The 144,179-nt window shown below is 43.6% G+C and overlaps 2 protein-coding genes and 1 long non-coding RNA gene across 5 annotated transcripts; 2 read left to right on the top strand and 1 right to left on the bottom strand.

Annotated features, from left to right (window-relative positions):
• The first annotated feature begins 47,629 nt into the window (after window positions 1-47,629).
• LOC129812529 (G protein-coupled receptor 137Ba-like) lies at window positions 47,630-114,598 on the top strand. Of its 3 annotated transcripts, none has more exons than XM_055864161.1 (7): window positions 47,630-48,310; window positions 74,699-74,748; window positions 76,399-76,639; window positions 84,304-84,453; window positions 87,319-87,420; window positions 104,664-104,788; window positions 111,498-114,598. In XM_055864161.1, exons 1-7 carry the CDS (start codon window positions 47,924-47,926, stop codon window positions 111,736-111,738), a joined length of 1,296 nt encoding a protein of 431 aa, XP_055720136.1. In that variant the 5' UTR covers window positions 47,630-47,923; the 3' UTR covers window positions 111,739-114,598. The 3 variants fall into 3 exon arrangements, with proteins under 3 accessions (XP_055720136.1, XP_055720134.1, XP_055720137.1); XM_055864159.1 differs by having other exon boundaries at window positions 87,319-87,444; window positions 111,498-114,597; XM_055864162.1 differs by lacking the exon at window positions 87,319-87,420 and having other exon boundaries at window positions 111,498-114,597.
• A 3,349-nt stretch (window positions 114,599-117,947) lies between these two features.
• Window positions 117,948-138,770, bottom strand: ero1a (endoplasmic reticulum oxidoreductase 1 alpha). The gene is made up of 16 exons (XM_055864158.1): window positions 138,486-138,770; window positions 129,812-129,931; window positions 129,633-129,716; window positions 129,372-129,416; window positions 125,973-126,043; window positions 124,631-124,704; window positions 124,227-124,347; window positions 123,974-124,020; window positions 123,789-123,797; window positions 123,657-123,683; window positions 123,159-123,251; window positions 122,172-122,418; window positions 121,395-121,464; window positions 121,163-121,249; window positions 120,824-120,960; window positions 117,948-120,646 (listed from the first exon to the last, which is right to left on the bottom strand). Exons 1-16 carry the CDS (start codon window positions 138,573-138,575, stop codon window positions 120,586-120,588), a joined length of 1,383 nt encoding a protein of 460 aa, XP_055720133.1. The 5' UTR covers window positions 138,576-138,770; the 3' UTR covers window positions 117,948-120,585.
• A 325-nt stretch (window positions 138,771-139,095) lies between these two features.
• LOC129812527 (uncharacterized) lies at window positions 139,096-143,844 on the top strand. The gene is made up of 2 exons (XR_008753011.1): window positions 139,096-140,864; window positions 141,115-143,844. It is a non-coding gene; the product is annotated as an uncharacterized LOC129812527 (long non-coding RNA).
• The last annotated feature ends 335 nt before the right edge of the window (window positions 143,845-144,179 follow it).

Raw genomic sequence — 144,179 nt, 5'->3', positions numbered from 1 at the left:
GGAAATGGCTGTTTTTTTATGGAATATCTACATAGGCGTACAGAAGCCCATTATCAGCAACCTTCACTCCTGTGTTCCAATGGCACGTTGTGTTAGCTAATCCAAGTTTATCATTTTAAAAGGCTAATTGATCATTAGAAAACCCTTTTGCAATTATGTTAGCACAGCTGAAAACTGTTGTTCTGATTTAAAGAAGCAATAAAACTGGCCTTCTTTAGACTAGTTGAGTATCTGGAGCATCAGCATTTGTGGGTTCGATTACAGGCTCAAAATGGCCAGAAACAAGAGAAGGCCGCCCACCAAAACTCACAGACCAGGCAAGGAAGGCATTAATCAGAGAGGCAACAAAGAGACCAAAGATAACCCTGAAGGAGCTGTAAAGCTCAACAGCAGAGATTGGAGTATCTGTCCATAGGACCATATGGAAGAAGGTACATTGGTCAGATTTTGCTTTTTGACCATCAAGGAAAACGCTATGGCAGCATCATGCTGTGGGGATGTTTTTCATCGGCAGGGACTGGGAAACTGGTCAGAATTGAAGGAATGATGGATGGAGCTAAATACAGGGGAATTATTGAGGGAAACCTGTTTCAGTCTTCCAGAGATTTGAGACCGGGACGGAAGTTCACCTTCCAGCGGGACAATGACCCTAAGCATACTGCTAAAGCAACACTCAAGTGGTTTAAAGGGAAACATTTAAATGTCTTGGAATGGCCTAGTCAAAGCCCAGACCTCAATCCAGTTGAGAATCTGTGGTATGACTTATAGATTGCTGTACACCAGCAGAACCCATCCAACTTGAAGAAGCTGGAGCAATTTTGCCTTGATGAATGGGCAAAAATCCCAGTGGCTAGATGTGCCAAGCTTATAGAGACATACCCCAGGAGCCTTGCAGCTGTAATTGCTGCAAAAGGTGTCTCTACAAAGTATTGACTTTGGGGGGTGAATAGTTATGCACACTCAAGTTCTGTTTTTTGTCTTGTTTCCTGTTTGTTTCACCCAAAAATATTTTGCATCTTCAAAGTGGTAGGCATGTTGTGCAAATCAAATGATACAACCTGGAATTAAAATACATTTTTGGGGGGGTTGTAAGGCAACAAAATAGGAAAAATGCCAAGGGGGGTGAATACTTTCGCAAGCCACTGTATAGCCTATGCATGGTTCATGTTATCAGGAATGCTATTTGCAATAAGCATCATCACCTGTAGCCCAATTGATGCAGAATAGTGACTATAAATAAATATAGCCACTATGGCAGGTTTGTTGCGTTTGTTTGTTGTGGTGCTATATTCTTTCCATTTTTTAAGCATGGATTTACAGTTGAAATCAGAAGTTTACATACACTAAGGTTGGAGTCATTAAAACGTGTTTTCAACCACTCCACAAATTTATTGTTAACAAACAATAGTTTTGGCAAGTCGGTTAGGACATCTACTTTGTGCTTGACACAAGTCATTTTTCCAACAATTGTTTACAGACAGATTATTTCACTTAATCACATTTCCAGTGGGTCAGAAGTTTACATACACTAAGGTTGGAGTCATTAAAACGTGTTTTCAACCACTCCACAAATTTATTGTTAACAAACAATAGTTTTGGCAAGTCGGTTAGGACATCTACTTTGTGCTTGACACAAGTCATTTTTCCAACAATTGTTTACAGACAGATTATTTCACTTAATCACATTTCCAGTGGGTCAGAAGTTTACATACACTAAGTTGACTGTGCCTTTAAACAGCTTGGAAAATTCCAGAAAATGATGTCATGGCTTTAGAAGCTTCTGATAGGCTAATTGACATCATTTGAGTCAATTGGAGGTGTACCTGCAGATATATGTAACGGCTTTCTTCCTCCTCTTCGGATGAAGAGGAGGAGCAGGGATTTGACCAAAACGCAGCGTTGTTATATGACATGATTTATTTAAACAAGACGAAAAAAAACACAAAACGAAAACACTTGAATAATTAACAAAATAACAAAACGGAGTAGACAGACCTGGACATGGAACTTACATAAATAAACGAAGAACAGGAACAGACTACATAAACCGAGACAGTCCCGTGTGGCGCGACAAACACTGACACAGGAGACAACCACCCACCAACAAACAATGTGAAAACACCTACCTTAATATGACTCTCAATCAGAGGAAATGAAAACCACCTGCCTCTATTTGAGAGCCATATCAGGTCACCCTTATACAAACATAGAAACACATAACATAGACTACCCACCCAAACTCACGCCCTGACCGTCAAACACATACAAAATAACAGAAAACCGGTCAGGAACGTGACAATATATTTCAAGGCCTACCTTCAAACTCAGTGCCTCTTTGCTTGACATCATGGGAAAATCAAAAGAAATCAGCCAAGACGTTAAAAAAAAAAGTTGTAGACCTCCACAAGTCTGGTTCATCCTTGGGAGCAATTTCCAAATGCCTGAAGGTACCACATTCATCTGTACAAACAATAGTATGCAAGTATAAACACCATGGGACCACGCAGCCGTCATACTGCTCAGGAAGGAGACACGTTCTGTCTCCTAGAGATGAACGTACTTGCAAAAAGTACAAATCAATCCCAGAAAAACAGCAAAGGCTCTTGTCAAGATGCTGGAGGACACAGTTACAAAAGTATCTATATCCACAGTAAAATGAGTCCTATATCGACAACCTGAAAGGCCGCTCAGCAAGGAAGAAGCCACTGCTCCAATACTGCCATAAAAAAGCCATACTACAGTTTGCAACTGCACATAGGGACGAAGATCTTACTTTTTGGTGAAATGTCCTCTGGTCTGATGAAACAAAATAGAACTGTTGGCCATAATGACCATCATTATGTTTGGAGGAAAAAGGGGGAGGCTTGCAAGCCGAAGAACACCATCCCAACCGTGAAGCACGGGGGTGGCAGCATCATGTTGTGGGGGTGCTTTGCTGCAGGAGGGACTGGTGCACTTCACAAAATAGATGTCATCATGAGGATGGAAAAGGATGTGGATATATTGAAGCAACATCTCAAGACATCAGTCAGGAAGTTAAAGCTTGGTCGCATATGGGTCTTCCAAATGGACAATGACCCCAAGCATACTTCCAAAGTTGTGGCAAAATGGCTTAAGGACAACAAAGTCAAGGTATTGGAGTGGCCATCACAAAGCACTGACCTCAAGCCTATATAACATTTTACATTTTAGTCATTTAGCAGACGCTCTTGTCCAGAGCGACTTACAGTAGAGTCTGCCCAAAAAGCATGTGAACTGAACTGAAAAAGCATGTGCGAGCAAGGAGGCCTACAAACCTGACTCAGTTATAACAGCTCAGTCAGGAGGAATGGGCCAGATAGCATGGGGTTGCCTATCTGCATTTACCCTTTTGGGGTAATCATTAGCTAGATCCCAAATGTGATCTTTTAACTCATATTGTTTAATTGTATGTCCCAATAAATTAAATAAACACAGTGAATATAATGTAAGCCTACCTGCTACGGTAACTTGGTGTAACCCGCCACCCGGGATACTTCTCACAGAAACCACTTCATGTCATAATTTTCCACCATAACACTTTCCCTGGTTGCCACTACACTTGCTCAACTAAACATGTAATTTGTCTCATCACAATTTAAGTCACTCCCCACAAAAATGTTTGAGGTAAGTTGGCGTTTTACCACAAGTTACCCTACAATTGACCTGTGTTACATACATTTAGCCCCACTCTCTCCTATGCAATCACAAATTGCTGAGCAGTAATCTGCTTAAACAAGCAAACTCCAGGTTTAAAATGGTGTAGTTTGCATATATTTAGGAGTTGAGAAAAACATTTGAAAGTAGAAATGGAAAGTAGGGCTCCCCCTCGTTTTAACAAAGGCCATTTAAACTGCTGTTTTCGCGATTGCAAGAATTGTTGTGCAATGACTGCTTGACAGAATGCATGTTTCCCTCCTTACGGCACTCGCGAGCAGTGGTGGAAAAAGTACCCAATTGTCATACTTGAGTAAAAGTAAAGATACCTTCAAAGAAAATGACTCAAGTAAAAGTGTAAGTCACCCAGTAAAATACTACTTGAGTAAAAGTCTAAAAGTATTTGGTTTTAAATGTACTTAAGTATCAAAAGTAAAAGTATTAATACTTTCAAATTCCTTATATTAAGTAAACCAGACTGCACGGTTTTCTTGATTTTTGAAATTTGCGGAGAGCCAGGGGCACACTTCAACACTCAGACATCATTTACAAACAACGCATGTGGTTAGTGAGTCTGCCAGATCAGAGGCAGAAGGGATGACGCGGGATTTTCTCTTGATCAGTGCATGCATTTTGACTTAAGTACCTTATACCACTGATTGAGAGTAATATTTGTCTTGCATACAACACACAACAACAAGCCGACTAGGTAAATAGAACACTCTTCTACTATGGGGTTGTCTGATTTTTCTATTCATTGCCCGTTTAGTTTGCAAAGGAAAAGTAAATGGGGACTGTTCTAGCATCTTCAAAGTGAGCACCTTAATCCATGTGAGTCAATCAAATGTAAGATACGGGCAGCTTGTTGTAGACACAAGTATCACAAGATGTCCTTTCAGTCAACGGAACGTTCTGTCAAAGTTTTTTGAACAAGCCCAACATTTCACTGAACCACTGTAATTGATGTCAAGGAGTTTTTGATTGTGACGGATGAATCAGTTCCAGAAAAAAACCTAAGCTTAAACATCAACACTTCTCATATTTCGCCGATCATAAATCATCTTAACCAAGGCTGACGAATGACATGCTTCTCCAGACATTGAGAGAGAAAAGCAGGGTGTGGTTCATTAGTGCACCCAACAGAAAATGTTTTAAAACATTCAGCAATGGAACGCAAAAAGAAGCGTTTACTATTGGACAACTCCAGGTTAATCCTCCCTCTTTCAGTTTGTTTTATTATGCTTGACGCCTAATGAACACAGCCCAGATAGAGAGGACGTTAGCTTGAAAATAACCTCATGAACCTCAATCTATTGGGAGTGAGGTATGATGATTCAGGAAAATAACTGGCAACCATCACACACAATTAAGGGATACAGTTCCCCCCAGAGACAGAGGAAGTGGATGGGAAGCTGCTACTGCTGTTGGTGAGAAGTGTGGAGGGAGTGTGGAAAACTACACAGAATGCCCTCATACGTTGGCAAACACCCTCCTTCTTCCTCCCTCTGTCTCTGTGCCTCTAGAAGTGGAATAATTGGAAGAAAAATCTGACCGCCTAGTCTTTGGAGGTTTGTCCATGAGTGTGCGTTTTGGAACACGTAGTCTGTGTCACACACATGCACTCACTAATCCGCGCGACAAAACAATACCGATTGTTTTAGTTTAAAAGGCACTGGAGAAAGAGGGATGAATGAAGGAATAGAAGAGGTGGTGATCTCATGCGTGGTGGTGCCAGGTGGACCTGTGTGGTACAATATTCACAGACAGACCGACAGGTCACAGTCACCTCAGATGTTTGCGTCTTGGCAAGATCTCAATGGCACACATGTACACAAGATGGAATGAATCAGAGCCATATATTTATAGAATTGGGCCAAGTCTTATCATTTTGAATATTGTTCCAATTCTAGACTTTCAGTTACATTGCTTTGTTTAAATATTCCACCGAAAATGGCCCTGGCTGCGAATACGAAGCTTTCGTCCCTGCCCGCCCCCTTCAGAAACCTCTTTCTTAAAGCTAAGGATCCGGATCACGTTCTGCGTATTCCTTATTTTACACGCAATACGTAGCTGCTGATCACAATAATTCTAGACCTTCAGTTACATAGCTTTGTTTAAACATTCGCCGTATAATGGCCATGGCTGCGAATACGGAGTATTCGCCCTGCCCTCTCCTGCCCTTCCGGAAACCTTTCTCAAAGCTAATAATCTGGACCACATTCTGTGCATGTGTTATGTCTCGCACAATACGTAGCTGCTGCTCACACTCAGGGGGAGTGTGAGCAGCAGCTACGTATTGTGCGAGACATAACACATGCACAGAATGTGGTCCAGATTATTAGCTTTGAGAAAGGTTTACGTTTCTCTTTACTCACCATATTCATGGTGATGTAGACAACAGTGCCTTCAAAAAGTATAAACAACCCTTGACTTTTTCAAAATGTTGTTGTGTTACAGCCTGAATTTAAAAATGATTCAATTGAGATTTTGTGTCACTGGCCAACACACAATACCCCATAATGTCAAAGTGGAATTATGTTTTTAGACATTTTTACAAATTAATAAAAAATTAAAAGCTGAAATGTCTTGGGTTGAATTCTTATTGACTCCTTTGAATGCCTTTGTCTCGTGCTTATGTTAGCGATACTGTTACAACAGACAACAAAGTTTGTACGAACATGCCGATCGTGTCTGAGTACAACATGATCGCTGCATGTACTGTAGCCGAACACCCCTCCTGAAAAAATAACATGAAATCACGCTTGAGGTATGGAATGCATTGCTCGAACGTGTTGACCATATCTGTAGTGTACAACATGACATTTCCCCCTCCATGTCAAGGAGGTGGAGCAGTGGGAGCACTGAGCAGAAGCTAAGTAGGTAGCCACATTTTTTAAAATCCAGCACATGCACAGACATCTCTGTATCAATAGCCACAGCAATTGGGGTTGCAGAAAATCTGGAATCGCAACCACTGCAATATGTAACTTTTTGGGCGACCCAACCAAATTCATAGAAATGTGAGTTATAGATCTGTCATTCTCATTGAAAGCAAGTCTAAGAAGCAGTAGATATGTTCTATGTGAGCTATTTATATGCTTCCCATTCTTCATTTTCCTTTTTGCATCTTTAGGTTTTGTACACCAGCTTCAAACAGCTGAAAATACAATATTTTTGGTTAATGAAAAGATATCACAGCAATTTAGGTAAAAATTGTCGTACTGCCTCTGATCAAGGCAGTTAACCCACTGTTCCCCGGTAGGCCATCATTGTAAATAAGAATTTGTTCTTAACTGACTTGCCTGGTTAAATAAAAAGTAATTTAAATATTGCACCTTTAATGTTAGCAGGGCTCTACACTGGCATATTTAACAAGGAGCACATGTACAACTAAGTTGAACGATGTAGGTGCACAATGGGAGAGAATGGGAGAAACTCCTGAAGTACAGGTGTGCCAAGCTTTTAGCGTCATACCCAAGAAGACTCGAGGCTGTAACCGCTGCCAAAGGTGCTTCAACAAAGTACTTATGTAAATGTGATATCAGATTTTAATTTTTAATAAATTGGCAAATATTTCTTAAAACCTGTTTTTTCTTTGTCATTACGGGGTATTGTGTGTAGATTGAGGAAAAAAGACCAATCTAATCAATTTTAGACAAGATTGTAGCAAAATGTGGAAAAAGTCAAGGAGTCTGAATACTTTCGAATGCACTGTATATTATACTTGACAATATTCTATAAAAGTATAACTACGTATAACAATTTCAGCGGCCAACAATTTCAGCTGACAGAATGAGGGATAACTACATGTGAAGGTGTGTTTGTGAAGTTAGTTGCCTGGCACAATGGAAACAACAATAGCTGTTGAATTTTTAACCGCAAACTCCTGTCCACCTGGCACTACAGTACATGCAGGATCCAAGACACCTTGAGTGAAAGCATTAAAAACACAAGACAGAATCAACACTAAATAAACTACATAAAAATAGATAAACTACTCTCCAAGGGCACTCTATGTTGGAGATGTGTGTCTCCATCTATTAAAAGACTTTTGCTCGCGGCGGTGACAAATTACAGTGGACTTTCTGGGTATTAATTATCCAGTTTTTCGCTACTGCAGTAAAGCCAGCTACTGTTCCCTACGGGCACAGATTTAAAGTAAACTTCCTTCTAAACTAAGCTAGAGCTGTTTTTATGGCCATTGTTCTATCGCCTACACTTGATACTAGCTAGCAAGCTAAGTTAACTTTTTCCAAGCTAGCTAGCTAGCTAGCTAAATATTATAGCTAAAAAAGCTTTGCTTGCTGCTAAAGAGCTTGCTAAGACTATGTATATAACGTATATAAACAGAGTGTACAAAACATTCTGAACACCTGCTCTTTCCATGACATAGACTGACTACGTGACAGCTATGAACCTTTATTGATGTCACTTGTTAAATCCACTACAATAAGTGTAGATGAAGGGGAGGAGACAAGTTAAAGAAGGATTTTTAAGCCTTGAGACATGGATTGTGTATGTGTGCCATTCAGTGGGTGAATGGGCAAGACAAAATATTTAAGTGCCTTTGAACGGGGTATGGTAGTAGGTGCCAAGCGCATTGGTTTGTGTCAAGAACGGCAAGGCTGCTGGGTTTTTCACGCTCAACAGTTTCCCGTGTGTATCAAGAATGGTCCACCACCCAAAGGACATCCAGCCAACTTGACACAACTGTGGGAAGCATTGGAGTCAACATGGCCCAGCATCCCTGTGGAAGATCTGTCCCCAAATCAGTCAAATACACTGACGCTATCTGAAAAGCCATGCCTTTATTCAGTTGTTTATAGTATAGTTTTCATTCTATTGTTAGTATAGTGTTTCATCTTTTTACCAATTACTTACTGTTTGTGTATCCATGCCTCATGTATGCCCTGATAGTTAGCTTAATAAACAGGTATGCGTTAGCTAGCCTATATGCAAAATATGCACGAAATATGGCATTTATCCTAGTTAAACAAACCACCTATGTTTTCAAATAAGATTCATAATTTTTTTGAAATAAGTGTTTTCAAATAAGATTTTTCGCTAGCTAGCAACATTGGCTGCACAGTCACATTGGCTAGCTGGTAACATTACATAATTTCTATATTCTGGAGGCAGTGGAAACGCAATTTGAACTAGCCCACCAAGGCCAGCCCAACCCAGGTTGACTTTAAAGTGTGAGGCTTTAGATACGCTACAACAGGACTTGCTCTTGGTTTGCACCCTTTCTATTGAGAAAAGACCATACGCCTTAGACTGGATTTACGCCTTATACCATCTTACATCATTGTCATATGTTGGGATATATCCAGACCATCAATGATCCAAATTTGGTAAATTAATCCTCTTCTTTGAATTTTATATTTAGTCAACAATTTTTCAGAATTTTTCACCTGCATCCTCACAGCCGATTGAAGCGTCCTCGGGTGTTGTTTTTTGGTCTTGATGAGATGGGCATGTCTTTATTGGATGTGCTTTTTTTTCCATGTTGTGTTTAACAACAGTGTGTAACGTTCGTTCTTCTCCTCGTCTGAGGAGGAGCAAGGATCGGACCAAAATGCAACGTGGGTTGAATACATAATCCGTTTAATAAAGAAAGACGAACATGAAAAACTCTTAACACGATACAAAACAACAAATGACGTAAACAGACCTGAACATGAGAACTTACAGACAACGAAGAACGCACGAACAGGAACAAACTAACAAACGACACAGTCCCGTGTGGTACAAACACTGACAATCACCCACAAACAAACAGTGAGAACAGCCTACCTTAATATGGTTCTCAATCAGAGGAAACGTAAAACACCTGCCCCTGATTGAGAACCATATCAGGCTAATTAACAATGAACCTAAACATAGAAACACATAACATAGAATGCCCACCCCAACTCACGCCCTGACCATACTAAACAAAGACAAAATAAAGGAAATCAGGTCAGGAACGTGACACAGTGTCTATCCTTAAGTGAGGATTCCCCACCACAAAGCTAGAAAGCTAGCCTGCAAGTGTTGGTTCTGCCTTACAATATTTGCAAAACATAAGCTTTGATTCACTTTCAAACTCCAACCACGGGAAAAGCTTTTTCCCACTGTGCACTGTACTTGTTAGTCTGATTAATCAGACTGTAATACACAATTAATTGGTATATAGCCTGAGACATTTGTGTGCAAACTCGTGTAAATGTTCCTTACAAGCCAGAATATCTACTGGTTGCACAATTTCGCACACAAATGCGCTAACATGGCTGCCATATAATTTAGAGGTGTCAAGTAAATGTGTCATGCTCATTCTAGTCATTATATTCCCCATGTAATGTTAACGGGGAGCCTGGTGTAGTCAATAGCAGAAAGTAGCTGCAAAAGGGTGGAAACCCGGTGTAAATCAGTGACGCCCCGCAATATGTCAAACCAATCAAATGCCCTGCTTGGGTGGAGGTCCAAAGGTGTCCAATGAGATGCTGGCGGAACAATTATGTTTTATTTAGGCATTGCCTACACTTCTGGTAAAACAGAATTCAGTTTTTCCTCCAGGTTTTCTTTCATTTTCTGCAATGTCACAAACTAGCATACGCAATAACTCTGCAACTGACCTACCTGGTCGGAAAACAATGACGAACATAAGTCAGGTCATGTGGGAGGACGGTTCCTGAAGTGTAACATCCAATAAAATGTAGCTGCTGGAAGCCGTTTCGGCTAATACAAAATTCTCCAGACCTCCAAAGGAGGCATGACAACAATGTGCTTTCAAGGTATGGCTACGCAAGACTAATTGGGAGCTAACACGGCTGCCATAAATTGTTATAGTCATCTAAATGCATCATAATACAGAAACCTAAATATCCCAACTTTACATGACTAATAAAGCAATCCTTCTGCCCCCCCCCCCCTTAAAAGATTTAGATGCACTATTGTAAAGTGGCTGTTCCACTGGATGTCATTAGGTGAATGCACCAATTTGTAAGTCGCTCTGGATAAGAGCGTCTGCTAAATGACTTAAATGTAAATGTACATGGCTCTGTAACGAATGACACAATCAGTGAAAAGATTATAAGACAGGCCTACTCTCCATATTCATATTAACCCATACAGTAGTGAATGGGAAATGTATCATGTGATTATATTGTTGATAACATGTTGGTGAGTTGACTTGTTTTCATTTGTTATACCAGTGTGATGTGGAGCATGTGATGCAATGCACATTTCTGTGCATGCAGACAACGTATAATCTCATCCCATCTGATCAGTGCCAGATATTCTACAATTTGCATATATAACACATGGACAAAGGATGTAGTGAATGATGCCAACTTGTAAGTGAGCTGATGTGGGACTGAGAACGTGCAAATAGGGGGCTGGTAGCTAGAGCCTTCACCAGCTTGCCATGGCAGCAGGGCTTTATCTGCCTCCTAGAGGCCAAAAACTGCAGGTGGAAGGCAGTTGCAAACCTGCGATGCAGCATTTTGCACACAGTGCATTTCAACTGACTCATGTTCACTAGGGCACACAAGGGAAAACATTTTGCAACAGAAAAAGGTCCAAGCACAAGAAATATAGGGTCTCCATAGACTGTGATGCCTATGACAATTGGACAGGTAGTCCCTCCCTGTTTCGGTTCATTTTCTTCCCTTTTGTGCCTGATGAACACAACATTGATTTTGCTTTTGTTACATTCCCCAGCAAGAAAACCAAAAATTGTCACTCAAACAGAAGGGAGAACTAACAAAGAGCGACTGACAACAAACATGGTGGGGTTTTAAGAGGGGTTCTGAAAGACAACCATGGGGTTGTCCACTGAAAGCTGATTAGCAACAACAACTGGGACCTAAGACACCTACCATGAGCACCCACTCAATTTGCACAAGAACAGGCAAACAAAAGAAAAGCCCACACCAAACTTAAAGACAGGCGCAAAACAAAAAACAGGGAAGATCAGATAAAGGTTTGTTTTTCTAGAACTCAAATAGGGAGAGCCAACATAAGGTGTTAACCCTCCACATCTATCAAGACAACTGGAGTACTGGCCTATCCACTCTTAAATGTCACCTGGGCCAGCACAGGTGAAACACCTTCCCACTAACAAGATGACAAACCAGCACAGACAGGTGTAACACGCACGGACTAATGAGGTGACACCAATCGGTGAGCCCCACGCTCTAACGTCCAACCTCAAAATATAAACGGAAAAACCAAAGCCTGTAACACCTTTCATGTTACAGTGTGTTAGGGTGTGTTGAAAAATACAGCTTTAACTTTTTTCTCTTTTTCACTTCAGCTGACAGTTGCGCTGCTGATGAACGGTTTCTTTGCGGATGCAAATGTGTCAAGGGGAGGCATCAAAGACTGTCTATATGAACGGACAATGCCATCGATCGTGTGAAACTATTCATTCCTGTGAAGACTCAAAAAAACAGTGCATTTAAGTCAAATTAAGTTGGTTAAGATGGTGTTTCGTGGAGACATAAGATATGACATAAGCTACTCCGGGAAGTGACGTTGCAGGCTAGCTCAGTGCTGCCCCCTCTCATTGAGCAACTCAAGTTGAAGAACGGGGTACTGCAGGCTTCCATTAGCAACTCAATTATCCTTGTAACCTTTTCTGTGTGCATTTATTTATCTGGTGTATTATAAGCAGTTATTGGTACCATGGTTGTCTTCAATTTAATTTGTTTTTACACAAAGATTGACCACGAAGTTTGCCATTTTTCCATTCACTATAATGGGGGTCCCTTTTTCTGCTAGCAATGCCTGCAGTACCACGGTTTCAATGAAAGGGGGCAGTTGTACTCCTGGGGGGCACTGTGAACAGTAATCCTGACAGTGATTGAACCAAAGGAAAGCATTCAAACCCCCCCTCTTACCTGCAGGTGGTTCGTTTTATATTTACGGTTGGTGGCAGTGGCCAACCAAAGCATGGATTGCAGTTTCGCCATGTCTGCTTAGACATCTTTCAAAGTAAGGAAATGGCTAGCTGAACAGGTTGGAATGGATCAGAATGGAATGAGAGACCATTTTTTCTGTACACTTCCATCATATTACAAACATGCACATTTTTATGTGGGTGAACTATCCTTTTAAAATAGGACTTGGAGAAAATCCTGCAGTGGGTATATTTCCCAAGTGCAGGGGGTTTGAACATTTTCATGTCAAGTAATTTCTCCTAATCACCCCACCTTCAAAAACAAATGTAGCTGAGGCTGACAAGTTGCAGAAGTGTATCAGCTTAAAGCACGTAGGTAAGATATTTTGTGTTTATGAGCTATTTATTTTCAAAGACATAAGTAGGCATATTCAATTTCAATTTAAATGACTAAATGAGGCTGTCAACTGAGCCAGAAATGTATAGGTCCACAACAATGCTTAACACACCCATGACCAGCTCTGAAACCAGATTGCATATTTGAAGAGGGGGATGACCATGGCAGCTTTCCAATCTTTGGGAATCTCAGACGATACGAGAGGTTGAACACGCTAGTAATAGGGGTTGCAACAATTTCGGCAGATCATTTTAAAAAGAGAGTGTCCAGATTGTCTAGCCCGGCTGATTTGTAGGGGTCCAGGTTTTGCAATTCTTTAAGAACATCAGCTATCTGGATTTGGGTGAAGGAGAAATGGGGGAGGCTTGGGCGAGTTGCTGTGGGAAGTGCAGGGCTGTTGACGTGGTAGGGGTAGCCAGGTGGAAAGCATAGCCAGCCGTAGAGAAATGCTTATTGAAATTCTCTATTATAGTGGATTTATCGGTTGTGACAGTGTTTCCTAGCCTCAGTGCAGTGGGCAGCTGGGAGGAGGTGCTCTTATTCTCCTTGGACTTTACAGTGTTCCAGAACTTTTTTGAGTTTGTGCTACAGGATGTAAACTTCTCCTAGAAAAAGCTAGCCTTAGCTTTCCTAACTGCCTGTGTATATTTGTTCCTAACTTCCCTGAAAGTTGCATATCATGGGGGCTATTCGATGCTAATGCAGAATGCCATTGGATGTTTTTTGTGCTGGTCAAGGGCAGTCAGGTCTGGAGAGAACCAAGGGCTATATCTGTTCCTGGTTCTAACTTTTTTGAAAGGAGCATGCTTATTTCCAAGACGGCGTAGCAGTGTAGACATCTTTGTCCTGTCGTGTCCCGTGTCCCTTGTATATATCTTTTTACATCTTTTTCTTCGCATATCTTTTAAAAATACTTTCTTAAACCTCAACTTCTAAATACTCTCCTGCAACCCGCCTCACCCAATGTGGCGTGGATCTGCTTTTTTTCTAAAGTATTTCTATTTACTTCTGATCTGGAATCCATCTACTGAAGATAGCCAGCTAACTGCCTACCAGCTATCAGTTAGCAAACCATTGCTAGCGGTCATCAGCTAACCTTTAGCTCGGAAAGCTCTCGCTAGTTCGAACAACGTGGCTAAAACCAGAGCATAACGGACCTATTTCTCTCCATATCCCCGGATTCCTACCGCAAACTCTGAACATTTCCATCTGGATCTTCGCAACTAGCTAACCACAATCCCGGGTGACCACTCCTGGCTAGCGTTTCCATCCCGGAGCAGGCACCGGAGCAGGCACCAATTAGCCTGAAGCTAATTGGCTAGGGCTCCTGTGTTACCACTGAAGCCCACTCCTGGGCTACAAGACCCGGACCCATTTACTGCCGGTACGGAGCACGGAACCCCGCCTATCCTCTACGACTGGAATACCGACATAATCTGCCCGGGGACTCCAACAGGCCCCTCAGGCGTGACGCCCGCTGAAGGCCCATTCTGCTAACCTACTAGGCCTGTTAGCTACCTAGAGCTACCTGGAACCCTACTAATTCCACGACTGGTCTATCGACGTCACCGCACGAAGAGGCAAAAACAGACTTCCCCCCCATCGCGACGTCCCCCAAAGGCTAACTTGCCTGCCCCGGTCTGCTAACTGCTAGCTTATCTTGCAGCTAGCGCAGCTAGGAAGCTAGCACCAGTTAGCAAACACAATTCTACAATTCACAACCTCTTTCGCCATCGCTATCCGGCTTGGATTCTCTGTCGACACGACCACGTCTGGTCTGCAGACGTGCCCTCAACCGGTGCCCTCAACCGGCCTCCGTCTGAGCAGACCCCCTCCGTCTGAGCAGACCACCCCCCCGGGCTACTAACTTTAAACGCGTGCTAGCTTAGTGGAGGCCTCACTACTCCATCTACGGCTGCCCCCTGGACACTATGATCACTTGGCTACATAGCTGATGCCTGCTTGACTGTCCATTAATTCACGGTACTCCATTCTGTTTATTTGTGTTTTATCTGTCGGCTCTGTGCCTTAACTCAGGATCTGTGTGTAGTTAATCCGACCCTCTCTGCCCAGTCGTCGCCATTTTTACCTTCTGTTGCCATTTTTACCTTCTGTTGCTGTGTTAGCTGACTAGCTGCTGTTATTTCACCTGCTGTTTTAGCTAGCTCTCCCAATCATGACCTGCAATCACTTTATGCCTTATTGTATGTCTCTCTCTAATATCAATATGCCTTACATACTGTTGTTCAGGCTAGTTATCATTGTTTTGGTTTGCAATGGACCCCGTAGTTCCACTCTTCGTACCTCTGATACCTCCTTTGTCCCACCCCCCACACATGCGGTGACCTCACCCATTGAGACCAGCATGTCCAGAGATACAATCTCTCTTATCATCACCCAGTGCCTGAGCTTGCCTCCGCTGTACCCGTGCCCCACCATACCCTGGTCTGCACATTATGCCCAGAATCTATTCTACCACGCCCATAAATCTGCTCCTTTTATTCCTTGTCCCCAACGCTCTAGGCGACCAGTTTTGATAGCCTTTAGCCGCACCCTCATTCTACTACTCCTCTGTTCCTCGGGTGATGTGGAGGTAAACCCAGGCCCTGCATGTCCCCAGTCACCCTCATTTGTTGACTTCTGTGATCGAAAAAGCCTTGGCCTCATGCATGTCAACATCAGAAGCCTCCTCCCCAAGTTTGCCTTACTCACCGCTTTAGCACACTCTGCCAACCCTGATGTCCTTGCCGTGTCTGAATCCTGGCTTAGGAAGGCCACCAAAAACTCTGAGATTTCCATACCCAACTATAACACTTTCCGTCAAGATAGAACTGCCAAAGGGGGAGGAGTTGCAATCTACTGCAGAGATAGCCTGCAAAGTTCTGTCATACTTTCCAAGTCTATGCCCAAACAGTTCGAACTTCTAATTTTAAAAATTAATCTCTCCAGAAATAAGTCTCTCACTGTTGCCGCCTGCTACCGACCCCCCTCAGCTTCCAGCTGTGCCCTGGACACCATCTGTGAATTGATCGCTCCCCATCTAGCTTCAGAGTTTGTTCTGTTAGGTGACCTAAACTGGGATATGCTTAACACCCCGGCAGTCCTACAATCTAAGCTTGATGCCCTCAATCTCACACAAATCATCAAGGAACCCACCAGGTACAACCCTAAATCCGTAAACATGGGCACCCTAATAGACATTATCCTGACCAACTTGCCCTCCAAATACACCTCTGCTGTCTTCAATCAAGATCTCAGCGATCACTGCCTCATTGCCTGTATCCGCCATGGGTCCACGGTCAAACGACCACCCCTCATCACTGTCAAACGCTCCCTGAAACACTTCTGCGAGCAGGCCTTTCTAATCGACCTGGCCCGGGTACCCTGGAAGGATATTGACCTCATCCCATCAGTTGAGGATGCCTGGTCATTCTTTAAAAGTTACTTCCTCACCATATTAGACAAGCATGCTCCGTTCAAAAAATGCAGAACCAAGAACAGATATAGCCCTTGGTTCACTCCAGACCTGACTGCCCTCGACCAGCACAAAAACATCCTGTGGCGAACTGCAATAGCATCGAAGAGCCCCCGTGATATGCAACTGTTCAGGGAAGTCAGGAACCAATACACGCAGTCAGTCAGGAAAGCAAAGGCCAGCTTTTTCAAGCAGAAATTTGCATCCTGTAGCTCTAACTCCAAAAAGTTCTGGGATACTGTAAAGTCCATGGAAAACAAGAGCACCTCCTCCCAGCTGCCCACTGCACTGAGGCTAGATAACACGGTCACCACTGATAAGTCCGTGATAATCGAAAACTTCAACAAACATTTCTGGCCATGCCTTCCACCTGGCGACTCCAACCTTGGCCAACAGCCCCGCCCCCCCCGCTGCTACTCGCCCAAGCCTCCCCAGCTTCTACTTTACCCATATCCAGATAGCAGATGTTCTGAAAGAGCTGGAAAACCTGGACCCATACAAATCAGCTGGGCTTGACAATCTGGGCCCCCTATTTCTGAAACTGTCCGCTGCCATTGTCGCACCCCCTATTACCAACCTGTTCAACCTCTCCTTCGTATCATCTGAGATCCCCAAGGATTGGAAAGCTGCCGCTGTCATCCCCCTCTTCAAAGGGGGAGACACCCTGGACCCAAACTGTTACAGACCTATATCCATCCTGCCCTGCCTAGCTAAGGTCTTCGAAAGCCAAGTCAACAAACAGATCACTGACCATCTCGAATCCCACCGTACCTTCTCCGCTGTGCAATCCGGTTTCCGAGCCGGTCACGGGTGCACCTCAGCCACGCTCAAGGTACTAAACGATATCATAACCGCCATCGATAAAAGACATTACTGTGCAGCCGTCTTCATCGACCTGGCCAAGGCTTTCGACTCTGTCAATCACCATATTCTTATCGGCAGACTCAATAGCCTCGGTTTTTCTAATGACTGCCTTGCCTGGTTCACCAACTACTTTGCAGACAGAGTTCAGTGTGTCAAATCGGAGGGCATGTTGTCCGGTCCTCTGGCAGTCTCTATGGGGGTACCACAGGGTTCAATTCTCGGGCCGACTCTTTTCTCTGTATACATCAATGATGTTGCTCTTGCTGCGGGCGATTCCCTGATCCACCTCTACGCAGACGACACCATTCTGTATACTTCCGGCCCTTCCCTGGACACTGTGCTATCTAACCTCCAAACGAGCTTCAATGCCATACAACACTCCTTCCGTGGCCTCCAACTGCTCTTAAACGCTAGTAAAACCAAATGCATGCTTTTCAACCGTTCGATGCCTGCACCCGCACGCCCGACTAGCATCACCACCCTGGACGGTTCCGACCTAGAATATGTGGACATCTATAAGTACCTAGGTGTCTGGCTAGACTGCAAACTCTCCTTCCAGACTCATATCAAACATCTCCAATCCAAAATCAAATCTAGAGTCGGCTTTCTATTCCGGAACAAAGCCTCCTTCACTCACGCCTCCAAACTTACCCTAGTAAAACTGACTATCCTACCGATCCTCGACTTCGGCGATGTCATCTACAAAATAGCCTCCAATACTATACTGAGCAAACTGGATGTAGTTTATCACATTACCATCCGTTTTGTTACTAAAGCACCTTATACGACCCACCACTGCGACCTGTATGCCCTAGTCGGCTGGCCCTCGCTACATGTTCATCGTCAGACCCACTGGCTCCAGGTCATCTACAAGGCTATGCTAGGCAAAGTGCCGCATTATCTCAGTTCACTGGTCACGATGGCTACACCCACCCGTAGCACGCGCTCCAGCAGGTGTATCTCACTGATCATCCCTAAAGCCAAAACCTCATTTGGACGCCTTTCCTTCCAGTTCTCTGCTGCCTGCGACTGGAACGAATTGCAAAAATCTCTGAAGTTGGAGACTTTTATCTCCCTCAACAACTTTAAAAATCTGCTATCCGAGCAGCTAACCGATCGCTGCAGCTGTACATAGTCCATCTGTAAACTACCCACCCAATTTACCTACCTCACCCCCATACTACTTTTATTTATTTTACTTTTCTGCACTTTTGCACACCAGTATCTCTTCTTGCACATGATCATCTGATGATTTATCACTCCAGTGTTATCTGCTAAATTGTAATTATTCGATTTATTGCCTACCTCATGCCTTTTGCACACATTGTATATAGATTATCTTTTTTCTACCATGTTATTGACTTGTCTATTGTTTACTCCATGTGTAACTCTGTGCTGTTGTCTGTTCACACTGCTATGCTTTATCTTGGCCAGGTCGCAGTTGCAAATGAGAACTTGTTCTCAACTAGCCTACCTGGTTAAATAAAGGTGAAATAAAAATAAAAAAAATAAATTTAAGAAGGTGAGGAAGGCACTTTTAAAGAATGACCAAGCATCCTTTTCTGACGAGATGATGTAAATATGCTTCCAGGATACCAGGGCCAGGTAGATTAGGAAGGCCTGCTCACTGAAGTGTTTTAGGGAGCATTTGATAGTGATGAGGGGTGGTCGTTTGGCCACAGACCCGTTACAGATGCAGGCAATGAGGCAGTGATTGCTGAGATCTTGGTTGAAAACAGCAGAGGTATATTTGGAAGGCAAGTTGGTTAGGATCATATCTATGAGGGTGCCCGTGTTTACGGATTTGGGGTTGTACCTGGTGGGTTCATTGATCATTTGTGAGAGATTAAGGGCATCACGCTTCGATTGTAGGATGGCCGGGGTGTTAAGCATGTCCCAGTTTAGGTCACCTAGCAGCACGAACTCTGAAGATAGATGGGGGGCAATCAGTTCACATATGGTGTCCAGGCCACAGCTGGGGGCTTAGGGTGGTCTTTTGCAAGCGGCAAGCGGCAACGGTGAGAGACTTGTTTCTGGAAAGGTGGATTTTAAAAGTAGAAGCTCGAATTGTTTTGGTACAGACCTGGATAGTAAGATAGAACACTGCAGTGTTCTATCTCCGCAGTAGATTGCAACACCGCCCCCTTAGGCAGTTCTATCTTGTCGGAAAATGTTATAGTTAGGGATGGGAGGTTTCAGGGGTTTTGGTGGTCTTCCTGAGCCAGGATTCAGACACGGCTAGGACATCCGGGTTGGCAGAGTGTGCTAGGGCAAACAAACTTAGGGAGGAGGCTTCTAATGTTAACATGCATGAAACCAAGGCTTTTACGGTTACAGAAGTCAACAAATGATAGCTCCACTCCCATTCCCCAGGCACTAGGCACTGCAGGGCCTGGATTAACCTCTACATCACCAGAGGAACAGAGGAGTAGGATAAGGGTACGGCTAAAGGCTAAACTAACTGGTCGTCTAGTACGTTCAGAACAGAGAGTAAAAGGAGCAGATTTCTGGGCATGGTAGAATAGATTCAAGGCATAATGTACAGACAAAGGTATGGTAGGATGTGGATACAGTGAGGGTGAACATGTGCATAGAGTGACGGTGAATGAGATATATTGTCCCTTGAAATATAATTTCAACCAGGTGACTGGTCTGATGTATTGAAATGCAATGAGGTGGATAATGCCTGGGGCAATTTTAAATCATTGTTTTTACACGCTGTAGATAAGCAGGCTCCAGTAAAAAAAAAGTTTGAATTAAGCAAAGAACTGAACCATGGATAAATAACATTTTAAAGGCAATTAAGCATAGAAATGAACTCTTTTTGGAGTTCAGGAAATCCAGGGCAGATTATATATTTATAAACTATAAGAAATTAGGTCAACAGGATGATACAGAAGGCCAAGAAATAATATTTATTTATTTTACCTTTATTTAACTAGGCAAGACAGTTAAGACAAATTCTTATTTTTAATGACAGCCTACGAACAGTGGGTTAACTGCCTTGTTCAGGGGCAGAACGACAGATTTTTACCTTGTCAGCTCGGGGATTCGATCTGGCAACCTTTCAGTTACTAGTCCAACAGTCTAACCACTAGGCTAGCCACCTGCCGCCCCAATGACAAAATAAGAACCATCCGAGTAAATTATGGAAGTGTCTGAAGCTGTTAGGTTACAGTAACAGATTAAAGACCAAAGCTCTCAATCTTAGCTTGGACATTGGAGGAAAGGTTACATCAGACAAGACCATGGTTGCAGACAGTCTGAATAGCTATTTTACAACTATAGCTAATACATTAGTTAGCACATTAGTTAGTTAGTTACCCTGTCAGTCAGGTTGCTATGGGGAGAGTCATGTCCAGCAGTTTTACTCACAGCAGGGGATTCAAGTAGATGATTTTTCATTTGAAAAGGTGTCCGAGTCAGATGTGCTAGAGAGGCTGGAAGAACTTGACCGTTCCATAGCAACTGGCCTTGACAACATTCCTGACAGATCTCTAAAGGATGCTGTGGAAATTATCACCCCCTGTGTGACTCACATTGTGACTCTGTCTATTGAACTAGGCTGTTTTCCCAGTGGACTAAAACTTGCACAGGTCATTCCTTTATATAGAAAAAGGGAATAAGTTAAATCATGGAAACTATTGGCCTGTCTCAATCCTGTGTGCTTTATTCAAGGTCATGGAAAATACTTTGTTCAAGCAGATCGACAGTTATATTTCCTTGCATAACCTAACCTGTGAGGTCCAATCTGGCTTCAGGAAATGCCATTCCACTGACACCTGCCTACTATATCTGAGTGACCACATAAGGAAGGAAGGGCGGATTGCAGAGGTCTTGAAAAAGAAGGGTCAACACTGCAAATATTGACTTTTTGCATCAACTTCATGTAATTGTCAATAAAAGCCTTTGACACTTATGCAATGCTTGTAATTATACTTTAGTATTCCATAGTAACATCTGACAAAATATCTAAAGACAATGAAGCAGCAAACTTTGTGGAAATTAATATTTGTGTCATTCTCAAAACTTTTGGCCACGACTGTACTTTAGAGACTGTTGTCCTTCTGGCAGGTTCTCCCATCTCAGCCAAGGAACTTTGTATTTTTGTCAGAGTGGTCATTCGGTTTTTGGTCACCTCCCTGACCGGTCCTTCTTGCCCAGTTGCTCAGTTTGGTCGGAGATCTATGGACAGTTTCTTGAACTTCATAGTATAGTTTCTGCTCTGACATGCACTGTCATCTGTGGGTCCTTATATATACAGTATTTTTTTCCTAAATCATCATTGTTGTGCCCATCAATAAGCATTTAACTGCTAACCAGTTGTTTACAAAGAATGTGACAAATACTTTATTTAACAAAAAAATTCCTTGAAAATGTTTTGACACATTTACACAACCAATTTTGTCAAACTTCCAAAAACTTTGACATTACGGTTTGAACATCTCATTTATGAGTACTTGAGAGTATTTCCCTTCCGGCCACTCTGCAGTTGTCTTTTTCCACTAGCACTGACTTTGCCATGACTGTGATATGTGGTTCTCTTCTCGCTACTGTAACGGCGGTCTAATGCCTTCTCCTCGGAGGAGGAGTAAGGGTCGGACCAAAATGCAGCGTTGAATGTAGACATAATGAATTCAATAAATGAAAGACGAAACACGAAGAACACTTGAATTGATTACAAAATAACAAACGACGTAGACTGACCTGAACAAGAACTTACATAAACACGAAGAACATATGAAACAGGAACAGACTACCTAAACGAACGAACAAACGAAACAGTCCCGTGTGGTGCAAACAGACACGGACACAGGAACAATCACCCACAAACAAACAGTGAGAACAGCCTACCTTAATATGGTTCTCAATCAGAGGAAACGTCAAACACCTGCCTCTAATTGAGAACCATATCAGGCAACACATTTAACCCCACATAGAAACACATAACATAGACTACCCACCCAGCTCACGTCCTGACCAACTAAACAAAGTTAAACAAAGGAAAATAAGGTCAGGAACGTGACAGCTACAGTATCTTAAGATGAATGCACTCATTTTAGAAAGCGTCTGCTAAATGACTGAAATATAAATGTTAAATGTAATGTGGCGAGGTAATTAGTGGTAACTCCATCAAGACGGAATGTTCCAGATAAACTGATGATGTATACTGATCGATTGCATCCTTTTTGGCAGCGGTTCTCTTATTAATGATTTCATTACAACCTAACAGAGATATTTGGTTGTGTAATATTTAACCTTTATTTAACTAGGCAAGTCAGTTAAGAACAAATTCTAATTTTACAACGACAGCCTACCCTGGCCAAACCTTCCCATAACCCAACGATCCTGGGCCTATTGTGCTCCGCCCTATGGGTATGTTTTGAATGAGCAAATGGAGGCAAGCGATGTGTGTTCTTCTCCTAGTTGATTATAAATGCATATTACAGAAATTGCTTACTGAATACACTTCATTAATTTGTCCGATTTCAATTTCTCATACATCGAAGTGTAATTCCGAGCTAGATTTGCATCTGATCACATCCTTCTTTTCTCTCTTTCACACACACACACACACACACACACACACACACACACACACACACAAACCTCCCAGCCAGAGTTGACAGTGGATAACCTTCTCCTGGAGCAAAGGCAACCCCTCCAGCTGCTGTTTGTGGGATAAGAAGAGGAGGATGAGGAGGGAGAGAGGAAAGAGAATGAGGGAGTATTGGAAGAGATGAAGAACCTGCTGAAAACGGAACGGCTCGACCCCTACCTACCCTGCTGGATCCACATGTACTTACCTGAGTATTACGTTTCCACATCAATGAAGGTTTAGTCTCAGGAACAGAAAGTGCAGTGAAAGGCATCCTTACTCAAAGCAAGCACTAAGAATGGTATGAATGCTGATGATACATAAGCCTTCCCCAAACCATAGCCCGTCCCTAAACTTAACCACTCGGAATGAATGCCTAAACTGTTAACCTTGGAGTTGTTTCTGTTTAAACCCTGTAACTACGCGGAATTAATGTGTCAAATAGACATTCATCCATGAGTCAAAGGGCAGTGGGCCGAATTCGAACCCTTGCTGAATCTGGCATATGCGTGCCGGGGGAAGCGGCTGTAACTGCTGCACCACACCGCTAACCAATAATGTATTCTGCCTATCGCTTGCCTTTAACATATAAAAAAACAATTGATCTAAAAATACTTTTTCCCTCACGAAAAATACATCTGCCCCCTACAAATATGTCAATTGTTTATAATCCAATTACAATTCACACGAGACGCGCTGTAGCCTCCACGCAGCCTACACAAGGTACAATGTAGATACGGTTTGTATACAAACACCGCTTCCAGCTGCCCCCTGGCGGCGATAATAAATATTTCCTCAGCTATTCAAATCCTCTTACTGCAGGATTATTTTCTTCCTGCAATTAAAGGGGTCAAATTAAGATCGACATCTATAGGTGCCTGGGCTCTTGAATTAAAGGGTAACTACACACAAAAAAATGATTTCTTAGATTTTTCCCATTCGTACCTCAAAAATCGTGTCCTGATGTGGTTAACTAACCTCCAGACGAGCTTCAATGCTATACAACTCCTTCCGTGGCCTCCAACTGCTCTTAAATGCAAGTAAAACTAAATGCATGCTCTTCAACCGATCACTGCCCGCACTGCCCGCCCATCCAGCATCACTACTCTGGACGGTTCTGATTTAGAATATGTGGACAACTAAATACCTAGGTGTCTGGCTAGACTGTAAACTCTCCTTCCAGACTCACATTAAGCATATCCAATCCAAAATTAAATCTAGAATCGGCTTCCTATTTCGCAACAAAGCATCCTTCACTCATGCTGCCAAACATACCCTCGTAAAACTGACCATCCTACCATCCTCGACTTCGGCGATGTCATCTATAAAATAGCCGCCAACACCCTACTCAACAAATTGGATGCAGTCTACCACAGTGCCACCTGTTTTGTCAACAAAGCCCCATATATTACCCACCACTGCGACCTGTATGCTCTCGTTGGATGGCCATCGCTTCATACTCGTCGCCAAACCCAATGTCTCCAGGTCATCTACAGGTCTCTGCTAGGTAAAGCCCCGCCTTATCTCAGCTCAATGGTCACCAAAGCAGCACCCACCCGTAGCACGCGCTCCAGCACTGGTCACCCCCAAAGCCAATTCCTCCTTTGGCCGCCTTTCCTTCCAGTTCTCTGCTGCCAATGACTGGAACAAACTGCAAAAATCACTGAAGCTAGAGACCCATATCTCCCTTACTAGATTTAAGCACACGCTGTCAGAGCAGCTCACAGATCACTGCACCTGTACATAGCCCATCTGTAAACAGCCCATCCAACTACCTCATCCCCATACTGTATTTATTTATCTTGCTCCTTTGCACCCCAGTATCTCTATTTGCACGTTCATCTTCTGCACATCTACCATTCCAGTGTCTAATTGCTATATTGTAATTACTTTGCTACCATGGCCTATTTATTGCCTTTACCTCCCTTATCTTACCTCATTTGCACTCACTGTATATAGATTTATTTTTTCTGTATTATTGACTGTATGTTTGTTTTATTCCATGTGTAACTGTGTTGTTGTATGTGTCGAACTGCTTTGCTTTAACTTGGCCAGGTCGCAGTTGTAAATGAGAACTTGTTCTCAACCTGCCTACCTGGTTGAATAAAGGTGAAATCATTTTTATTTATTTTTTATTAAATCAGCTGGTATAAAGCAAACGGATTACAAAAATTCTTAAGAGACAATGACCCCAAGCATACTGCCAAATCAACGCTGGAATGGCTTCAGAACAATAATGTTAAAGTCCTTAAAAAGTGTCCCAGCCAAAGCCCATACTTGAATTCCATTGAAAATCTGTGGAAAGACTTGAAAATTGCTGTTTTCCGCCACTCTCCATCTAACTTAATAGTGCTTGAGTAAATCCGCAAGGAAGAATGGGAGAAGATCCCTAAATCCAGATGTGCAAAAATGATAGAAAATTCAAAGCTGTAATGGCTGCCAAAGGTGCTTCTACAAAGTAGTGACTCGGGGGTGTGAATAGTTATGTAGCTGAGATATTTCTGTATTTCATTTTCAATACATTTGTTAACATTTCTAAATATGTTTTACCTTTGTCATTATGGGGTATTGTGTGTAGATTAGTCTGTTTTTTTTATCACTTTTGAATTTAGGTTGTAACACAACACAAGGTGCAATACGTCAAGGAATAATGAACACTTTTTGAAGGCACTGTAGGTACATATAGGTAGGGATAAAGTGACTAGGTAACAGGATAGACAAACAGTAGCAGCAGCGTACATGTAAAGCGTCTGTGTGTAGCTGGTGAGATGAGTCAGGCGCAGGACAGCAGATATAAGTAATGAAAGCCATTTTACTCAAAATTAATACAATACATGTCGTATAAATACAAGGCCACAATACAATAAATTACTCAAACAAATAAACATGGGGGAACAGAGGGTTAAATAATGAACAAGTCATTGGGGGATTGAAACCAGGTGTGTAAGACAAAGACAAAACAAATGGATAATGAAAAGTGGATCGGTGATGGCTAGAAGGCCGGTGACCTCGACCACTGAACGCCGCCCGAACAAGGAGAGGGACTGACTTCGGCGGAAGTCATGACAGTACAGTGCCTTAGGAAAGTTTTCAGACCCTTTGACTTTTCCCACATTTTGTTACGTTACAGCCTTGTTCTAAAATTGATTGTTTTAATCAACCTACACACACAAATTGATTAAATCAACCTACACACAATACCCCATAATGACAAAATAAAACAGGTTTTTAGAAATATTTGCTAATTAATTAAAAATAAACTGAAATAAAATGTACTTAAGTATTCAGACCCTTTACTCAATATTTTGTTTAACCTTTACTTCCTCAGAAACCCGGGTCCGGGAGCACCCCCACCAGTAAAAAAGCTGACTAGCATAGGCTAGCATAGCGTCACAAGTAAATAGTAGCATCTAAATATCATTAAATCACAAGTCCAAGACACCAGATGAAAGATACACATCTTGGTAATCAAGCCATCATTTCTGATTTTTAAAATGTTTTACAGGGAAGACACAATATTTAAATCTATTAGCTAACCACGTCAGCAAAATACAACACTTTTCTTACTCCACCATTTTTTTTACTCCATCAGTAGCTATCACAAATTTGGCCAAATAAAGATATAAATAGCCACTAACCAAGAAACAACCTCATCAGATGACAGTCTGATAACATATTTATTGTATAGCATATGTTTTGTTAGAAAAATGTGCATATTTCAGGTATAAATCATAGTTTACCATTGCAGCCACCATCCCAACTCTCCCCAAAGCGACTAGAATAACTACAGAGACCATCGTGTATTAACTAATTACTCATCATAAAACATTTCTTAAAAATACACAGCGCACAGCAGATGAAAGACACAGATCTTGTGAATATAGCCAATATTTCAGATTTTCTAAGTGTTTTACAGCGAAAACACAATATAGCGTTATAGTAGCTTACCACAATAGCAAACATCACAACTGCATTGATTCAAGGCAAAAAGAGCGATAACGTATAAACCACCAAAATATATTAATTTATTCACTAACCTTCTCAGAATTCTTCAGATGACAGTCCTGTAACATCATATTACACAAGGAATATAGAGTTTGTTCGAAAATGTGCATATTTAGCGGCACAAATCGTGCTTATACAATATGAATAGTGTCCAAATAGTCACGCAATCTGTCCGGCGCCATCTTGGAAAGGCACCTATTCTTATCGAAAACTATTCATAAACTTGACAAAAAAAATACAGGTGGGACAGCAATTGAAAGACAAATTAGTTCTTAATGCAATCGCTGAATTACATTTTTAAAATTAACGTTACTGCGAAATACAGGGTGCGATAACGCAAGGCTACACTGCAAGAAATGGCGTCTTATGCATTTTACTTTTTTCAACAGAGCAACGAATTATCAGCATAAATAGTTCTTACATTTCGATGAACTCCCATCAGAATCTTGGGATAGGTGTCCTTTGTCCAAAAGAATCGTTGCTAGGTTGTATTATGTCGTCTTCCACTTTGCAATTAGCAGTAAACATTAGCTTGAGAGAGAGAGCTACCCAACTTCCTACAGCGCCAAGAAAATAAATACCTGAAAATCGCGATATACTGACATAAACTGATATAATTCTGTTCAAAATAACAAGATTATGACGTCTTTAAAGCCTATATCAAATAAAAACAGAGCCGGATATAACTAGAAGCTAAAACGGGAGCTTCTAAAACGACATTCCAAGGTCCTCGATGCGTCAGCGCAGAGAATCAAAAGGAAGGACACATCGATTCCAATCAATTTATAGACTTCCTGAACTGCGTAGAGACTCCATTTCAAGGCCCTCTATTCGCTGACACCCAGGGGAAGGCGTATGCAGTGCATCTCAACCAATAGAAGACAGGCAAAGTTATACACAGGTCTGGGAACAGGTTTGGAAAAATCTGCATTCTCAACTCCGCATAGGGAAATTGCTCTAAGTCCAGTTCTGTTTCACCCACAGACATAATTCAAACGGTTTTAGAAACTAGAGAGTGTTTTCTATCCAATAGTAATAATAATATGCATATTGTACGAGCAAGAATTGAGTACGAGGCAGTTTAATTTGGAAACATCATGAAAAAAATAGTGCTAACAGCTCCCCCTATTGACAAGAAGTACCTTGCAGCGATTACAGCATCGTGTAATCAAGAGTATGACGCTACAAGCTTGGCACACTTGTATTTGTGGAGTTTCTCCCAAGCTCTGTCAGGTTGGATGGGGAGCATTGCTGCACAGCTATTTTCAGGTCTCTTCAGAGATGTTCGATCGGGTTCAAGTCTGAGCTCTGGCTGGGCCACTCAAGGACATTCAGACACTTGTCCCCAAACCACTTCTGCGTTGTCTTGGCTGTGTGGTGAGGGTTGTTGTCCTGTTGGAAGGTGAACCTTCGTCCCAGACTATGATCCTGAGTGCTCTGGAGCAGGTTTTCATCGCGGATCTCTGTACTTTGCGCTGTTCATCTTTCTCCCGACTAGTCTTCCAGTCCCTGCCGCTGAAAAACATCCCCACAGCATGATGCTGCCACCACCATGCTTCACCGTAGGGATGGTGCCAGGTTTCCTCCAGACGTGACACTTGGCATTCAGGCCAAAGAGTTCAATCTTGGTTTCATCAGACCAGAGAATCTTTTTTCTCATGGTCTGAGAGTGTTTAGGTGCCTTTTGGCAAACTCCAAACGGGCTGTCATGTGTCTTTTACTGAGGAGTGTCTCCCTCTGGCCGTTTGGTGGAGTGCTGCAGAGATGGTTGTCCTTCTGGAAGAGTGACCATTGGCTTCTTGGTCACCCCCCTGACCAAGACCCTTCTCCTCCGATTGCTCAGTTTGGCCCTAGAAAGAGTCTTGGTGGTTCCAAACTTCTTCCATTTAAGACTTATGGACGCTACTGTGTTCTTGGGGACCTTCAATGCTAAATACATTTTTGGTAGTGCTGAAAAAATTTATGGACGTATACAGTTGAAAAAATGAATGGAAGTTTACAGTATATGGAGACTGGTTAGTACCAGAAATAAGTGGTTAATACTGTATATCTCAGATATAGGACAAACATTTCAGAACACATTTTTGGGGGGGACTGTTGTACCATGTAGTTAATTGGTTGTTCAATGTTTGTATGGGCTAATAGCAGTAAGGCCAAAGGTCATTTTGCAGGGCGCTGGCAGTGCACCTCCTTGCACAAAGGCGGAGGTAGCGGTCCTGCTGCTGGGTTGTTGCCCTCCTACGGCCTCCTCCACGTCTCCTGATGTACTGGCCTGTCTCCTGGTAGAGCCTCCATGCTCTGGACACTACGCTGACAGACACAGCAAACCTTTTTGCCACAGCTCGCATTGATGTGCCATCCTGGATGAACTGCACTACCTGAGCCACTCGTGTGGGTTGTAGACTCCGTCTCATGCTACCACTAGAGTGAGAGCACCGCCAGCATTCAAAAGTGACCATAACATCAGCCAGGAAGCATAGGAACTGAGAAGTGGTCTGTGGTCACCACCTGCAGAATCACTCCTTTTTTGGGGGTGTCTTGCTAATTGCCTATAATTTCCACCTTTTGTCTATTCCATTTGCACAACAGCATGTGAAATTTATTGTCAATCAGTGTTGCTTCCTAAGTCGACAGTTTGATTTCACAGAAGTGTGATTGACTTGGAGTTACATTGTGTTGTTTAAGTGTTCCCTTTATTTTTTTGAGCAGTGTATATTCATGTCACCAAATAATTTATTAAAATACTGTTTTGCAGTGAAGGTCTACAGTAGCCTCCACAGCACTCCGTGGGGTAGCGCCATGGTGGAGCCAGACAGCTAGTTTGTCCTCCTCTGGGTAATTTGACTTATACAATACAAAACCTAGGAGGCTCGTGGTTCTCATGCCCTTCTATAGACTTACCCAGTAATTGACAACTTCCGGAGGACGTCCTTCAACCTATAAGAACTATTGCAGCATGAACTGACATGTTGTCCACCCAATCAATGGATCAGAGATTTAATCTAGTACTGAAAGCTTAAGCTACAGCTAGCTAGCACCTCAGTGCATAAAATGTGGTGAGTAGTTGACTCAGAGAGACAATAGTTGAATAGTTTTGAACAAATTAATTTCTTTAAAAATGAAGTAGAAGTGAGAGAGCTAGCTATATTTTGTAGTATTTCAATCACTTTCACCTACTTAGCGAATGCAGCTCGCTAATTTAGCCTACTAAAATAGAGAGGGATGCTATGTTAGCTAGCTGGCTATCCAACACTGGAACTCAGCAAGTCAAGGCAAGCTTTTGGCTTTATTCATTTATTGCCATCGGGGCCTGCTGGTGTAAATGCTAAATTGCTTGCTGATTGTACTCTGTACTGCATGATTGTAGAGAGTTTACTAACGCGTAAGTTCTAATAGCTAGCTATGTTTACTATGATGTTAGCTAATATGGTGACAATGGTGTTTAGCAGTTATGATATGAAGGTTTGGCTTGGAAAGGTTTTTTCGCCTGGTCACAGACAGCTGATGTGTTGTGCACTGAAGTCCACGAGTGAAGGGAAAAGATGAGGAGGAGAGCGTGTAGATGCTAGAAGGAATTATACAACGAGCTGCATGTGGCAGCTATGAAAGTAACCTGTATTTGCATGTGATCAGGGGTGTATTCATTCCGCCGATTCTGTTCAAAAATGCTTCTTTAACAGACGCAAACGGAATGAAGCGGGGATAAACATACCTGAATTTGTCTCATAGAACTCTTGGACTAATGATTACACCCTAGATCAGCTACATACGGTATTGAATGTGTCACTGTCTGTCACCACATTTTTCTCTTGACCTGTTCACCTACATTGTAAACTTCCATTCATGGGCTAGGTTGTAGCAACCTCATGATGGGTATAGGGAAAATGTTAGTATCATGTAGCCTAAACCTATCAATGTTACATTAAGCTGGGTAAATGGAATATGAATGACAGTCATCCAATATGCTGTAAAAGAAATAAGGCTCATAAATAAAATTGTCCTCCCTCATCTTAAACGGCACCGACTGCCACCGCTGACAGCCATTATTGAATGGAGCACTCAAAAGGTTTCAGTGGATCGGCCTCGTTTCCCAGTATGCGGCCTATGCCAGAGAGCCAATCTGCTCCAATAGAAGAATATAGCTTTTCTGAAGGAGAATGTCCTGCCAGAAAAGGATGTTTAACAGCCATCTCCACTGCCAAGAGATATGGCTACTCTTGGTCAAGGATGTGCTTCATAAGGTATTCCGTGACACCTGGCGGTTTTCTCACATGAAGAATGAGCTGACAACGCTGAACGAAGATATGATTGAGCATGTGCGCATCTTAGTCCATCAAGACACCGGGCAATACCTCGAGGCGAGTATTCCAAAACTGCCTGACCCAGCTTGAGGACCAAGAGAAGCGCAACAAATTCACCAGCGAGGTGGCTCTGTTCATAGAGAGAGAGAGCGAGAGTGTGCAAAAAAGCCCTTCTCAAACCCACAGACAAGGCTGTCTCATCAACGACCTGAGGACTTGTCTGGAAACCTGCAGCCTCGCTGAAATCGCCTCTTATACCTCCAGACTGCAAGAGACAGGGAAGCCCCTTAGACAGCAATGACAACCTAGTCTGTAGATAAGGCAGCTCCAGCCAATGCCAATGGCAAAAGACTAGAGTGGAGAGAGTTGAGGAAGTGGGTTAATCCCAACATTCTCTCAAGAACAATTTATTCATTGTTAGTATGTCATCTTTGGTATGAAAGGAATGTAGGGTGGCCACCCACTATGATAGAAAAAAAAAGCCTTCCCACTAGAGTGGAGGCTGTTATAGCAGCAAAGGGGGGGACCAACTCCATATTAATACCCATGATTTTGGAATGAGATGTTCGACGGGCAGGTGTACATACTCTTGGTCATGTACAGTAGTGTACGTTTTTCCATCCTCTTTGTCTCTACCTTGCGCTGGATAATTGCTCACTACCTATAAAAACCCAAGTCTGTTGGTGTAGCCAGCAAGAAAAGTTGACCACTTAGCCCTCTTTGTAGCCTAACATTTGTTCTAAATACAATCAATGTTTAATTATCAGACGGAACTATCTGTGATAGCAGTTATTAATGACAGTCGCTGTTTTCTTCAACTTGTACAGCTAGAAAACCAAATTATAAACAGGGTGAGCTGGGCTTTCCACACCTCGAATTGTAATAAACACCAGTCCCCAATAAGCAGGGCATCTAAGCATTTAAAGCAAATAAACGCCCAGACGTTTAAAGTTTTACGGTAATGATAAATTCATCAATGACTCACTCACACGCACACAGTGCACACATACAGTACACACACACAGTACACTAGTTACCTGCGTCTGCTGTGGAGCTGAACAGGCCCCGTACTGTGACAGAGGTGATAGCTGCATGATTCTGGCACAGGTCCCCCTCCAGGAATGATGTCACCTCCTCAAGAGGACAGGAAAACGGGAGACGCTAAACTGATATGGGCTAAGCCCCAATTCTCCACCCTTCTCGTAAAGTGTGTACTTGCACACTCCCTGTCATGAATTTAACAATGGTGGAAACTTCCTCCAGCCAATGATTATAATTCAATGCTTCTAAATTCATGATGGGGAGTGTGGAAGTACACACTTTGGGGGAAAAGGTAGAGAATCGGGACGCAGTCATGGTTACAAGGGGACATGTATAAAAGTGCAAAAAAGGGTGAAGGCCCTTTATCTACTTCCCCAGAGTCAGATGAACTTGTGGATACCATTTTTATGTCTCTGTGTCCTGGGTGAAGGAAGTTTTGCGAGCCAATTCTAACTAGCGTTAGCGCAATGACTGGAAGTCTATGGGGATCTACTAGCATGCTCATCAACAGACATATGGATCTAAAAATACCAGGTAAATTAACTATTGGCTGAGCCTAAATTGTCTTATTGACCACACAGTCTCCAAACGGTCAAAGTTGGACTCGTCTTGACAGTCAAAAAAGGTCATATTGATTATTGTCAGGTTATCGAGGAGCATTTTGCTTCAAGACGTGTTAAGTGATTTAAAATAAACTAATAGAACATTGAAATGAGAACTGCTGAATCAATTATTCAAATGTCAAAGGCTGTGTTCACACAGGCAGCCCAATTCTGATCTTTTTTCACTAATTGGTCTTTCGGAAAATCAGATCAGCTCTGAGAAAGATCTGATGTGAAAAGATCTGTGATTGGTCAGCTGTCTAGCTGTCTACGCAGCTGTCTAGGGATTCTGTCACCTCTATGTAGGACTGCACGAAGGCCATGGACACACCGTCCCCTGGTGGACAAAAACAGAACCACTTACATTTCAGTACAGAACGTCAGGAGTTGACATGATAGCACAAGCAGATCTGGGACCAGGCTACTGGTATTGTGCACTGATCACTTTCAGAAGGAATTTCAGTTGTGGCAAGTCAGATAAGATAAAGACATATAGTACACATATAAACAGCAACATTCACACATGACAGATAAAAACGGTTACAAGGTGTATATAAACACACAAGATAAACGTAAGTCACACAAATCAATTTTAATATAACCATACTGATGATGTTAAAAAAAAACTGTTAGTGGCTCTTGGTGTTTTGAGGTAAAGACCTGAGTCTGTGCCCTGATGGCAGTACTACATATTGATTGTTCAGTGGGTGTGTTAGATACAAATGTACAGTTCTTTCAGAAAGTATTCAGGTATTCACTTTTCCACATTTCTTTTTGTTACAGCCTGAATTTAAAATTGATTACATTTAGATTAGGGTTTTCCCAGGGGCGTAACTTTGGTTTTAGAAGTGGGTGGACATAATTATTATCTTATATCATTTACTCTAAACATTTTACGGACACAGCATATTTTACAATAGCTATCTCTTGTTTTTAGTCCCATCCTTCAGCTCCACTCAACCTCTCCCATCTATCTCTGAACATCATCCAGTTTTGATTTCTATTTGCCATATATTTTTCAACTGTGCTGTGATGTTTCACAAAAGTACTGAACCTTTCTATTCTCATAGATTCTACATATTGTAAATTAAAAATAAACATTTTTGCTAAGAGTATTATTAATCGATGCTGGCATTAAGTCCGCACTCGACGAGCTGTATAAAGCCATAAGCAAACAAGAAAATGCTCATCCAGAGAAGGCGCTCATAGTAGACGAGGACTTTAATGCAGGGAAACTTAAATCTGTTTTACCTCATTTCTACCAGCATGTGCAACCATCTCGCACCAGCGACTCCTGTGGCGGGCCGGGCGCAGTGCGTGCTAACCAAGGTCCCAAGGTGCACGGTGTTTCCTCCGACACATTGGTGCAGCTGGCTTCCGGGTTGGATGCACGCTGTGTTAAGAAGCAGTGCGGCTTGGTTGGGTTGTGTTTCGGAGGACGCATGGCTTTCGAACTTCGTCTCTCCCGAGCCCATACGGGAGTTGTAGAGATGAGACAAGATAGTAATTACTTGTAACGGTGTTCCTCCTCCTCTTCATCCGAAGAGGAGGAGCATGGATTGAACCAAGGCGCAGCGTTTTGAAATGACATAATTTTAATTAAACAAGACGGGAAAAACACGAAATGAAACCACTTGAAATAATTAACTTTATAACAAAACGAATGTAGACAAACCTGAACATACGAACTTACATAAAACACGAAGAACGCACAACAGGAAAAATGACTACATAAAACGAAGAACGCACGAAACAGTCCCGTATGGTGCAACTAACACAGGAGACAACCACCCACAACGAACACTGTGAAACAGCCTACCTAAATATGACTCTCAATTAGAGGAAACGCCAAACACCTGCCTCTAATTAAGAGCCATACCAGGCAACCCTAAACCAACATAGAAACAGAAAACATAGAATGCCCACCCAAACTCACATCCTGACCAACTAACATATACAACAAACTAACAGAAATAGGTCAGGAACGTGACATTACTAATAATTGGATACCACGAAATTGGGGAGAAAAAGGTGGTAAAAAAAGTAAAGTAAAGTACAGATACGAATTAAGTAGAACTTTAAATTAGATTTACTTAAGTACTTTACACCACTGCTGTAGGCAAATGACTGAAATGTCATTTATACTTGCATTCGTACTTGTTCATGTTCCATTGTGCAAGGATTTACTCAACCCTACCTCAAAAAGGACAAGAATGAGGATTTCAACACTCATCCCAGATTGTTCTGAAATAGATTCTGTAGTCAGAAACAGATAAGATTAGCAGTCCTGCAACATTATTTTGTTGAAATATAATGATGATCTCTGAGAAATTAAGCAAATTGATTGCACAAAAATTGGCCATTTTAGATTCATATCATGTTGAATAAATATAGTCCAATTTGGACCCAAAAGAATTCTAACAATGAGTTAGACATGAGGATGATTCCAAAGAAATAGTCAAAAGCCACCCACGGACTCCCACACCCCAGGCCAATCCCAACCCAGCAACCAGTATACAGTATCAGTTCTCTATGTTTGACAAGTAGTGTGGAGCTGCAGCTCAGAGTATTGTTCTGTGAATTTTCTCAGTAAAAGAAAAAGTGTCATTGAAGTTAGTAGGTTTATGTTCCATTATACATCCTGATATTACCAGGTTCTGACCACTAGATAGCAGCCTGTGCTTTAGTTTTGTTTACCTGGCCACTGTTTCAAACGCACACTTTTCAGGATTTGTCGCACAAGTCTAATGCAAGTCAATGGTACCTATAATAGTGTTTCCATGCTTCATATCCAAATCACGTCAAGTCACACAATACATTTTTTGAAACATTACGGTGATTTCAACATGAAGCGTAAAAATGCTAATATAGGTACCTAATAGCAGGAACAGCAGCATCTAGTGGTCAGAACCTAGCAATATCAGGATGTAGGATGGGACATTAACCTAACAACTTCAATAACATCTTTTTCTGAACTAGAAAAAAAAACATCACCAAATTCACTGAGGAAATTCACTGAGAATGCACTACATAGGATGAAAAAGCAATACTTTTATAGAGAACTGCAATAGAGAACTGATACTGTATACTCATTGTTTGGTTGAGATTGGCCTGGGGTGTCCGTGGGTGACTTTTGGCCATTTCTTTGGAATCCTCATGTCTTACACATTTTTCAAATTTTTGGGGGCCAAATCGGATGTTATGTACTATATTTATTGAATATTATACACTGAGTGTACAAAACATTATGCTATTTCCATGACAGATTGACCAGGGGAATCCGGGTGAAATCTATAATCTCTTATTGTCACTTTTTAAATCCACTTCAAATCAGTGGAGATGAAGGGGAGGACAATTGAGACGTTGATTGTGTATGTGTGCCATTTAGAGGGTTAATGGGCAAGACAAAATATTTAAATGACTTTGAATGGGCTATGGTAGTAGGTGCCAGACACACTGGTTTGTGTCAAGAACTGCAACGCTGCTGGGTTTTTAGCCCTCAAATGTTTCCCGTGTGTCTCAACAATGGTCCACCACCCAAAGGACATCCAGCCAACTTGACACATCAGTGGGAAACATTGGAGTTAACATGGGCCAACATACCTGTGGAACGCTTGACACCTTGTAGAGTCCATGCCCCAACAAATTACATTTACATTTGAGTCATTTAGCGATTTACAGGAGCATTTAGGGTTAAGTTCTTTAAGTGGGGGATCAAATTCTATTTCAACAAAATGATGTTGCAGGAATGCTAATCTTATCTGTTTCTAACAACAACAAAATTATTTCAGAACAATTTGATATGGTGGGTGTCATGGCTTGCTCAAATGACATGGAATGAAGCCTACAGGTTGTTTGTAGGTGGGCTACATGCAACACAATAGTTCAAATGAAAAGATTGTCCCTTCACATGTATCCTCTTTTAGAATCAGAGAGTGTAATACTTACTTTCGTCTCTAACATGTAGGCTCAGGATTCCCAAGCAGTCCTATTACAAGTCAGAATGTTCAACAAACTTTATTTCAATTTATTTTACCTGTTGTCTGCTGTTTTTTTATTTTCAATACTGAAGCAAGTCACATGCCACATGAGCCTAACCAAATCACAGACTGAACGTTGTTCCAAGCAATCAGCTGGTACATTTTACAGACACTTCCAGCTGATTGCGAGGAAACTTTTATGGACTACAGTTCGGTTACATTCAGCTGTTGTTTACATATTGTGCAGCACATGCAATCCGTCAGGAGATTGAAAACACAAACAACAGAACCTACAGTACTGGTTCCGCAAAAAGTCAGGTAAACAACACTTTCCTGTAGATACGCTACCTCCACCTCCTACCTCAAAGGACCAACAGCATGTGCAACCGGTAAAGTAAGTGTAAATATCAGCTTATTCAACATTCTGCCTTGTGGAGACTCTTGAGCCTTTTTTATGATTATTTATTTCTGACAGAATATCCATGGGGTAGCCATTGTAATAGTCTGCTGTTTTGGCAAACTTCACACTGTGCTTTCAAAGGGTATAATTTGACTGTGCGTCACACAATAGCACAATCAATATGAGAGACTTTGCAAGCGTACTGTGCAGGAGTTTTTCCCCCCCATTATGAACCCACAAATTAAAACGCTATGGTTATTTGTCAGTGTGTTGTGTATCGGACAAGTTGAAGCAAAGTGAGCAGTCATTCCTGGATAAACAAACTTCCACAGCTAACAAGCTTCCAAAGCTCCTTCCTAACAGAGAGGCGAAGAAGCTTCCGCTGAAGCGAGGAGCAGCTTACCACTCTAAAGCCAAGCTCAAAGTATTGATTAGCTGAAGTGACACATCAATCCATCAGTTGCCTCCATTATATGTTACTTGGAGATTGGAGACACACCATCTACAAAGACATTGACTCTGCAGGCACTGACTGAAAAACAGAGTTCTTAAGGTGAGAGTTGAATGGAGGAACCTTGAATGAAGTTGATCCTAACCAGGCCCTATAACCCCCAGTCCCACTCCTATTCCCCAGGCGCTATCATTTGTTGACTTCTGTAACTTTAAAAGCCTTGGTTTCACGCATGTTAACATCAGAAGCTCCATCCCAAAGTTTTTTTTTCTCCACTGCTTTAGCACACTCCGCCAACCCTGATGTCCTTGCCGTGTCTGAATCCTGGCTTAGGAAGGTCAACAAAAATTTCAGAAATTTCCATCCCCAACTATAACATTAGCCATGCTTTCCACCTGGCTACCCCTACACCGGTCAACAGCTCTGCACCCCCCACAGCAACTTGCCCAAGCCTCCCCCACTTCTCCTTCACCCAAATCTAGATAGATGATGTTCTGAAAGAGTTGCAAAATCTGGACCCCTACAAATCAGCTGGGCTTGACAATCTGGACCCTCTCTTTCTAAAGTTATCCGCCGCAATTGTTGCAACCCCTATTACTAGCCTGTTCAACCTCTCTTTCGTATCGTCTGAGATCCCCAAAGATTGGAAAGCTGCCGCGGTCATCCCCCTTTTCAAAGGGGGCGACACTCTAGACCCAAACTGTTACAGACCTATATCTATCCTACCCTGCCTTTCTAAGGTCTTCGAAAGCCGAGTTAACAAACAAGATCACCGACCATTTAGAATCCCACCGTACCTTCTCCGCTATGCAAGCTCGTTTCCGAGCTGGTCATGGGTGCACCAAACCCACGCTCAAGGTCCAAAACGACAACATAACCGCCATCGATAAAAGACAATACTGTGCAGCTGTATTCATCAACCCGGCCAAGGCTTTCGACTCTTATCGGCAGACTCAACAGTCTTGGTTTCTCAAATGACTGCCTCGCCTGGTTCACCAACTACTTCTCAGACAGAGTTCAGTGTGTCAAATCGGAGGGCCTGCAGACGACACCATTCTGTATACTTCTAGCCCTTCTTTGGACACTGTGTTAACTAACCTCCAGATGAGCTTCAATGCCATATAACTCTCCTTCCATGGCCTCCAACTGCTCTTAAACGCAAGTAAAACTAAATGCATGCTCTTCAACCGATCACTGCCCGCACCTGCCCGCCCGCCTAGCATCACTACTCTTGACAGTTCTGACTTAGAATATGTGGACAACTACAAATACCTAGGTGTCTGGTTAGACTGTAAACTCTCCTTCCAGACTCATATTAAGCATCTCCAATCCAAAATTCTATCTAGAATTGGCCTCCTATTTCGCAACAAAGCATCCTTCACTCATGCTGCCAAACATACCCTCGTAAAAGTGACTATCCTACCCATCCTTGACTTCGGCGATGTCATTTACAAAATAGCCTCCAACACTCAGCAAATTGGATGCAGTCTATCACAGTGCCATCTGTTTCATCACCAAAGCCCCATATACTACCCACCATTGCGACCTGTATGCTCTCGTTGGCTGGCCCTCGCTTCATACTTGTCGCCAAACCCACTGGCTCCAGGTCATATATAAGTCTTTGCAAGGTAAAGTCCCGCCTTATTTCAGTTCACTGGTCACCATAGCAGCACCCACCCATAGCACGCGCTCCAGCAGGTATATTTCACTGATCACCCTCAAAGCCAATTCCTCCTTTCCTTCCAGTTCTCTGCTGCCATTGACTGGAACGAATTGCAAAAATCACTGAAGCTGGAGACTCATATCTCCCTCACTAACTTTAAGCATCAGCTATCAGAGCAGCTTACAGATCATTGCACCTGTACATAGCTCATCTGTAAATAGCCCATCCAACTACCTCATCCCCATATTGTTATTTTAAAATTTTGCTCCTTTGCAACCCAGTATCTCTACTTGCACATTTATCTTCTGCACATCTATCACTCCAGTGTTAATTTGCTAAATTGTAATTATTTCGCCACTACGGCCTATTTAATGCCTTACCTCCCTAATCTTGCTACATTTGCACACACTCTATTGTGTTATTGACTGTACGTTTGTTTATTCCATGTGTAACTCTGTGTTGTTGTTTGTGTCTTGGCCAGGTTTGTATCTTGGCCAGGTCGCAGTTGTAAATGAGAACCTGTTCTCAACTGGCCTACCTGGTTAAATAAAGGTGAAATAAAAAAATAAAAACAAATATCTAGGATCAGATTACCCTACCCTTAATTCTAACCTTAACCACTTTAGAGGTTATAAAATATCTGACCCTATATCAGGGTTTAGGTAGCCTGGTCCCAGATTGGTTTGTGCTTTTGCCTACTCCATTGTCATTGTCAAGCCAAACATATTGTTCATGATTCAATTCAATAAGAAATTGGCAAGACAGCAGAAGCAGACTGGCACCCAAGCGAGTGTTTAGGGGCAATGTTACAAACTCTGTACTCACAAGAGAATGTGATACACTATGGCGTTCCCGTCTAAGACAAGGTCTGTGTCGAAGCTCTTCAGGACGACTTTAGCACCCCTACAAGGCAACATGGAATAGATCATTTATTGTCCATTTACTGAGAAACAAAAACTGGACTTCTGCCCATCTCAAAACATAGGCTGTTTTAATACTACGTTGTATACTGTAGATGTGTAATATGCATACTGTTAGGACAAGAGTCAATCAAGATGCTTACAATCCAAGATATATATACAATCCACACTTGAACAAATAAGCTGTCTTCGTGAGTTTCTCTCCAGTGTAGTACTTTTCTACGTGTTCATTAGTACAATTCAACTGCAAACATGCATCGACGTCGAAAACAATACATTTCTCACAACATAGAGGTTTGTTTACTTTGCTCTCCACATACTGTAAGTGTACATGTAGCGCTAAACAAATCAAAGTGATCAAAGAAAATACCTGGAGTCTGAGTCTCTCTAACAGCAGCCTTTTGGCAGCCAAACTACAACTGACAACAAGCCTGTGCAGTCCATCCCAAAACTCATCCCATATCTTGTAATAACAGTCTGTCAGTGACGATTTGTCTTATTTGCTACTATCGTGGAGTCAACAACGAAAGCGGGTCAAATTTTTAAGTAGAATCAACAATGTGCTATCCACAAAGAAAATAATGTGTTATGTTTCACTATATTGGATCACTCCAATATAATGGTATCACTCCGCAGCGGAGGGATGGTGGCTCTTGCTGCCACAAACTGTAATTTACCTTACACAACTTGCCGAATAGCTTGATCTACAGTTGAAGTCGGAAGTATACATATACTTATGTTGGAGTCATTAAAACTCGTTTTTCAACCACTCCACAAATTTCTTGTTAACAAATAGTTTTGGCAAGTCGGTTAGGATATCTACTTTGTGCATGACAAGTCATTTTTCCAACAATTGTTTACAGACAGATTATTTCACGTATAATTCATCGTATAACAATTCCTGTGGGCCAGAAGTTTACATACACTAAGTTGACTAAGTTGACTTCGATGCCTTTAAACAGCTTGGAACATTCCAGAAAATGATGTAATTGCTTTAGAAGCTTCTGATAGGCTGAGTGACATAATTTGAGTCAATTGGAGGTGTACCTGCAGATGTATTCCAAGGCCTACCTTCAAACTCAGTCCCTCTTTGCTTGACATCATGGGAAAATCAAAAGAAATCAGCCAAGACCTCAGGAAAAAAATTGTAGACCTCCACAATTGGTTCATCCTTGGGAGCAATTTCCAAACGCCTGAAGGTACCACATTCATCTGTACAAACAATAGTACGCAAGTATAAACACCATGGAACCACGCAGCCGTCATTCCGCTCAGGATGGAGACGCGTTCTCCTAGAGATGAACGTACTTTGGTGCAAAAAGTGCAAATCAATCCCAGAATAACAGCAAAGGACCTTGTGAAGATGCTGGAGGAAACAAGTACAAAAGTATCTATATCCACAGTAAAAAAGGTCCTATGTCGATATAACCTGAAAGGCCGCTCAGCAAGGAAGAAGCCACTGCTCCAAAACCGCCATAAAAAGCCAGACTATGGTTTTCAACTGCACATGGGGACAAAGATTGTAATTTTTGGAGCCATGTCCTCTGGTCTGATGAAACAAAAATAGAACTGTTTGGCAATAATGACCATCGTTATGTTTGTAGGAAAAAGGGGGAGGCTTGCAAGCTGAAGAACACCATCCCAACCGTGAAGCACAGAGGTGGCAGCATCATGTTGTGAGGGTGCTTTGCTGCAGGAGGGTCTGGTGCACTTCACAAAATAGATGTCATTATGAGGAAGCAAAATTATGTGGAAATATTGAAGCAACATCTTAAGACATCAGTCAGGAAGTTGAAGCTTGGTCACAAATGGGTCTTCTAAATGGACAATGACCCCAAGCATACTTCCAACGTTGTGGCAAAATGGCTTAAGGACAACAAAGTCAAGGTATTGGAGTGGCCATCACAAAGCCCTGACCTCAATCCTATAGAAAATGTGTGGGCAGAACTGAAAAAGCTTGTGCGGGCAAGGAGGCCTACAAACCTGACTCAGTTACACCAGGTCTGTGAGGAGGAACTTATTGTGGGAAGCTTGTGGAAGGCTGCCTGAAACATTTGACACAAGTTAAACAATTTAAAGGCAATGCTACCAAAAACTAATTGAGTGTATGTAAACTTCTGGCCCATTGGGAGTGTGATGAAAGAAATAAAACTTGGCGTAAAACTAAAACAAAAAAACGAATAAATCAAATCCATTACCTGGTTGCTGTTTTTTTGTCTGCCTGCTTTTTCCACACCGGTCTTCCCCGTTTTTTGCAGAGGTACTGGGTAAATTATCCCTCACCGGGTTCCTATTCCTCCAAGCGGGTCACAAAATAAGCTCTCCCAGGGCGTCAGACACCTGCTTCGTGGCCTTGTTGTTTTGGCAGAGCTTATGGCTTCCCTTTGTGACAGGTGAGATGGTGGCATCCCCCTGGCGATCCCCATACCTCGTGTATGCACTGCCTTGGTTTGAGATACGCGGAGAAGACGGTGGAGCGCCCTACTGAATGCCTGTTTTGTGTGGTGTTCTCAGAACACCTGCGCCTGGCCATGCGCTAGTGGGTCGGCCAGGCTCGGGCTCAGGCTGGGGATGAGCTCCCTCCCTCAGGAGGGGTGCGCCAGCGAGCTGTTAGTCCCTCTACTGGGCCCAGTACCCCTCACAGGAAGCGTGGCCGGAGCCACCGCAGGCAGAGCCCATCTGCTGCCAGTCCTGGACGGGGGCAGGAGTCGGACCGCTGGGACCACCTTGAAAGGAGTGCTCATGCCCTGCGTCAGGAGGTTGATAGCTTCGATGGTGACGACAGCTGTTCCCTGTTGGCCAGTGATAAGCTGTTCCTGGGGGACGATGCTGGCACTGTTCACCACCGTGAGCGGGGCCACCAGGCTGACAGGCCATCAGAAGCTGGCAGCGGGGTACTATCGCCGCTAGCGGCTCGAGAGGCAATGAGGAGACTTCTCACTCGGGTATCCACTGCACTGGACATAAAACATTGATGACTCCATCTGTCCCCATCTCTGCTGAGTTCTGCGAGGCCTTGCAGGAGAGCTGGGCCTCTGCCATGGGGCGCTTCTGACTCACAGCAGAGACTGGAGTTATGTTGCGGGCGCAGAGTCACTTTGCCTCTGGGAGTACCCGACCATGGACACCATGATAGCTGCCATGTTCCATCCCGAACCGGGAGATTATAGGAGGAACCCGCGACTGAAGCCGGGACCCCCCAGAGTCTTTGATGCAGACTTCAAAGCCACATATGGATCCCTCCGCTCTCTGCTGCAGGGCTACTTGCAGACTCTGTTGCCCCGGCTGCAGGAGGGCACAGAGGAGCTCCTCCGGGAAGTGATGGAGGTGTCTTGCCTGCTGTCCATGCTCCAGAGGGATGTGGCCTGCGCCAATGGAAGGGCCATGGCGCAGGTGGTTACCTCCCGTCTCCATCTCTGGTTGGCCCAATCCCATCTGCCAGCTGCTCTCCAGAGCACATTTATCCCCCACCATCACCCCAGGCCTGACGTTTGGCAGGCCACCCACCTGCACCCAAACAATGGTGGGGTCCCTCTCCTGCCCCATTGCCTCGGGCTGAGGGACGACAGCGGGGAGGGGCCCAGCATGCGGTGGAGCAACAACCTGTCAACCGTCACCGCCATAGGGTCGTGCCTGGGGGATCCAGGCGCTCGGGCGCCAGAGGAGAGGAGGGCTCCAGCAGGTCCCCTGACATACCCTTCCCCATCATCGGCCGCTTCTCCCGGTTTCAAAGGGCAAAGTGGGAGGAGGGTGTGGAGTCCCCCTGAGTGTTGTCCACAATGCTCGAGGGGTACCGGTGCTGGACCCCATCCTTCAGGGGCCTTCATGTCACCACGGTGCCCGACCCCTTGAAGAAAACCCTGCGACTGGAGATCTCTTCACTCCAGGAAAAGGGTGCCATCCACAGGATCGAGACATCAGAACGGCTAGTAGGGTTCTACAGGCCGTGTCCAGCGACCAGTGGTTTGTGACACTGGACCTGAGGGATGATAACTTCCATGTTCCTTTTCACCAAGCTCATTGGCAGTACCTCCGATTTGCTTTCGAAGGGACGGCTTACGAATTCATGGTTCTTCCCTTCGGTGCTGTCCTGGCACATCTCACGTCCCGAGGTTTGTTGATCCTCAATTACCTGGATGATTGTCTGATTTGTACCCCGACCACAACCCAGGTCCTGTCAGACAGAGACATGCTCCTGACCCACGTCGGCAGGCTGGGCATTACTGTAAACAACAAGAAGAGTCATCTGACGCCCACTGGTGGGCAGGCGTGCTCCTCATGAGAGCACGCCTACCCACCAGAAGGGATCAGGCGATCTTATCTTGCCTCGACCACTTTCGGCAGGGGCGGGTGGTATCTGCCCTGACCTGCCAACGAATGTTGGGCTTGCTGACGGCAGCCTTATTGCTGATTCCCCTGGGCCTGCTCCATCTCCGGCCTCTTCAACAGTGGTTCAAATCCCACCGGCTACACCCGAAGCGCCACCATGACAGCCAGCTACAAGTGACGGCACAGTGCCTCAGGACATTGTTGAGGTGGCGCTGACGCTCCTTTCTCGCAGGTGGGGTGGAGATGCTGAGGATGTGGCGCAGGTAGCTGGTCAGCACAGACGCCTCCCAGATCGGCTGGGGGTGTGACCAAGGGCAGATCGGCCAGCGGCTGTTGGCTACCTTTTTGGAGCGGCAGGCACATCAATGCACTTGAGCTCCGAGCTGTACTGCTGGCCCTGCGGTCTTTCCTGCCACATCTGAAGGGAAGACATGTCCTGGTGAGAACGTACAACACCACAGTGGTGGCTTACATCAACCATCAGGGTGGACTGAGGTCCCACCGCCTCCATATTATGGCATAGGAGCTCCTTCTCTGGGCTCAGGGAGTCTAGTGTCCCTACGCACAGTGCAGTGCACATACCTGTCATCCTGAATGTGACAGAGGATATGCTCTCGAGGGAGGGCCGCCACCTTGGGACTGGAGCCTACATCCCCAGGTGGTGCAGCGCCTGTGGGACAAGATCAGGAGGGCACAGGTGGACCTGTTTGCCTCTCTGGACAATGCACACTGCCCCCTGTGGTACTCCATGTCAGAGCCACCAGGGCCTCTGGGCTTGGATGCTCTGGCTCACGATTGGCCAGGGCTGGAACTTCACACATTCCGCCCTTTTCCCCTGATCCAGGCTGTGCTGGACAGGACCAGGATGGCGGAGCGATCGTCTGCGGCTGTTCTGTCAGACAGGGATGTGAACATCCCTTTTATGCTGTCTGCTTACGACCCCCTGTCAGTGGCGGGGGAGTCTGGGCCTCCCTCCGGCATGCTGTGCCATTTGTGGGCACTGGCTACCTATGTGGAGCGGACACGGTCAGTCAGAACAACAGACCAGCTCTTTGTCTGCTAGGGTGAGAGAGTCCTGGGAGCTGGGAGGCTCTCTTACTGGATCATGGACGTGATTACGACAGCATACCGCCTGGCTGGCAGGCCAGTGCTGGGATCTGTGGTGGCACATTCAACACGAGGTGTGGCTGCATCCTGGGCTCTACGGAGAGGAGTGCCCCTCGCTGATATCTGTGCTGCGGCCAGCTGGGCTTCCTCTTGCACCTTTGCTAAGTACTATCGGGTAGATGTGTCACTTCCCTCTGCGGTTGGTTCAGCGGTCCTGGGCGTCGCCTCCCCTTCCGGGGACTGTGCCGGGACCCCCCTTACACATTGAAGGCCCCTGCGTCTCGATCCTGTGCTGGGACTTCGCCACTGGTGACTAAATCTGGTACGGGTATACCAATATATTGGAGTGATCCAATAAAGTGAAACATAACGAAGGTTATGTATGTAACCACGGTTATGTAAGCTATATGGATCACTCGAATCCTCTACGGTGCTAGAAGCTCCTCAAAAATGATGTAGAGAACATGTGTCCCGGCCATGGGGTCTATATATAGGGGCGGTCCTCAGCCGTGACAGAGGTGTACACAGGAGTAAATCTGTAAAGTCAAGGGATAAAGATTTTTGTTGGATACCTTAGCAACTAAAATACCATAATCTTCTAGAGCATCGGCTGACTTCTCCAGTTGTTCAATGAAGAGACCTATGGTTGGATTTACTTCAAATTAAAAACCCCGGTGGGGTTAGAAGGTACCAACGTTAATAGTATACACAAATATAGTGTCATTAACAACATAAAACTACACTACAAATGGCAAACATACTGTAATGAAATAGGGGAATAGCATGAGGTAACTAGCGGGCTGCAAACCCCAGATGCATGGGCAAATGAAGAATGCCCTAACCAGCAGCCACAACCCCAATAAGGGTATAATCCCCCTTTGGGGGTGGTAAGGCAACTATAAAGTATGGTCGTTATAATACTATTATAATGAATAGGACTTGTTATTAGTATTGTAACAACCCATGCCTAGGTAAGCTCATTACGATCTCAGAGTGAACCACTGCTCCCTATTGGACTGGGAGACCCAGGTTGGAGACACGCGAAGGGTGTTGCACGGTCGCTGTTCAATAGGCATATCAAGCCCCCCACATGTATACGCCTCTCAGAGGGCCTCAAGGGTGCCATACGACTCCTGACACCAATGTAGCAAAAGGTGCCAGTGCTAGCTAGCCAGGCAAGGGGCATTTAAATTCAATGCCGTGATAAGGGCACTCTAGTACATTGCAGAAATATTTTACATAACTAGCTATTCAACAACTTACACTACCTGGTAACGAGCTGTATTTTTAATTGCTTTTGGTGATTATGTAGATAAACTACCCATGTGAGAGAGGGATGCAATTTTTGTGTTGCTGTTTATCTTCTTGAGTCCCAATTAACTATTCAATCAGAGTAATTAATTTTGATATTGAAAAATAAGAAGGCTGCACCTTTAGAACTGACATCTTTGCAAACCAATTAAAAAGAAAGATTCTGGAGGCTGGGCACCACACTGACCAATGATGAAGTAGTGGGTGGAGAGAGACTTATAGAAGGCGTTCTCGGCTGAAACGGACACCATTTTGGTTCTGAGGATGTTGCATTTCAACGCAGAACGTGATCAAAAGGGAGCCAAGATGGCGTTGGAAGAGAGCCAGTGCACGGTTATTGGTCTAGAAGCGGCCCCTAAACAGCAGAGTCGCTTGGTCGTCACTACTTACCACAGCCACCAAGTCCTAAACCCCGCCCATTTATACAATTTATCTTCCTAAAATGTTATTTTCAACCTGACCTTAAACATAACCTTAACCACACTGCTAACACTATGCCTAAACCTAACCTGCTCATTTTTATTTTAATGAATTTTGATGATATTGCCAATTTTGAGTTTGTGGCTGGGGTAACTAGTGACAACCGCTACACTCAGCTGCTCTCTCCCTGCATCACGCCCCCTTTTTTTCCGGAGGAGCTGCTGTGCTGAGATTGGGGGTGTCCCCTGGAGTGTTTTCTTGTTTGTCTTCTGTTTTATACCTAGCTGTAAAGTCACCCATGTTAGAAAGTCACCCATGCTGTCGCAAACCATTGGTTTTATTAAGGTAGATATCGTTAGGGTAGTTGTTTTTATGCGCTCGAGCTATTGTTATTCAGTGGTTGTTTTTTTTACATCAAAAGTTTGACCTTTTTATTATTTTAGAATAAAACATTAGATATGCTTATTTAAGTCGTCGATGTTAGATTTATCCGTTCGCTATGTTCTTGACAGATAACCAGGTCAGCCTCAGTGTTTTCACGTCTGTAACGGACTCAAGTGATGAACCGATTCGAGCTGCGGTTCCTCCGTCTGTGGAGCTCGGACTCACCATTGTGTATACCATCCTATATTCGCTGCTTTTCGTGTTTGTTTACTTGCAACTTTGGCTCATTTTGCACTATGGACACAAGCGCTTCAGCTACCAGAGTGTCTTTCTTTTTCTCTGTTTGCTGTGGTCAGCGCTAAGGACTACATTGTTTTCATTCTACTTCAAGAACGTTGTCCAAGCGAACCAGTTGGAGCATTTGCCTTACTGGCTTTTGTACTGTTTTCCAGTATGCCTCCAATTCTTCACTCTGTGTCTGCTCAATCTTTATTTTGCACAGGTAAGTGCATGTTCTATATTGATACATGTCATTTCAGATGTTTTCGAAGACATGATTTTCATGTTGCCTGTCAGTCACACAATGACACGTCTGTCAAAATGAATCAAAAGTAAATCAACTAAACATGATTATCACGTGTTGTTTCATGCTTTATTTATGAGTGAAGATTATGTCTGTTGACAGTATGCATATAATGGCAATTAATCCGTTAGCCTTGGATGGTGCAGACATGCCCTGTTGTTGTGCCTTACCTCTTAAAGAGACCTATATTGACATATTGATTCAGTGATCTACATTGCTCAGATTAATAGCCTTGACAAACAACTCCTTCTATTGTCCTGCTAATGTCACTTTATCACGAATCCCGTCCTGGCTGTTTTCTTATATTTCTGCAAAAGTGAACAACAACATCTTCCAGCCCAGTCAGTGCTGTTGTTGACAACAGCAAATGCCCAGTATCTGATCTTCTCTTGAGACGGTCATATATGTTTCGGGGGCAAGAACAGAAGCTCACAGCTGGGGGTGACAGTCACTAGCACCCCCAAGACCCACTGTGCTCTCAGCCCCTCTCAGCCTCTCACAACCTGATTAGTTCTCCTGGGGACCCAATTAGGTACATTATTGCCTCACACTTCTTCGCCTTCTCTGGGACACTTGTCAGAATCAGAAACACATTTTATATAGTGAGGCAGATTTGGAAGGAATTGTGCATTTTGTAATAAAAACACCACATTTTATACATAGTATGGCCACCCCCTGTTATAATTTGGCGAATTTGCCAATCTTGGTGTTCTCTGGCAAATGCCAAATGTCCTGCACGGTGTTGGGCTGTAAGCACAACCCCCACCTGTGGACGTCGGGCCCTCATACCACCCTCATGGAGTCTGTTTCTGACCGTTTTAGCAGACACATGCACATTTGTGGCCTGCTGGAGGTCATTTTGCAGGGCTCTGGCAGTGCTCCTCCTTGCACAAAGGCGGAGGTAGCGGTCCTGCTGCTGGGTTGTTGCCCTCCTACGGCCCCCTCCACATCTCCTGATGTACTGGCCTGTCTCCTGGTAGCGCCTCCATGCTCTGGACACTACGCTGACAGACACAGCAAACCTTCTTGCCACAGCTCGCATTGATGTGCCATCCTGGATGAGCTGCACTACCTGAGCCACTTGTGTGGGTTGTAGACTCCGTATCATGCTACCACTAGAGTGAAAGCACCGCCAGCATTCAAAAGTGACCAAAACATCAGCCAGGAAGCATAGGAACTGAGAAGTGGTCTGTGGTCACCACCTGCAGAACCACTCCTTTATTGGGGGTGTCTTGCTAATTGCCTATAATTTCCACCTGTTGTCTATTCCATTTGCACAACAGCATGTGAAATGTATTGTCAATCAGTGTTGCTTCCTAAGTGGACAGTTTGATTTCACAGAAGTGTGATTGACTTGGAGTTACATTGTGTTGTTTAAGTGTTCCCTTTATTTTTTTGAGCAGTGTACAAATCTCCACTGTTGAAAACTAAATGTTAGTAAAAATTAAATGTGAGATAATATCTAGATCCTTTTGATAGTGGAGATCAAGTTTATAAATTGCCTGGCTAGGCTGATGAGACAGTGGGTTGCGCAGTCAGATGGAACAGAGTATATAGGAATTTTAACGTCATAGATTTAGCTGGTGGTAACTTGTGGAATAGACACTGGCTGGAATGCAGTTTTAAGAGTCAAAATAAGTATATCATCCTGCCATTTAAACCATACTAGATTTCCAAAATGTCGCATAAAGATTCTATTTACACATGCTGAGAACGCTTCATGCGCAATTGCGTTGTTTCCCGCTATTCATTGATTTCGGTAGCGCATCCCCATATCTAATTGACCAGCTGTTGTCAAAGGTGAAATTAGAATGGCATCTAAAGGATACCCGACTTTCTAAATGTCGCAGTCTAATAAACAAATTTTTTTCCCCAGACTCAAACGGCCTACTATTTAGAACGCAAGTATGGATATTCCGGCACGGCCAGGGTCTTGCACTCTAATCTTAATAATAAAAAATAAAAAAATTGAATAGTGCTTTTCAATACAAGTAACATTTTCTTCACATCATAAAATAAAAGTACTACTGTCCAAACAGTGTAAAATATATATATTTTTTCAATACATTTTTGGGACTGCTAAAAACACAATATAAAGTATGTAGAAACGATAATGAATAAAAATGTGTAATATTTGAGAACTAACAATCACCAAAATAAAAGCTAGACATGGAGAATTTAAAACAATGAATTTAGCAGTATTCATTTTGTTATTATGTTTGAGGAAAAAAAACATAGCATTAGCCACGGTAAAATGCATAGAATTGTAGGAAACTCACTTTTTAAATATGGCAAAATGTTCTTGAATTTTACTACATTTGTGACCGACCGGCTCACATCTGTCTTATGTAGCAAAATTTGAAATTGTGTTTTTTTTTTACATTGGATAAAAGTAGAGCCACAATGGTATATCATACTCTACAGTTGAGGAACAATGGGTAAAGTAATTTTGCTTTGAAAGTTGCTAAACTTGTAAGAGAAAATGTGCTTTGTATGTTTTGGTTCAACTACTGGAGAGCCCTACTACACCCATTCAGTATCGTTCACACACTCTTAAGCTTTAGCCCCACCCATCTCTTTAAGGGTTGATCCGAGCGTTCTGTACTAACAGCAGTCAAGCACCCCTGTAAAGACCTTTAATATACACAGATTCAAAATAGCTATTGATAACAAATGTGTATTTTGTGGTTGTGACCCAGAGACTCTTGACCATTTATTTTGGGACTGTTCTCATGTCAGAAGATTTTTGACTGAATTAGAAGATTTTAAAATAAACTACAATTAATGTTCATTTGAATGACTGATATTATGTTTTTTATTTTGATCCAAATGATATGGACCCTGATTTAACTTTCATTGTTAATTTGTTTATTTTTCATGGCAGATTCTTTATCCATAAAAGGAAATACCATAAAAAAAATTATTTAAAAAAGTATCTCTATGAAATATCCCCATCTGTTAGGTTTATGTACTCTTGTTTGTATATTTGCGTTTTTTTGTTTGTTTTGTACATAATAATAAAAAATAAAAAAAATACAGTCAAGCAGCCAAGCTAACTTTCTAGCTACTTCCAGACACAATTGAGAGAACAGCTCACGGAACATTACTCACCCTAGCAGAGCTGGTTAGGCTGTTATGTTATCCAGAGCGTTGGTGAGTGCAAATGTGCTGTCAGATTGTCTGTTCATAAATTCAGAGCATTTCGCTCTCAGAGTGTTCAGAGCGCACACTGGACGCTCTTGCCGATGAGTAGGGTTGATCCGAACATTCTGACCTCACAACTGCAGTCAAGCACCCAAGCTAACTGGCTAACATTGGCTAGCTTGCAAGCTACTTCCAGACACATAATAAGTATTGTGTGTTGAGCGTTCACAAATTAATCAGTTATTCTGCGCTCTGGCACACTCAGACAAGTCTTTTGTTAAGACATGTAGCTAGCTAGCCAACAGTACACTTTAAATTAATATGAAAAGACTATGTCAAAATTAGAAACGTGTAATGTCTGAAAATGTATCTAGCTAGACTGTCTTATCCGTGGTCTGAAATTGGAGAAGAACCCTGGTACTAACAAAAAAAACAATAGAAAAATATAAATATTAAATTAAACATGAAAATGTATATTTAATGCATCGTAATATAAGTCTGTCTTCAACAAGGATATAAAAAGAGGGACTGAATCTGCAAGCCTGCTCTCCTCTGGTCATCAGTGCCCTGCCAAAGGATCGCAGGCTACGTCCTTTTTAAAAAGATCTGAGATATAGGATGGGGCTAAACCGAGCCTAGCCTTAAACGTGATTAATACAAATTTTAAATCTATTCTAAAAGTGACTGGTAGCCAGTGTAGAGAAGCTAAAATCATGTCATGTACACTGAGTGGACAAAGCATTTAGAACACAATCCTAATATTGTTGCACCACCCCTTTTGCCCTCAGAACAGCCTCAATAAATTTTGGGCATGGACTCTACAGGGTGTCAAGGGTTCCACAGGGATACTGGCCCATGTTGACCCCAATGCTTCCCACAGTTGAAAAGTTGGCTGGATGTCCATTGCGTGGTGGACCATTCTTGATACACATGGGAAACTGTTGAGCGTGGAAAAACCCAGCAGCGTTGCAGTTCTTGACACAAACCGGTGCGCCTGGCACATACTACCATAGCCCGTTCAAAGGCACTTAAGTCTTTGTCTTGTCTATTCACCCTCTGAATGACACACATACACAATATACAGTATGTCTCAAGGCTTAAAAAAAATATTTAACCAGTCTCCTCCCCTTCATCTACACTGATTTGAAGTGGATTTAACTAGTGACATCAATAAGGAATAATAGCTTTCACCTGGATTCCCCTTGTCAGTCTACATCATGGACAGAGTAGGTGTTCTTATTGTTTTGTACACTCAGTGTATAGTCTATGTATAGGCAAATCCCATTGAAAAGAGTAGATTGCAGGGTTGGCTTTAGATTCTGCAATCACGAAAATCTCCTCACAATCACAAGACTATTCCCCTGGTTCCCACAGCCAAAACCTAGGTTGTCTAAAGCGACTCTCTCACAACTGAAAATACTTTGATGCTCGGTTCCCGTTAAATTTTCTTGTCAATGTAGGCCACAGCAGTTCCTCTCACACTCCCTCTCGCTCGTCTTTGTTCCACTGCGCACAGCAACAACAGCATCCCTCAAAACTTTAGGACAATCCCTACTGTGTCCCAGAGCTGGCAGTACTGGCAGTCCATTGCAACTGTACCTGCCTGGGCTGACTTAGTCAGTGTTTATTTGTTTCGCTTGGAGAGGAGCAAAGAGAGGGGTGGGTGTGAGTATTTTTCTCTCGCTGAGTCTCAGCAAAGCGAAGCTGTTCTTGCACACTGATACCGCAAGGGCTGTGCTGAGGTGACATTTAACCGCGGTAGCCAATCAGACGGAGCTGCAGGAGCATTACATCACCCCTTTCTCAGTCCTTTGCTAGGCCTATTCCAGGCACAACAAAAGGGGTTTGCAGTATAAGAGATAAGTAAAGCGCTCTCGCCCACTGCCTCACATATAGTGTGAATCATCTGAAGTTTCTCAAATGTGTTGGCAAAATACAGAGGCTTTCTTGTAAAGATGGATAAGGATGTTCATAGTGGATCGGGTGGTTGTTGTGTGAGGTAGGCGTTAGTTCTCACCTGGAAGCATTGCGTTGCAATTGGCAATGACCTCAGAGGGATGCGCCAATTATTCATAATCTGTTCAATGGATGTTCATCATGAGTTGGTACCTGCTGTTGCAATTTGCAAGTCACACATGCCCAAATTAGTCGATGATTTGTGTTTGTCCATATGATGACAGTTCTTCTAATTGAAATATTTGTAACATGATAATATACATAATAATTGTGGTTATCCAGCCCGGTTGATGATTGGCTAATTTCTGTTATTTTTATAACATTAGTCTCTTCCATAAGGTGTGTGTGTGTGTGTGTGTGTGTGTGTGTGTGTGTGTGTGTGTGTGTGTGTGTGTGTGTGTGTGTGTGTGTGTGTGTGTGTGTGTGTGTGTGTGTGTGTGTGTGTGTGTGTGTGTGTGTGTGTGTGTGTGTGTGTGTGTGTGTGTGTGTGTGTGTGTGTGTGTGTGTGTGTGTGTGTGTGTGTGTGTGTGTGTGTGTGTGTGTGTGTGTGTGTGTTGCGCTGCGTTCATACTCGTGCGTGTACGTGCGCAGCCCCCACACTTCCACAGAAAGTCAGGTGTCAAGGCCTACTTGTTCCTCTCTTCCAACAACACAGCCATGCATGAGGTGTCATGTGCTTTTATGATCCCCTTGTAAAAGTCTCTACCTCCTCCACTCCTACCTAATCCCAGGAGATAGGGGAAAAGTGATGACCAATATATTTTTCAAATTACGATTTCAGCAGCTCTCATGGCTGTGGCAGAAATGCATTATGGCTCACTGTGCCTTAAATACCAACTGTTTACATTAAACAGCCATTCCACAATGCATGTGATCTGTGCAAGTTGTCGTCAGGCCTGATGCATGCATTAGTGGAGCCCTGTTGGCTGCTGTGTGCTATTACAGTTCAGCTGACATGTGGCTTACGCAAAGGTGAAAAGGAGCATAGAGAAAGAGGGAGAGAAAGCTAAATTGCTCTCTCTCTCTTTAAATGTTAAAAAAGCGCAGACAAAGAAAGATAGAGGGGTATAGAGAGAGAGCTAAATGGTACCTGTTTGGCTACAGACTCGTTGTCATCAAAATGCATGTCATTCTCAGCCCGAACGGAGAAATATTGATTCAGATGCTAAAAAGCCGCCTTAAAACTCTCAGGGGATTCACTCCTTTTCAAACACCTGAGAATTAACAAGTGTCAACAAGTTAGCTGATGTCTCCTTGCAAGATAATGAGTTCCGACTGTGGATATCCAAGATCTGAGATTTTGGGATTTTAGGAAAAACAGAGATGTAATATGTTGCTCAGGCAGATTCGGCATGCAAGTCCTGACCATATTGATGATCTGAGAGCAGAAGATTTAAGAACTTCAAGGAGAATACCCAAACTCCAAAACAAACCAGTGGTGTCATGTAGATTTTGTTTCACCATCGTTGTTTACTCTGGATCAGTGTTGAAAGTGGTTTTGTAAAATAATAATGTGTAACCAACTAGGCCATAGTTGGCACCATGGCACAGTATTGGCATCCAGAGCCCTCTGAATTCTACAGACGTGGCTGTGGGATATGCTCTGGGGTGAAGTTTCCCCTAGGTCTAGGATCTATGATCAGCTTCCCCTCCCCCATTCCTAACCATAACTGGGGAAAACACAAAACTGACCCAAGATGAGTGTCTTGGGGCAACTTCACCCTACATACACAGTGGAAGTGGGTAACCAGGCCAGTGCAACAGAGCTCTGATACACCGATATTGTTTGTTTCATTCGGAACACAAGAAGTCAAGGATGTTGCTTCGTTTCTCCTCCTGGAATTGCTGGACGTGGTCATCAATGACAAGTATCAAATAAAATGTTATTTGTCACATGCGTCATAAACAACAGGTGAAATGCTACTTACGAGCCCTTCCCAACAATGCAGAGAGAGAAAAAAAAATAGAGAAATAATAGAAAAGTACATGTAATAATGTACTTTTAATAATAATGTGTAGGGGTACGAGGTAATTGAGGTAGATATGTACAGTGCATTCGGAAAGTATTCAGACCCCTTCCCCTTTTCCACATTTTGTTTTTTTACAGCCTTATTTTAAAATGGATTTAATGTAAAAAAAAATCCTCAATCTACACACAATACCCCATAATGACACGGCGAAAACAGGTTTTTAGAGATTTTTGCACATTTTTATTAAATAAAAAAACAGATACCTTAAAACCTGTTGAGGCTAGGGGGTGCTGTTGTCACTATTTCTGGAAATCGTGTAATTTTTAAACGGCTTCCTACTAAATTCTTGATCGTACAATATGCATATTATTATTATTATTGGATAGAAACAGTCTCTAGTTTCTATAGCCGTTGAAATTTTGTCTCTGAGTGGAACAGAACTCATTCTACAGCAATTTCCCTGACATGGAGTCAGATTTCACACATTTTGGCCCCTGATCTGCGGTCAGTTTAAAGGCCACTGTGAATGCTATGAGGATACAGACACTGCTTACGTCTTCCCCTGGATGCCTTTACGTGATGACGCTTTGAATGGTGTCGATTGCGCAATCACAGCCACTATAAAACAAAAAAACCTGTAGGTAGGAACTTTTTTCCAGATGCGCCGGACGCGCGGTGGACACCGACCTGCTCTTTTTCCAAGCATTAGTGTAGCCAGTAATATTTCTCCGGTCATGTTTTTACTCGTTATAGGAGTTAAAAACATCATACGGTAGTTAATTTAAACCGTTTTATAGCAATTTATATCCGTTTAGTGCGATTTTGGGACATTTATTTCTGAGACACTGTGAATCTCTGGGCACGTTTCCAGTTCATGCCGAACGCAATGGGCATTTCCACATGGCAAGAGGACAGCTTTCGACCAAAAGACGATTAGACCCAAGAAAGGATTCTTTGCCCAAGATTCTGATGGAAGAACAGCTCAAAGTAGGAACAATTTATTATGATAAATCGTGTTTGTCGAAAAATGTTAATCGCTTATGACGCCATTTTGTTAGACGTAGCTTCGCTTGGCGCAAACTGTATTGAAAAGTAAGGATAATTTAAAAAATGTAAATCAGCGATTGTATTAAGAATTAAATTGTCTATCAATCGCTGTCCACCCTATATTTTTTAGTCACGTTTATGAGTATTTATGTATACGACTAGATCACTGTCTAATATGGCGCACGACATTGTCTGACCAGCTGGGCAACTTTTGTCATTGTCTAACCATGATTTTGGTGGCTAAATATGCACATTTTCGAACAAACTGTATATGTATGTTGTAATATGATGTTACAGGAGTGTCATCTGAAGAATTCTGAGAAGGTTAGTGAAAAATTTTTATATATTTTGGCGATGTTTACGTTATCGCTCTCTTTGGCTAGAATCAATGCTCTGGTAATGTTTGCACATGTGGTATGCTAATATAACGATTTATTGTGTTTTCGCTGTAAGACACTTAGAAAATCTGAAATATTGTCTGTATTCACAGGATCTGTGTCTTTCGATTAGTGTATGCTGTGTATTTTTACGAAATGTTTGATGATTAGTAATTAGGTAAACACGTTGCTCTATGTATTTATTCTAGTCCATTTGTGACGGTGGGTGTAATTGTAAACTATGATATCTACCTGAAATATGCACATTTTTCTAACAAAACCTATCCTATACCATAAATATGTTATCAGACTGTCATCTGATGAGGTTTTTTCTTGGTTAGTGGCTATCAATATCTTAGTTTAGCCGAATTGGTGATAGCTACTGGTGTTGGTGGACAAAGAAAAGATGGTGTCTTATGCTAATGTGTTTAGCTAATAGATTTACATATTTACATATTGTGTCTTCCCTGTAAAACATTTAAAAAATTGGACATGTTGGCTGGATTCACACGATCTGTGTCTTTCATTAGCTGTATTGGACTTGTTAATGTGTGAAAGTTAAATATAAAAAAAAAAAAATTGGGGGGAATTTCGTGCTCTGCCTTTTCAGTGGGATGTGGGAGGAGGGCCGCTAGCGGCACCCCAGTCCTAGACAGGTTAATTATTTACATAAGTATTCAGTCCCTTTGCTATGAGACTCGAAATTGAGCTCAGGTGCGTTCTGGTTCCATTGATCATCCTTGATCCATTTATACACCTTGATTGGAGTCCACCTGTGGTAAATTCAATTGGCTGAACATGATTTGGAAAGGCACAGACCTGTCTATATAAGGTCCCCAGTTGACGGTGCATGTCAGAGCAAAAACCAAGCCATTAGGTCGAAGGAATTGTCCGTAGAGCTCTGAGACAGGATTGTGTCGAGGCACAAATCTGGGGAAAGGTATCAACAATTTCTGCAGCATTGAAGGTCCCCAAGAACTCAGTGGCATTAATCATTCTTAAATGGAAGAAGTTTAGAACCACTAATTCTCTTCCTAGAGCTGGCCGGCCTGCCAAACTGAGCAATCGTGGCAGAAGGGTCTTGGTCAGTGAGGTGACCTAGAACCCTATGTTCACTCTGACAGAGTGGAGATGGGAGAACCTTCCAGATGGACAATCATCTCTGCAGCACACCACCAATCAAGCCTTTATGGTAGAGTGGCCAGACAGATGACTCTCCTCAGTAAAAGGCACATGACAGCCCGCTTGGAGTTTGCCAAAAGGCACCTAAATGACTCAGACCTTGAGAAACAAGATTATCTGGTCTGTTGAAACCAAGATTGAACAGGAGCAGCGTCACGTCTGGAGGAACCCTGGCACCATCCCTACGGTGAAACATGGTGGTGGCAGCATCATGCTGTGGGTATGTTTTTCAGCAGCAGGGACTGGGAGACTAGGATCGAGGAAAAGATGAACGGAGCAAAGTACAGAGAGATTCTTGATCTTAACCTGCTCCAGAGCTCTCAGGATCTCAGACTAGGGCGAAGGTTCACCTTCCAACAGGACAACTACCCTAAGCACACAGCCAAGACAACGCAGGGGTGGCTTCGGGACAAGCCTCTCCATAGCACGGACTTGAACCGGATCTAACATCTCTGGAGAGACCTGAAAATAGCTGTGCAGCGACGCTCCCCATCCAACCTGACAGAGCTTGAGGGGATCTGCAGAGAAGAATGGGAGAAACTCCCCAAATACAGATGTGGCAAGCTTGTATTGTCATACCCAAGAAGACTCTAGGCAGTAATCGCTGCAAAATGTGCTTCAACAAATGTACTGAGTAAATGTTCTGAATACTTATTTGAATGTGATATTTCAGTTTTTTATTTTTAATACATTTGCAAAAATGTTTAAAAAACAGTTTTTGCTTTTTCATTATGGCTTATTGTGTGTAGATTGACGCAGAAAAAAACACAATTTAATCAATTTTAGAATAAGGCTGTAACATAACAAAATGTGGAAAACATGACATTCTTATGACTTTTGGTTCCATACTTGGTGCATCGGTATCGCTTGCCGTGCGGCAGCAGAGAGAACAGTCCATGACTTGAATGGCTGGAGTCTTTGACACTTTTTTTAAGGGCCTTCCTCTGACACCGCCTGGTTTGGATGTTCTGGGTGGCAGGGAGCTCGGCCCGAGTGATGTACTGGGCCGTATGCACTACCCTCTGTAATGCCTTGCGGTTGAATGCCAAGCAGGTGCCATACCAAACGGTAATGCAGCCAATCACGACACTCTCAATAGTGCAGCTGTAGAACTTTTGGAAGATCTGAGGGCCAAATCTTTCCTGTCTTCTGAGTGGGAAGAGGCATTGGCATGCACTCTTCACGACTGTGTTGGTGTGTGGACCATGATTGAGGAATTTGAAGCTCTTGACTTGCTCTCCTACAGCCTCGTTGATGTGAATAGAGGCGTGCTCGGCCCTTTGTTTCCTGTAGTCAACGATCAGTTCCTTTGTCTCTCTTACGTTGAGGGAGAGGTTGTTCTCCTGACACCACACTGCCAGGTCTCTGACCTCCCTATATGCTGTCTCATTGTCATTGGTAATCAGGCATACCAACATTGTGTCATCTGCAAACTTGGTGTTGGAGTCGTCCGGCCACACAGTCATGGGTGAACAGGGAGTACAGGAGATGACTAAACAAGCACCCTTGAGGGGGCCTCCGTGTTAAGGGTCAGCGTGGCGGATGTGTTGTTGCCTACCTTCATCACCTGGGGGGCGGCCCGTCAAAGTCCTGGATCCAGTTGCATAGGGAGGTTTTCAGTCCCAGGGTCCTTAGCTTAGGGATGAGCTTGGAGAATGCTATGGTTTTTAACGCTGAGCTGTAGTCCATGAACAGCATTCTCAACCACTTCACAAATTTCTTGTTAACAAACTATAGTTTTGGCAAGTCGGTTAGGACATCTACTTTCTGCATGACACAAGTAATTTTTCCAATAATTGTTTACAGACAGATTATTTCACTTATTCACTGTGTCACAATTCCAATGGGTCAGAAGTTTACATACACTAAGTTGACTGTGCCTTTAAACAGCTTGGAAAATTCCAGAAAATGATATCATGGCTTTAGAAGCTTCTGATAGGTTAATTGACATCATTTGAGTCAATTGGAGGTGTACCTGTGGATGTATTTCAAGGCCTACCTTCAAACTCAGTGCCTCTTTGCTTGACATCATGGGAAAATCAAAAGAAATCAGCCAAGACCTCCTCCAAGCCTGGTTCATCCTTTGGGGCAATTTCCAAACGCCTGAAGGTACCACGTTCATCTGTACAAACAATAGTACGCAAGTATAAACACCATGGGACCACGCAGCCGTCATTCCGCTCAGGATGGAGACGCGTTCTGTCTCCTAGAGATGAACGTACGTTGGTGCGAAAAGTGCAAATCAATCCCAGATTAACAGCAAAGGACCTTGTGAAGATGCTGGAGGAAACAGGTACAAAAGTATCTATATCCACAGTAAAATGAGTCTTATATCGACAACCTGAAAGGCCTCTCAGCAAGGAAGAAGCCACTGCTCCAAACCCGCCATTAAAAAAGCCAGACTACGGGTTTGCAACTGCACATGGGGACAAATATTGTACTTTTTGGAGAAATGTCCTCTGGTCTGATGAAACAAAAATAGAACTGTTTGGACATAATGACCATCATTATGTTTCGAGTAAAAAGGGGGACGCTTGCAAGCCGAAGAACACCATCCCAACCGTGAAGCACGGGGATGGCAGCATCATGTTGTGGGGGTGTGCTTTGTTGCAAGAGGGACTGGTGCACTTCACAAAGTAGATGGCATCATTCTGACCCACTGGGAATGCGATGAAAGAAATAAAAGCTGGAATAAATCATTCTCTCTACTATTATTCTGACGTTTCACATTCTTCAAATAAAATAAAGTTGTGATCCTAACTGACCTAAGACAGTGAATTTGTATGACGATTAATTGTCAGGGATTGTGAAAAACTGAGTTTACATACACCTTAGCTAAATATATTTAAACTTCTGACTTCAACTGTACATTTGAAATGTATTAAAACCTGTTTTCCCTTTGTCATTAAGGGGTGTTGTTTGTAGGTTGATGCCGGACTGGGATTACATTTAGATTTTGTGTCACTGACCTACACACACTTCCGCATAATGTCAAAACTGAATTATGTTTGTAGACATTTTTACAAATGAATTATATGAAAAGGTGAAATGTCTTAAGACAATAAGTATTCAAGCCCTTTATGGCAAGCCTAAATACGTTCCGGAGTGAAGATTTGCTTAACAAGTCACATAAGTTGCATGGACTCTGTGTGCAATAATAGTGTTTAACATTTTTTTTTATGACTACCTCATCTCTGTAGCGCACACATACAATGATCTTTAAGGTCCTTCAGTTGAGTAGTGAATTTCAAACAGAAGTTCAACCACAAAGAACAGGGAGGTTCTCAAATGCCTCGCAAAGAAGGGCACCTTTTGGTATATGCTTAAAAAAAAGCAGACATTGAATATCCCTTTTGAATAAGATTAAGTTGTTAAAACATGTTTTCACATGGGGTCTTGTGTGTAGATGGGTAAGAAAAAAAATATTGAAAACATTTTGAGTTCAGACTGTAACACAGTGGAGTACAAGAAGGAGCGAAAACCCGCGGACAGTCGGCCCTCCGTGAGTTTGACACCTGTGCTGTAACACAACAAAATGTGGAATAAGTCAAGGTGTATAAATACTTTCTGAAGGCACTGTATATAGTAGAAGAAAAATATACTACTAACACCTATAATAAATAAGACAGTTTTACAAAGCAAATTTGCATATGGTGTGTTTGGGGGGTGTAGTGAGGTTTTTGGAATCACTTTTATACAAGTGGCGATTTGTTATGGGACCTTTCATTGCTCAAATGGCCCCAACAATGCAGGCAATGAGATTTGGTGTCCTCTGCCTAGCTTTTCCCCATGTAGAACAAACTCCCAAGAAGAATCTGTAGGCCACCAAGCGGAGAATGTATGTGAGAGAATGAAAAAAACGCAATTAGACTTTCATGGACTTTCATGGCATTGTGTGCTGTCTGAATTCCTATTGTAGCAGCACGATGCAGAATATGAGACATCTCACAGACACACGCTAGCTAGCTGGCTACAACACACAGGTATAGTTACTCAGGCTAATATGAGTCGTAAAGCCAAAGTCATTCCTTCACTATTTGTCATCATCTTCAAAAAATGTATCCAGTTTTGCTCCTAATGAGATGCACTGAGGCTAGCTAGCTATGGCATTAGGCTACAATACATTTTAGGTATAGCGAACAGCTGGCTAGCTTGGCTTGTAGTTGTACTAGCAAGCCCCGTTGGGCTTGGATCGATCATGGCTGGATCGATCATGAAATTGTACTGTACTGAACAACACTGCCTCACGTAAAAAGAGTGCTTATATTGCTAGATAGCTACCGACAGCAAAAAACGTACTCGTTTGTCATTTGTCCAGCTGGTCTAGGCTGCTGCCGCCAGTTGATCTTGGAGGTTCTGAAGAAGTCTCCAGTACCCCTCTATCCATATGTGCATCGGAACTTCGATGGTCTGTCACACACGATCCATGGGGTCTGCAGTGACCCTCAGTAAGAACTGTCCCCGATCAAATTTGTTGCAACTCAGACATTCCTCCTCTGTTGGCATGGTTAGACAGCACCCGCATAGACACCACCAGTCGGTGTCTGACTGTGGCTCTCCAGGGTCAGGAGCCGCTGCTTGCTGGTCTCGCAATTCTTGTTCTCACTGTCTCAATTCCTCCTCAGTGTGTTTTATTTATTTGCACCAAATAAAACAAGTGATAGACGACAATACAGATAAAAACCAAAAAAATGGTGTGCAAGGGCTTGTATGAAAACCACACCACACTCACCGGCCAATTCATTTGGTACACCACCTCCTTCACGAAAATGGATCGCTCCTACAGACAGTGAGTCACGTGGCCGTGGCTTGCTAAAAAAAGCAGGCAGACACTGTTCTATTGAACATTAGAATTGGGCAATATGATTGACCTAAGCGACTTTGAGCGTGGTATGATCGTCAGTGCCAGGCACGCTGTATCCAGTATCTCAGAATCGGTCGCCCTCCTGGGCTTTTTAATTATTTTTTATTTTTTGTGATTTTTACCTCCCTTTTCTTCCCAATTTTGTGATAGCATCACTGCAACTCCCCAACGAGCTCGGGAGAGGCAAAGGTCAAGTCATGCGTCCTCCAAAACATGACCCGCCAAACCGCGCTTCTTAACAACCGCCTGCTTAACCTGGAAGCCAGCTGCACCAATGTGTCGGAGGAAACACCGTTCATCTGACGACCGAAGTCAGCCTGCAGGCGCCCGGCCCACCACAAGGAGCTGCTAGAGCGCAATGAGCCAAGTAAAGCCCCCTGGCCAAACCTTCCCCTAACCTGGACGATGCTGGGCCAATTGTGAGTCGCCCAATGGGACTCCCAGTCACAGCCAGTTGTGACACAGCTTGGGATCGAACCCTAGGCTGTAGTGACGCCGCAACGCTGTGATCCAGTGCCTTAGACCACTGCGCCACTCAGGAGGCCTGACCTCCTGGGCTTTTTCCACATGACCGTGTCTAGTGTTTACTGAGAATGGTGCGACAAACAAAAAACATCCAGTCAGTGGCAGTCCTGTGGGCGAAAACAGCTCGTTGATGAGAGAGGTCGAAGGAGATCGTGCAAGCAGAAAGGCGGGCTGTTGGCGGTGGTGTACTGGTGTGGGGAATGTTTTCTTGCCACAGGTTAGGTCCCTTGATACCAGTTGAGCAATGAACGTGTCTGACACCTTGTAGAATGCCCCAAACAATTCAGGCTTTTCAGGAGGCAAAGGGGGTCCAGTCTGGTACTAGATAGGTGTACCTTTATAAACTGTCCTGTGAGTGTATGTCTATGAAAAAGATTCCTCTTTCCAGCTTTTCTTGGAAAAAGTAATCAGAAGCAACCATTGTAATTATTGAGCAATCTTGGGTAATCAGTGTACAGTAACAGCTCCCGTCAACCTGTAGAAACTAGTACAGCCCCTGTTTTGAAAACCCCGCCTTCGAGGGTGGGAACACAATCGGACAAGGAAGTAGGGCTCCCGTCAGGCTGTAGTCTAGATATCCTGATATCCCGTCAACCTAGATATCCTGCAATGTCCTGGCAGATTGAATGGCTCAATTGAACAAAGACAACCCTATCTAATCTCTGCTGGCGTTATCATGCAATCAGCGAAACACAAACGGCCACAATAATTACAACAAAACATGACTCCGCTAATTTATATTTCAGACAGCAGGCTCATTCAACCGTTGACATCATAAAAATGTAAAATGGTATAGTGCATAATCATAAAGTCTGGGTAAAAACACCCCAAATAGTGTATGGTGGGGAATTTTCCCTTTAAGAATAACTTAAGAGAAAAAGATATGAGGAGATAGGGGCATCCAAAACGTTGGCATGCTTGTGGTGAGTTCTCAAATGCTTTGCTTGACGCCTAACAGTGAAAATGTCTGTATGGACGTTGCTTAAGCTTCATTATATTCACTGCTGACATTCAGATCTAGTAAACAACACACACACACACACACACACACACACACACACACACACACACACACACACACACACACTCCCCCTCCTTCCCCTGCCTCTCACACACTCTCAATCACGCACACACATGCAGTGTTGTGTGTCTCACTGACCTGCTTATGGGAGTCATGTGTTTACATTTTGTGTGCACAAACACACTCCTGTCTGTCACTCCCCAGATACACACACTCCCCGTTGCTCTCTCTCTCTCTCTCTCTCTCTCTCTCTCTCTCACTCTCACTCTCTCACACACACACTCCCCTTTGCTCTCACTCACACACACAGGCTGCAGCTTGTTTATTTTCTCTTTTCAAATGTAGGTAACAGGTTAATGCTTTTGGCCACGCTCTCTATTCTCTCGGCACTAGCACAAAAGCAGTGTGTGTGTGTGAAACTGTCTCCATGCTCATGGGTCAATGACCTGTCTGACTTTTCACGGGAGAGTCAAGTTCAGAATTGAGATGTAAGAGAAATCTGTCCTGTTTCCATAGGAGTGTTTAGGCTACATGATAGTGGGGGTAGGTTGAGTAGTCAGCTTTGCGTTCTCAGTGTGTCCTGTACAGGGGATACACACACGGACGCACACACACAAACGCACAAACTGGTACACATCTTCAGATTGTTTTTCAAAGTAGTATTACACTCGCACGCTCACACACACGCTCACACACCCTCCGGCCAAACAAGAGCTCAGTTTCACTGTTTTATTGTGGTCTGTTTTCCTCCACGTGAATACTTCATTTCCCAGGAGAGGGGCTGTGTGTTTCACTGCTGTCAGATTGGATCCAGTCGGAGTGATATCAACAGCTAGAGCTAGATAACTGAGCTCTCTACTGAACGGTTGTTGTTTGGGTACTGCTTTGTTGCAGGCATAGAATTAGGAATTAGAATACTTGAATAGCATCTCTGTGTTTGCAGCATGACACACACACACAGTATCTTCCTCTATCTCTTTTTAGACTGTCAGTCTCCATAGTCTAGCTTCCAGGGAAGTCCATAAACATGTCAACCTTGATCCAGTGAGGTGTGCAGTCCACTGGTCCTCGAGCACTAGAACACATTCCTGAGTCCTGGCATCTCTCTAACGTGTCTCTCCCTGCTCTCTGTTTAAAATAGTTTTTTCTCTGTTTATCTGAGTTAGCCCAGTTGAGATAAAAAAATATATATTTTTCAAGAGTGAGCTAGTCATGGGATTGCTAGGCCTGACCGCAATGCCCACCCAGTCCTTTTATGACCCCCATTTAAATTCTGTTTCTCACTACCATTCAAGTAGCTTAGCGGTGATCTATTTGCAGCATGTATCAGTTCTGATTTGTAAAAAAAAGCCGACCACCTATGCTAGAAATCAGGTTACTGCTGAACGTATTGACACCTCAATGAATGTAGTGTTCGACAGACAACGTCTACTGCAACAACCCAATACCCAGTTGTGTAGATGAGTAGTCCTAGCCCAGGAGTCTTAGAATTTAGTATCAGTCTGGCTCCCACCCTGAAATACAAACAAATTATTGCTCTGTTTCGCAATTGTTTCACTCTCAAAATTGAATGATTAACCATTTTCAGTGAGGATTCCGAGCTAGCTGGCATCCAGGCTTATATAAACATGAGAAAAGCAATAATTATTAATCCTCCTGTCTCAGCACTGTCGCCTGGCCTGCCCCCCCCCCCCCCCCTCCTACTTTAGCCATCTCTCTGTCTGGCGCAGTCCAGTCTTAGTCTGCAATCAGATTAGCAACTAGGCTTTCTGCATGGTTGGCTCTGGCTGGCTGGAGAGGCTGGGAAACCAAGAGATTTTCTGACATTCATTCCACTGCATGGGTGTTAATCCTTCCCCCAACCCACTCGACACACTGACACTAACTGACATACACACACTAAGAGGAACGTTCAGATGCACGCATAGACACACACATAAACTGGTACACATTCTCTGAACCGTTCAACGCATTACATTGCACAAACACATGCACACACACACACACACTGCATGCTCATTAACTCTGAACCTGGTCGTTTCCAAAGTATGTCTATCAGACCACATTTAGGCTGTCTTCATCACAGGAAAAGATAAACAGTTTAGTTTGATATCATTTAAAAAGCTTAGAAACTGGGTTTTCAAACTATTCCATATGAAAATTGTGATTTCTACCACAAAGATGGCCGACCAGTCCACCAAACGTTAAATGTCAACTTAAATGGTCAAGTCTATTCTATTATCGATATGTACACTATATGATTTCAATAGGATTCCTGTGGAGGTTTGACTAATAATTTCAAACAGCAGATATTCCCATTCATGTCAACACGCTCCGATGTCTGTACCTTTAACCATCTTTGTGGTACCATTCTGACATGTGCAGAATACAACAGGTGTAGTCCTTACAGTTAAATGCTTACTTACAAGCCCTTAACCAACAATGCTTTAAGACGTTTTAAGAAAAAATATATGTTAAGTAAAAAATAGAAAAACAAAGTAACAAATAATTGAACAGCAGCAGTAAAATAACAATAGTGAGGCTATATACAGGGGGTACCGGTACAGAGTCAATGTGCGGGGGCACCGGTTAGTCGAGGTAATTGAGGTAATATGTAAGTAGAGTTAAAGTGTCTGCATAGATAATAAACAGAGAGTAGCAGCAGTGTAAAAGAGGGATCTGGGTAGCCCTTAGAATAGCTGTTCAGGAGTCTTATGCCTTGGCAGTGAGAAGCTGTTTAAGAAGCCTTTTGGACCTAGACTTGCCGCTCCGATACTGCTTGCTGTGCGATAGCAGAGAGAACAGTCTATGACTAGGGTGGCTGGAGTCTTTTACCATTTTTAGGGCCTTCCTCTGACACGGCCTGGTATAGAGTTCTGTAGTGCCTTGCGGTAGGTGGCCGAGCAGTTGCCATACCAGGCAGTGATGCAACCAGTCAGGATGCTCTCGATGGTGCAGCTGTAGAACTTTTTGAGGATCTGAGGACCCATGCCAAATCTTTTCATTCTCCTAAGGGGGAATAGGTTTGTCGTGCCCTCTTCACGACTGTGTATTTGGACCATGATAGTTTGTTGGTGACGTGGACAGCAAGGAACTTGAAGCTCTCAACCTGTTTCACTACAGCCCCGTCGATGAGAATGGGGGCGTGCTCGGTCCTCCTTTTCCTGTAGTCCACAATCATCTCCTTTGTCTTGATCACATTGAGGAAGAGGTTGTTGTCCTGGCACCTCACGGCCAGGTCTCTGACGTCCTCCCTATAGGCTGTCTCATCGATGTCGGTGATCAGGCCTACCAATGTTGTGTCATTGGCAAAGTTGATGATGGTGTTGGAGTCGTGCCTGGGCATGCAGTCATGAGTGAATAGGGAGTACAGGAGGGGACTGAGCACGCACCCCTGAGGGGCCCCCGTGTTGAGGATCAACGTGGCGGATGTGTTGTTACCAACCCTTACCACCTGGGGGCGTCCGTCAGGAAGTCCAGGATCCAGTTGCAGAGGGAGGTGTTTAGTCCCAGGGTCCTTAGCTTAGTGATGATCTTTGAGGGCACTATGGTGTTGAACGCTGAGTTGTAGTCAATGAACAGCATTCTCACATAGGTGTTCCTTTTGTCCAGGTGGGAAAGGGCAGTGTGGAATGCAATAGAGATTGCATCATCTGTTAGGGCGGTATGCAAATTAGATTGGGGCTAGGGTTTCTGGGATAATGGTGTTGATGTGCGCCCTGGCTAGCCTTTTAAAGCACTTCATGGCTACAGACGTGTGTGCTGCGGGTCGGTAGTCATTTAGGCAGGTTACCTTTTAGTGTTCTTGACTGTACGTGCAGTCACTGTGGGGACGATGTCATCGATGCACTTATTGATGAAGCCCGTGACTGATGTGGTGTACTCTTCAATGCAATCGGGAGAATCCCGGAATATATTCCAGTCTGTGCTAGCAAAACAGTCCTGTAGCGTAGCATCTGCTTCATCTGACCACTTTCTTAGTGACCGAGGCACTGGTGCACATGTTGCACATTTAACATGCTGGTAGAAATGAGGTAAAACGGGTTTAAGTTTCCCTGCATTAAAGTCCCCGGCCACTAGGAGCACCGCCACTGGATGAGCGTTTTCGTGTTTGCTTATGGCCGTATACAGCTCATTGTGTGCGGTCTTAGTGCTATCATCAGTTTGTGGTGGTAAATAGACAGCTACGAAGAATATACACTGCTCAAAAAAATAAAGAGAACACTTAAACAACACAATGTAACTCCAAGTCAATCATACTTCTGTGAAATCAAACTGTCCACTTAGGAAGCAACACTGATTGACAATAAATTTCACATGCTGTTGTGCAAATGGAATAGACAAAAGGTGGAAATTATAGGCAATTAGCAAGACACCCCCCAAAACAGGAGTGATTCTGCAGGTGGTGACCACAGACCACTTCTCAGTTCCTATGCTTCCTGGCTGATGTTTTGGTCACTTTTGAATGCTGGCGGTGCTCTCACTCTAGTGGTAGCATGAGACGGAGTCTACAACCCACACAAGTGGCTCAGGTAGTGCAGCTCATCCAGGATGGCACATCAATGCGAACTGTGGCAAAAAGGTTTGCTGTGTCTGTCAGCGTAGTGTCCAGAGCATGCAGGCGCTACCAGGAGACAGGCCAGTACATCAGGAGACGTGGAGGAGGCCGTAGGAGGGCAACAACCCAGCAGCAGGACCACTACCTCCGCCTTTGTGCAAGGAGGTGCACTGCCAGAGCCCTGCAAAATGACCTCCAGCAGGCCAATAAGAAAAATAAGAAAAAAAGAAAAACAAAATTGAATTTTTAGATCATTGTCGTTCAAGGTGGGAAAAAATAAATAATTTGTATTAAACTATTTTTTTTTTTTCTAGAAATAATGAAGTAGTTTGACCACCCAGTCTGTACGTTTTTAGAACTTTTTATCAAACGCAACCGTTTATATTTTCCGGTGATGAAGACATGGATGTCTCATTGTAGAGTGGGGTATGCAAAATTGGTAACTTTGAGTACTTTTAACTCTTGAATGTTTTGGCATTCAGGCCCAAAAAGTTACTTTCTGACCCCTTCTTTCCATGTGTAAACATGTATAGAAAGTTTTGTTTAAAACAAAAGGAATGCTGTCAAAAAGTTATTGAATTGAAATGGATTTACCCTGCTTTTTAATCTTCCCTCAGCCCTGGTCCTGGCTTCCATTTGAAGGGAATTCTGTTGAGGATACTGATGTTTTATGCCCCTATATTTCCCTTTTCACACTATTATGCTGACCTGAAATTAGTTTGATGCTGGCTTGGATGTTTTTGATTCAGATTCTCCTTTCCAGCATGGTTCCAGCAACTATGGTGGATGTGAGCAAATCAGTGCAGTATAGTTTGGCTCGGCTTAGTAGTGTAAAAAGAGTATAGAGGTTCCTTTGCAGGAGTTCAGCTTCTCGTTGCTGGGCATTTCCATAACAAATCAGTACAGTAATGGGGACACTGGACACCCCTGTAAGTGTTGTAATATAAATGTGTGTCTAACCCACATTTTAAGAGTCAATTTGTAGATTCTAATTCAAATCATTGTCCCTTGCATGGGGATGACTATCAAGAGAAACACAAACGAAAACACAATGACGAGAGCTGAGTGCTTGTGAAGCTGTCAACAAGTAGTGCGGGGAATAGCAATCAGATGCAAATGGGCTGTTGAAAAAGAGAGAGCATGCATGTGCCTTTTGTTTGTTTTGCACTTCCAGTGTGGTGGGTACAGCAGCTCACACAGAGCAGGTGGTGTGTGTATGTGTTTGTGTGAATATTTTTTTATGTATTTATTTATTTCTTCTTTATTTAACCAGGTAGGCAAGTTGAGAACACGTTCTCATTTACAATTGCGACCTGGCCAAGATAAAGCAAAGCAGTTCGACACATACAACAACACAGAGTTACACATGGAGTAAAACAAACATACAGTCAATAATAAGTAGAAAAATAAGTCTGTATACAATGTGAGCAAGTGAGGTGAGATAAGGGAGGTGAAGGCAACAAAAAAAAGGCCATGGTGGCAAAGTAAATACAATATAGCAAGTAAAACACTGGAATGGTTGATTTGCAGTGGAAGAATGTGCAAATTAGAGAGATAAATAATGGGGTCCAAGGAGCAAAATAAATACATAATTAAATATAGTAGGGAAAGAGGTAGTTGTTTGGGCTAAATTATAGATGGGCTATGTACAGGTGCAGCAATCTATGAGCTGCTCTGACAGCTGGTGCTTAAAGCTAGTGAGGGAGATGTGTTTCCAGTTTCAGATTTTTGTAGAGATTTTTGTAGTTCGTTCCAGTCATTGGCAGCAGAGAACTGTAAGGAGAGGCGGCCAAAGGAAGAATTGGTTTTGGGGGTGACCAGAGAGATATACCTGCTGGAGCGCGTGCTACAGGTGGGTGCTGCTATGGTGACCAGCGAGCTGGGGGGGCTTTACCTAGCAGGGTCTTGTAGACGACCTGGAGCCAGTGGGTTTGGCGACGAGTATGAAGCGAGGGCCAGCCAACGAGAGTGTACAGGTCGCAGTGGTGGGTAGTATATGGGGCTTTGGTGACAAAACGGATGGCACTGTGATAGACTGCATCCAATTTATTGAGTAGGGTATTGGAAGCTATTTTGTAAATGACATCACCGGAGTCGAGGATTGGTAGGATATGGCAGCATGAGTGAAGGATGCTTTGTTGAGGAATAGGAAGCCAATTCTAGATTTAACTTTGGATTGGAGTTGTTTGATGTGAGTCTGGAAGGAGAGTTTACAGTCTAACCAGACACTTAGGTATTTGTAGTTGTCCACATATTCTAAGTCAGAGCTGTCCAGAGTAGTGATGTTGGGCAGGTGCAGGCAGCGATCGGTTGAAGAGCATGCATTTAGTTTTACTTGTATATAAGAGCAATTGGAGGCCACAAAAGGAGAGTTGTATGGCATTGAAGCTTCGCCTGGAGGGTTGTTAACACAGTGTCCAAAGAAGGGCCAGAAATATACAGAATGGTGTCGTCTGCGTAGAGGTGGATCGGACACTCACCAGCAGCAAGAGCGACATCATTGATGTATACAGAGAAGAGAGTCGCCCGAGAATTGAACCCTGTGGCACCCCCATAGAGAGCGCCAGAGGCCCGGACAACAGACCCTCCGATTTGACACACTGAACTCTAACAGAGAAGTAGTTGGTGAACCAGGCGAGGCAATCATTTGAGAAACCAAGGCTGTTAAGTCTGCCAATGACAATGTTGTGATTGACAGAGTCGAAAGCCTTAGCCAGGTAGATGAATATGGCTGCACAGTAATGTCTCTTATCGATGGCGGTTATGATATCATTTAGGAGCTTGAGCGTGGCTGAGTTATAGCAAGTGGCAACAGTGAGACTTGTTTCTGGAAAGATGGATTTTTAAAAGTAGAAGCTCGAATTGTTTGGGTACAGACCTGGATAGTAAGACAGAACTCTGCAGGCAATCTCTGCAGTAGGTTGCAACTCGTTTTACTGTGGATATAGATACTTTTTTACCTGTTTCCTCCATTATCTTCACAAGGTCCTTTGCTGTTGTTCTGGGATTGATTTGTACTTTTTCACCAAAGTACGTACATCTCTAGGAGACAGAACGCGTCTCCTTCCTGAGCGGTATGAAGGCTGCGTGGTCCCATGGTGTTTATACTTGCGTACTATCGTTTGTACAGATGAACATGGTACCTTCAGGCGTTTGGAAATTGTTCCCAAGGATGAACCAGACTTGTGGAGGTCTACAATTTTTTTTCTGAGGTCTTGGCTGATTTCTTTTGATTTTCCCATGATGTCAAGCAGAGAGGCACGGAGTTTTAGGGTAGGCCTTGAAATTCATCCACAGGTACACCTCCATTTGACTCAAAATATGTCAATTAGCCTATCAGAAGCTTCTAAAGCCATGACATAATTTTCTGGAATTTTCCAAGCTGTTTAAAGGCACAGTCAACTTAGTGTATGTAAACGTCTGACCCGCTGGAATTGTGATGCAGGGAATTATAAGTGAAATATTCTGTCTGTAAACAATTGTTGGAAAAATGACTTGTCATGCACAAAGTAGATGTCCGACTTGCCAAAACTATAGTTTGTTAACAAGAAATTTGTGTAGTGGTTGAAAAACGAGTTTTAACCTCTCTGGGATCGTTCGTGAGACTAGCGTCCCACCTCGCAAACAGCCAGTGAAATTGCAGGGCGCCAAATTCAAACAAAATAAATCTCATAATTAAAATTCCTTTAAACATACAAGTATTATACACCATTTTAAAGATAAACTAATTGTTAATCCAGCCACAGTGTCGGATTTCAAAAAGGCTTTATGGCGAAAGCACACCATGCAATTATGTTAGGTCAGCGCCTAGCCACAAAAAACCATACAGCCATTTTCCAACCAAGGAGAGGTGTCACAAAAGTCAGAAATAGCGTTACAATTAATCACTAACCTTTGATGATCTTCACCGGATGGCACTCCCCGGACTCCATGTTAGACAATAAATGTGTGTTTTGTTCGATAAAGTTAATCTTTATGTCCAAATACCTCCTTTTTGTTTGCGCGTTTAGTCCAGTAATCCAAATGGACAAAGTGCGAGCACAAAGTCCAGACGTAAAGTCAAAAAAGTTCCATTACAGTTCGTAGAAACATGTCAAACGATGTATATAATCAATCTTTAGGATGTTGTTATCATAAATCTTCAATAATATTCCAACCGGACAATTCCGTTGTCATTAGAAAGGAAAGGGAACGAAGCTCGCGCTCACGATAAACAACTAAAGGCTTTCAGCTGAGCCACTTACTGTGAGTGGTCGTATTCTCTCCCCTTTCACAATAGAAGCCTGAAACAACGTTCTAAAGACTGTTGACATCTAGTGGAAGCCTTAGGAAGTGCAACCTAACCCCATAGACACAGGATATTGGATAGGCAATCACTTCTTTTTTTTAACTAGAAACCTCAGATTTCCCACTTCCTGGTTGGATTTTTCTCAGGTTTTTGCCTGCCATATGAATTATGTTATACTCACAGACATTGTTTTAACTGTTTTGGAAACTTTAGAGTGTTTTCTATCCAAATCTAATGATGTGGAAACCGCTGTGTATAATGATTTGTGTAGGCCCTATGATGGCTCTGTCTATGCTCCACTCCTTTTGCTCAGGGACAGCTTCATCAATGAGGATTAGAAAGAAGGGAAGGGACACAGCAGTTCAAGGGTAGAGGGAAGAGGATAGTCTGTATCCCCTGCTGATCCCCCACTCTTCATCTGGCTTCCAGCCAGCCCCAAAGATTTATCCCAAATTTTAGGTCTATCTGGGCACAACCTTGCTTCTAGACGCTGACTGGTAATTTCTCATCAAGACTCTGTGGCAGACTGCCAAGGCATTGTCAGCAGAGACCTTAACCCCATCGGGGTTAAGCGTCCCCCCGACATCCAGACTGTTGGTCCGCAGATGTTGCCGAACAGTTGGTCTCCTTTGTCCACAGATTTGGCCCCTTTTCACACTTTTGTGCCATCCCAAGCTTAACATTTTACCCCCTTTCGTCCACAACCAAAGTGTGCACCCCACTTAGGGGACAACGACTGCCCCCTCTCATTGAAGCCACGAAGTTCAAAGCCGACCGCAGTACTGCAGGCATTGTTTGCAGAGAACAGGATCCCTCATTATAGTGAAGGTGAAAATGGCAATCTTCATGTAAATAAAAATACATTCTGAATACAATCATGGGACCAATAATTACTTCTATTACACCAGTTGTATGCACTTGAACGAATTATTTAAAAATTGCACGCAGAAAAAGTTATGGGGGTAATTTAGTTGCTCAAGGCAGCCTGCAGTACCCATTCGGCCTTCAACTTGAGAGATTGCATCGTCACTTCCTGGAGTAGCTCAAACTGCGCATGTTATGTCTACATAAATCTCCCACGCCATCTTAAGAGACTTCCTGGCCTTCAAATCCACTATTGAGTTTTCACATAGGAACGAATGGTGTCACGTGATCGATGGCTTTGTCCATTCATATATACAGAGTCATTGAGCCCACCAGCCCGGCATCCATCTTTGTGATTCACATTGGTGGCCATTTTGAGTGCTTCCACCACATATTGGCCAGTCGCACATGCTTTTCTGTTCTCCTCAGTAATATCAATGTGTGAGTATTTAATGATGAGTAAACTGTTAATCACTATGTGTACCTCCCCCCTCCCATTCTGTCTCCCCAGATAATGTTTAAAGCCAATGCGAAATATTCTCCGGAGCTTAACAAATACAAGTAAGTGGAATTCTGCTGAGTTAGTATCTGGGTTAGTCTAACTGGGTTTTTGATGGGTAGGGTGGGGCGAGGGACAAAGAAGGGGAGAGGATGTTGGGCAGGAGGGCATCAAATGTCCAATAACCCAAATCAAAGCTGGTGTATTAGAATGGGATCTTTCAAACCTTTGGTGCCAGCATGGCTCTCGTTCAGATACTCCAAGCCCTAGATACAAAACCAAGTTGGCCAAGTTCTGTGTGTACAGTATCTATGACTCTGGCTTCTACTGTATGACTGAAGGGTGTTATTGTAGATACATTGGAACAGAGTGCCCGATAACCTTGATGAAATCTAATTATGCCCCCTGAGCTTCGTCTAAGCTGTCTCCACCCTTGGCTTTTTGATGTGGACCTCAGATGGTGGGGTCCAAATTTCTGGACTAATAAACACTTTGATCAGCCGATTTCATGTCTGATGCGGAGTGAAAAGCTGTGAGCTCAAATCCCCAAATCCACCACACAAACTCCTCCCCCCCTTTCCATCCCGGTACTCTACAATCCCCCGCTTCACTCACTCACTCACTCACTCACTCACTCACTCACTCGCTCGCTCACTCACTCACTCGCTCACTCCACTCACTCACACACTCACTCACTTTCTCACACATACACACACACCCACACTAATACACAAATACACACACACTAATACACACATACACACACACATCCTGCAAGGAGGGAGGGTCTAAAGGAAGAGTGGAGAAGAGTTAGGAGAGAAAGAGAGAGGGGAAACTGTGAAGATTGAGTGAGCCAGTGCAGTAGGATGGGATTGGGTTTGGGGTGTTTCAAGTTTATGTTCAATTTATCGTTGTGTAGTATTATTTTAATGTTGTGTGTAAAGGGCTCTAAATGAAAAAACATTCATTGATAGCACTGGTGCTCCCAAAAGCGATTGAAATACAGCCTGTATTAATTGTAGCTACTTCTAAAGCAAATGCTGTGTCCTAGAAACTCATATGTGTAACCCTGTCAATACATTAGCTTATTATAAAAAGCTAAAATGTTGGTACAAAAAAATACCTGTCATTGAAATTAAAAAGTTTTTTTGTGGAATATTAGGTTTCTACATTATCTAAAAGCGTTGCATTGAAAATCGTACACTGTCTATAAGAGCGCCATGTTTGTGATGACGACATGCAAGACTGAACAAGGCAGTTAACCCACTGTTCCTAGGCCGTCATTGAAAATAAAAATTTGTTTTTAACTGACTTGCCTAGTTAAATAAAGGTACAATTAATAAATAAAATAAAAACGACATCTCTCCTGAAGAAGCTATCCCTTCTTTTTTTTCTGTGCCTCCAAATGTTTGGATATACTGATGAAGTTACCAGTTTGTTAGCAAGCTAGCTAATCAGGTACCAAACATGACTAAACAAGTTGTAAAACAAATTCGCTCTGCATGTAGTTTTATGACCCACGGCAGGATGGAAAAAAATATGGGTCAGATATTTTGAACTGTTTGGTGTGACACTAACGAATTTACGATCAGGAAACAATGCTACAGGGAAGTCTTACCATTACAACAATTACATATTTTGTCGTACTTTAGAGCCCTGTGTGTGTAGTAAGCTAGTTATGTACCACCTATAATTGTGTGTTTTTTGCACAGGGTGCCCATTCGCCTGGCGTTCATCTTTTCCAGCCTTTTCTTCCTCGTGGTGAACCTAACATGCTCCATGCTGGTGCAGGGTGGCATTGGGGGCAACGTGGGCGAGGCAGAGGTGAGACAGGTGGTGCTGGCCCGGGTGCTGGTCAATGACAGTCTCTTCGTACTCTGCGCCGTCTCGCTGGCCGTGTGCATCTTCAAGATCGCCAAGATGTCCTCTGCCAATGTCTACCTCGAGTCCAAGGTACTGGACCGTCCTCAATCAGTCATTTAGTCCATCAACAAATTTAACTAATACATCATTTAATCAATCAGCCACTTAACCAATCAACCAACTAACAGATCAGTCACTTAACCAATCAATTCATTATTAAACGTTTCATCTTTACCAAATTGGGTTTGCAAGCAGGGATTAAATACAAGCAACTGTAAAAGTTGTTGATTTTGTAGCTAGGTAGATACACATTAAGTAGCTGATTGGTATTGAACCGTGTCCTCTTTGTTCATGCCGTTACCCCAGAAAATCCCCATACATGCATACAGTGCTTTCGCAAAGTCTTAATACTCCTTGACTTATTCCGCATTGTATTGTGTTACAGCCTCAATTCAAAATTGATGAAATATATGTCTTTTTTACCCATCTACACACAATAACCCGTAATGAAAAAGTGCAAATATATTTTTAGAAATGTTTCCTAATTTATTGAAAATGAAACACAGAAATAAGACATTTACATAGTGTCTTCAGAAACTATTCGAACCCCTGGACATATTCCACATTTTGTTGTGTTACAGCCTGAATTCAAAGTGGATTAAATATATCTTTTTTGTCACCCTTCTTCACACAATACCCCATTATGACGAAGTGAAAACATGTTTCTAGAAATTTTTGCAATTGTTTTGAAAATGAAATACATAAATATCACATTTACACAACTATTTTTAAGTAAATACTTTGTACAAGCACCTTTGGTGGCGATTACAGCTGTGAGTCCTTTTGGGCAAGTCTTTAAGAGCTTTGCACACCTAGATTGTACAGTATTTGCCCATTTATTGTTTTAAAATTTCTTCAAGCCCTGTCAAGTTGCTTCTTAATCATTGCTAGTCAGCCATTTTCAAGACTTGCCATAGATTCTTAAGGTGATTTCAGTCAAAACTGTAGCTAGGCCAATCAGGAACATTCATTGTCATGTTAGTATGCAACTCCAGTGTATATTTGGCCTTGTGTTTTAGGTTATTGTCCTGCTGAAATGTGAATTTGTCTCCAGTGTATGTTGGAAAGCAGACTGAATCAGGTTTTCCTCTAGGATTTTGCCTGTGCTTATAGCTGTATTCCATTTATTTTATCTTCGCCGATGACAAGCAAACCCATCATATGATGCAGCCACCACCATACTTGAAGAGTGGTACTCAGTGATGTGTTTGCCAATGTATTTTCTCTTGCAACTGTGTTAAGTAGGATGCCTGTATCTTTGTAGTGACTGGGTGCATCCAAAGCCTAATTAATAACGTTGCCATGCCCAAAGAGAGATTCAGCATCTGCATTTTATACATCTACCAGTCATGCCCTTCTTTGCGAGGCATTGAAAAACCTCCCTGGTCTTTGTGCTTGAATCTGTGCTTGAAATTCACTACTCAATTGCGGGATCTTACAGATAATTGTGTGTGGGGTACAGAGATGGGGTAGTTATTTAAAAAATCATGTTAACCACTATTATTGAACACGGAATGAGTCCATGCAACTTATTAAGGGATTTGTTAAGCACATTTTTACTTCTGAACTTATTTAGGCTGGTCATAACAAAGGGGTTGAATACTTATTGACTCAAGACATTTCAGCATAAATGTTTCTATTAATTTGTCAAAAAAAATTGAAAAAGATAATTACACTTTGATGTTATGGGGTATTGTGTGTAGGCCAGTGACTCAAAATCTGAATTATTGTTTTATTCAGGCTGTAACACGACAAAATGTGGGGAAAAGTCCAGGGGTTTGAAAACTTTCTGAAGGCAGTGGAGTCTGAAATTATTGACACCATTGATAAAGATGAGCAAAAATGACTGTAATAAATAAATCAAATACTGAGATATATTGTATGCAAACAAAATGGGTTTATACTAATACAATTGCTCAGAGAAAGATATTTTGTTTAACAAGTAATATAATAAAACACATTTTTAAAAAGATAGTGGTCAAAATGATTGAAACCCTGAGCCTTTTTCTAAAATGTTTTATGCGTTTGAGAACACATTGGTAGGGATCTTAGACCATTCTTCCATACAGAATCCTTTCAGATCCCCGATATCCTTTGTCTGTGCTTATAGATTGCCCTATTCAAATCAAACCTCAGGAACGATACTTTCTAGTTTGAAATTATTCTGTGTGATTCAGTTTGATTAAATAATGAATCAATGCGATTCGATGCTCTAACATTTGTTGCATAAACACAATTTTCCATACTAAATGAAAATCTGCTGCTGATGGAGCTCATGAGCTGGATCTGTCTGAGCGTGTGTGGGTGGGTAACTCACCACTATCAGATTAGGGGGGGATAATGTAGCCTATGTTTTTTGTTTCCTGACTTTGATTCTGTGTTTGAGCTAGTAATGTATCAATACTTACCGTTTACAAATGAGCTATGACGTAGCCTATGAATATATAGCACAACTTTGGATTTCACCGCCATCTCAAGTTTTAACGGAATGATCTTCTCTTTTCCTCTCACTTTGGCCATGCAGTGTGCCTCGCAAAAGTGATTTCTGTCCTCGTTAAAATGATCAACTTTACCCTGTATATCTAAAAATGACCATATATACAGTGCATTCGGGAAAGTATTCAGACCCCTTCACTTTTTCTACATTTTGTTATGTTACAGCCTTATTCTAAAATGGATGAAGTAAAAGGCACATGACAGCCTGCTTGTAGTTTACCAAAAAGGCACCTAAAGGACTCTGACTATGTGAAACAGGATTCTCTGGTCTGATGAAACCAAGGTGGAACTCTTTGGCCTGAATGCCAAGTCTGGAGGAAACCTGGCACTGTCCCTATGGTGAAGTATGGTGTTGGCAGGATCATGTTATGGGGATTTTTTTCAGTGGCAGGGACTGGGAGACTAGTCCCTGTTAGGTGACCGAAATTGGGATATGCTTAACACCCCGGCCATCCTACAATCTAAACTAGATGCCCTCAATCTCACACAAATTATCAAGGAACCTACCAGGTACAACCCTAAATCCGTAAACATGAGCACCCTCATAGATATCGTCCTGACCAACCTTCCCTCTAAATGCACCTCTGCTGTCTTCAACCAGGATCTCAGCGATCACTGCCTCATTGCCTGCGTCCGTAATGGGTCCGCAGTCAAACGACCACCCCTCATCACTGTCAAACTTTCCCTAAAACACTTCAGCGAGCAGGCCTTTCTAATCGACCTGGCCCAGGTATCCTGGAAGGATATTGACCTCATTCTGTCAGTAGAGGATGGCTGGTTATTCTTTAAAATTGGTTTCCTCACCATCTTAAATTTGAGCGGGGCATGCTTATTTTTTTGCACTAACAACAGATATAGCCCTTGGTTCACTCCAGACTTGACTGCCCTTGACAGGCACAAAAACATCCTGTGGCGTACTACATTAGCATCGAAGAGCCCCCGCGATATGCAACTTTTCAGTGAAGTTACGAACCAATATACATAGGCAGTTAGGAAAGCAAAGGCTAGCATTTTCAAACAGACATTTGCATCCTGTAGCACAATCTCCAAAAAGTTCTGGGACACTGTAAAGTCCATGGAGAATAAGAGCACCTCCTCCCAGCTGCCCACTGCGCTGAGGCTAGGAAACACTGTCATCACCGATAAATATACGATAATCAAGAATTTCAATAAGCATTTTTCTACGGCTGGCCATGCTTTCCACCTGGCTACCCCTAACCCGGTCAACAGCTCTGCACCCCCCACAACAACTTGCCCAAGCCTCCCCCATTTCTCCTTCACCCAAATCCAGATCGCTGATGTTCTGAAAGACCTGCAAAATCTAGACCCCCACAAATCAGCCGGGCTAGACAATATGGACCCTTTCTAAAAATTATCCGCCGCAATTGTTGCAACCCCTATTACTAGCCTGTTCAACCACTCTTTCGTATCGTCTGAGATCCCTAAAGACTGGAAAGCTGCTGCGGTCATCCCCCTCTTCCAAGGGGGAGACACTCTAGACCCAAACTTTTACAGACCTACATCTATCATACCCTGCATTTCTAGTCTTCGAAAGCCAAGTTAACAAACAGATCACCGACTGTTTCGAATCCGACTGTGTACCTTCTCTGCCATGCAATCTGGTTTCCGAGCTGGTCATGTGTGCACCTTAGCCGTGCTCAAGGTCCTAACCAATATCATAACCGCCATCAATAAAAGACAATACTGTGCAGCCGTCTTCATCGACCTGGCCAAGGCTTTCGACTCTGTCAATCACCGCATTCTTATCGGCAGACTCAACAGCCTTGGTTTCTCAAATGACTGCCTCGCCTGGTTCACCAACTACTTCTCAGATAGTTCAGTGTGTCAAATCGGAGGGCCTGTTGTCTGTACCTCTGGCAGTCTCTATGGGGGTGCCACAGGGTTAAATTCTCGGGACGAATTTTGTCTCTGTATACATCAATGATGTCGCTCTTGCTGCTGGTGATTCTCTGATCCACCATAATGGCGTGGCCAGCACAGTCACCGGATCTCAACCCTGTTGAGCTGTTGTGGGAGCAGCTTGACCGTATGGTACGTATGAAGTGCCCATCAAGCCAATCCAACTTGTGGGAGGTGCTTCAGGAGGAATGGGGTGAAATCTCTTCAGATTACCTCAACAAATTGACAACTAGAATGCCAAAGGTGCCAAAGATACTTTAACGAAAGCAATGTTTGAAGGACATTATTATTTCAATTAAAAAATCATAGTCAACATCTTGACTATATTTCCTATTCATTTTGCAACTAATTTCATGTATGTTTTCATGTAAAACAAGGCCATTTCTAAGTGACCTCAAACTTTTGAACGGTAGTGTATATATATTTTTTACACAAAGATGACGCTTTAAATTTTTTCATTCACTATAATGGGGGATCCAATTTTCTGCTAACAATGCCTGCATTACCGCGAGCAACGTTGAACCCTATCCATGCTTCAAGTAAAGGGGGCAGTCATTCTCCCTAGAAAGTATTCACACCCCTTGACTAGTTCCACATTTTGTTGTGTTACATCCTGATTTTAAAAGGGATTAGATTGAGATTGTGTCACTGGTCTACACACAATACCCCGGAATGTGAAAGTGCTATTGTGTTTTTAGAAATGTATTAAAAATGAAAAGCTGAAATGTCTTGAGTCTAAGTATTCAACCCTTTTGTTATGGCAAGCCTAAATAAGTTCAGGAGTAAACATTTGCTTAACAGGTCACAATAAGTTGCATGGACTCACACTGTGTGCAATAATAGTGATACATGATTTTTGAATGATTACCTCATCTCTGTACCCCACACATACAAAGTCTGCTGCCTCAGTTTTCTATGATGGCAATTTGCATATACTCCAGAATGTTTTGAAGAGTGATCAGATGAATTGCAAAGTCCCTCTTTGCCATGCAAATGAACTGAATCCCCCCAAAAACATTTCCACTGCATTTCAGCCCTGACACAAAAGGACCAACTGACATCATGTCAGTGATTCGCTCGTTAACACGGGTGTGAGTGTTGACGAGGACAAAGCTGGAGATCACTCTGTCATGCTGATTGAGTTCAAATAACAGACTGGAAGCTTCAAAAGGAGGGTGGTGCTTGGACTCATTGTTCTTCCTCTGTCAATCATGGTTCCTGCAAGGAAACACATGCCGTCATCATTGCTTTGCACAAAAAGGGCTTCACAGGCAAGGATATTGCTGCCAGTAAGATTGCACCTAAATCAACCATTATCGGATCATCAAGAACCTCAACGAGAGCAGTTCAATTGTTGTGAAGAAGGCTTCAGGGCGCCCAAAAAATTCCAGCAAGCGCCAGGACCGTCTCCTAAAGTTGATTCAGCTGCGGGATCGGGGCACCACCAGTACAGAGCTTGCTCAGGAATGGCAGCAGGCAGGTGTGAGTGCATCTGCACGCACAGTGAGGAGAAGACTTTTGGAGTATGGCCTGGTGTCAAGAAGGGCAGCAAAGAAGCCACTTCTCTCCAGGAAAAACATCAGGGACAGACTGATATTCTGCATGGGGTACAGGGATTAGACTGCTGAGGACTAGGGTAAAGTAATTTTCTCTGATGAATCCCCTTTCCGATTGTTTGGGGCATCTTGCCATAATTCAAAAGGGACAACTAAGTGGCTCGGGGAACAAAATATCGATATTTTGGGTCCATGGCCAGGAAACTCCCCAGACCTTAATCCCATTGAGAACTTGTGGTCAATCCTCAAGACGTGGGTGGACAAACAAAAACCCACAAATTCTGACAAACTCCAAGCATTGATTATGCAAGAATGGGCTGCCATCAGTCAGGATGTGGCCCAGAAGTTAATTGACAGCATGCCAGGGCGGATTGCAGAGGTCTTGAAAAAGTAGGGTCAACACTGCAAATATTGACTCTTTACATCAACCTCAATTAATTGTCAATAAAAGCCTTTGACACTTATGAAATGCTTGTAATTATACTTCAGTATTCCAAAGCAACATCTGACAAAATTATCGAAAGACACTGAAGCAGCAAACTTTGTTGAAATTCATATTTGTGTCATTCTCAACTTTTGGCCTCGACTGTACAATTATCTTTAAGGTCCCTCAGTCAAGCAGTCCATTTCAAACACAGATTCAATTACAAAGCCCATGGAGGGCACCTATTGGTAGAAGGGTAATTAAAAGCAGACATTGAATATCCCTTTGAGCATGGTATTACACTATAGATAGTTTATCAATACACTGAGTCACTACAAAGATACAGGCGTCCTTCCTAACTCAGTTGCCGGAGAGGAAGGAAACAGCTCTGAGATTTCACCATGAGGCGAATGGTGACTTTAAAACAGTTACAGAGTTCAATGGCTGTGATTGGAGAAAACTGAGAATTGATCAACAACATTGTAGTTACTCCTCAATACTAACCTATATGACAGAATGAAAAGATGGGAGCATGTACAGAATAAAAATATTCCAAAAATATGCATCCTGTTTGCATTAAGGCAGTAAAGTAAAACAGCCAAAAATGTTGCAAAGAAATGAACTTAGTCTTGAATACAAAGCATTATGTTTGGGGCAAACGCAACACATCACTGAGTACCACTCTTAATATGTTCAAGCATGGTGGTGGCTGCATCATGTTATGGGTATGCTTGTCATCGGCAAGGACTAGTGAGTTCTTTTGATAAAAATAAATGGAATAGAGCTAAGCACAGGCAAAATCCTAGAGGAAAACTTAGGTCAGACTGCTTTCCAACAGACCCTGGTAGACAAAGTCACCTTTCAGAAAGATAATAACCTGAAACACAAAGCCGAATATACACTGGAGTTGCTTACCAAGACGACATTGAATATTCCTGAGTGGCCTACAGTTTTGACTTAAATCAGCTTGAAAATCTATGGCAAAACTTGAAAATGGCTGTCTAGCAATGATCAACAACCAACTGGACAGAGCTTGAATAATTATGTTAAGCATAATGTGCAAATATTGTACAATCCAGGTGTGCAAAAATCTTAGAGACACCCAGAAAGACTCACAGCTGTAATGTATTGACTCAGGTGTAAATACTTATGTACATTTGATATTTCTGTATTTAATTTTCAAAAAACTTGCAAACATTTCCTAAAACATGTTTTCACTTTGTCATTATGGGACAATACTCACTATACTTCTCTCTCTCTCTTTCTCCCCTCTCCCTCCTTCCTACCTCTCCCTGTAGGGTACGTCAGTGTGCCAGGCTACAGCCATCGGTGCTGCAGTCATCCTGCTGTACATGTCCAGGGCCTGCTATAACCTGGTGGTGGTGGCTCTTTCTCCAGAGGACCGGCCCAGCCCCTTCAACTACAGCTGGTACAACGTCTCTGACCAGGTAGGATAACCACGCACCCTCACAAGCATGCACACAGACACACATACACATAAAAGGGTGATGATGATGAAGATAGTTACTGTTAAGTCACTGTGACAGAACTAGGGGTGTGTGTGTATGTGTGTGGCCTGTTAAACCGTCAGTGAACCTTGCTGTCCTAGATATCCAAAGCTCACAGTGCTGTGCTGCCAGCCAAACACGCATACTGACACAAATACAACTGCTGTCTGACATAATTAATAATCTATTATAGGGCTGATTAGTCTGCAAACACCCTGTGTGTCTGTGTGTGTGCGATTAGGCTGTAACTAATCGGCAGTCACATCCATTCTTCATTAGTTGCATGGTTGATTTTTCACACACATCTCCATGTGTGTTTGGGTTTTTGCTGTTTCTCAACTGTGCACACGTGTATGCCCAATTTAAGAGTCCATGTGTGTGCAATGTGCATATGTGTGCTCGTCTGTGTGTGTTCATGCTTATATAATGTGTCTGGCTTTACATGGCTCTGTGTGTGTTTGTCTGCGTGTGTGTGTTTTGTGTCTGTGAACACTGTAAGCACTTATGACTCAAAAAGTATTTATACCTCTCCACATTTTGTTGTTTAATCCTGAATTCAAATTGAATTAAATAGATTTCTCACCCATCTACACAGAATACCCCATAATGACAAAGTGAAAACAACATGTTTTTAGAAATATTTGCACAATTTATTGAAAATTAAATACGTATTCACACCTAGCACCTTTAGCAGTGAGTCTTTCTGGGTAAGTGTCTAAGAACTTTGAACAGCTGGATTGTACAATATTTGTACATTATTCTTTTTAAAATTTGTCAAGCTCTGTCAAGTTGGTTGTGGATCATGACTAGACAGTCATTTTCAAGTCTTGCCATAGATTTTCAAGCTGATTTAAGTCAAAACCGTAACTAAGCCACTTAGGAAAATTCGGTGTCATCTTGGCAAGCAACTCCAGTGTATATTTGGCCTGTCCTGCTGAAAGTTGAATTTGCTTCTCAGTGTCTGTTGGAAAGCAGACTGAACCAGCGTTTCTTCTAGGATTTTGCCTGTTGTGCTTAGCTCTATTCCATTTATTTTTATCCTAAAATAATCCCTAGTCCTTGACAATGACAAGCATACCCATAACATGATGTAGCCACCACCATGCTTGAAAATATGAAGAGTGGTACTCAGTGATGTGTTGTGTTGGATTTGCCCCAAACATAACACTTTGTGTTCAGAACATAAAGTTAATTTCTTTGCCAAATGTTTTGCAGTTTTACTTTAGTGCCTTATTGCAAACAGGATGGATGTTTTGGAATAATTTTATTCTGTACATGCTTCCTTCTTTTCAATCTGTCATTTAGGTTAGTATTGTGGAGTAACTACCATGTTGTTGATCCATCCTCAGTTTTCTCCTATCACAGCCATTAAACTCTAACTATTTTAATGTCACAGTTGGCCTCATGATGAAATCCCTGAGTGGTTTCCTTTGTCTCCGGCAACTGAGTTACGAAGGACGCCTGTATCTTTGTAGTGACTGGGTGTATTGATACACTAACCAAAGTGTAATTAATAACTTTACCATGCTCAAAGGGATATTCACTGCATTATTTTATTTACCCATCTACCAATAGGTGCCATTCTTTGCGAGGCATTGGAAAACCTCTCTGGTCTTTGTGGTTGAATCTGTGTTTGAAATTCACTGCTCAGCTGAGGGACCTTGCAATTATCTGTATGTGCGGGGTACAGAGATGAGGTAGTAATTCAAAAGTCATGTTAAGCACTATTATTGCACACAGAGTGAGCCCCTGCAACTTATTATGTGACTTGTTAAGCACCTTTTTAAAACATTTCTAAGAACATAATTCCACTTTTGACATTATGCGGTATTGTGTGTAGGCAGTGACACAATCTCAATGTAATCCATTCTAAATTCAGGCTGTAACACAACAAAGTGTGGAAAAAGTCAAGGGGTGTGAAGACTTTCTGAGGGCACTGTATGTACAGTATGTGTATATGGGTCCCTCTGTGTGAATCTGTACATATATCCCATTTTTACAACTGTTCTCCAGAGTCTCCCTTCTAAATTGACACTTGGCTTGATTTCACTCAGTCCAGAATGCTTTGATGACAGAGCCATTCTATCCAGTTCTGTTTGCTGAGTGGCTGAGAGCTCTGTGGCTGATGCAGCAACAATCCATTTGAGGGGATTTGGGAGGATATGGACTCTGCGGGGGAAAGGTCTTTGTTTGTCTATAAATAACTCAGTCAGGCAAGGCAAGGAGGGGGAGCACAGCCAAGGGCTGCCTGGTGCTAGTGACCTAGATCTGAGCTCAACATCTGAAATAGACGGCCCTGTACTGGAGGTTTCCCTTTTTCCCATAGGCCATCTGGGGGGGGGGGGGGGGGGGGGGGTCTGTCTGATACACATAAGCACACACACTCATGTGTCTTTGTTTCTGTTTCTCTGTCTCCTATCTAATCTATCCATCTTGGTTCGATTGAATTGATCAGATAATTCCAAGTAGTAGGCTGTAGTATACAACATTGCGTCAATGTGTGTATTTGTGATTATCTGAGGGCTAACCTTAAGGTATATTTGGTTCTCAGTCGGCGTACTTGTCTGCATGTCTTTATCCATGCTCTAATCACTCTCATCATTGTGTCTGTGTAAATCTCCTGTTATCATGGAAATCCCTCTATATACATGCTGTCAATCTCTGTCAGTGTCGCTGTGTTGTTGTCCCCCATCTGCCTCTTTCGGGTTGTGTTGTCTGTGTGTCTTTTAATCTTTCCGGTTGGTGTGTGTGTGTGTGTCTGTTTCGTTTCTCTGAATGCTGGATCAATGTGTGTTGTCCTTCTAGGCAGATGTAGAGAAGATCAGGGGAGAGGCCTACATCATCTTTGGGATCATCCTCTTTTTCTGGGAGCTGCTGCCCACCAGTCTGGTTGTGGTCTTCTTCAGGGTACAGAGGCCCAATCAGAACCTAGTAAGACAAGAGCCTTATTTCACTTTTACATCCTAATGTAAACAGCGCATTGCACTCTGGGATCGACAGGGGAGTAAATTCCATCAAATTCAACAGGTGAAACAGTGCAATTCAATAGGTAGCTGACATGTCTGCGCTGACTTTGAGAAAAAGACTTGAAGGGAACCACCCGTACAACACCAGTTATAGAAGATAATGATGACAAGTGTCTCATACGTTGCAATGTAGAGGGATTTTTGTCGTCGAAAAGCAAGTCTAATAAACGTTTAGTAACAAGGTTAGCTAGTTGATTATACTGGTAGCGTAGCTAGCTAACGTTATCTAGCTGAATTCACCGTTGCCAGCTAACATTACCAATGAACAGTTATCTTCTCACTTCTCACCTACCATTTGTCCAACACAATTTAGCAAATTGAACATGATGTAATTCTGTGTTATATCCAGGTCCAATGTTATTGACTTAAGCACAAGCCATAGCAAATAGCCTAGCGAAGTCTTCTGTATCTGGTATTTCCGAGTGAGGACAGTATACCCCCTCCAAAGGCAGGAAATTGGGGGGATAATACGTTGAACATCCCAGATGAATTCTCCTACAGCTCAATAGTGGACTTCCTCACAAAGAGAACAATAGAAATCAGGGAGTGACATACAGTGATCAGGAAAAGGACATTGGAGGGGTACAGCCAGTACAAAGCCTGTAAATGACCAAGGCCTAAAATGACCAAAACAGCAGAGGCCTTGAGGATCTTTAAGATAAAACACCATGACACCGGACTACTCTATGTTAGACTACTATCTCATCCTGTCCCATCAAATTGCTTCCTGGTGAAGTTTAAGATGTCATTTATTTAAAGGGATTGTCATGGAAATCTTAAATCATTGTTAATTGCCAACCAACTCAATGCACCATATGTACACATGTCGATCAGGAGCTCTCACGGGGCAGTCCCGTGAGTTCTCTTATATACTTACACAGAAAGTCATCTTTGCATGATTTAGCTTATTCATTGTTCATAACTTTTGCTATCGTTCATGTGACTGACCAATACTGGTTCATGCATGTGACAGACCAATACCTTTAAGAGGCTTCTTCTCTCTAAGCTGAGACCTTGAAACTAAGATATTGTTCTCAAAATAAGGGTCTGCGCGTACTGCCAAATTGAAGATACTACAGTGAGGATTTGTTCCAGGTGTTCAATCAGTCACTTGCATGAACAGAAATGGGTTATTAGAAAAGCACAAACAGAACACAGAAGTAAGCATTTCACGGTAAGGTTTACTACACCTGTTGTATTCAACCCATGTGACAAATTAGATTTGAAATTGGTTAACTCCTTATGGATACGTGGGACGGTAGCGTTCCACCTGGCCAACATCCGGTGAAATGGCTGAGCACCAAATTCAAATTAAATTACTATAAATATTCAATTTTCATGAAATCACAAGTGCAATACATCAAAATAAAGCTTAACCTGTCTAGGATCAGCGTGGCGCTAGCGGCACACCCCCCCCCCCCCCCCCCCCCCCCCCACTGAAAAACCAGTGCCGCGAAATTCAAAAAAAATATTTTTAAAAAATATTTAACTTTCACACATTAAAGTCCAATACAGCTAATGAAAGACACAGATCTTGTGAATCCAGTCAACATGTCCGATTTTTAAAATGTTTTACAGGGAAGACACAATATGTAAAGATGTACATCTATTACCTAAAAAGACATTAACATAATCCACCATCTTTTATTTGTCCACCAACACCAGTAGCCATCACCAATTCGGCTAAACTAAGATATTTATAGCCCCTAACCAACAAAAAAACTCATTAGATGACAGTCTGATAACATATTTATGGTATGGGATAGGTTTTGTTAGAAAAAAGTGCATATTTCAGGTAGATGGCATAGGTTACAATTGCACCCACCGTCACAAATGGAATAGAAAAACTACTTAGAGCAACGTGTTTACCTACTTACTAATCATCAAACATTTCGTAAAAATACACAGCATACACGAATCGAAAGACACAGATCCTGTGAATACAGACAATATTTCAGATTTTCTAAGTGTCTTACAGCGAAAACACAATAAATCGTTATATTAGCATAGCACATAGCACATAGCAGCCCAGCATTGATTCTAGCCAAAGTGAGCGATAAAAGTCAACATCGCCAAAAGATATTAATTTTTTCACTAACCTTCTCAGAATTCTTCCGATGACACTCCTGTAACATCACATTACAACATGCATATACAGTTTGATCGAAAATGTTTATATTTAGCCACCAAAATCATGGTTAGACAATGTGAAATGTAGACAAGCTGGTCAGAAAATGTCCTTGCGCCACTTAGACAGTGATCTACTCTTATACATAAATACTCATAAACGTGACTAAAAAATATAGGGTGGACAGGGATTGATAGACAATTTAATTCTTAATACAATTGCGGAATTACATTTTTTAATTTATCCTTACTTTTCAATACAGTTTGCGCCAAGCGAAGCTACGTCAAAAAACATGGCGTCCTAAGCCACTAAAATGTTTCGACAGAAACACGATTTATCATAATAAAAATGTCCTACCTTGAGCTGTTCTTCCATCAGTATCTTGGGCAAAGGATCCTTTCTTGGGAGTAATCGTCTCTCTGTCCTCTTGCCATGTGGAAATGCCAACTGCGTTCGGGATGAACTGAAAGCGTGCCCACCTATTCACAGCGTTAAAGAAATAAATGTCCCAAAATCGCACTAAACGGATATAAATTGCTATAAAACGCTTTAAATTAACTACCTTATGATGTTTTTAACTCCTATAACGAGTGAAAAGATGACCGGAGAAATATAACAGGCTAAACTAACGCTTGGAACAGGAGAGGGTCAGTGTCCTCCACGCGCGTGACGCACCAAGAAAAGACTTGCTAGCTACAGGGTTTTTTGATTTATAGGGCCTGTGAACGCGCAATCGACCCCATTGGAATCGTCATCACGTAAAGGCATCCAGGGGAAGACGTAAGAAGTGTCCGTACAGTCATAGCAATATCAGTGCCCTTTTAACTGACTTCAGAACAGTGGCCAACATTTCTGAAATCTGAATCCATGTCAGGGAAATTGCTGTAGAATGGGCTCTGTTCCACTTAGAGACAAAATTTCAACTCCTATAGAAACTATAGACTGTTTTCTATCCAATAATAATAATAATATGCATATTGTACGATCAAGGATTTTGTGGGAAGCCGTTTCAAAAATTACCCAATTAGCATAAATAGTCTCAACAGCGCCCCCATCCTCAACAGGTTAACTTCTTGTTAATCCAGCCATGGTGTCAGATTTCAAAAAGGCTTTATGGTTAAAGCAAACCATGCGATTATCCGAGGACAGCGTCTAGCACACAAATGCATAACAAATCATTTTCAACCAGGGAGTTGTGACACGAAAGTCAGAAATAGCGATATAATATATGCCTTACCTTTGAAGATCTTCTTCTGTTGGCACTCAAATGTCCCAGTTAAATTACAAATGGTCCTTTTGTTGGATAAATTCCTTCTTTGTATCCATAAAAACTCAGTTTAGCTGGCGCGCTTCAGTCAATAATCCACTCCACCAGTTTCCCTCCTTCAAAATGCATACAAAATGAATCCCAAACATTACCAATAAACTTATCCAAACAAGTCACTCAACGTTTATAATCCAACATTAGGTACCCTAATACGCAAATAAACAATAAAATCTAAGACGGAGAATCGTTAGTGTCTTTACCGGAGATAAACAAAAGAACGCGCTCTCTCGGCCATGCGCTTGGAAACACTACAGCCAAAATGGGAGCCACTTAGAAAAACTACAACTTCTCCCTCATTTTTCTTAAAACCAGCCTGAAACTCTTTCTAAAGACTGTTGACATCTAGTGGAAGCCCTAGGAACTGCAATCGGGGACGATTTCGCCCTATTATAAAAGTGTCAGCCATTGAAATCAGTGGTATGCTGAATTCTTTTTTTCTTTATGGTTTGTCCTTGGGGTTTCGCCTGCCATTTCAGTTATGTTATACTCACAGACATTATTTTAACCGTTTTGGAAACTTTAGAGGGTTTTCTATCCAAATTTACCGATTTATATGCATATCCTATCTTCTGGGCCTGAGTAGCATACAGTTTACTTTGGGCACGCTTTTTATCCGGACGTCAAAATACCGCCCCCTATCACAAAGAAGTTAATAGAAAAGCACAAACATAAAAATGTCCATCACAGGATACTTCGGGATTTTGGCAATGATGCCCTTTATCTACTTCCCCAGATGAATGTGTGGAAACCATTTTTATTCTCTGTGTCCAGTATGAAGGAAGTTAGAGGTAGTTTTGCGAGCCGATGCTCATCTGACTCTGGGGAAGTTGCCAAAATCCTGAAGTATCCCTTTAACTAAAGTGATGAAATATGAACATGTGTTTCTTCTGTCAGAGACTGAACTCATGCACTGACCCTGCCAGTGAAGGAGAGATTTAAGACTGATAGCCAGAGCCCCTCTCTTCAGCAACTTCCAGAAGAGGCTGTGATTCAGAAGTTACAGGTTACTGTACTCCATTTAGTTTGACATCCAACACAGGGATACTTGACCCATTTAACACAGTTCTTGGAGATGCATAATGGCTACGGTGCATAAAGGTGTGGCTTGCATGATTAAACATTATTCACCTCTACTGTTTCTGTCATGACACCTCCACACCTGTACCACAGTGTAATGCAGACCAGCGGCTATTCAATAAGACAAGACTTAGCAGGCCCATTGCACTGGGGTTCAGGTGTGGAGTGGCCAGACACAACAATAGTAATAATAATAATTGATTGAATTTATATTGTGCCTTTCCACTAACTGAGGTACTCAAAGCGCTTTAAATAGTAAGGGGGAAACTCACCTCATACACTACCAATGTGTACCGCCCACCTGGGCAATGTACGGCAACCATTCTGGGCCAAAATGCTCACCACACATCAACTATCAGGTGGAGAGATGAGGAGGGATATTTGCCAATTAGGGATGTGAGGGATAATTAGGTGGCCATGATTTGAAATTGGGGCAGGTTGGGAATTTAGCTCGGACACAGTAGAGCTGTGTAGTAGATCATGCAAGCCACACCTTTATGTACCATGGACATGTTTCAGAATAAGAAAGGAGGTATATCAACAAGCTTAGCCAAGAGATGTGCAGGAAAGAAGAAGAGTGCAGGGTTAATCAGAAGCATCATTTACATCAGGACATCCCGGTTAAAGAGTGTGCCAGCAATCAAGTATGGAGTGGAGCATGAGACAGTAGAGAAGTATGTTAGACAGAAACAAGAGGAAGGAGCTGCAATAAGGGTGTACTATGAGTGCGGCTTGTTTGTTGATCTAGCGGCCAGTCCCGCAGAGACCTGTCCCCAGTGCAGGCAGTTCAGGTCAATGGCCGTAGGCAGTCATTTCCTCTGCATGAAGTCGTTACCATTGTTTGCATGAAACAAAACCACTACACATCCTACTACTATCAAGTACAGATGCAGATAGCAGTAACCCAGAGAAGTTGGTGTGAGTTTGTAGTGTTCACAAATTCTGTAGAGGATATGCTCGTTGTCAGGGTGATGCTTTATCCCATCTTCTGGGGGAAACGGAACGAGAAACTTTTAAACTTCCACAGTGAGTACAGTTGTAGGCAAAATGCCAACCTGAATGCATTCTGCAGTGATGATTAGAATTAGTTTACCGTCCAAGTTCACTCTAGGTCCAAAATGAAATGAGAACCAGACAAGTATTGTAAATTGTTCATGTGTTTTCCATTTATTATATTATCTATAACAATTAATATATTTATGAATGGATATAGTGTAACGAATGTGTCAGTCAATATCCAAATGTTACATTTTACTGTTACATCTCCACAAGCAATATCACAGCTTTGTGCCCTAAACAGTACATATACTGGCTGTACCCTAAACAGTACATATACTGGCTGTACCCTAAACAGTACATATACTGGTTGTACCCTAAACAGTACATGTACTGGTTGTACCCTAAACAGTACATGTACTGGTTGTACCCTAAACAGTACATGTACTGGCTGTACCCTAAACAGTACATGTACTGGTTGTACCCTAAACAGTACATGTACTGGTTGTACCCTAAACAGTACATGTACTGGTTGTACCCTAAACAGTACATGTACTGGCTGTACCCTAAACAGTACATGTACTGGTTGTACCCTAAACAGTACATGTACTGGTTGTACCCTAAACAGTACATGTACTGGTTGTACCCTAAACAGTACATGTACTGGTTGTACCCTAAACAGTACATGTGCTGGTTGTACCCTAAACAGTACATGTGCTGGTTGTACCCTAAACAGTACATGTGCTGGTTGTACCCTAAACAGTACATGTGCTGGTTGTACCCTAAACAGTACATGTGCTGGTTGTACCCTAAACAGTACATGTGCTGGTTGTACCCTAAACAGTACATGTACTGGCTGTACCCTAAACAGTACATGTACTGGCTGTACCCTAAACAGTACATGTACTGGCTGTACCCTAAACAGTACATGTACTGGCTGTACCCTAAACAGTACATGTACTGGCTGTACCCTAAACAGTACATGTACTGGCTGTACCCTAAACAGTACATGTACTGGCTGTACCCTAAACAGTACATGTACTGGCTGTACCCTAAACAGTACATGTACTGGCTGTACCCTAAACAGTACATGTACTGGCTGTACCCTAAACAGTACATGTACTGGCTGTACCCTAAACAGTACATGTACTGGTTGTACCCTAAACAGTACATGTACTGGTTGTACCCTAAACAGTACAGATTAAAAACAGTTCACCCATTAAAGTTGTCTGAGCAGAATAAACGCATATGTTATTTGTGACCTGAAAGCCGGGGAGATCCCGCGGTTGCTAAGGGAGGTTTTTGATCTCCTCATCCACCACCGGGTTACTGTCTTTCCAACAACAATGATGAATTAAACTGTTTGCAGCAAAAATATTGTTAAACAAGATTCTGTTTTATGTATGGGAGACCTTAGAGATGTGAAATCATTGTGTTTGGTTATAGCTACCTTGGGTAGTGGTATATCCAGACGTGCCACACACCATAGTACTGATTGATGTGAAATCATGCACACCACACCTTCGGTCTACAAGAGGAAGCCAGAATAGTATTAGCTGAGCACACAGTTGAAAGATGTTATCGATGTGCTTCCAGTAAGTGAGTGGGACTTTCCTTCCAAGTATATGCCACTGCTTAACCCTGCCCATTAACCCCTTGACATGATTGCGTACCCTTGCAATGGCAACCGACTCTACCAACGTTGGTATGCCCACTTTTCCACTGGGGTGCATGAAAATTAGGTGTCACAAGGCAAATGTTCTTCTTTGCCAGCGCCTCCCTCGCAGTCTGCACAGACCCAGGAGGAGCCTGAAAGAGACAGAGGAGATATATTACTCTTGGTTCTCTCAGACTCAATTAAACTAGGTCATTAATATAAAATAGACAGATGCATGTGACCTACACCACAACGTGTTATTATAGAGGTAAGTTATTAGGCCTACGAGGCTTGGGGCTATTCCTAATTCCCTTTTAACGACTATGTCTATTTCACATGCATTCATTCTTACCAATCTCATCCTTGCTCCAAACTGGAATCAAGCCTGAGACCTGCACGTCACATTGTCCAGCCTGCTTTTTGAAGTGTGAGAGAGAGCATGACTTCATGAATGCGTAGAAAAACATGAATGCGTAGAAAAACAACAACAGACCCGGTATTGTGTTCTGTGTTTGTGGGTGTGTTATGGTTCTCATGGCTACTAGCAGGGGTTAAATATGTCAGGACAGATGGAAAGGTTGGGGAGGTATGATGGGTAATCCCGCGGGATTTGGAAATGCATAAAGAGGGATGAGTGTCTCATATCTCTCTCTTCTGTTCGGGCCTTGATCTGTTCCTATTAGAGTGACCTTAACTCGACATGTATAATTGTGTACGTTCGGCATTAGCGGCGTGGGCTGTGGCCTGAACAATAGCCCAGTTTAGGAATAAACCTGGACTCCTGTACACCTGGAGTCCGTCTCTTTTCTCTTTAATGACCCAGCCGGGTCATTACATTGGTGTCAGAAGTGCTTTCGAACTAAGGGATCGAGACTAGGCGAGTTAGCTGTTCAGTATAGGCCGGGTTGGCTTTAGCGTGACTCGCATCTACGGTCATGATGCCTGGGGCGAGGCGGAAAATTAAGGAAGAGTCGGACAAAGTGTCCGTTGTGAGCTCGGGGGTACCCGGTCGGGAGGGTCAGGCGGCGACTGCCGTGGAGGGGCTTGAGAGCCACTTGGCGGGAGTTAAATTGTCAGTCAGCAAGATGGCAGAACTGGCGGGTTTTCCTTCACATCGCTCGAGAGCAGACGTCACGGCGACGGGGATATCGACGTCACCGGGTGCGGAAATGGCTGGGCCTGCTTATGTAAACAGAGATGGCGGCGACCTATTGCCATTAGCCACGGTAGCGGCTAAACTACCAAAGTTCAATGGACAAGGTAAATGGGAAGTTTTTTTCACTCAATTCGAGTTGTTGGCTAGAGCCGGGAGGTGGTCTGACGAGACGAAAGCGTTACAGCTTGCCCTGAGCCTGGCGGAGGAGGCGTCGGAATGCCTGCTAACGCTAGCCCCGGGCGATAGGGGCGACTACGGTGCGCTAGTGGAGGCATTGGGGGGGCGTTTCGGCAGCGACGCGCAGCCCAACATGCTGCGTATTGAACTGTGTAACAAAAAGAGACTTCAGGGGGAATCATTAAAGGCGTTGGCAAGTGGTATTCTGAGCCTGACCAGGCGGGCTTATGCAACTATGCCGATTGGGGTGCAAGACGAGCTGGCACGGGACAGTTTTATTAGAGCGCTCTCTTCCACCGAACTGGGTAAGCATGTTCAGATGGCGGACCCACCATCTCTGCAGGCTGCAGTGGAGATAGCCAGGAAGAGGGAGCTGATCTGGGGTGAGGGAGTGAGAGTGGAAGTCACCAGTCAACCAGAGGTGAGAGCAGCGGTGGCTGGGGTGCCAGGGGTCACAAAGCCAGAGTGGGTTGACGAGTTGGGCGGGCTAGTCAAGACTGCTTCGCTTGTCATGGAGAGGGGCTCCAGGCAACGTCGCAGTGTCAGCTCAACTCCTATTGTCTGCTGGGGTTGTGGCCAACCTGGCCACATTCAGCGGGAGTGTGGCAGATTCCCCCGTCACCAGGGAAACGACAACGGGTTCTCGCGCAGGGGGCAGCGCGGGCCCACCCCCCCCCGCCCCCGAACCCACTGTAAGCAAAGGAGGTACCCAGCAGCGCAGACAAGAGGGTGGGGACCTGCTCCCCCAGGGTGTAGCTGCCGCCGTGTTTCCTAGTCCGGTAGTTGTGGTGGGACGTACCACCGTTGGGGACTTCTGCAATGTCGTCGTCAAGGTAGAGGGGGTGGAATGTTTGGCCCTGGTCGACACGGGCTCTACAGTAACCCTGGTGAGACCAGACATACTACCTGTTGGGGTGCGGGTGGAGCCGACCCATGTCCAGCTACGGACTGTCACGGGGGAGCTAGCCCCCATGTTAGGGAAGTGTCAGCTATCTGTGACTGTGGGGGGGAGAACTGTGGGGTGTCCGGTGTGGGTAGCAGCGGTGCAGGACCCCTGTATACTGGGAATGGACTTTTTGAAAAACTGTGGGGCTCAGTTGGACTTAGCGTCAGGTACTTTGAGGCTGTCGGGGGGGCCCACAGTGGGAATGTCGCCTTCGGGAGGGCCAGCAGGGGGCAGGGCTGTTCCTCCGTCTTCCTCCAAGCTTGCAGAAACTCCACCGGTCATCCCGGCTGCTCCCTTGGTCGTTGTGCCATCCCAGCAGCTGTCTCCGGCGGCGACGGCCTTCACTCCCCATCATGGTGCAAGCACAGGCAGCCTAGTAGCCCAAAACACACTGGCCCCTTCAACCCATCAGCCCGACGGGGGGAAGGAGGAAGCTATCGACGCCGTCGAGGCTGTGTGGCTGAAGAACTGTCAGGGTCTGGATGAGGGACAACAGAGACAGTTAAAGCAGCTGCTGTTGGACTTTAAAGATAGCTTCGCTTGGGGGGAAGATGAGGTAGGACAAACGCACCTAGTTCAGCACGAAATAGACACTGGGGACGCCCGACCCATTAAAATTCGGCCCCGACGTATTCCCCTTGCCAGGAGGGAAGCAGCAGACACAGCTATTGTTGACATGTTGCGGGCTGATTTCATTGAGCCATCAGATAGCCCATGGTCCGCGCCGGTCGTCATGGTGCCTAAGAAAGGGGGTAAACTTAGGTTTTGTGTTGACTACAGGGGCCTAAATTCTGTCACCACTAAAGACTCTTATCCCCTACCGAGGATTGATGAGTCGCTAGACCACGTGAGAGGGTCCTCGTGGTTCTCCTCCCTTGATCTGCGCAGTGGCTACTGGCAGGTGCCCCTCTCGCCAGGGGCACGTGAAAAAACGGCCTTTTTCACAGATAAGGGCCATTGGCAGTTCAAGGTGCTGTGCTTCGGGCTCTGTAATGCTCCTGCCACCTTTGAGAGGCTCATGGACAGAGTGCTGGCGGGGGTTCCGAGAGACGAGTGTGTTGTGTACCTAGACGACATATTGGTGCACGGCACATCGTTTGAGGGGGCACTGGGGGCAATTAGGCGAGTGTTGGAGAGAATCTCGGGGGCGGGGCTAAAATTACATCCGGGAAAGTGCCATTTTATGCAAAGGGAGGTGGCGTTCCTGGGGCATCAGCTGGGTGGTGAGGGCATCAGCACGATGCCAGACAAAGTAGAGGCTGTGAGGGGGTGGCCAGTTCCAGGGGGAAAAAAAGAGGTTAAGAGCTTCCTGGGGCTGGCATCCTACTATCGTAGGTTTGTGAAGGAGTTTGCGGGGGTAGCGGCTCCTTTGAACCAGCTACTCAAGGAGGACACTGTTTTTCAGTGGACCGAAGAGCACCAGCGGGCGTTTGAGGCCCTCAAACGGGCCCTGATGGAGGCCCCTGTCCTGGCCTCACCAGACCCGAACCGTCCGTTCATCCTGGACACCGACGCAAGCAATGAGGGGTTGGGGGCTGTGCTGGCTCAGCGGGGTCCTGATGGGGAACACGTAGTAGCTTATTACAGCAGGACTTTTGATAAGGCTGAAAAACGCTACTGCGTGACAAGGAGAGAGCTTTTGGCTGTCGTGGCAGCAGTACGCCATTTCAAGTACTACCTGGGGGGCCTGCCGTTTGTGGTCCGGACGGATCACTCCGCCCTGCAGTGGCTTCTCTCCTTCAAGGAGCCAGAGGGTCAGATTGCCCGCTGGCTGGAGGAGCTACAACCCTACGACTTCCAGGTGGAGCACAGGGCCGGCCTTCGCCACAGCAATGCAGACGCCTTGTCCCGCCGCCCGTGTGCTGAGGATGGCTGTGGGTACTGCGCCAAACGGGTGGAGCGAGAGAGAGAACTGTGCAGGGAGGAGGGAGTCACCGCCACGGTGAGTCAGCTGAGTGTGACAGAGTGCCGGGAGCTTGAGGCTGTGGATGTTGGTGAGTGGAGGCGTCGCCAGGAGGAGGACGCAGAGCTGCGTCCTGTGCTGCGGTGGGTGGAAGAGAGAAGACGACCGCCGTGGGGGGACGTAGCCCCTCTATCACCAGTCACCAAAGGACTGTGGGCTAAATTCACAGTCCTTAGAGTGGCTGAGGGAGTGCTCCAGAGGGGGTGGAAAAAGCCAGCGACTGGAGAAATTACGTGGCAGGTAGTGGTGCCCAAAAGGCTGCAGGGGAGCGTGTTACAGCAGCTTCATGGGGGAGTAGGCGCAGGGCATTTTGGGGTCTCCAAAACGTTAAAGCGCATGCGTAAAGGCTTCTATTGGGCCAGGCACAGGAGGGATGTTGAGGACTTTTGTAGGCAGTGCGATGAGTGTGCTGCTAAAAAAGGACCTCCAGGTCAGTCACACGCCCTCCTACAACAATTCCCAGTAGGGGAGCCCATGGAGAGACTGGGGGTAGACATAGTAGGGCCGTTTCCAACCACAGACAGCGGTAACAGGTGGATTCTAACCGCTATGGACTACTTCACCAAGTGGCCGGAGGCTTACGCTCTCCCAGACCAGGAGGCGGGGACAGTAGCTGATGCGTTGGTGGGGGGAATAATCAGTCGGTTCGGGGTGCCACAGTCTATTCACAGCGACCAGGGGAGAAACTTCGAGTCACGGGTGTTCACAGAGTTGTGTAGACGGTTAGGTGCGGAGAAGACGCGCACTACTCCGCTTCACCCCCAGAGTGATGGGTTGGTGGAAAGATTCAACAGAACATTAGCACAGCAGCTGGCCATCGTTACCTCAAAACACCAGAGAGATTGGGACACCCACTTACCGTTTATTCTTATGGCGTGTAGGTCGGCTGTTCAAGAATCGACTGCGTGCTCCCCAGCACTACTAATGTTAGGTCGTGAGTTGCGCACCCCAGCCGAACTGACGTTTGGCCACCCTCCTGATAGTGGCGACCGGGTTTTGCCTGGCCCGGACTATGTGTGTCGTCTGCAGAACCGGTTAGAAGCGGCTCACACCTTCGCAAGAGAGCAACTCGAGAACGCAGGGGTGCGCCAAAAGCGCCACTACGACTCGCGCGCTAGGGGGAGGCACTTTGGAGCGGGAGAATGTGTGTGGCTTCACAACCCCACGCGCAAGAAGGGGCGGTGCCCAAAGCTGGACAGTGCATGGGTGGGGCCGTGTCTGGTGATAGAGAGAGTGGGGGAGGTGACGTACCGGGTGGAGGTCCCTCCACGGAGCAGGAAGGTGGTGGTCCACCGGGATCGATTGGCACCCTACAGAGGGAGGAAAACGGTAGGGAATGGGAGTGAGGTCTCTGATGTGAGCCCACGGGAACAGTCTAACGAGGGGACTCTAGCGCAACCTGAGCCTGGGGAGGGGGCTGCTTCTTCGGAGGGCGCTGGAAATGACATTGGGGCAGAGGAGTGTTCTGGGGGTTCACCGGGGAGAGTCACGGGGAGGCCCAAGAGACTGATGCGACCTCCGGGTCGTTTTAAGGATTTTGTTGTGTAACCCTAGGGGCTAGGGTTTAGAAAGGGGGGGGCTATGTAACGACCCGGTATTGTGTTCTGTGTTTGTGGGTGTGTTATGGTTCTCATGGCTACTAGCAGGGGTTAAATATGTCAGGACAGATGGAAAGGTTGGGGGGGTATGATGGGTAATCCCGCGGGATTTGGAAATGCATAAAGAGGGATGAGTGTCTCATATCTCTCTCTTCTGTTCGGGCCTTGATCTGTTCCTATTAGAGTGACCTTAACTCGACATGTATAATTGTGTACGTTCGGCATTAGCGGCGTGGGCTGTGGCCTGAACAATAGCCCAGTTTAGGAATAAACCTGTGTTCTGACCTGTACACCTGGAGTCCGTCTCTTTTCTCTTTAATGACCCAGCCGGGTCATTACAATAATATCTGACTAACTAAGTCAATGGAGGCCACCCGGATAGTAATTCAACCATGATAACAAGTTTAGATAGCTGGCCGCTAAACTAACTTAAAAATGTAAAACATGTTAGCTGACATGGGCTAATTGGCTGACTATCAATGACTGATATAACAAGAGAAACTGCTAATGCACTCTCCTTACTTGCAACAGTAAGTTGAGACCGAGACTGATCCGAGGGCCTTCAAAATGGGGGCTGCACATCCCTGCCCTAAACAGTTTTCTTCACGGCACTACTATGACAGCCTCTCTTCGCTCATGAACTACTCTAAAGCCGGGTAAGTCACCATATTGTAACGTATAGCCTAGAATAGCCAAGTTATTCATAATGTAAGCCTGTTATTTTCAGAGTACCTAGCTAGTTACCTAACCATTCTCTTGTGGTTCTTGGTCATTACTCAACATTTACATTACATTTACATTTACATTTAAGTCATTTAGCAGACGCTCTTATCCAGAGCGACTTACATAACATTTGTTGAAAATAAAGAAAATATGGTTTTGAACAGTGTCTGTTTTCTTCATTTTTTGTTTGATTGTATCTAGCTAAGCTGTGTGTTGTAAAAGAGCACAATCATAAAGATAGGCACAATCCGCATTCAGGTACTGGGTTGGATAAAGCAAAAACGCCCTCTTCATGGTGCGTGTTTTAATAATATTGTTGTCTGCAAAAGGAGCATCTTAAGCAAACTGCTTAGGAACAAAAGATATGTTAACTAGCTAGTTAACATAACCGCAACATGCATCAAGCTAGCTTAGCTAGTAAGCAGTTCAACTACCTCAGACCGTCCTTTGTACGGGCGCAACTGCTTTCTTCTGAAGTTCTTGTACAGTCGATGGGTCAAGTTGGTTTTCAGTCAGGGACATTTGTGTATTGGGATAGGTCAGGTTGTGTGTTTCTATTATGTCAGGCCATTCTTTGGACCAGGGAAATATTGTTAGCATATTCTGGTCGTAGGATCTGGCACCCTGCTCAAAATACAGGCTACAGATGTCCACTTAACATTACTACTTTTTTGTCTGTCATTCCGAATTAAAGTGTTCCAAATTACTTGTTGTTTTGGGTCAGTCGGTAGTCGGTGAAATGTAACGTTGTGTCGAGTCTAACGGTGTTGCGCCGAAAAGCTCCCCCCTGCCACAATTCTCCCTGACCCCCCCCCCCCACGTTAGGCTGCGTTTCATTAGATTTTTTGTGCCGGTTTGATCGCAGGGGAGGCACTAGTAATGTCTGCAGTGTATGAGTCTATAAATAAATCTCTTTGCCAAAATGTGTAATCTCTCCCATGTCTTATTCGACTAGTAGTTGTTCTGAAATGTTTATTGCATGCCTACACTTTACTCCCTCTGTTTAATATAATACACATACATTAATTATTAATTTCCGTTGCCTATCCTGACGTGAAGTTTGTTTTATAGAAAGTATTTGACTCTGATGTGTGTCACAGAAAGTATTTGACTCTAGCCACAAAATTAAGAAAATTAGAAGGGGGGGTTGGCTTGGCCATTTTTTTGCCTGCTGAAATTCTTCCCCCCATCTATCTTTGGACTGCAAGGCCTGGCACACTTCAGAATAATTTTGGTAGCTCATGTTGACCGGTAGTGTGTGCCACAGAATGCAAAAATAAGAGTATAAAGAAACATGAACATGTATTTTAATAACATTTTTGTAATGCTTAAGAAAATAATGATAATACACAAATATTATCACACAATGACACAAAAACATCACAGAGTTACGTTTGTTAACGAACATTAAGTAAGAAATACAAATTTCGATCTTTGCGTAATAAGATATAAAATGACAATAAATCAAATATAAAAAGACAAATAACATAAACAAATATTGGAAAGCTGCAACAGCTCGACTGAACATTTAGTCCACTTTTTATGGAAAGTTTTCCAGGTGATACCGTCGCCTGGAACTCAAGCCTAACCTAGTCCTGACAGGCAGCGCAGACATAATCCTCCAATAATGGGATGGTTTTCATACAGGACTGGTGGAACCATCGTGGGCAGCGGTCACAACCAATCTGAAATTTATGATGAAAAATGTTAATATCTTTAAAACATGAAATACATTTTCTTGAATTACAATTATTTCATTATCAGACAAAGCGGATGATACTACCGCTAGAAAAATGACTGTTTATACAAATTCGTACTCCTAAAAATGTGCCTTTTTTAGAAGTGAACAAGCAATTACCCAGTTAGTGTCTTCCTCATTATTGTCCACCTCTCCACAGAAGTGGCACAGTTGGCTCAGGCCATCATACAAATGTTTTTTTTAATCTTCTTTTTTTATCTTCTTTTTTTTAATCTATATTAAATAAGAAATTGAACATACCAGTGTTTTGGAGGAGAGTGACTGCTATTTCTTCTCACATGATGTTAACATCTTTGTCCGTATTTGAAAAGACAATTGACTCCTCCAGAACACGTTTAGCAAATTGGGTAAAAAAAATTGATGTGCATTTCAGTTTTCCCCAACAAAATTATGTTACACTTAAGATTCTAATTCTATATTATTGATTACAATATAGAGATTAATAACAGAGGGGAATCCGAGAATGCAGGGGTTCCAGAAGTCAAATTTGGAGCTGACAAGGGCTGGACTGTAAATGACATGTGATCATCTGGGATGATCTAACATCTGAGAATGGGCAGGCATTCCCTCAGATGAAGAGCATCTCCTTCTTGCTGATTTATGTGCTGTCATCCAGGTGGAAATATCACCAGCATATCTGATGTAGGGAAAGAGATGAGAGATAAGTTGAGTGTCCTGTGTATATGTTTATGTATATGTACTGTACATGTGTGAGTATGTGTAGATATATCTTGGTATATATTTATTTGCATTTCTATTATTATTATCATTATTGTGTTTTGTGGTTGAGGTGTGGGGGGTGGGGGGAGGTTGATGGGGATGGTGGAGGTGCTAGGGGTGTCCTACTGAGGGTGAAGGGACCTATTGGGGAGGGGATTCTTCATGGAAAAACATTCAAAGTTTTGTTTATTATATTATTATACATTTATGTATTTCTTATTTCTTTCTATTATAACATTTTACAGTGATTATGGATATGCACTCATGTTGACTTATATATTTGAACTTTCTTTTTCACCCAGAGTACAATTACATTTATTATTATTACTATTGCACCCTACATTCTTAGGGGGGGGGGGTTCGGCACCTGCAGTACGGTACACGGCAGTTTACTTTGGACATACTGTTGTGTCGGCTCCGGACCCCGCGTTTCACCTGTGTTTACCTCAGATGCAGACGTTTTGAATTTACATCCCTTATTGATCCCAGAGTGCAACACGGTGTTTATGTTGTAAAAATGAAGTAGGCGAATTGACTTTGTGTAAACAAGCAAATCAAGGAGCTCACATGAATCATATATGCGTTTGAATGCACATTATTCAAATGTTTGCCTACCTCAGTACAGGGTAGCTTAAAACAGCATGAGCTTCTAAGGGACCTTTATTTTAAAGTTGTTATCAGCTTATCTCATCTAGTTTGAAAACATTAATTTATAGCAGGTGGAAGTTACAACTACACTAACTTCGAAACACAAATGAGTAGGAAACGATTTGGGCCCATATATGATGTACTTACAAGGATATTTCCAGTGTTATTACTATGGTGTAAGTACATATAAAGGCATGTTTTTCTTGTCCAAAAGTACTTATTAAACTGTGAGAGTGTCCTTTTCCCCAGGCACCAGGAGGAATGATCAACAGCCACAGCTTCAGTTCCAGAGCCTATTTCTTTGACAACCCCCGGAGGTACGACAGCGATGACGACCTGTCCAGGAGCATCAACTCCAGAGCAGATCGACCGAGGTGGGTAACATTCAATTCAGTCACCTATATAACATCTTATACTGAACAAAATTATAATGTTTAAAGATTTTGTTGAGTTACAGTTCATATAAGGACATCAGTGAATTTAAATATATAAAGTAGACCCTAATCTATGGATTTCACATTACTGGGCAGGGGCTGTAACGGTCCTGACCTGTTTTATGTTGTTTTTGTATGTGTTTATGGTCAGGGCGTGTGTTTTGGGTTGGCGGTCTATGTGTTGTATTTCTATGTTGGTTTTTGTGTTCGGCCTGGTATGATTCTCAATTAGAGACAGGTGTGTTTCGTTTGTCTCTAATTGAGAGTCATACTAAGGCAGCCAGGGTTTCACTGGGGTTTTGTGGGTGTTTGTTCCTGTGTCCTCACAGGACGGTTGAAGGTTAGTCACGTTTGTTGTTTGGTAGTTTTGTAGTGTCTTGTTTGCTGTTTTCATTAAAAGATGGCTTATTTCCCTCAATCCGCATCTTGGTCCTATCCATGCTCCTCCTCGTTTGAGGAGGAGAACAACATTGACTGCCTTTACAGAAACACCCACCACAACAGGACCAAGCGGATTGAGGAGAGAGAAAAGGAACTAAGGCACTGGACACAGGAGGAATGGTCTTGGGAGATCATGGATGGAAAGGGACCCTGGGGAAGGGTTGGAGAGAATCGCCGCTCTCGGGAGGAGAGGAAGGCAGCCACAGCCCAGGAGCGCTGGTATGAGGAGGCAGCACATAGGAGAGGCCGGAAGCCCGAGAGGCTCACCCAAAAATTTCTTGGGGGGGGGCTAAAGGGGAGTGTGGCGAAGCCGGGTTGGAGACCTGAGCCAACTCCCCGGGCTTACCGTGGAGTAAGAGGGCGTCGTACTGGTCAGACACCGTGTTATGCGGGAAAGCGCACGGTGTCCCCAGTACGCGTGCTTAGCCCAGTGCGGGCTATTCCACCTTGCCGCACTGGGAGGGCTAGGTTGGGCATCGAGCCGAGTGCCATGAAGCCGGCCCAACGTATCTGGTCTCCAGTACGTCTCCTCGGGCCGGCGTACATGGCACCAGCCTTACAGGTGGTGTCCCCGGTTCGCCTGCATAGCCCAGTGCGGGCTATTCCACCTCGCCGCACTGGCAGGGCTACGGGGATCATTCAACCTGGTAAGGTTGGGGAGGCTCGGTGCTCAAGAGCACGTGTCCTCCTTCACGGTCCGGTATATCCGGCGCCACCTTCCCACCCCAGCTCAGTACCACCAGTGCCTACACCACGCACCAGGCTTCCATTGCATCTCCAGAGCCCTGTTCCTCTTCCACGCACTCTCCCTATGGTGCGTGTCTCCAGCCCGGTACCTCCAGTTCCGGTACCACGCACCAGGCCTAGAGTGCGCCACGAGAGTCCAGTGTGCCCAGTTCCTGTTCCCCGCACTCGCCCTGAGGTGCGTGCCCTCAGCCCGGTACCTCCAGTTCCGGTACCACGCACCAGGCCTATAGTGCGTCTCAGTCAGCCAGAGCCGTCCTGCCATGACCAGCCGGAGCCGTCCTGCCATGACCAGCCGGAGCCGTCCTGCCATGACCAGCCGGAGCCGTCCTGCCATGACCAGCCGGAGCCGTCCTGCCATGACCAGCCGGAGCCGTCCAGCCAGGACCTGCCGGAGCCGTCCAGCCAGGGCCTGCCGGAGCCGTCCAGCCAGGGCCTGCCGGAGCCGTCCAGCCAGGGCCTGCCGGAGCCGTCCAGCCAGGGCCTGCCGGAGCCGTCCAGCCAGGGCCTGCCGGAGCCGTCCAGCCAGGGCCTGCCGGAGCCGTCCAGCCAGGGCCTGCCGGAGCCGTCCAGCCAGGGCCTGCCGGAGCCGTCCAGCCAGGGCCTGCCGGAGCCGTCCAGCCAGGGCCTGCCGGAGCCGTCCAGCCAGGGCCTGCCGGAGCCGTCCAGCCAGGGCCTGCCGGAGCCGTCCAGCCAGGGCCTGCCGGAGCCGTCCAGCCAGGGCCTGCCGGAGCCGTCCAGCCAGGGCCTGCCGGAGCCGTCCAGCCAGGGCCTGCCGGAGCCGTCCAGCCAGGGCCTGCCGGAGCCGTCCAGCCAGGGCCTGCCGGAGCCGTCCAGCCAGGGCCTGCCGGAGCCGTCCAGCCAGGGCCTGCCGGAGCCGTCCAGCCAGGGCCTGCCGGAGCCGTCCAGCCAGGGCCTGCCGGAGCCGTCCAGCCAGGGCCTGCCGGAGCCGTCCAGCCAGGGCCTGCCGGAGCCGTCCAGCCAGGGCCTGCCGGAGTCCCTACGCCCGGACCTGCCGGAGTCCCTACGCCCGGACCTGCCGGAGTCCCTACGCCCGGACCTGCCGGAGTCCCTACGCCCGGACCTGCCGGAGTCCCTACGCCCGGACCTGCCGGAGTCCCTACGCCCGGACCTGCCGGAGTCCCTACGCCCGGACCTGCCGGAGTCCCTACGCCCGGACCTGCCGGAGTCCCTACGCCCGGACCTGCCGGAGTCCCTACGCCCGGACCTGCCGGAGTCCCTACGCCCGGACCTGCCGGAGTCCCTACGCCCGGACCTGCCGGAGTCCCTACGCCCGGACCTGCCGGAGTCCCTACGCCCGGACCTGCCGGAGTCCCTACGCCCGGACCTGCCGGAGTCCCTACGCCCGGACCTGCCGGAGTCCCTACGCCCGGACCTGCCGGAGTCCCTACGCCCGGACCTGCCGGAGTCCCTACGCCCGGACCTGCCGGAGTCCCTACGCCCGGACCTGCCGGAGTCCCTACGCCCGGACCTGCCGGAGTCCCTACGCCCGGACCTGCCGGAGTCCCTACGCCCGGACCTGCCGGAGTCCCTACGCCCGGACCTGCCGGAGTCCCTACGCCCGGACCTGCCGGAGTCCCTACGCCCGGACCTGCCGGAGTCCCTACGCCCGGACCTGCCGGAGTCCCTACGCCCGGACCTGCCGGAGTCCCTACGCCCGGACCTGCCGGAGTCCCTACGCCCGGACCTGCCGGAGTCCCTACGCCCGGACCTGCCGGAGTCCCTACGCCCGGACCTGCCGGAGTCCCTACGCCCGGACCTGCCGGAGTCCCTACGCCCGGACCTGCCGGAGTCCCTACGCCCGGACCTGCCGGAGTCCCTACGCCCGGACCTGCCGGAGTCCCTACGCCCGGACCTGCCGGAGTCCCTACGCCCGGACCTGCCGGAGTCCCTACGCCCGGACCTGCCGGAGTCCCTACGCCCGGACCTGCCGGAGTCCCTACGCCCGGACCTGCCGGAGTCCCTACGCCCGGACCTGCCGGAGTCCCTACGCCAGGACCTGCCGGAGTCCCTACGCCAGGACCTGCCGGAGTCCCTCAGCCCGGACCTGCCGGAGTCCCTCAGCCCGGACCTGCCGGAGTCCCTCAGCCCGGACCTGCCGGAGTCCCTCAGCCCGGACCTGCCGGAGTCCCTCAGCCCGGACCTGCCGGAGTCCCTCAGCCCGGACCTGCCGGAGTCCCTCAGCCCGGACCTGCCGGAGTCCCTCAGCCCGGACCTGCCGGAGTCCCTCAGCCCGGACCTGCCGGAGTCCCTCAGCCCGGACCTGCCGGAGTCCCTCAGCCCGGACCTGCCGGAGTCCCTCAGCCCGGACCTGCCGGAGTCCCTCAGCCCGGACCTGCCGGAGTCCCTCCGCCCGGACCTGCCGGAGTCCCTCCGCCCGGACCTGCCGGAGTCCCTCCGCCCGGACCTGCCGGAGTCCCTCCGCCCGGACCTGCCGGAGTCCCTCCGCCCGGACCTGCCGGAGTCCCTCCGCCCGGACCTGCCGGAGTCCCTCCGCCCGGACCTGCCGGAGTCCCTCAGCCCGGTGCCGCCCCTTATCCCGGTGCCGCCCCTTATCCCGGTGCTGCCCCTTCATTTAGGTGGTGTTAGTGGGAGGGTGGTCATTGGGAGGGGGATAAAGAAGCGGGGATTGATTATGGTGGGGTGGGGACCTCGCCCTCAGCCTGAGCCACCACCGTGGTCAACTGCCCACCCAGACCCTCCCCTGGACTTTGTGCTGGTGCGCCCGGCGTTCGCACCTTGAGGGGGGGGTTCTGTAACGGTCCTGACCTGTTTTATGTTGTTTTTGTATGTGTTTATGGTCAGGGCGTGTGTTTTGGGTGGGCAGTCTATGTGTTGTATTTCTAGGTTGGTTTTTGTGTTCGGCCTGGTATGATTCTCAATTAGAGACAGGTGTGTTTCGTTTGTCTCTAATTGAGAGTCATACTAAGGCAGCCAGGGTTTCACTGGGGTTTTGTGGGTGTTTGTTCCTGTGTCCTCACAGGACGGTTGAAGGTTAGTCACGTTTGTTGTTTTGTAGTTTTGTAGTGTCTTGTTTGCTGTTTTCATTAAAAGATGGCTTATTTCCCTCAATCCGCATCTTGGTCCTATCCATGCTCCTCCTCGTTTGAGGAGGAGAACAACATTGACTGCCTTTACAGGGGCGCAGCCATGGGCAGGCCTGTCCCACCCACTGGGGAACCAGGCCTAGCCAATCAGAATTTGTTTTTCCCCACAAAAGGGCTTTATGACAGACAGAAATTACGCCTCAGTTTCATCAGCTGTCCGGGTGGCTGGTCTCAGACGATCCTGCAGGTGAAGAAGCCGCATGTGGAGGTCCTGGGCTTGCGTGGTCTGCGGTTGTGAGGCCAGTTTGACGTACTGCCAAGTTCTCTAAAATGACGTTGGAGACGGCTTATGGTACAGAAATGAACATTAAATCTCTAGTGGATATTCATGTGTAACAGTATTAACTTTACGTCGTCCCCTCGCCCCGACACGGGCGCGAACCAGGGACCTTCTGCACACATCAACAACAGTCAACCACGAAGCAGCGTTACCCATCGCTCCACAAAAGCCGCGGCCCTTGCAGAGCAAGGGGCAACACTACTTAAGTCTCAGAGCAAGTGACGTAACTGATTGAAATGCTACTAGCGCGCACCCGATAACTAGCTAGCCATTTCACATCCGTTACACTCACCCCCCTTTCAACCTCCTCCCTTTCCGCAGCAACCAGTGATCCGGGTCAACAGCATCAATGTAACAGTATAACTTTACGTCGTCCCCTCGCCCCCGACACGGGCGCGAACCAGGAACCCTCTGCACACATCAACAGTCACCCATGAAGCGTCGTTACCCATCGCTCCACAAAAGCCGCGGCCCTTGCAGTGCAAGGGGCAACACTACTTAAGTCTCAGAGCAAGTGACGTAACTGATTGAAATGCTACTAGCGCGCACCCGCTAACTAGCTAGCCATTTCACATCCGTTACACATGCAGTCAGCATGCCAATTGCATGAGCCCTCAACTTGTGACATTGTGTTGTGTGACAAAACTGCACATTTTAGAGTGGCCTTTTATTATCCCCAGCACAAGGTGCATCTCTGTAATGAACATGCTGTTTAATCAGCTTCTTGATATGCCACACCTGTCAGGTGGATGGATTATCTTGACAAAGGATATAATGCTCATTAACAGGGATGTAAACACATTTGTGCACAAAATGTGAGAGAAATAAGATTTTTGTGCGTATGGTAAATTTCATGGAATTTTTATTCCAGCTCATGAAACATGGCACCAACACGTTACAAATAAAATTGTATTGGTCACATACACATATTTAGCAGATGTTATTGCGGGTGTAGCTAAATGCTTGTGTTCCTAGCGCCGACAGTGCAGTAGTATCACATAATACACACAAATCTAAAAGTAAAATAATAAAATTCAGAAATATATAAATATTAGGACGAGCAATGTCGGAGTGGCATTGACTAGAATACAGTATATACATATGAAATGAGTAAAACAGTATGGAAACATTATTAAATTGACCACTGTTCCATGTCTATGAACATAGGACAGTAGCCTCTAAGGTGCAGTGTTGAGTAACCGGGTGGATGCCGGCTAGTGATGGCTATTTAACAGTCTGATGGCATTGAGATAGAAGCTGTTTTTCAGTCTCTCTGTCCCAGCTTTGATGCACCTGTACTGACCTCACCCTTCTGGATGATAGCGGGGTGAACAGGCCATGTCTCGGGTGGTTGATGTCCTTGATGATCTTTTTGGCCTTCCTGTGTCACCGGGTATTGTAGGTGTCCTGGAGGGCAGGTAGTGTGCCCAATTGTGCATCTGTAAAGGTTTTTGAGGGTCTTAGGGGCCAAGACAAATTTATTCGGCCCCCTGAGGTTGAAGAGGCACTGTTGCACTTTCTTCACCACACTGTCCGTGTTGGTGGACCATTTCAGATTGTCAGTGATGTGTACGCCGAGGAACTTTAAGCTTTTCACCTTCTCCACTGCGGCCCGTCGATGTGGATGGTGGGGGACGTGCTCCGTCTGCTGTCTCCTGAAGTCCACGATCAGCTCCTTCGTTTTGTTGACATTGAGGGTTATTTTCCTGCCACAACTCCGCCAGGGTCCTCACCTCCTCCTTGTAGGCAGTCTCGTCATTGTTGGTAATCAGGCCTACTACTGTTGTGTGGTCTGCAAACTTGATTTTGCGTTCATATTTTTGTTAAGTGTAAGTATATCCCCTGTACACAGTCATTTATATTGCATCCTATATTGTCTGCATACAGTCACCTAACATCCTATATCCCACATACACAAACATAACATCCCACATTCCAGCCACAGTCAGCTATAACAACCTAAAGTATATCCCCCGTACAGACACCGGTTACATCCTACATCTCCCATACAGATGTGATACAGTGCTGAGTTAACCTTGTCTCTTCCATCCCACAGTAGTGTCTTGTCCACGACGTCCCAGTTGGACCCCAGCTGGTACGGCTCCACCCAGAGGAACGGCAGCCTGACGGGGTTCCCCCAACTCCCCAACGGCTCCCAAACCTCCACTGCCCCACTCCTCTTAGCCTATGGAAACATCCAGCCCGACCAGCACCATAACTACTACTCCACCCCCCAGAACTACTATGCCACCCCCCATTTCACACCCCAAAATCACTACTGCACTCCTCAGATCTAACCACCCCCACCGGCCCCAGTAGATACCCCTGAAAACAATATTTAACTCAGGAAAGGGCCGGTCCTGACCTTCAGCTACATGGCTACGGCCCTGAGAAAGCTTTTTATTTTCTTGATTTCTTACCTTCCATGAATATCAGCTGACAAACACAATCAGTGGGCGAATGCAATCACATCAGTACATTCTATTTTATTTTCCCACCCATCTGCGTTTGGGGCTCACCTTTGACCTTTGGTGCTGTGGAGTTCATACAGGATGTTACCCTGGTGACCCTGTGACTGACACTGCGTGACTTCCTCATTCCAGCTATCGACCTGTCCCCTCCCCCACCAACGCTACTTACCTGCCAGCTTGTTGTAGCCATGGCGACGGAGTTGGGTTTTCCGGGGTCAGACGGGACCAGATGAGGGGAGGTAATTTGAGGTCAGCGGTGGTTAGGGAGTAGTCAGCTCAGTGATATTCCATTTATTAAAAAAGCTTTCCAATGTTTCTTGTTCAATAGTCCTGGAACATTCTACTATTCCTGACAACTGGGGAGAGTCTGTAGAGGACAATAAGGAAGTGTCTGTATGGGAAAGGATTGTGCATCTCAGCTTTCGTATGTTTGTCGGACATCAGACTAGTAAGTCCTCTATCACTGTTCACTGTCAGGGACCAGACAAGTGCATGGACCAGCACTTATGTTTCTCCCCCCCATCCCTTGCCTATTTTGGTTCGATCCAGTGGGCAGTTCTCCCGGCCACACCTCACCTCCATGAGTCGGGAGCTGACATTTGCACTTAAGAAAATCTCCTAATTTCACATTCTGAGGACAAGATCCTGGCTTGAATGTAGACTCGGCTCCTAATAAAATCTGACTATCAGACTGTTCCTGTGTGTTCCCTAGACCCTGTCTCACTTCACTGTAGAACACTAGTTGATACCTGTGCAATGAGCCATCCATGACGATTCCCTTCCAAACCAACACCAATCGAGGCTATAATCAAGTGCAATGCCCTCGGTATTCAAACCTAACATGCACTGGGACACCATGGGAAGTGTTAACACTGTGCATTGAATCGTTCACTGCGGTCAAAGACAGTATGAAAGAGGAAGGCTACTTTTCCCAAAGCGCGCACAGATTGAGAGCTGGGCCTAAAAACGAGTCTCGAGCCTCCAGCTTGCCTAGCGGGACAATCCCAGGATGGTATACCTGTTCCTGGGGGCCGCCGTTTTGGCGAGGGGCCCCTGATGGAGCATAGACTTTGGGGGAACAATATGTTTCTGAATGAATGTTCTGCTCTGGACCCAGTAAAATGAATGTACGGACCAAGTGTGGATCGGCGGAGTGATGTTTTATAGTACAGTACTCCTTGCGGAGCCCTAGCCAGGGTCCAGATCTGTTTGTGCTGTCTTGTCAACTCTTAGGGTCATTGTCACCAGGCAGCACAAACAGGCTTAAATATTCCCTCTCTATCCTGACTATAATAGTATACAGTAGCTGTATCCATGTGCTAGTTTACGGCATCAAGCTCACCATCATTAGTCCCATCATTAGTCTGTTTGTGCTGTCTTGCCAAATCCTCTGGTCATATTCAAGCCATTGGCCATAAATGAGACAGCACAGACAGATCTTTGACCAGGCTACACAATCGTACACCTGAAAATGTGCCATTAAATGTTACTGTTCATTTTTTTCCTTGTGGAAAACATCTAGCACAAAATGCTGTATATAACGAAAGTAATTAAGCTTTATGTCCTCCTTATTTCCATTTTAACTGCATCCCATGTTTGTTTTTGTTATACTCCATGGCTACTAGTACTGCCCAGGTGTACAGGGCAAGTTTGTGTGTTCGTCTCTGTGTGAGTATGTGTTTGCTAAACTTGCTTATATGCACATCAAGGGTATAGGTAGGAGGTAAGACATCTCTTGGTTGTTTTTCACTGTTGAATAGAGTTTTGTGTTGTTTGCAAGAACCTGTTCAGAGAGGGAAAGAGGAATTGCAGTCTAAAAATGTGATTTTTATATTTGTTTTGCCTTTTATTTTCTTGATTTCTTACCTGCCATGAATATCAGCTGACAAACACAATCAGTGGGCGAATGCAATCATATCAGTACATTCTATTTTATTTTCCCACCCATCTGTGTTTGGGGCTGATGTCACCTTTGACCTTTGGTGCTGTGGAGTTCATACAGGAAGTGTTCAGTGGGACTGGAAGTGAGAAAGTGGAACCTCAGGTTGAACTTTCTCTCACCCTTCTAGGGCCACAAGCCAATTCCAGTAGGCTCTTTTTTTAATCAAAACAAATAATAATAATTTTAGAGGTGGATTCCTTAGGGTCATGGTATACATAATCTTTCCCTTAACCTGCTTTGGAGTCTCAAACGAAGTTATTTTATTGTTGCTGTTAGCTTATGTGTAGCATACGTGTGTGATTGTTGCAGCAAATCTGTTAGTAAGCAGAGGATAGCAGGCAGCTATAATCAGTGGGAAAATACTGACAGAGGTTCTCTGAAAACGTTTATATTTTAACCCTCATATCCAAGAGCATAAAGCGTTCTATCCAGCATGACCGCAAATGATCCTTTAACAGCAACAATTGGGGAGATGCTGCATTCAAATGTAGGAGTTGAAAGTATTGTATTTTTATTGATCTTATTTTGTTTGTGAAATCTATTGCCGTCTCAGTTCTTGTCTCGCAAATAGCCTTTTATAATAATTATAATTTGTCTCTTATTCTTTGTTGGTGACCAATGAATATAACTCATTTACCCATCTTTCATAGATCACTAAAGCTGTATATGCAAGCACTACCATGTTAAAATAAAGTTTTACTACACTGTTTAAAAATAAAATAACTTTGTGTGTGCGTGTATGTTCAGGTCAAACTTGATTAATCCACCCCCAATCGAACAGTTAGAGGATTTGATTGAGGTGAAGATTAATCCACCTCCAATCGAACAGTTAGAGATTTTGATAGAGGTGAAGGTTAATCCACCCCCAATCGAACAGTTAGAGGATTTGATTGAGGTGAAGATTAATCCACCTCCAATCGAACAGTTAGAGATTTTGATAGAGGTGAAGGTTAATCCACCCCCAATCGAACAGTTAGAGGATTTGATAGAGGTGAAGGTCAACCTTGGTTAATCCACCCCCAATCGAACAGTTAAAGGATTTGATAGAGGTGAAGGGGTCATAGTACTTGATCCTTGCCCTCTCGGTTATTGGTCAATATATTGAGGATGTGAGTGAAATGGCATTCAGTGTAATGAGAGCTGTCTTCACATATATCTAAGATATGTTTTTGATATCTAAAAAGCCCTGCAGCAGCAAATATCATGATTCTCTCCACAAATACTTTTACCAGCACGTTTTAGTTGGCCAAACTGCTTTGAGACTGGAAAGACTCTTGGCAATTTCTTCAATAAATGACTTTGCCTATTGGTCTTGGGTTAAATATGGCTGTGGTATCTATCAGAGGTCACCCGTTTCTGACCTCATTTGAAAACAGTATAAAGCGGGTGTCCCCTACAGAATGAGAGGCTGCATTCAAGAGCACAATAGGTAGAAAAAGAGCAAAGCAGGGTTGTGTTAATTAGGACATGTAATGGATGTTTTAAATTGTTTTGCAACGGAAAAACGAAAATGAGCATTTCTTATTGGATGTCCAGGTAGTTTCATCCCGTTTCGGTGGGCATTCTTCTGTGACTAATGAAGATGACCCAGTTCTCAAGGCTCAAGAAGCCTCTGGTTGTCACTGCGACTGATAAATCAACCATAAATATAAAATCGACCACTTTCTCTGATGGTCCCAACCATAACCGGTGTGGTGTTAACGGTTTGCATTCCTAAGTACTGACCAACGTTAACATAGTTAACATAGTTCTCTCCTCTGTGGACGACTGGACGTCCAAATCGGGTCTTGTGTCTTGGCTGAACTCTCCTCGACTGATTGAATACGGGCTCGAGCTCCCGTGTGTTTTGACAGAGAAGACGGCCTTTCAATCCACCGTTGTATTCCCATTCCTCTCTGATCCAGAAACACTTGGGATCAAGTTGATTTCACAGAGTTACTTCTTATTCAGCTGATGTCGATTCACAGTTTATCCATAATCAGCAACCTTCTGCCTTTACCAATATTCACAAGGATTCCTAAGCGTGTCAGTGTGAGGGCTTATCGAAGCCAGCATTTGCGTCACTTGGAACAGAGGAAACCCACAGCAGATTAACAGTGGAATGCATTATTAAAAAAGTGTTTTTGTACTGGTGAATGCGCTAGTAAAGTACAGTGAGCTCCAAAGTATTGGGACAGTGACACATTTTCAGTTTTGGCTTTGTACTCCAGCACCTTGGACTTGACATTATACAATGCCTATGGGAGGTTAAAGTGCATTGGGACAAATTCACATGTTTTAAAGTAGTAAAAAGTGAAGTATTTGGTCACATATTCCATTGACCACATCAAGCTTTTGACTCCATATGTGTTGGATGCATTTGCTGTTTGTATCGGTTTGTGTTGTTTCAGATTATTTTGTGCCCAATATAAATTAATGGTAACTAATGTACAGTATGGTGTCACTTGTGTCTAACTTTCTCACCTATCATTATTCACGATTCATTCAGTATTATCCGTAATCATGGTAGCATCCACACTAATGTAGAACGTTTTAGAAACCTCTTATTTTCAATACAAGTGACTCCAAAATGACACAATATATTATTAACCATTCATTTCTATTTATTGGGCACAAAATAGATAAACACAAAACTGCAAATGCATCTAACAAGTTTGTAGTGTCACAAGCTTAATGTAATCATTGCGTGCTAGGAATATGGGACCAAATACTTAACCTTTTACTACTTTAATACACAATTTCTCTCAATACTTGTGTCCCCTAACATGGGGGGGGACTATGTACAAAAAGTGCTGTAATTTCAAAACTGTTCACTCGATATGGATTAAAATTCTCTCAAATGAAAGCTGAAAGTCTGCACTTTATCCTCAGTTATTGTATCACTTCAAATCCAAAGTGCTGGAGTACAGTCAAAACGACAACAAATGTGTCACTGTCCCAATAATTTTGGAACACACACACACACACACACACACACACACACACACACACACACACACACACACACACACACACACACAAGTTTGGGGTCACAGAAATGTCCTTGTTTTTTAAAGAAAAGCACATTTTTTGTCCATTTAAAATAACATCAAATTGATCAGAAATACAGTGTAGACATTGTTAATGTTGTAAATGACTGTTGTAGCTGGAAACGGCAGATTTTATGGAATATCTACATAGGTGTACAGAGGCTCATTATCAGCAACCATCACTCCTGTGTTCCAATGGCACGTTGTGTTAGCTAATCCAAGTTTATAATTTTAAAAGGCTAATTGATCATTAGAAAACCCTTTTGCAATTATGTTAGCACAGCTGAAAACTGTTGTCCTGATTAAAGAAGCAATAAAACTGGCCTTCTTTAGACTAGTTGAGTATCTCGAGCATCAGCCTTTGTGGGTTCGATTACAGGCTCAAAATGGCCAGAAACAAAGACCTTTCTTCGGAAACTCGTCAGTCTATTCTTGTTTTGAGAAATGAAGGCTATTCCATGTGAGAAATTGCCAAGAAACTGAAGATCTTGTATAACGCTGTGAACTACTCCCTTCAAAGAACAGTGTAAACTGGACCTAACCAGAATAGAAAGAGTGGGAGGCCCAGGTGCACAACTGAGCAAGATGACAAGTACATTAGAGTATCTAGTTTGAGAAACAGACGGCTCAAGTCCTCAACTGGCAGCTTCATTAAATAGTGCCCGCAAAACACAAATCTCAACGTCATCAGTGAAGAGGCGATTCCGGCATGCTGGCCTTCTAAACAGAGTTCCTCTGTCCAGTGTCTGTGTTCTTTTGCCCGTCTTAATCTTTTCTTTTTATTGGCCAGTCTGAGATAGATATGGCTTTTTCTTTGCAACTCTGCCTAGAAGGCCAGCATCCCAGAGTCAAGAAATAGGACCTGATGGCTCTCTACTTGGTACTCAGCATAAGGCTCTGTAATAGACTAGTGTCCGGACCAGCGAGTGTACTTGTTCATCAAGCTGCTACAGGTCTTTCTGACTCAAACAAAGCTACTTACTCTTACAGCAATAAGAGATGTGGACCACTTTCATTTGTATATTATATTTTCCCTTACAAAGAGTGGGCACTCTTGATGTAGATGATGTAGGACACGCCAATGTTTATTTTTTCACTCATAGAAAGCATCCCATTACATTCAGTTGCCTTACAGCACATAGAAAAGCCCTGAGGAGTGTACACATATCAATGGTCAACGCGTTTTACATATGTGGTGTGCAAAATGTTTGAGGATAACGTAGTCAACCACTCGCCAATAAACCCATTGTGAAAAAGTACTGGAAGCAAAACTGTCCAACTTTTTATTTTTACCTAATTCAGTATCTAAGTGGGCTTTCACATCCACTTGGTTTGGAGCGGGTTTTCCCCGATTAATTTGTACCGTGGTGCGGTTCAGACCAAACACAGGACAATAACCCGAGTCGCGCAGTATTAATGGTTGTTTGACTGCGACCATTTGATGAAATGCACGCAGCATCATAACTGCAGTATTAATGGTTGTTTGACTGCGACCATTTGATGAAATGCACGCAGCATCATAACTGCAGTATTAATGGTTGTTTGACTGCGACCATTTGATGAAATGCACGCAGCATCATAACTTTGTATTTCTGAAACATTCTCAGAGTAGCAGCCCATCTATGAGCGCATCCGATGCAGATTAGTGGAGAGCTATACTATGGAACACCGTTTGGGTCTTTGCATGTCAAAACAAGATACACGTCAAACAACACTATTAGACGTGTCAAATAAGCTTGTTGACCAATCAGGACCTGAATATGACTACACGTCACATACATTTAACGCGTTCATAATTTTTGTACATAGTTATTACACAATCACTCATATGTCACAACGATTCATCGATACGTATGTTATGATGCTGGTAAAGTTGTCTCGCGCACCTACAGTGCTAGTCATAAAAAAAGATAGCTAGCTCATGGATGCAAACAATGTTCTTCCCCAAAAACAAAGCAAAACGACAATCTGTTTCAGTAGCTATAGTTAGCTAGCTTGGTGTCATCTAAAATAACCCTAATTTATAAGACCGTTCTTATTTGATGAATGGTGGTCGGACCATCTATGTGAAGCTAGCCACAATAGTGGACTTTGCGGTTAGCCTTCAAAATAAAAGTGTCATTGACAGTGATGCAAATGAATACAAATAGTAGAATTATGACATAATTGAATAGATCATGCTAAACGAGGTTGAAATGTCATATAAAATCAAAAGACAATAATCTGTTTAATTCACACTGGATGTATTAGACTTTAGAATTGCATTAGGGGCATACTTATTTCACTGTACAACATTTATATATATATACATATACACATATACATATCATCTATATATATATACATATATAACCTTCATTTAACTAGGCAAGTCAGTTAAGAACAAATTCTTATTTACAATGATGGCCTAGAAACAGTGGGTTAACTGCCTTGTTCAGGGGCAGAACGACAGATTTTTTTTTACCTTGGCAGCTTGAGGATTCGATCTAGCAATCATTCGGTTACTGGCCCAACACAACCACTAGCCTTACCTATGGATTATGGATTGTGGATCAATGACATGGGGTATCAGTCTACTCAGTGACACCCTGAGAACATTAGTATCGTTGTTCTTATTGTGGGACTCTGAAAGAACTGAGCCACATTTATTCTCAACCTATGTGTATTGAACACTATTCCAGAGGAAAAACAAGTCTGATACCTCTGAGGAGGACGTTGGGAAAAAATATATTGGGTATTGAGTAGACTGATAGCCCATTTCATTGATCCCCACTCCTTAGGTAAAGCTGTACAGTGCAATATGAATGTCAATACACACAATAGGCTAACTGGGAGGTGATTTCACCCAGTCACAGTCCCGCGATAAGAGCTACAACGCTAATATTTGTGTAAACTCTTCACAGTTGTGTTCTGTGTGTGTCACCAAGTAGACTGACACCCTATTTCATTGCTTCACATTCCAACCTTGTTTGACATTATCTAGTCTAAATAAGGCAGGACCACCAATTGTAACCTTCTGCATCACTTTCAAAAAGGCAAAATGGCAAATTCCAATATTGTGCCTAATCGTCATTGTGGCTAGCTTCATAACACATAACCCGGTCCAATCGTGCCTCATGAAGCTAGCTGGCTGCGTATAACGTTAGCTTTGGGCAACAGGTTTTAGTAGCTGGCTAGCTATTTCTTTTCATGAACTGAAGAATACCAGAAGTTGCGGTCCAACACAAGATTCTACAATTAAACTGTGTTATTTGACGTGTGACTTTAAAATGCTTCATGATAATCAGATTGATTTAACGTGAGCATTTTTGTCCCCAAAAAACGATGCCTTGAATGGACAGGTGGTTTTGTTTAGGAATTTTAGTTCGTTTGACATTTGTGACCCGCATGTGAAACCAACCGGAACAATTTAAAAAAAAACAATGTAACAAATACTCAAACTCTGATTCGAACTGTAGATCAAAACTGTGTGAAAACACCCTTATTGGCAAGTAGCTAAAAGGGGATTGGCTACGGCCCATGTTCCTTTGTTTGTTTAGTTAGACCCCTTGTAAGTCACTTGTCAGGACTTTCACTTGTGTCTTTCAGCAGCCCCAAACACCCCAGCTACATGCTGATGCTGTTGTATTTTGAATCATTTCTAATCAGCCTGGTTATTCTTTTGTGGGTATGTGGCTCTCTGTAGGGACGTGTGGGCTCAGGCTACCGGACCTTAGACAGCAGTGATCGGAAGTTCTCCAACTCTCTGATGCTGGTTGAAATCCTGAAAAACAAAATGTTAACCTTTTATTTACAAAGTGAAGTTCCTGTATGAAATGGGTTTGAGTAGAGTTAAGAGTGGTTGAAAGTTAAAAGAAGTGGGGGCCATATAGATTTCATGTTGATTTGAACTGGCATGTCTTTTCTAGTATATCTAATTATATGCCAGGAACTATTGTACCTTCCAAAGGCATTGAGGAGAGACACTATCTCTTGGCGACTGAGCTGGAAAGTGAGCCGGCCGCTGCTGGATTTGGGCAGAGCCTCGATCTGTCGCTCGGAAAACAAGATCTTCAGGGCTGTGCCTAACCCCTGAGTCTGCATGGAGTGAGAGTGCATACATATAGCATTCATAACAACCTAAGTCACCTCAATCCCTCTACATTGGTCAAAGTGTCTACAATACAATAACAATATTACCTCACTAACTAAAATAGATCTTTGTATCGCCACAATAAATGTCTGAGCAGTCAAATATCACACACACAAAAGAGTTAAGAGGACTCTCCTGTTCACTCGCCTGTAGTTTTCCCCAGAGCCTGCACTTAAAGCAGCCCACACAGTCCATGATCCTGGAGATGTTGCGGAAGGTCAGCCTGAAATCCTCCTGACGTCAATGAAAAGAAAGAGAAATTACAACAGAAAGAGAAGCACAGATAGGGGTTGAGTAGTTCGACAGACATGACTGCATATCGTCCGTAGAGTTCAGTGTGTTCTAAGAGTACTATACTGTAGGCCTATAGCATACTGACCTTGAGATTGGCAGCTTCCTCCTTATTCCCAGCAAACAGAGACGTCTCGTCAAAGTGCAAAGGGAAAGACCTGAGGGGTGTTAGAGAGTTTTTCACTGCGATGATACAACACAAGCAGGTACCTTTTAGAGTACATCAGCTTTTATGCAGCACTTTGAGATATCAGCTGATGTAAGAAGGGCTATATAAATACATTTGATTTGATGTAATATGATTTTGCTTGTACATTATTTATGAAGCATATATGGAGTGCTTATGAAGACTGCATGAATAATACCCTATAGTACATTGATCATCAACTAGATTCAGCTGCGGGCCGATTTTTTTCTTGAGCAGATGTTCGGGGGCCGGAAAATAATTTATAGATTGCAAATTGACCGCAAGAAGCCAAACCGATATAATGTTTGACTAAAACAATAATTTCAAACCTTGCTTACATTTGTATATGATCATGTGTCTCTATTATGCGTGAGAACACTTGGGAACAGATTTCTTGAATGAAAATCACTTGAAACTGATTTCCAGTTGTTTTTAGCGTCTTTTATGTCCAACAAATATTTTACAAAAATTTTAATTTTTTTCTCCGAAAACCTGGGGGGGGTCAAATAAAACCACCCGTAGGCAAAATTCGTATTAGTATGACTTTGTTTGTTTAACATGGTGTATCAATATACTGTTAATTCATCTGGACCGTGACCAAATACATATTTATACATTCTGCTTAGTGTTTTACATAATTGGATTGACCCAGTAATTCTTTGCCTGCAGTACACTCACTTGGCCACCTGGAGGAGCTCTAGGAGAACGCGTTTGTGTTGTCGGTCCTGGGTGGGTTGGCCAGTGTACAGCTGGAAGGAGGGGCGCTGGAGAAGAGGCAGGACTTTGGCCAGGGCACGCAGCTCGATCAGGTAGAGGAAGTAGAGGTTGCGCAGCCTTTTTGGGCCCTCGCCGTTGGTCAGCTGGGCATCGAAACGTTGTTGGAACTCAGAGACATTGTGACCCCACTTCTTCTGGAACCAGTTGTCTGAGAGGGAGGAGGTGAGACTTTGGCTCTGTCCAGAAACAACCACTAGCCCATACCCCCTGGACACGTGTAGAGATCTGAGAGGATTTGATTTAATCAGTATAGTGCCACCTTGCCCTCTGATAGATCTGAGAGGATTGGACAAGATGTAAGCAAGCCTATCAGAGGGCAAGGTGGCACTATACTGATTAAATCAAATCCTCTCAGATCTGTCTGTCTAGGAAGGAGGGGGTTGGGATTAACAGATGTTTCTGTGCAGGTCATTTGATACACCCCTCATCAATGGACATATTGTAATACACATTCCCATTTTATATTCCCATTGCAGATATTAAGAGGCGAAAACTAAATATGGTATAGGCATAACAGTTAATCTGGGCAACATGCAACTCTATCGAACATCTTTGGGATGAATTGGAACACCGACTGCAAGCCAGGCTTAATCGCCCAACATCAGTGGCCGACCTCACTAATGCTCTTGTGGCTGTGGAAGCAAGTCCCAGCAGCAATGTTCCAACATCTAGTGGAAAGTCTTCCCAGAAGAGTGGAGGCTGTAATAGCAGCAAAGGGGGGACCAACTCGATATTAATGCCCATGATTTTGTAATGAGATGTTCGACAAGCAGGTCTCCACATACTTTTGGTCATGTAGTGTACCAACCAGCTTCCTCTTTGTGTGTGTGTGTGTGTGTGTGTGTGTGTGTGTGTGTATGTGTGTGTGAGAGAGAGAGAGTGACTCACCATCTAGGAGGTACCGGGCACTCAGGTGTATGTTGATGCTAGAGTGGAGCCCAGAGACGAGCCGAAAGAAAGCCCTCTTTTCCACACACTGGCCTGGGAGGATATCGGGGATGATAGACAACTGAGGCTCATTGGTCAGTCAACCTAGCAACCTGTGCTGGCTCCAATATTTTATTTTCCTCATTGTCCTTTTCTAGCACGGTAACCAAGACAGCTCGGCACAGAACAATAGTGTGAAAGGGGTAAATATGTATCAGAACATTGTGCTTCAAGATATTCATAGGACAATGAGTGGACGTCATTCATTTACATTTGAGTAATTCAGCAGATGCTCTTATCCAGAGCAATTAGCGTTAAGTGCCTTGATCAGGGGCACATCGGCAGATTTTTCACCTTGTCGGCTCTGATATTCAAACCTCTCTAACTGCTGGCTATTTGCCGCTCTCCTGATAACAGTTACGGGGTTTTGGTCAATGTTACAAGTGTTTTACTGCTTACCATCCAGCCAACTGTAAAATGTCTTCCCTGCAAAGACATGAGATTATTCATTTTATGGGATACTCATTGAGCTCAATGAACAAACATTCCATGGTCCAAAATAACTATAATTGCAAACAACACGATCCTTACCATCAGTTCCTGTGGGTGGAAATAAAACAATAAAAGATCAATGAAAATCTTTGGTTGCAACTTGCAATACAAAATATATACTGTATATTCTTGACACTTAGATCAATTTGAACTTATTCTTTAAAGCTAATTATTGCATTTGAAGATTATGGAATTACTACAGTGGGTAAATCAGGTGGACTTACCACTGTAAGATACCATAGGATTTAGAGGTCGCTTCACAGTGTACGGTCTGAGAAATCATATTGAAGCCTACTGTTAACATCCAAAATCTAAATTGCAATGCCATTTCATTGTTTAAGTGGCAACTGATTCACATCCAAGGGAAGCCTTTATGAACATTTATAAGCATTACAGCTCATAAGCATGTATGACATGCATAAAGCATTTATAATGACTTATTCATGAAAGTTATTATAAAGTGTAACCAAGTCGTACTTGAAGCAGTTCTCCTCATAGATGCTGTTCCAGATTTGCCAGGCCTCTGGCCCCTTGTATCCAGTGAAGCGCTCTGGATTTAGCAGTAGATCCACGTACTGGGAATCAGGAGACTCCTCATCTTAGAATAAACAGCGTATGAATTAACCTTCATAAAGGGGATGAGTCTGTTGCATCTATTCTACCATACTGCAGCCTACTACAGGATACTGTAGCCTACAGCACAAGAGGATGCTAAGAGGATGGAAGATTTAACATCCCTCTCGAATGAGATTCTGTTGCCCCAGGCACAAATAATGTCAAGTCTAGTTGTCCTTCACAGATATTTGGACAAGTTTAACATTCAAAATATTTAAATTCTACAAAATCCTTCACTGAGAAGAGAACATGGTTAGCTTACTTACCATCAATCACACAGAATCGCTCTGCCTCGTCATCATGCTTGTTCCATTCCAGGAGGGCCTGCCTGGTCTCCTTACTGCACAGAGAAACAACCACAGACATGTCAAGCTATTGATCCAACACAAGGGATGAAGTAGTATCAGGCCCGGTCCTGGACGTTCTGCCGCCTTAGGAGAGACAAAAAAAATAGCTGCTTTCCGCAAAACTACAATAGTCCCGATAAGCAAAATACGTATTTTCCAGATGTTGAAATCAGGTTCCTTTTCGGTTCTGAATGAAAGTTGAAAAGATGATTGGGTCAGATTTGGTCCAGAATCTACGTTCAAAAGATGTCGGTCTGTGCTTACTGGGGTGTAGCCTACAGCGTTGGCCCGCAATATAATTGTATGAATGCCCATCCATGTGGTAGGACTACCATTTGTAACAGGCAGTTGCATTGACTTAATTAGTCCTGATTACTGTGACTAATCACAATGACTATTTAAGCTCTGAATATCAGCTACCCAACTTTATCAGGAGTTATCCTGAGCCTATTTGCATTGAGAATCAATGTGTTTACACAGCGGGAAATGCAGAAGTATATTATTTTTTGCCGTTAAACTGATGACCGGAAGTCAGCCTGCAGGCGCCCGGCCCCCCACAAGGAGCTGCTAGAGCGCAATAAGGCAAGTAAAACCCCCTGGCCAAACCCTCCCCCAACCCGGACAAGTCTGAGCCAATTGTGTGCTGCCCTACGGGACTTCTGGTCACGACCGGTTGTGACACATCCTGGGATTGAACCCGGGTCTATATTGATGCCTCAAGCACTGCGATGCAGTGCCTTAGACCGCTGCACCACTCGTAAGGCCCAGCGCATTTTTTATTTGATGGGCGCCATTTAGGTTAGGCTATTTGAACGGAGAAACCTGCATGATGTAAAAAGTGTCAGTTTAATTACATTATCTCCAGTCTGTAGGCTACAGAAAAGACCACATGGGATAGATTATATCTGCTACATGTTTTATGTTCGATTATGTTTTTGATGAAACGTTGGTAGAGTGCCGCATTAGTCTGTCCAACAGCACCCTGGAGTGGCACGCTGGGAATGGACAAGCAAAATATTTTGCGCCCCTGCCTTTGACAAAGTTGCCACTGTTTATCACAGAGCGGCATCAGTGCTCACCTTGAAAGCCCATATGCTTTTTGAGAGAAATTGTTATTGTTTTTGGGAAGAATTATGTGAGGTTTTATTTGTTGTTGCAGGTGCGTCTTGGTCAGTTTAGCTCAGAAAATGCCACCCTCGTCAATCTGTCGCCTAATCCTGCCTAATGCTACATCAGACTCGGCATAGAACTCGTACCTTACCTGAGGGAGCTGTCCACTGCTCCAAGCGTCTCAGCCTTCTCACACTCCTGGTTGTTTGCTTCAGCTGAGTACTGCATGCATACACAGAGACACAGACACACACAAATGTAGTTCAACTGTTTTAGCACATTTACAGTTGAAGTCAGAAGTTAACATACACCTTATCCAAATACATTTAAACTCAGTTTTTCACAATTCCTGACATTTAATCCTAGTAAAGATTCCCTGTCTTCGGTCAGTTGGGATCACCACTTTATTTTAAGAAAGTGAAATGTCAGAATAATAGTAGAGAGAATTAATTATTTCAGCATTTATTTATTTCATCACATTCCCAGTGGGTCAGAAGTTTACATACACTCAATTAGTATTTGGTAACATTGCCTTTAAATTGTTTAACTTGGGTCAAACGTTTTGGGTAGCCTTCCACAAGCTTCCCACAATAAATTGGGTGAATTTTGGCCCCTTCCTCCTGACAGAGCTGGTGTACAGTGGGGGGAAAAAGTATTAGTCAGCCACCAATTGTGCAAGTTCTCCCACTTAAAAAGATGAGAGAGGCCTGTAATTTTCATCATAGGTACACTTCAACTATGACAGACAAAATGTGAAAAAAAATCCAGAAAATCACATTTTTTATTAATTTATTTGCAAATTATTGTGGAAAACAAGTATTTGGTCAATAACAAAAGTTTATCTCAATACTTTGTTATATACCCTTTGTTGGCAATGACAGAGGTCAAACGTTTTCTGTAAGTCTTCACAATGTTTTCACACACTGTGGCTGGTATTTTGGCCCATTCCTCCATGCAGATCTCCTCTAGAGCAGTGATGTTTTGGGGCTGTTGCTGGGCAACACAGACTTTCAACTCCCTCCAAAGATTTTCTATGGGGTTGAGATTTGGAGACTGGCTAGGCCACTCCAGGACATTGAAATGCTTCTTACGAAGCCACTCCTTCGTTGCCAGGGCGGTGTGTTTGGGATCATTGTCATGCTGAAAGACCCAGCCACATTTCAATGCCCTTGCTGATGGAAGGAGGTTTTCACTCAAAATCTCACGATACATGGCCCCATACATTCTGTCCTTTACACGGATCAGTCGTCCTGGTCCCTTTGCAGAAAAACAGCCCCAAAGCATGATGTTTCCACCCCCATGCTTCACAGTAGGTATGGTGTTCTTTGGATGCAACTCAGCATTCTTTGTCCTCCAAACACGATGAGTTGAGTTTTTACCAAAAAGTTCTATTTTGGTTTCATCTGACCATATGACATTCTCCCAATCTTCTTCTGGATCATCCAAATGCTCTCTAGTAAACTTCAGACGGGCCTGGACATGTACTGGCTTAAGCAGGGGGACACGTCTCGCACTGCAGGATTTGAGTCCCTGGCGGCGTAGTGTGTTACTGATGGTAGGCTTTGTTACTTTGGTCCCAGCTCTCTGTAGGTCATTCACTAGGTCCCCCCCGTGTGGTTCTGGGATTTTTGATCACCGTTCTAGTGATCATTTTGACCCCACGGGGTGAGAACTTGCGTGGAGCCCCAGATCGAGGGAGATTATCAGTGGTCTTGTATGTCTTCCATTTCCTAATAATTGCTCCCACAGTTGATTTCTTCAAACCAAGCTGCTTACCTATTGCAGATTCAGTCTTCCCAGCCTGGTGCAGGTCTACAATTTTGTTTCTGGTGTCCTTTGACAGCTCTTTGGTCTTGGCCATGGTGGAGTTTGGAGTGTGACTGTTTGAGGTTGTGGACAGGTGTCTTTTATACTGATAACAAGTTCAAACAGGTGCCATTAATACAGGTAACGAGTGGAGGACAGAGGAGCCTCTTAAAGAAGAAGTTACAGGTCTGTGAGAGACAGAAATCTTGCTTGTTTGTAGGTGACCAAATACTTATTTTCCACCATAATTTGCAAATAAATTCATTAAAAATCCTAAAATGTGATTTTCTGGATTTTTTCTCTCATTTTGTCTGTCATGGTTGATGAAAATTACAGGCCTCTCTCATCTTTTTAAGTGGAGAACTTGCACAATTGGTGGCTGACTAAATACTTTTTTGCCCCACTGTAACTGAGTCAGGTTTGTAGGCCTCCTTGCTCGCACACGCTTTTTCAGTTCTGCCCACAAATTTTCTATAGGATTGAGGTCAGGGCTTTGTGATGGCCACTCCAATACCTTGACTTTGTTGTCCTTAAGCCATTTTACCACAACTTTGGAAGTATGCTTGGGGTCATTGTCCATTTGGAAGACCCATTTGCGACCAAGCTTTAATTTCCTGACTGATGTCTTGAGATGTTGCCTCAATATTTCCACATAATTTTTGTTCCTCATGATGCCATCTATTTTGTGAAGTGCACCAGTCCCTCCTGCAGCAAAGCACTCCCACAACATGATGCTGCCACCCCTATGCTTCACGGTTGGGATGGTGTTCTTTAGCTTGCAAGCATCCCCCTTTTTTCTCCAAACAGTTATATTTTTGTTTCATCAGACCAGAGGACATTTCTCCAAAAAGTACGATCTTTGTCCCCATGTGCAGTTGCAAACCGTAGTCTGGCTTTTTTATGGTGGTTTTGGATCAGTGGCTTCTTCCTTGTTGAGTTGCCTTTCAGGTTATGTCGATATAGGACTCGTTTTACTGTGGATATAGATACTTTGTACCTGTTTCCTCCAGCATCTTCACAAGGTCCTTTGCTGTTGTTCTGGGATTGATTTGCACTTTTCGCACCAAAGTACGTTCATCTCTAGGAGACAGAAAGCGTGTCCTTCCTCAGCGGTATGATGGCTGCATGGTCCCATTGCGTTTATACTTGTGTACTATTGTTTGTACAGATGAACGTGGTACCTTCAGGTGTTTGGAAATTGCTCCCAAGGATGAACCAGACTTGTGGAGGTCTACCATTTTTATTTCTGAGGTCTTGGCTGATTTCTTTTGATTCCCCCATGATGTCAAGCAAAGAGGCACTGAGTTTGAAGGTTGGCCTTGAAATACATCCACAGGTACACTTTCAATTGACTCAAATGATGTCAATTAGCCTATCAGAAGCTTCTAAAGCCATGACATAATTTTCTGGAATTTTCCAAACTTTTTAAAGGCACAGTCAACTTAGTGTATGTAAACTTCTGACCCACAGGAATTGTGATACAGTGAAATAATCTGTCTGTAAACAATTGTTGGAAAAAATACTTGTGTCATGCACAAAGCAGATGTCCTAACCGACCTGCCAAAACTATAGTTTGTTAACAAAAAATTTGTGGAGTGTTTGAAGAATGAGTTTTAATAACTCTAACCTAAGTGCATGTAAACTTCCGACTTCAACTGTAAATGGCCTAAGTGCACTACAGTAGCTATGTGATATGACCCTAATTTCAAATAATTCCCCTTCATAAAGTTCTTAATCATATTACCTTATTGTGATGGCCATTTGTTTTGATTCCCTCTGGAACCTCATTCTGTGGAACATGAGTACAATCTTAAAAGGTCCCCTATGTAGCTTTATGGGCGACCCGACCAAATGCACGTATATATAAATGTGAGTTATAGAGTCGTCATTCTCATTGAAAACAAGTCTAATAAGCAGTAGATCCGTTATATTGCTATGCACTCAACTTATATGAATCCTTATTTGATCAGTAACAGAGGTAGGCCAATGTTAGAAAGATACTCACTGGTGTACATGGTATCACGGCACAGTTCTTTTGCCCACAGAGGCCATTGTCTGTCCAGAATGGACATGGCTTATTCAGGTTCACCTAAAGAACGGCACAGAGATTTAGAGATAGAGATTTTAGCATGATATACTGTAGTTGGGACACATGAAATGACAGGTGTGAGAAGTCTGACTTGCCTTATAAAACCTGAAATAGTCAGACTCAAGCAGCTTCTGAAGTTTGGGGAAGAGTCGCTCATTGTTGAAGGCATCAATTGTCTCCACATCACAAGTGCAGTCATCCAAGCTACCGGTCACCTGTGGTAACAAAAGAAAGTGTACTTCATAAACTGTATGCCTACTTCAACTGTAGGGCTTATAATTCATAGACTACTGCCAGTCCATGATGTAAACATGATAGTTGTAAACCAGGGATGAACAAACTTTGATCTGAACACTTTTTGCCATAGGGTGGAGAGAAATGTGAGCGAGAGTGACTAACAAAAGCAATGGGGGCCCTCCTAGTCAGTAATTCGATCATGATTATGACAAGTTTAGATAGCTGGCTAGACTAATTTACCAATCTAAAAACATTTAGCCTGACATTGGGTAATTGAGTCACTGTCAGTGACTGACCTAACAAGAGGAAAAACTGCTGATGCACAACCACCCTTTAAAAAAATGCACCTTGTGTATTCTACTATTTCAAAGGAAAATTCTACCCAAAAATGATATTTTGACATTTGTTTCATTAGTCCATTGGTGACCTAGTCTCAGAATGTTTAGCTATTCAGCAATAAAGTTTTCAAGATATTTAAGTTTCAAAATACAGAAATCATCCCCTTATTATGTATTTTGCAAAATGCAACATCTCATGATGCAAAATAGTTTTTTGGGTGGATTTTTCCTTTAACTCTTGATTGATCAGTTGCCCATCCCAGTCATAAACAAATGTGACCCGAGTCAGGAAACTAGGCGTATGTCACAAGTCACGACTTCACAGGAGAGCCATTTGAAAGTAAAAAATATTGTTTTATCAAAATGCGTTTTTTGGCAGAAATGCCTTCTTGAACATGTGAACTTTCATGTTCCTTAATAACAAACTTTTATGCCATCTGTAAATACGAATAAAGTGGTTTAAATTACGAGCCTTATTGGTTTAGCCAAAGAAAAAGACAGGAACATTCATGTTAGCCATGATTGGCTGAGATTATGAGTGGGCTGGACATGCTGAGATGAGTTTCAGATTGTTCTGCAATGTAGCATCTTGTGTCTATAAAATGAGCTGCTCGTTATACGTAGATAATCCTTTCTACTGCAGCTTTTTCTAAAGATATAATGTTAGCCATGGAGAACTGCAAATATGCTGCTACAGCTCTCAATTACATTGCGGCCCTGAATTTATCAGCCGCTATCGACAAAGGTCAGTTGGATAAAGTTAAAGTTGTGATGGACTACTTTCTGGAGGACAATCGTGCCTCTCTGACTCAGAAAATGAATCAGACGATGAGGAAATCTCCGATTTAGGTCAAAACATTTTCATTGAAGAAGACATTGTAGAGAGTCTTCTGATGACGGTGATGGGGAAGAAACGGAGATCAACAGTGTTGTTGTTGTCACTGAAGAAGTTGACCGAGTTTTGAAATCATTGGAACACAACGGGCCAACAAAGCAGTGCAAACTAAATGGAAATGACACAGGATGTCTTATTTAATAAAAGGGGTTGCAGTCTGCTGTGAAGCTTTCATCCATGTATAGGGGTAAGGATCTAGCTACAATTTCAGATGGTATACATTTCTAATTTTGTCAGAAAGTTGTTTTCATTGCAAGTTAAGACTTGCTGTTAGCTAGCCAGCTGAGGTTAGATGGCTGGCTTGCTAGCTAACAATAATTTACATATATTAAGTGTGTAACGTTAGTGATGTTTTCTCAGAATGCCATTTCACATTACTAGTTATAGCCTAATGTTAGCTAGCTAACGTTAACATTGAACCTAATTTATTTGGCTAACTTTAGCTATGACAATCGGTTTGTATTGCTAGTAACGTTACTTTAAGGATTTTGATTATACAGTAGTTAATTTTTTATCTAGCTAATGTTACGTGTCTAAACAAAAGATCCCAAGTTAAAGCTTGCTGTGAGCTAGCTAACGTTAGATGGCTGGCTTGCTAGCTAACATTAATTTACGTGTATGAAGTGTGTGTAACTAGAATGCCATTTCGCATCTATTGTATAATAATGCAAAAATATTTGTATCTGGAATTTGTCTTTCAACATCAGTAGAACACGCCTGACTCTCCTCCACCAGTCATACAAGGAGAATGGTCTAATGCCTCCCATCAAAAAGAGAGCTGGGCCAAGCAAGCAAAGACAGCAGCGCAGTCATCAACTACATGCACCATTTCTTCACCAACTACGGAGTTGGGGAAAGAAGTCTGGTCCTGAATTGTGATAAATGCAGTGGCCAAAACAAGAACAGGTTTGTGCTCGGATATTGAGCATGGCGGACCATGCACAAACTCCACCAGTCTGGACCTTGACTTCCTGATCACAGGCCATACCAAGTTTGCCTCCGACTGGTGCTTCGGCCTCATCAAGCAGCGCTTCAGAAAGACAAAAGTGAACACTTTGTCTGAGATTGCTGGTGTTGTGAAGGACAGGACTGTGTCAGGGGTCAACATCGCACAGCTGGCTGGACTGGAGGATGCTACGGTGCTGGTGGAAAGCTATGACTTGTTACACGTGTATAACACCTGACTCCGTACTTCAGGCCGCTGCCACAGATCAAGCAGTACCAGCAATTCAGGTCAAAATCATTTTCATTGCATTGTATTCTTCTTACCTAAACATGGGAGGTGAATTGATTTTGTGCAGGGTTGTAATGTCTTCTGATTTTTTTATTTGTTATTATTCCGTTTTACAGCTTCGACGCTCTACAGCCTGGTGTTGTCGCCAAGAAGCGTTCGGAACTGTCAGGACCAGGTTTCAGCTGCTGCACAATGCTGATATCCTTCGTCCCATAGATAGTCTACCTGTACAAGCACCACCTGGACACAGCTAGGCAAACATATTTTTGAGAAGATGAGGGAGTTTTGCGACGAAGAGGCTATGGACATCACATACCCTGCACCAAAGTCAAGGGCAGGACAGACACAGGCTCTCCGAATATAGATTCCCTTGTTCATGCGTGGTTCAGACGGACCAGTCATCAGCACTATCTGCAGTGCCTCTATTCAAATGGCTCTCTCCTAACACACACACGCCATACATTGCTGCTACTATTTATATGTATTTATTATCCTGCTGCTCAGCCATTTTACCCATGATTGTATGCATATAACTAAACTCAGCAAAAAAAATTACGTACCTTTTTCAGGGCCCTGTCTTTCAAAGATAATTTGTAAAAATCCAAATAACTTCACAGATCTTCATTGTAAACGGTTTAAAACACTGTTTCCCATGCTTGTTCAATGAACCATAAACAATTAATGAACATGCACCTGTGGAACGATTGTTAAGCCACTAACAACTTACAGACGGTAGGCAATTCATGTCACAGTTATGAAAACTTAGGACACTAAAGAAGCCTTTCTACTGACTCTGAAAAACACCAAAAGAAAGATGCCCAGGGTCCCTGCTCATCTGCGTGAACGTGCCTTAGGGATGCTGCAAGGAGGCATGAGTACTGCAGATGTGACCAGGGCAATAAATTGCAATGTCCGTACTGTGAGATGCCTAAGACAGCGCTACAGGGAGACAGGACGGACAGCTGATCATCCTCGCAGTGGCAGACCACGTGTAACCTGCACAGGATCGGTACATCCGAAGATCATACATGCGGGACAGGTACAGGATGGCAACAACTGCCTGAGTTACACCAGGAACGCACAATCCCTCCATCAGTGCTCAGACTGTCTGCAATAGGCTGGACTGAGGGCTTGTAGGCCTGCTGTAAGGCATGTCCTCACCAGACATCACCGGCAACAATGCCGCCTATGGGCACAAACCCACCGTAAGCTGGACCAGACAGGACTGGCAAAAAGTGCTCTTCACTGACGAGTCGCGGTTTTGTCTCACCAGGGGTGATGGTCGGATTTGCGTTTATCGTCGAAGGAATGAGCGTTACACCGAGGCCTGTACTTTGGAGCGGGATCAATTTGGAGGTGGAGGATCCTTCATGGTCTGGGGCGGTGTGTCACAGCATCATCGGACTGAGCTTGTTCTCATTGCAGGCAATCTCAACGCTGTGCGATACAGGGAAGACATCCTTCTCCTGCATGTGGTACCCTTCCTGCAGGCTCATCCTGACATGACCCTCCAGCATGACAATGCCACCAGCCATACTGCTCGTTCTGTGCGTGATTTCCTGCAAGACCGGAATGTTAGTGTTCTGCCATGGCCAGCGAAGAGCCCGGATCTCAATCCCATTGAGCACGTCTGGGGCCTGTTGGATCGGAGGGTGAGGGCTAGGGTCATTCCCTCCGGAAATTTCCGGGAACTTGCAGGTGCCTTGGTGGAAGAGTGGGGTAACATCTCACAGCAAGAACTGGCAAATCTGGTGCAGTCCATGAGGAGGAGATGCACTGCAGTACTCAATGCAGCTGGTGGCCACACCAGATACTGACTGTTACTTTTGATTTTGACTCCCCCTTTGTTCAGGGACACATTATTCAATTTCTGTTAGTCACCATCTGTTGAACTTGTTCAGTTTATGTCTCAGTTGTTGAATCTTATGTTCATTCAAATATTTACACATGTTAAGTTTGCTGAAAATAAACGCAGTTGACAGTGAGAGGACGTTTCTTTTTTTGCTGAGTTTACCTTGTCTATCACTGATATCGTTATTGATATTGTTCTTGTACATACTGTATATTATATTAACACTATCTATTTCTGATTTTGCTACTATGCAAGTAACCACTTGGCTGTACCGTTTACACCTTCTGTAGAGACCCATCCACTTAGCAATATATTGATATATAAAATGAATATTGATGTGTGGTTGTAACATGATTTTGTGACGTACCACAACAATATAATGTGACTGTATCAAGTATCCACGACATAAATATATGGCGCATGCATCTGTTTATGTACTGTACATGTGCACCTCGCTCAGGTTTCATTTCAGGTAGCATGGCCTTAACTTTCAGCATGTATGAAATACTATGTGATAAGTGTGTGTGTAACAGTATATAAAGTATGCTAATGTACTGGTGTGAAGGCATCTGGGCAGTGGTCAAAAGTACTTAAGTAGTACTTTACAGTATTTTTACTTCAGTATTTTTGGGGGGTATCTGTACATTACTTTACTATTTATATTTTTGGAAACTTTTACTTCACAGTCTATGTTTGTTCCCACACTCGGGATTCTGACTCTCTATTGGTTACACTGGTTACAGACTATATATATATATATATATATATATATATATATGTATGTAATAATATATATATATATATGTAATAATGACAATTACAACAATACTGAATGAACAATGAATACTTTTATTTTAACTTAATATAATACATCAATTAAATATTGGAGGACCAAATAAAGACGATACCGATTAATCGGCCGACTTTTATATATATATATATATATATAAAAGTCGGCCGATTAATCGGTATCGTCTTTATTATTATATATAAAAGTCGGCCGATTAATCGGTATCGTCTTTATTTGGTCCTCCAATATTCGGTCCTCCAATATTTGGTCCTCCAATATTCCAATAATCGGTATCGGCGTTGAAAAATCATAAATCGGTCAACCTCTAATGCTCTAATGTATACTCAAACTGACTGGCTATCGTTCAGGCAAATGAGAAATTAGTGCACTCAGGCTATCTGGAAGGCCAAAGTTTGTTACTTTAAGGAGCAGTTCTCTCTGTGGGTATAACCCCAAGAAGTTCTGGAAAACGTTTAAAGACCTAGAGAATAAACCCTCCTCCTCACAGCTTCCCATGTCCCTTAATGTTGTTGATGTGGTTGTTACTGACAAGAAGCACATGGCTGAGCTCTTTAATCACCACTTCATTAAGTCAGGATTCCTATTTGACTCAGCCATGCCTCCTTGCCCGTCCAACATTTCCTAATTTCCCACCCCTTCTAATGCGACTATCCCCAATGCTTCTCCATCTTTTTCCCCTGCCCCGCTACAAAGTTTCTCCCTACAGGCAGTCACTGAGTCCGAGGTGCTAAAGGAGCTCCTTAAACTTGACCCCTGGGTCAGATAGTTTAGACCCTTTCTTCTTTAAGGTTGCTGCCCATATCATCACCAAGCCTGTCTCTCCTTTCTGGGGAGGTTCCCATTGCTTGGAAGGCAGCCACAGTTCATCCTTTCTTTAAAGGGAGAGATCAAGCTGATCCTAACTGTTATAGGCCAATTTCTATTTTGCCCTGTTTATCAAAAGGGTTCGAAAAACTTGTCAATAATCAACTGACTGGCTTTCTTGATGTCTATAGTATTCTCTCGGGTATGCAATCTGGTTTCCGCTCAGGTTATGGATGTGTCACTGCAACTTTAAAGGTCCTCAATGATGTCACCATTGCCCTTGATTCAAAGCAATATTGTGCTGCTATTTTTATTGACTTGGCCAAAGATTTTGATACGGTAGACCATTCCATTCTTGTGGGCCGGGTAAGGAGTATTGGTGTCTCTGAGGGGTCTTTGGCCTGGTTTGCTAACTACCTCTCTCAAAGAGTGCAGTGTATAAAGTCAGAAAATCTGCTGTCTCAGCCACTAACTGTCACCAAGGGAGTACCCCAAGGCTCAATCATAGGCCCCACGCTCTTCTCAATTTACATCAACAACATAGCTCAGGCAGTAGGAAGCTCTCTCATCTATTTATATGCAGATGATACAGTCTTATACTCAGCTGGCCCCTCCCCGGATTTTGTGTTAAACACTCTACAACAAAGCTTTCTTAGTGTCCAACAAGCTTTCTCTACCCTTAACCTTGTTCTGAACACCTCCAAAACAAAGGTCATGTGGTTTGGTAAGGAGAATGCCCCTCTTCCCACAGGTGTTATTACTACCTCTGAGGGTTAAGACCTTGAGGTAGTCACCTCATACAAGTACTTGGGAGTATGGCTAGACGGTGCACTCTCCTCTCTTTATAGGACACATCACTGCACTCTATACTCCTCTGTAAACTGGTTATCTCTGTATACCCGTCACTAGACCCACTGGTTGATGCTCATTTATAAAACCCTCTTAGGCCTCACTCCCCCCTATCTGAGATATCTACTGCAGCCCTCATCCTCCACATATAACACCCGTTCTTCTAGTCACATTCTGTTAAAGGTCTCCAAAGCACACACATCCCTGGGTCGCTACTCTTTTCAGTTTGCTGTGCAGCTGTCGACTGGAACGAGCTGCAACAAACACTCAAACTGGACAGTTTTATCTCAATCTCTTCATTCAAAGACTCAGTCATGGACACTCTTACTGACAGTTGTGGCTGCTTTGTGTGATGTATTGTTGTCTCTCGACCTTTGTGCTGTTGACTGTGCCCAATGTTTGTACCATGTTTTGTGCTGATACCATGTTGTGTTGCTACCATGTTGTTGTTATGTTGCTACCATGCTGTGTTGTCATGTGTTGCTGCCTTGCTATGTTGTTGTCGTAGGTCTCTGTTTATGTCGTGTTGTCTCTCTTGTTGTGATGTGTGTTTTGTCCTATATTTATATTGCATTTATTTATTTTAATCCCACGCCCTGGTCCCCGCAGGAGGCCTTTTGCCTTCTGGTAGGTCGTCATAGTAAATAAGAATTTGTTCTTAACTGACTTGCCTAGTTAAATAATGGTTAAATAAATAAAATAAAAAGAATAATAATGTACTATTTACACCCAAAAGTACTCGTTACATTTTGACAGGAAAATTGTCCAATTCACACACTTATCAAGAGAACATCCCTACTGCATCTGATCTGGCAAACTCACTAAACACAAATGCTTCGATTGTAAATTATGTCTGAGTGTTGGAGTGTGCCCCTGGCTATCCGTCAATAATATATAAAAAAAAAGTCTGGTTCAATATAAGGAATTTCAAATTATTTATACTTTTAATGAAGTATGACAATTTAGTACTTTTTGGGTACTGGGGGTTATAGCAATTCTTTCACATGACCCATCAATTTAGACAAGAGTGTCTGGGTAAGTGTCATCTAATACTTATAAAATATTTTTATCTGGACACTGTTTACCTGGAATATTTTCTTATTGTAGGCTACTACCACTTTTAGTCTTCACTACACTACTCAATGTTTATCACATGACCTCACATGTGAATCCTTAAAGAGATGGGTGGGGCTGGCTTATGAGGGTGTGAACAATGCTGAATGGGTGTAGACAAAGGATTGCTCTCAAGTAGGTGCCAAAACATTCAAAGGCCCTTTTCACAAAAGTTTAAGTGTATAAGTGAGTTTATAAGTGTATCAACTTTCAAAGCACAATTACTTTCCCATTGTTTCTAATAAAAAAAAAATGCCATGTATGATATACCATTTTGTAGCTCTGAGTCTCTACTTTTATCCAATGTAAACAAACCACTTTCAAATGTTGCTACATAAGACCGAATCCAGGTGAGTCACATTTTTAAGTTATACATTGTTTACAGCGACTCTGAACAACGAAACCTAATGGAGGCATAGAATCTCTTTTAGGTTATTATATAGTAAGACAGTAGTTGTACCAGCTCATTGATAAGTTATATTCCTCAAGAATCAATGGGTAGGCTAGAAATTGAAAATATCCCAGAATGTGTTCTAAAAGTTTCGGAGGCATTCGTCACAGTGCAACAAATATCAAACCAATAGAAATGTCTAGTAGACAGCAGCAAAATATTGGTAGCTGAAGAGCATTGATTACCTGGCAGAAACACCCGTGCGCGGCAGAGCTCGAGCTTGACACTTGGAGGTAATACATCGAAAGAACACCCAGAAAAACATACCGCTTCATTTCGTTGTAATTCAACACTTTTAAAAGTTTTAAGCTAAACGTTGCCGTTAATTCGGAGGAAAATGCTCCAGTCACACCGAGGTAAGGGTATGTATGTATGATTCATCAAACGATTTATCCCATGCTCATGAGCAGAGATGTTTTATATAATGACGAGACGCTCATGTCTCCGCCCTATCAATGGGAGTCATTGTCCCAAAGGCTGAAAGGCACACTACAAGCTTAGGTCCAAAAATAAGCCCATTGGGTTGATTTTTGTACAGATTTTGGCTAGAATGAAATATCTCGCTTCGCCTCTTCCGCTCTGTTATGAGCAATTGACAGCGTTTGGTAGACGCTTTTAGCATTGGTTATTCGTGGAAGTTTTAATATTCACTGCATGCAATGGAAAAGGCTCACCTGAACATATATTCAGCAACCTCAGTTTCTGACATTGTTAAATGAAACTATTGTGGGCCAACTGGTCACGTAATTCACGTAGTCGAGTGAGGCAACCGGAAGCGTGCTTGCCTCACTCGACTACGTGAACTACGTGACCATTTGTATGTTCCGTATTGTCAATTGTAACGTAATATTCAACTGACAACTGATAAGGCAATATAGTGATTATTGGAATAATCAAACCGCTCATGTAGCGAGATCCGGAAGCGCCGACTGCTAGGGGAGGAGAGTGGACGACTGTACATAGAGATATCAGCGCAAACGTCTTTGAAAGACGGTTGTGGAGAAACAATGTGAGGTACAGCGCTAACTGCTATGGAAGGTTGAGTGGTTACGTATGTGGTCGAATGTCTAGCTAGTGTAGTCCGGGGGACAGAATCGAAAAGTTCGGATGTTGTGATAGCATGCTGCTAAAATTGCTTTGGTTGGCTCAGCATTGTAATTCGTTGGTATTGCTAGGTAGCAAGCTAACTGTATGCCAATAGCAGCGAAGTAAACTAGCTATCTAGATTACATTAAATTCGACTGCATTGTGGCTAGCGCTCTCTCGCTAACATCATCTAGCTAGCCAATCTCAACTCAGGTCTATCGTAAATCATGTTGTTTAGTTAGCGTGGCTAGTTAGCTGTTTTAGATACTGACCAGGCCACTTCGTGTTTCTAGTTAAACGAATTAGGTAGTTAACCAGTTATCGCAAACAAGGGGCTCAATAACTCAACTTTTCCCACATTACGTTACAGCCTTATTCTAAACGTTTTTTTTTTTTTTTTTTATCCTAAACAATCTACACACACTACCCCATAATGACAACGCGAAAATAGTTCACATTTTTGCAAAAAGTATTTACACCATTTGCTTTGAGACTCGAAATTGAGCCCAGGTGCGTCCTGTTTCCACAACTTAATTGGAGTCCACCTGTGGTAAATTCAGTTGATTGGACATGATTTGGAAAGGCACACACCTTTCAATATAAGGTCCCACAAGTTGACAGTGCATGTCAGAGCAAAAACCAATCCATGAGGTCAAAGGAATTGTCTGTAGAGCTCAGAGACAGGATTGTGTCGAGGCACAGGTCAGGGGAAGGGTACCAAAAAATGTCTTCAACATTGAAGGTCCCCAAGAACAGTGGCCTCCGTCATTCTTAAATTTAAGACGTTTGGAACCATCAAGACTCTTCCTAGAGCTGGCTGCCCGGCCAAACTAAGTAATCGGGGGAGAAGGGCCTTGGTCGGGGAGGTGACCAAGAACCCGATGGTCACTCTGACAGAGCTACAGACTTCCTCTGTGGAGATGGGAGAGCCTTACTGAAGGACCACCATCTGTAAAGCACTCCACCAATCAGGTCTTAATGGTAGAGTGGCCAGACGGGAAGCCACTCCTCAGTAAAAGGCACATGACCGCTGGCTTGGAGGCTGCCAAAAGGCACCTCAAGACTCAGACCATGTGGAACAAGATTCTCTTGTCTGAAGAAACCAATAAACTATTTTTGCCTGACTGCCAAGTGTCACATCTGGAGGAAACCTGTCACCATCCCTACGGTGAAGCATGTTGGTGGCAACAGCTTGCTGTGGGGATGTTTTACAGCGGCAGGGACTGGGAGACAAGTCAGGGTCGAGGGAAAGATTTAATGGCGCGAAGTACAGAGTTCATTGATGAAAGCCTGCTCAGGACGTCAGACTGGGGTGAAGGTGCACCTTCTAACAGGACAACGACCCTAAGTCACAGCCAAGACAGAAGAATGGGATAAAATCCCCAAATACAGGTGTACCAAGCTTGTCGCGTCATACCCAGGATGGCTCAAGGCTGTCAACGCTGCCAAAGGTGCTAAAACAAACTACAGAGTAAAGGGTCTGTATACTTACGTAAATGTGATATTCTTTATATTTTTTATAAATGAGCAAACATTTCTAAACCTGTTTTTGCTTTGAGATTATGGGGTATTGTTTAGATTGAGGAAAAAATAACATGTAATCCATTTTAGAGAACGGCTGTAAGGTCACAAAGTGGAAATGGTCCATGGGTCTGAATACTTTCCAAAGGCACTGTATATACACTATACTTCATAAAATACTTTCCTATCTCTCTCTCTTTGGGACAGTGTGGTGGACCGTTGTGATGACACTGTAGACATGTCACCTGTGCACCAGGTAGTCAATAGAAACTGTCTCTATGGTGACACGGGCTGGAGAACATCCTGCTGATGCTGCAGACAGGTCTGAGGGACAACCAGACCTCACAGGACAAACCCTCACAGCCAAGGTGAGCACTACAATAGGCCAGGGTAACAGGACAGGAAGGTGAATATCTTAAGGGAGAAAAAAAGTGGGGGGAATCCTTTTTGGTGCTAGGCAGAACCCTTTGAAAATGGTTCTACCTAGAACCCTCTATGTAGGGTTCGTCATATAAGCCTCTGTATATGGTTCTATGAAGGGATTTACTGAGAACCATTTGATCTTTGGAGGGTTCTTCCTAGAACCACCTATGAACGGTTCCACCAGCCTTATTATCCTTTATTAACATTTTATTTCTTTGACAATAAGTCCAACTACTAACAGATTGGATTAGTTTAGAAAAATGGGTTCTTTGTGTAGCATAAAATGTATCAACTAATCAGTGTACATGTAAAAATAGATTAAAACAAACAATTCTGAAAGTCACCCTGCAATAGAGCATGCTGGTGATATGGTTTTATGTAGGACACTTTTTGCCTTTCAAAATAACCCTTTCTTCCAGAAAGTGTGCTTCAGATCAAAACGGTTCATTTTGCTAGCCTGATCCCAGATCCGTTTATGCTGTTTTGTCAAGTCCTACTGTATAATTGTCATGCCATGTTACCATAGTAGTTGGCTATCTGGCACAAATACAGTTGATTCGTATTCAGACCCCTTGACTTTTTCCATATTTTGTTGCGTTACATCCTTATTCGAATATTGATTATAGTTTTTTTCCCTCATCAATCTACACAATGACAAAGCAAAAACTTTTTTTATTTTTTTTTTGTGCAATTTTTTTAATGTATTTACATAAGTATACAGACCCTTTACTCAGTATTTTGTTGAAGCACCTTTGGCAGCGATTACAGCCTCGGTCTTTCTTGTGTATGACGCTACACGCTTGGCACACCTGTATTTGGGGAGTTTCTTGCATCCTTCTCTGCAGATCCTCTCAAGCTGTCTGGTTGGATGGGAAGCGGGTCTCTCGGAGATGTTTGATTGGGTTCAAGTCCGGGCTCTGGCTGGGCCACTCAAGGCCGTTGAGACTTGTCCCGAAGCCACTCCTGCGTTGTCTTGGCTGTGTGCCTAGGTCGTTGTCCTGTTGTAAGGTGAACCTTCGCCCCAGTCGGAGGTCATGAGTGCTCTGGAGCAGGTTTTCATCATCGATCTTGTTTCTCATTGTCTGAGTCCTTCAGATGCTTTTTGGCAAACCCCAAGCGGGCTGTCATGTGGTTTTAACTGAGTGATTTCCGCCTGGCCACTCCACCATAAAGGCCTGATTGGTGGAGTGCTGCAGAGATGTTTGTCCTTCAGTAAGGCTCTCCCATCTCCGCAGAGGAACTCTGAAGCTCTGTCAGTGACCATCAGGTTCTTGGTCACCTCCCTGACCAAGACCCTTCTACCCTGATTCCTCAGTTTGGCCCGGGTGGACAGCTCTAATAGTATAGGTGGTTTAAAACGTCTTCCATTTAAAAATGATGGAGGCCACTGTGTTCTTGGGGATCTTCAATGCTGCAGAAGTGTTTTGGTACCCTTCCCCAGATCTGTGCCTCGACACAATCCCGTCTCTGAGCTCTACAGACAATTCCTTCGACCTGATTGCTTGTTTTTTGCTCTGACATGCACTGTCAACTGTGGGACCTTATATAGACAGGTGGGTGCCTTTCCAAATCATGTCCAATCAATTTAATTTACCACAGGTGGACTCCAATCAGGTTGTAGAAACATCTCAAGGATCATCAATGGAAATAGGATATGCCTGAGCTAAATTGAGGCTCATAACAAAGTGTCTGAATACTTATATAAATACTTTATCTGTTTAAGGTTATTATACATTTGCAAAAAATTCTGAACCTGTTTTTGTTTTGTCATTATGGGGTATTGTGTGTGTGTGTAGATTATTTTCTCTCAATTTAATCAATTTTAGAATAAGGCTGTACCATAACAATGTGGGTAAGGGGCCTGAATACTTTCTAACTGCAGTGTATATAAATCAAATGAAATTGTATCGGTCACACACACATTTAGCAGATTTTGTTGCAAAATGCTTGTTCCTAGCTCCAACAGTGCAGTAGTATCTAAAAACGATTCACAACAATGCCCAATCTAAAAATGGAAGAATGACATTAAGAAATATATAAATATTAGATTGAGAAATGTCGGAGTGGCATTGACTAAAATACATTAGACTAGAATACAGTATATACATGAGCTGAGTAAAGCAGTATGTGAACATTATTCAAGTGACCAGTGATTCTATGTATATAGAGGGTGTTCCCTTTATCCCATACATCCTGCATGTTGATTCATGGCCTTGGCAATGTAAACACTGAAATAATGTTTGGCTTTTAAATTCCTTCTGTTCTGACTCTTCATGTGAAAGGCTATAGGCCTAATGGAATGGATGAACAGCCATGTAAATGCCTATTATTATTATTATTAAATGCCTTATTCTTATCACGTCATTCCAAATCCATTTTGATTTCAATATCCCTGAGATGAATGTTGTATAATGTTATGGTTCTTACAGCAATTTAACTTGCACTTTGTTTTCAGGTTTGAATGACAGTGTATTCCCCTCAACTTATTTCAATAAAGTTGTTACTTGTTTTATATGTAAGACCAATTACCATTTGTAATTTGTTTTGGTGCAGATGTGTTAAATATACAACCCGTATAAGTGTCTGTTCATGGAACAATACATCAGCCACTTAAACAGCTGTAAATGATTTTCTACCACATTTTTATTCAAGAGCATATACCATATACACATTTTTGCTGTCTTTAAAAGAAAGAGTAATTACATGCACATGTTAAGGGTACATTTTTGCTGTATAGAGCAAATATTTCAAGAGTCTTAATGAGAATACAATTTGGATAGAGCCACAGAAAAACCTCAAATTACAGAATAAGACCAGTACGATATATCAAGTACTTTGACCAGACACCT

The sequence above is a fragment of the Salvelinus fontinalis genome, chromosome 16 (genome assembly GCF_029448725.1).
Source record: "Salvelinus fontinalis isolate EN_2023a chromosome 16, ASM2944872v1, whole genome shotgun sequence".
NCBI lineage: Eukaryota > Metazoa > Chordata > Actinopteri > Salmoniformes > Salmonidae > Salvelinus > Salvelinus fontinalis.
Note: the sequence above shows the minus strand (reverse complement) of the source record. Positions and strands in the feature narration are given on the sequence as shown.

Excerpts from the sequence above, each read along its gene's own strand:
- LOC129812529 (XM_055864159.1), top strand. The coding sequence starts at position 47,924 with ATGTTCTTGACAGATAACCAGGTCAGCCTCAGTGTTTTCACGTCTGTA. Across the intron at positions 74,749-76,398 it reads CCGGAGCTTAACAAATACAA|GGTGCCCATTCGCCTGGCGT; the intron begins GTAAGTGGAATT and ends TTTTTTGCACAG. Across the intron at positions 87,445-104,663 it reads AGAGGCCCAATCAGAACCTA|GCACCAGGAGGAATGATCAA; the intron begins GTAAGACAAGAG and ends CCTTTTCCCCAG.
- ero1a (XM_055864158.1), bottom strand. The coding sequence starts at position 138,575 with ATGAAGCGGTATGTTTTTCTGGGTGTTCTTTCGATGTATTACCTCCAA. Across the intron at positions 124,705-125,972 it reads GCAGTGGACAGCTCCCTCAG|TAAGGAGACCAGGCAGGCCC; the intron begins GTAAGGTACGAG and ends TTCTCTGTGCAG. Across the intron at positions 122,419-123,158 it reads TGCCCGGTACCTCCTAGATG|ACAACTGGTTCCAGAAGAAG; the intron begins GTGAGTCACTCT and ends CCTCCCTCTCAG.